The following is a 144179-nucleotide window of genomic DNA, read 5'->3' on the forward strand; positions in this document are numbered from 1 at the left end:
CCCAAAATCTACTTCTCCATAAAATTTTGGGGGAGGGGGGGGGGGGAATGCAAAACCCCAAAATTTCGAAAAATTTAAAAAAAAATTTAATATATACGTATACTTTTTTACTATTTGGAGTGTTTCCGAGCCATTCGGGGTCCTCAAACTACCCTCCCCCCACAAGGAGTCAAAGACCCAATAATTAAAAAATTTCCCAAAATTTCGAAAATCTATTTTCTTTCGATTTGGGGTGTTTACGAGCCATTCGGGGTCCTCAAAATCCCCCCCCCCTCTCAGGGGTCAAAACCCTAAATGTAGAAAATTTCAAAAATCATTCTCTTTTGATTTTTAGTGTTTCCCTGCCATTCAGGGTCCTCAAAATTAACCCTTCCCCATCTGGGGACATAGCCCCAAAATCTCGAAAATTTCAGGAATTTCAAATATCATTTCTTTTGATATGGAGTGTTCCGAACCATTCGAGGTCCTGAACCTTCACCACCCCCCCCCCCCCCCCCCCTTTTCCCAAAAGTGAAAGCTACAAAATTTCGAATAATTGGAGAAAATTGTATTAAAATTAAGTCATTACGAACTAAAGTGTACGGGGGATGGTGGAACTTTCACCCAAAGTCGACTTCCCACCCAATTTTGAGGGGGGGGGGGGGGGGGGAATGCAAAACCCCAAAATTACGAAAAATTTCTTAAATTTAAGAATACATTTTTAATATTTGGAGTGTTTCCGAGCCATTCGGGGTCCTCAAACTACCCTCCCCCCACAAGGAGTCAAAGACCCAATAATTAAAAATATCTCCCAAAATTTCAAAAATCTATTTTATTTCGATTTAGAGTGTTCATGAGCAATTCGGGGTCCTCAACATCACCCCCCCCCCCCCCCAGAATGAATAAAGGGGTCAAAACCCCGAAATTTAAAAAATTTAAAAAATCATTCTTTTTCGATTTTTGTGTTTCCCTGCCATTCAGGGTCCTCAAAATCACCCCTCCCCTTCTGGGGACAAAGCCCCTAAATTTAGAAAATTTCAGGAATTTCAAATATTTCTTTCGAGATGGAGTGTTCCAAACCATTCGAGGTCCTGAACCTCCATACACCCCCCCCCCCCTCCTTCTCAAAACTAAAAGCCCCAAAATTTCTAAATATAAGAATATATATGATTGGATGTTGGCATGTATGACGTCGATAAACTCTTACACTGTTTGACTGATCGCCATGAAAGTTGGCACAGCGAAGTGTTTTTATGATGGAAAAGGTTTTTATGCTATCCATTTTTTTTGTAACTCGCCGCTAGATGGCGCTGTAGCGCAACAACTTCTAAACCTTTCAACCGATCGCCATGGGTAAACAGAAAATCATAGGTTACAGATACACAAACAGTAATTGTGTGTCTTTTCTTAATGTCCACCACACTGGACATATCGCTATCCATTTTGCTGTAGCTCGCGGATAATATATCACCCGGTGTTCAGCCCGGGCGAAGCCGGGTACTGCAGCTAGTATCTTATATAAAATTCTCGTGTCACAGTGTTAGTTACCATACTCCTCCGAAACGGCTTGACCGATTTTTATGAAATTTTGTATGCATATTCAGTAGGTCTGAGAATAGGCTACTATCTATATTTCATTCCGCTAAGTGATAAGGGTTGTCCACCCCTAACATTTTTTGGACAAAATTTTTATTTTTTTATAATGTGGCATTAAAAAATATATACAACCCTAAATTTTCACCCTTATATCACTAACCCTTAATTTTTAATAGAATTTTATATTTTTCAACTCCGATCGATAGCTTACCAATTACACTTGATCAACCTTCCCCGCATACAGTGAGCTCATTACCTGGATTAACACATAGACCACATATTAACATGAAATTCCATCCCTAAAGGAGTGAAAAAGTGATAATTTCATTTTATAACAGAAAAAATCATAGGTCATAGACATACAAATAGTGAGTGAGTGTCATTTATCTATGTCTGCCACACGATCATATACATAGTAAGGTCTGGCAAATTCATATTTTTGAAGTTATACTTCTATTGCGACTTCCAACAAGGTTACGTTAAACGTTTAACGCTCCTGGGGAGGGGTAATAGAAAGAGAGAGAGCGAGAGTGAATGCGTGCAACTCGAACGTGCTATTGTAAGGAACTAAGTAGAGAGTAAGAAAAAAATAAAGATCCTGACAGTTTGTGGTATCGCCATATTTGTTTCAATTTTCAATACCCTTTTTGTATATTACAATTTATATTGCAGAAAAAAAATCATGTTTCATAGACACATAAATAGTGAGTGTGTGTCATTTCTCTATGTCCACGAGGTCTCGCCAATTTTCGTCAATTTTCTCCTTGGGGCGAACCCGTCCGCTTAGTTAAATAAACAGCTTTTATCGTAGAATGATTTCATGATTTATTTTAGTTTGATTTGATACAATATAATTTCACTAAAAATCAATTTCTACCCCTTCCTATTTTCATTTCCACATTATGAAGTTTCACTTCTTCCGCGCGGAGGGACTCCACGCACTATTTTTGCATGCAATTAAAAACTATTTTTTAATGATGCCAAAGAAATATAACTTCTCACGCGCGTATTTAAGTACACGCACCCAGTTTTTTTCTCCTTGGTGAGACCAGCCCGCTTAGTGGAGCTCGCAGCGGCTAGCAAAATAAAGGCGCCAATAACAGTTTTGTTCTTAACTTCGTCAATAGATAGAGTTATTTGCCTTGAATTTCAAACGCACCATCGTTTGATGCGTTTGTCATGTCTTTAATTTTCGTTTGTTTGTGCAGTATGCGTTCCTATACCATTCATCCGATTGCGATGAAATTTTGGTGAGTGGTTATGCGCATGCCCGTGAAGGTTTCGAGACGGTATTACTATTTTGCAATAGTTGGAGCACAAATCTTTTCAAAAAATGTGTTTATTTCATATTATATAGCGGCACGTCTTCTGTTTTTGATGTATAAGTGCGCACGCATGACACAATTTATTTAAATATAAAAGAGAAGCTGAGATAGAGTGATATATAGAGTGAGATAGAGAGAGACAGTGATATAAGTTGAGATAGAGCGAGGTATAGAGAATTAAATGGGTTTGATAAAGAGATATATAGATGTATAGAGCTATATAGAGATTTATATATAGAAGAGATAGAGATAGTGGGAGTTATATATGTATCTATGTAGATATAAAGAGATAAATAGAGATAGAGAGATACATATATAAATATATAGATGTAGATAGAGATAAATATATATTTAGATGATTTTTATATGTGTAACTGCTTCAAACATATTAAAAAAACAAAACTGAATGAGGCATTGAAATGCATGCCGAGTATTAGCTAGATAATGGAATCTTTTTAATATTATTAATCTCTTATTTTTAAGCTTTTTTCTATAGTGATTTATAGAGTCTAGACTACATACAGACCACCAATTTTTTTTTAGATATACACAGGTAAATAACTATACACTGGCAGAACAACGTCTGTCGGGATCTGAAAGTGATATAAATTATTTTGCACACTTGACATTCAAATTAAGAAGACAATAATTACTGTCTACATCTGATTTCTAAAAGGTCCCCTTCACCCTGTGTTCAGCCCGGGCAACGCCGGGTACTAAAGCTAGTAGGTATATAAATTTTTAATTATATATCACGTTGCATCAGAATCTTCTTTATCTAAAATAAACATGATCAGTGTGAAAAAATGTAAATGTTTAATCACTAACGTTAGGTCGACTAACTAAAAGTAACATGTATCATGTACACGTTATTTTTAATTAATTTAACCTCTTGAAACGGTTTGCATTCAAAAAAATTATTAAAAACCAAATTTATAACGCCGAACATTTTTATTTCTTAGAAAAAATAAAAATCATTATTATCAGAAAATTTCAAGTGTGGCTTTGATGAAAGAAAATCCACATAGGTATACGTTTGTCTGTAAATCTGTAAGGGGGTGCCTCCCATTTCAGGTGATGATTTTATATTTATATTAATCACTGATAAACTGTTAGACTTGTTCAATTGTTTAACTTTCACGAAATAAAATATACATACAGCGCATACTTTTTGCATAGGCAATTAGCTGTCAAAGTTACATTTTTAACGTTTTTGAGTTGTACAAATAAGGAGAATTTTATTTATTGCAGAACTGAAACTTTTTAGGTTTAACTGCAATACCACTGGCTAATTCATGATGTGGTTTGCATTTCCATCACAAAAACTCATTTATGTTTCTTGGCTGTCAAAATCGTAACAAATTTGAGAATTTTGAAATGCCAGGTAAAATAAATTAATATTTTCTGAAGGAAATTCAAACCATTTTTTGAAGTAGCCAGTGGCATTGCAGTTAAACCTAAAAAGTTTCAATTCTGCAAGAAATTAAATTATCCTTATTTGTACAACCAAAAACGTTAAAAATGTAACTTCGGCAGCTAATTATGCAAAAAGTATGGGCTGTATATATTTTTCATTTAGTGAAAGTTAAACAATTGAAAAAGTCTACAAGTTTATCTGTTATTAATGTAAATATAAAATCTTGACCTGAAATGGGAGGCACCCCTTAAGGTATATTTGTTCTAAGAATATACTTCATTGAAAGTGGTATTATTTCGTTACCAAGTGAAACACAACCTGATTCAATTTGCAAAACTGGCAGTAAAATATTAATTTAATTAATTATTTTCTACAGCCCATTAATTAGGTAACGATAATTATATTAAGATACCCTATAATTTTGCGATATTTTATTGTTTCAAGCTAGACTTCAAAATCCCATAGATACTTGACCACTGGTAATTAGTTTATTGACGGCCATGACATGTACAACTTGTTCTAGTATTCCACTCGGTCACACTGATTGAAGCAACGATAGTGATGTATGTTTACTATTGGTTCCTACAACAGTAGGTCGAGTGCCGGGCGAGCGAAGCTTCAGTGACATTCATGAAAATTGTGTGTACTTGTATGCCGTCTATCTTAGTATCGCTTTGTAACGCAAATTGTTAATATTAGATTCCAAAACTGCAAGGAACATGTGAAAAGCTCACTACTCTGTGTAAACACAATATTTAATATACTAATTACAAAAATTCATTAGTTACTAATTTTACACCCGTAACTAAGTTACATGCAAAGGTGTTTGGGCGTGTGACCTTAATTTCAACTTCCATTCGCAGTCAAACAATCACTATTCATTAGTTACACAATCAAATAGTTATGTAGTATATCTGCCCGGTGTCTGTATGTTGAGAATAATACACTGTTCTAGCATTTTTAATAATTTTTAATCATGTATTTAAGGATTTTCGCGGAAGTGTCCTGCTATCTGAAATAATTTGTATGTTTCGAAATATTATTTCGGGTTTTAAATTTAGCGACTTGGCACATAAATCTGTAAGTCCGATGTTCTAATCCAAGACAAATTATACTACGAATAACTTATGTAATTATTTTAATACGGGATTCATTACTTATTTTGTCTCACATAAACAAATAAATTTAATTTGCTGGCTCACAGTAGTGAAAATATATTCAGTGAAAGTAATTTACGGATGTAAAAACACTTTCAAGAGTGTATTTTATTTGTTTAAGACAAAACAATGACTCGTGATATGAAATACCGATATTGAAATCACGAATAAACACGTCGTTACATAATAATAAATAAACACTTATTTTGTTATAAAACAGTTAGTTGTTTATGCTGATCATAGAGAAACAAAGCATTTATAGGCATATATAAACTACTTTCTGTAGTGACTCTTCCTAAAAATTAGTCGCCGTAACTGCACTGTATGACTGATAAAGATCCTGGCCATACGGAGTACCTTATTTGTTTGTTCATTTTTCTTGATACGTGATATTTGTATAAATAAGTATGACTACAAATATAAAGAATACAAGTCTAAAATAGTCAATGCAACAAATGCATTGGACTACATATTTTTAACATTAAAGAACTATCTTTATCATACTCTACTTTAAATTTAAAATAACTCATTTGCAGGTAGTGGAAGAATACGCGGTAATTTGTTATTTACGGATTTGGTAAATAAATAATAATTTATCTGTTAACTTATACAGTATAATAACAAACAGTTTATATTAAAAAATCTATAAGGTTATCGCATAATTAGAAAACAATTTCATGAAATGAAATGGAAGAAACGTTTAAGCGTAATGTAGGACTCTTGTTAAGTTACTTAGTAATACGTTTTCATAACTGTATGAATACGAATTTAGTACAGCATACTCCTTACGTCATGTTAATTTAATGTGGGTTAAGGTAATTTTTGAAAAACCTTGACGATAAAATTTTATTTTAAATTTACAATGTAAGTTTTAATAGTTCAAAGTGAGGTCTACAACAAAAAATAAACACACAGAAGTACAAATGTATACCGTACAGTGTTATCCTATCCATTCAAGGGTAACGCCTAAAAAACGTGAAGTGAGTCGTATTACGATAAAAATAATTTATTTATTACAATAAATGTTGCTTTCATTTTGTATTTTTTTCGATTATATTTACTTGCATAATCTAAGTCTATTTACACGTAATTTCTCCATATAGTGTGAATATACATTCCATTTATTTCGTCAAAGAAAATACTAATAAGTGTAACTTACGCGAAAATGATTTCTAGTTTTGGGGGCATTCAAAAGATTGTCTGCCCAGCGAAAATCATACCGCAATTGTTTCCTTAAAACCAACATCCTTCTTCTCCCAGGTGTTTATTATTTTCATTATACTACAAATAAATTACCGGTATGCGTAAAACAATTTGTACGGCAATGTAAAATTATGCTGTATGCACTAATATATAGGTAAAATAAAATCCACTTACCTTGCAGAAGTTACATGTTCACTGATGTACTTTCGTCGAAAAATTCTTCTGGAGTGCTAATACGTTCACCAGTCACTGCTTCAAATATACTACTGACGCCAAACCTCTTCACGCAGGACTGCAGGATGGGCAAGATGGTCATAAAATCGCTTATGATCCTTCCCGTTTCCTGTTGACCGGCTGAAAACGGCACGCACCGCTTTTACAACATGGCATAAAATGTTTCCCCGACCGCCTTCAAAGCAAAGATACATCTGTCCAGGGAAAAAAAAATATTATTGCGGTATTTTCAAAGAAGGGCAATGTATCCGAAAAATTATCTCCAAAAAGGTAAAGTTTCTAGAAGATAATGCTGGAACATTAAAACATTCAAAAATACAGGTTCTCACTCTCTCTCTCACTCTCTCACTCTCTCACTCTCTCTCTCACTCTCTCACTCTCTCTCTCACTCTCTCTCTCACTCTCACTCTCTCTCTCTCTCTCTCTCTCTCTCTCTCTCTAAGATGATGAAAAAAATGAACTAAAAGAATCTCGGTTTCTCGGTTTTCAAACTTGAAACCATATACATACATGTCTGCAGTAGCGCGGCGTGACCGCGCGTCTCCACATATCACAGCCAGCGAACCGCCTTCCCCCTGCTCTTCATCCAACCTACCTCGGCGCTGATACCCTGCACCTGCTGAGTGTCACCGACATGCACCCCGCGCCTCCCCTCGAAAAGTTTCTCCGGCGCTATCTGCTGTCTGGATACTTCTGTAGAAGCCGACTCTTCCAGATTGATGTGTCTCAAACTGGCAGTGCCTTTGTGATCTGCCTCGCGCTTTCTGAACATCTTCCCAGGCAGCTGTTGTTCGGCCTCTGGTAAGACCGCTCCCAAAGATTACTCGGTGGTTGCAATCTCTAACGGGTAGAAATCATGTTGCAATTTTGGAGCACTAACGACCAAATTTCGGCACTATTGGGTTATAAGTAAGGTTACCTAGAAATAGAAGCTTTACTAAGTGTATATATATATATATATATATATATATATATATGTGTGTGTGTGTGTGTGTGATTTTAAGATTTTATCTTCATGTCATTTTGAGAATATCATGTAGGATTAGACATACCGCTCTTGGAACATTCTGTGTACGCCATTTAAATATGTCGAAACATTTTATGAATTGTTCTTTCACACAGACTAACTCCAAATTTGTAAATTATATTCAGGCGATATCGAGGTACTTAATCACGGGCTTGTTGTGTTCCATGTTCATCTACTATGTTTCTGCAATAAAATTAATATTTTCTCAGAACAGTAGCCCTAATATACTTTACTTTATGTCAACTTTTGTAATTTAAAGTATATACATATAAATAAATATTTTGAATTAAAAATGGATATATAAAATGTATTTGTGTACGTTCATTTTATTTTATATATCGAATCAATTTTTGTCACAAAATGAGTAACGGCTTGTTTCCCATATATGTGACATGTAGGTATAATTACTGGCGATAGAGAAGATGGGATAAATTATATTTTGTAGAATGAACTGTGGTGAGACATTGTTGACTTTCCAAATTTGTGCAGTGTTGTTAAGATTTTATTTAAATTTTAATTAAGCAAATAGGAAAAGTATGTTCCGGAGCAACATGAGACTGAGGATTATTGAAATCAGCTGGTGGTCGTGTTGGAATTGCAGAAATGGCCACTAAATTATACATATCCGCATCATACATTAGACTAATCGTGAGCAAATATTAATGAATTTCGCACATCTATTAATGATATATGCCTATAAATATCCGAAATTTTGCATAATTTTATGTACTGTTTTACGATTATTCCATATATTCCTAAAAATTTCCCTAATTACCCTTTAAAAAATATATCTAAATATCACTTAATCATCATGAAAATCCACAAAAAGATACAATTAAAAAATTAGCCATAAATTCATTCAATCTGTATTAACACATGCTTTTTAAACTTCAAAGCCATCTATCCATCAGTTATTTGGTTATTATTTAACTTTACAAGTATTTAGAAACAAATATGTAAGCATTTTTGTAATTAACATCTGCGTATTAAATTTGAAGGGCTTCAGTGTTTTGGTTAAGAAATTATGCATGTGTACGATTATAGAGCATGTTGTGTAAAAATGGTTTATTAATGCATGAGTGTATGTGTAACTGGGCCTTGCATATTAATTTTTTAAAGGGCATAAATGTTTTGGTTACGAAATTAGGATAGGGTATGCTTTTAGAGCAACTTGTGTTAAAATGGACGATTTTTGTGTAGGTGTATTTGTAATGGACATCTGCGTAGGAAATTTGAAGGGCGTAAGTCGTTCAGTTACGAAATGAAGCATGTTGTTATAAAATGGATGATTTGCACATATATTTATTTTGTTCAGCCAATAAATGTGTATTTTGGAGGACGTAAGACCTTTGGTTACAAAATTAATCATAGGTATGATTATAAAGCGAAATAATAACAAAAGGGCGTAACTGTGTAAGCATACTGGTAACAGATGATTTTTTTTGCGTCTGAGCGTTTTTATCGTGAAGTTGTGGCTTCTTTTTGGCCTTTTTCTGTGGCTTTTCAGGATTAAAAAAAATAGGATACGTAATTGCTTTGTGACTCTTATTTTAAAAAAAGGACATTAGGAATATTTCTAGGGAAATATGGGAATACTTGAAATTTTTCGAAAATTATATCACTGTGTGCCATTTTGCTGTCAAAAAACGTTCCCGAAAGTGCTGATGTTTATTAAAAATTCTAGGACCCCAATACTCTTAAAACACCAAATGTATTTATGTGAAGTTATATAACACAATTGTATTTTAATAACAACATTTGTAATTATGATATCGAAACTGTGGTGTCCTCTGTGAAGTAGTATAGTGTATAGATATAAAAAAATAAAAAAATATTAAAGTTAATTCTGTGACCTGATGTTGGACAATTTCTTTTATTTTAAATAGAATTTATTTTTATTTTCGTTCCCTTAACTAAGCTGTTCTATGTATAAAAGAATATGTATGTATATACATATGTTTTTGCTCAAAAAGAAATTTATAACGTGTAAATTACGAACATAAAATCTTAATATTATATTTTAATACCTAGTAATGAATGGTTAAAACTTAATTTCCTAACTTCTGCGACTAATGGTTTGGGATGTATATAATGACTGTATGAGTCCGACAGTCGGTTAAACGTTTGAATTAATACACGTAAAATTTTATTTAAAAGAATCCAAGGGAGTTTTGACACAAGGTAAGTACTTATAGCTGGCAACACTGATATATTACCTTTAAATAAATATACAAAGTTACAACAGTTGCCCCTAATCAATATTTTCTTTCATTTACAGTAATTATATTAGATAGTTTTGGGTCGCATTTTTATTACAACATAATCGGCCATAAAAGTTGCAATTTTGGAACACTAACTACCATTAACGGCAGTAACCAGCACTAACGTAGCACTAACGAATGCATTCATTGAAGTTTACGTATTGTGCTTTTTCCTTGACGTCAAGCCAGCCCGGATCACTAAATCGGCCATAAAAGTCGTAATTTTGGAGCACTAACCACCAAATTGACTAACCAGCACTAACGTAGCACTAACGAAAGCAATTATTGAATTTTTCATATTGTGATTTTTCCTATGTTTCCAGGCCAGCTTGATGTCAAGCCAGCCCGGATCACTAAATCGGCCATAAAAGTTGAAATTTTGGAGCACTAACGACCAAATTTTTGCACTAACCAGCACTAACGTAGCACTAACGAATGCATTCATTGAATTTTCCGTATTGTGCTTTTTCCTATGTTTCCGGGCTAGCTTGACGTCAAGCCAGCCCGGATCACTAAATCGGCCATAAAAGTCGCAATTTTGGAGCATTAACCACCAAATTTTTGCACTAACCAGCACTAACGTAGCACTAACGAATGCATTTATTGAATTTTTCATATTGTGCTTTTTCCTATGTTTCCGGGCCAGCTTGACGTCAAGCCAGCCCGGATCACTAAATCGGCCATAAAAGTTGCAATTTTGGAGCATTAACGACCACATTTCGGCACTAACCAGCACTAACGTAGCACTAACGAATGCATTTATTGAATTATCCGTATTGTGCTTTTCCTATGTTTCCGGGCCAGCTTGACGTCAAGCCAGCCCGGATCACTAAATCGGCCATAAAAGTCGCAATTTTGGAGCACTAACCACCAAATTTTTGCACTAACCAGCACTAACGTAGCACTAACGAATGCATTTATTGAATTTTTCATATTGTGCTTTTTCCTATGTTTCCGGGCCAGCTTGACGTCAAGCCAGCCCGGATCACTAAATCGGCCATAAAAGTTGCAATTTTGGAGCATCAACGACCACATTTTGGCACTAACCAGCACTAACGTATCACTAACGAATGCATTCATTGAATTTTCCATATTGTCCTTTTTCTTTTGTTTCCGGGCCAGCTTGACGTCAAGCCAGCCCGGATCACTAAATCGGCCATAAAAGTTGCAATTTTGGAGCACTAACGACCAAATTTCGGCACTTACCAGCACTAACGTAGCACTAACGAATTTTGAAAAAAAATTATTCCCGACGAAATATGACCGGGCCCACTTGACGGACATTACTATTTTTCCCTACACAAAGTACACTATGTTGACACTGGGCATTCTGACGTGCCGTCACTAATATTAAATCCTCACGCCAGTCGAGGTTGAGGGGAGGAGTTCGATTGGAGTCGGCCAATCCCCTAAATTGCGAACGGCGACGGCCGGGCCACCTGTGTGGACTGCGGCTCGCTATGAAATTTGTTAAGAGTCTTTAAGTCGCTGTGGCCGGTGCCTGTGCACTTCGGCGATTAACCAAACATCTGTGATGGAGGGAGTTGGCCTGCGCTGTATGCTGCACTGCCCCGCGTAATGCCTCGTGCGGGGAGTTTACGTTTAAGCGGCTGGGATAGGCCCTACACCGTAAAAGGACCGGGCACACACGGGGAGTTAAGGGTTTGGAGAGTAACTATACCTAATTACCAGGAATGAAATCGGTGAAGACAATGGTTGAAGGCTCTCTGTGGGACGCACATCCGTCCCGGTCCGCGAGTCGCTCGGTACTGGCGTCTGACCCTGGGGCGAGGGGAGGGCTCAGCGTCCTCTCGTGCCAAGGTTTCTAAAGTTCCCTTATTCGTAAATTATTCAATTAACAAGAGATTAAATGTGGCTCTAAATTCACACATTAAATAATAAAAAATAATCTAATACACAGATATGTTTTAGGATTGGATTTAACAAGTTTACATTAATTATGTTTAAATAATGTGACTCACACGAGACTGTTTGTCACTTGTTGACTGCTCCAGTGGCGAATGATACACAAAAATTGGGCGGTTATAATTAAGTCACACACTACTTTATTTAACTTAGGCCGAAGACCGCAAGGGGAACACTCACAAATGTATTAATAAAAATCCACCCGTGAGTGACCCGGGCACTCCTACGTCGCACTTCCCTTGTACAGTTTTTTTTTTAAAATGAAAAGTGATGTTGTCATTAATTGTTTCATTTATAATGTACAGGAACCACGGTGTCTGTTTGATTGGGGCATGGTATTTAATTATACCTTTTGTTCCGGTGCTCGCCTGACTCGGGTGGGCCATGGATAGGGGTGCGTTCCGTTAGCGGGGTCGGATACTGGCGGTTGCAGGTCGGGCTTTAGGGTGGCCTTCGGTCGAACGACGTCAAGTGTAGTGTTGTGGTGTGACTGGTGGTTATATTTTCAAGTGCTAACAAGACCCATTTATTTACATATCGATTAAAGAACAAGTACAATGGATGTGGAAGACTGTCTCAACCCTGTTTGCGGGACAAGGCAGCGGTGAGTCTCAGGTGGGGGCAAAAAAAAACCCTGGGTGCTACACGCCTAAGTGTCGCTGTCGAAGATCTCCTGCAGCTGTGCGACACACCTGGCCGAGACGGGCTGTGGCCGTGGGTCTCTGGGTCGATCACCAGCCCTCTTGCTCGGCATGTAAGGAGCAGCACAAGAGAAGGGGTCGTGGGCAGGAGGATCCTAGAGCGAGCTCCCGAAGGCCGCTCCGGGGGGGGGGGGGGGAAGGGAGGTTCCTAGAGCGTGCTCCCGAAGGCCGCTCCAGGGGATAGGGAGGTTCCTAGAGCACACTCCCGGAGGCCGCTCCAGGGGATAGGGAGTATCATAGAGCGTGCTCCCGGAGGCCGCTCCAGGGGATAGGGAGGATCCTAGAGCGTGCTCCCAGAAGCCGCTCCAGGGGATAGGGAGGATCCTAGAGCACACTCCAGGAGGCCGCTCCAGGGGATAGGGAGGATCCTAGAGCGTGCTCCCGGAGGCCGCTCCAGGGGATAGGGAGGATCCTAGAGCACACTCCCGGAGGCCGCTCCAGGGGATAGGGAGGATCCTAGAGCGAGCTCCCGGAGGCCGCTCCAGGGGATAGGGAGGATCCTAGAGCGTGCTCCCAGAGGCCGCTCCAGGGGATAGGGAGGATCCTAGAGCACACTCCTGGAGGCCGCTCCAGGGGATAGGGAGGATCCTAGAGCGTGCTCCCGGAGGCCGCTCCAGGGGATAGGGAGGATCCTAGAGCGTGCTCCCGGAGGCCGCTCCAGGGGATAGGGAGGATCCTAGAGCGAGCTCCCGGAGGCCGCTCCAGGGGATAGGGAAAAGGGGAGCGGGAGAGAGAGAGAGAGAGTGAAGGAAGGAAGGTAGAAGAAAGTAGCAACTCAAATATACCAATTCAGGTTTATCACCCCAGGATGAACTGGGGAGAGGAGCTCTTTAAGGTCTGGTTGGCCCTGCATTTGTATACACTAAGAATACATGTTCATCAGGGTATGTGCATACACTTATCCTACATACTTAATACCTATATATACATATCACATTTACATCAACAATAATATTACACATTATTACTACATTTATTATGTCTATCATGGGTATGGATGTCCCATGACATTTGTATGATTTCACTTAATACCCATTCTTCGTGACCTGCCATTTATGAACAAAGGGAGTACTACCATCCTACTTGCTATGCAATGTTTGCATAGAGTATCAGATGGTAATGTCGTTGATGGTTGCTCCGGGATGCTGCCATGTTGGGGTAGGCAACAAAGTAGGGAGGGGGGAATTAGTCGTCGGCTTGGAGTGTCGGCTAAGGCCATATTGGTGGATGTGACAATTCGCCCCCCCCCCTTCTTTGGCCATGGCTGGTTATTTATATATAATTTTTTTTGTTGCACTTGCCTGGGGTCAGCATACTGGTCTTCAGTACCAGGGCTGGCCCCTCTACATAGGCCACTGCACTGGACCTTAGGTCAGTCGGTACAGTGCCGGTCCGGACTAGGGCACGGCCATGCCCTGGTGGAGAGGGGCTAGTAGGTTCCTTAGGGTTCGGGGGTTTTGGACAGATCTTTTTTCTGTCTCCATGGCTGCAGGTGAATCCTGTTCTGGGGAATCCATATTCCTCGGTCTGGAAAGGATTTTTTATTCCGGTTGCATCTTGCCTTTATGAAGGCACCGCTCAGCGGCTGTCTCCACGACTTCATGGTCGATTTACCCTTCGGGGTTACTCCTTTCCGGCACCACTGAAAACCACTGCCAGAGTTATTTTGGCTCAGCTTGGTTGTGGCAGAGCAGGGGGAAGGAGTATCTTGGGGTCGCTGGTCCCCTTGCGCCAACACAACAAACGGGTGGTCTCTTTGTTGTTCCGTGCAGATTCCAGGATTGGGGTTAACACCACTTTGATTAGGGGCATTCGGGTCACACATTACTTTGGTGACCCAGTTAAGAGTCTGGCAGGACGTTCGTCCGAAGTGTATAGTTTTATCTTCGAAGTCGAATGTCGCCTGCTGCTGCGTGAGCAAATCTTGGCCCAGCACGAGTTCTTCTTGAAGGTCCTTTGCGACTAGTCATATGATCTCCATCTCCACATAGGCTATGCAGCATGGCACCACAGCATTGCCCAGTAAGGTCATGGTGGATCCCTGGGTGGCAAGATGGGCCATTTGGGGTTGGGACTTAATAGGGGCCCCTGTTATTTGCACAACACTCTCTCGCCCTTAATTAGTGGTGGTGGCCGAGTCGATAAGTGCCTGAATGGTTTGTGAGTCCAGTTGTACCTTGACTCTTGGCAGTTCTTGTTGTGAGTGGTGCTGTATGCACACAATGCTCGGGGTCGGTCTACTTTCGAGCCGAGCTTGGGTGTTGAGGTCTTCTACCTTCGGTGTAGGGGTAGGGCTCGTTGGCACCACTTTTTCCCCCCAGGGGCCTACTGTGTTGAGGCTGTTCCTTTCAGACTGTTTGCAGCGGAGCACTGGGCAGTCTTGGTGAAAGTGTTGTTCAGGACAGTGCCAACACTTCGGCAATCTTTTCTTGGGGGTAGCATATTCTTGTACCGGGGTTGGTGGTGACCAAGGTTTACTTGTTACAGTGCCCCTAGTTTCGAGACAGTCTCGCTGCATGGCATTGGCTCGAACCATAAGTTCGGATAAATTCTCGGGAGGTGGATGCCGCAGAAATGGCCATAGGTTGGGCCGCTCTAACTCCAACAAGGTTGGGAGAAATTCATTTGGGTCTCTCCCTGGGTGTAGCCTCTCATAAAGTTTCATTTTCTGTAGTAAGAAACTTTCAACTTTCGACATCCTCTCCTTCCTTTTGCTTGGTACCATATAATTGGGCAGCAAGTTTTGCCAGTCTTGGCTGGTTTTCAAAATGGTTCAGGAAGCCCCCTGTGAACTCTTCCCAGGTGTCATACAGCCCTTCATGGTTATTCCACCATCTAGAGGCTTCCCCAAGTAGTGATAGACCTATCCGGTCCATCCATTTGGTGGGGTGGATTGCATATGCCCGTAGGGCTTGCGACAATTGGTGGACGGATTACACAGGGTCCTCATAATCCTGACCTCTAAAGGGCTGAGGTGCACATGCAGATCTTGTACTTGAAGGTGCAGTGGGATTAACTCTACACTGGGTGCAGGTAAATTACATCCCAGCAAGGTTCAGTGGTGTATCCTCCCAGCCTAGACAGGCGAGATGGTAGTCGCGATGGCAGGCCTGGCAGGTGAAGAGAACTAGGGCTGTCCCAGGGCAGATCGACACAAAGCAGCGCCGGGGAGCTGGAAATGTTGGCTTCTTCTCCACCAGAAGTTGTCTGCAGGGTTGGCATATGCCTGTTCAATGACTTGTTCCATGAAACCAAGGCATTGCAGCATACACAAGGAATACTTGGTCCATCTGGTGCACTGCAGCGAGGTGCTGCACAGGATCCAGAAGACATCTTTCAGCTGGGTTGGGCACCACCAGGTCTTTACTACACTTCTGGAAGTAGATGGCTCTGGTAGCAGGTGATGGGTCCTTCAGTCTTTCTAGACTAATGTGCCCCACATTGGGCGCCAAATTGTCTTATCCCTGGTTGCGGGACAAGGCAGTGGTGAGTCTCAGGTGGGGGTAAAAAAACCCCCTGGGTACTACACGCCTAAGTGTCGCTGTCGAAGATCTCCTGCAGCCATGCGACGCACCTGGCCGAGATGGGCTGTGGCCGTGGGTCTCTGGGTCGATCACCAGCCCTCTTGCTCGGCATTAAAGGAGCAGCACAAGAGAGGGGGTCATGGGCAGGAGGATCCTAGAGCGAGCTCCCGAAGGCCGCTCCAGGGGGGAGGGAGGTTCCTAGAGAGTGCTCCCGGAGGCCGCTCCAGGGGATAGGGAGGATCCTAGAGCACGCTCCCGAAGGCCGCTCCAGGAGATAGGGAGGATCCCAGAGCGAGCTCCCGGAAGCCGCTCCAGGGGAGGGGGAAAGGGGGTGGGAGAGAGAAAGAGGGTGAAGGAAGGTAGAAGAAAGTAGCAACTCAAATATACCAATTCAGGTTTATTACCTCAGAATGAACTGGGGAGAGGAGCTCTGTCAGGTCTGGTTGGCCCTGCATTTATATACACCAAGAATACATGTTCATCAGGGTATGTGCATACACTTATCTTACATACTTAATACCTATACATACATATCACATTTATATTACATACCAGTGTAAATAGACCCGCGTACACGTAGGCTAGCCCGGCAAACTCTGGTCAAACTATTGGCCCTCCAGACGCGTATGCAGACTTTAATGGATGTGATACAGTTTGTTAGTAAGGTCCTCACATAGATACTTCACACATGAAAAGTCCATCGTTGAATGCGAGGAATTCCCACACCTCTGTGCACACTCGATGCTTAAAATTGCAGCAGTTTTTGGAATCTACCATCTCACTGCTTCGATATCCCATGCAATGGCACGCCGTGTAATGTTTGGCCGCATTGCTGCTGTGATTATTTCCCAGCTAGGCTTGAACCATGTTGTCGCGCAAGCACAGTATAGTTGGGTTGTGTGATATCTGTGGTGTCTATTGCACATGGTTCTTGTCACAGGTCGCAGGCAGATTCCATCTCCACCCTCATATCTAGGCTGCAATGCATCATCCCGGTTCGCCGGCCACTGTGGTTGTGTGTTGTGGCTGGAGCGTTCTGTTTTTGTTTGCCAGGTGTGGAGCAGAGTCTGCTCGGCTACGCTCGGCTGCTCGGGTTCGAGTGTGTTTGCTCCGGCTCATGACTGCTCGGCGCTCGGCGAGGAGGGGTAGTATATTGCATCCAAGGCTCGGCATGCTGCCGCGTGGTGTAGTGAGGTGGAGGGTGGTGTGTTATAATTACAGTGTTCCATTATGATGCACACAAAGTACTCCTCCCACGATATATCAATATTGATATTAAAAATATTTATAATAAACATCCAAAGAAGATGGCAGCGGAAGAGATTGATTACGCATCATGGGAAGATCCTAACATGTTGGTCGACAGGTTAAGACTTGTACATGCTTTGCTTTATGCAGGAAACTATTCGCACATCAAAAAAGTACCGTAGCATTCATAGTCAAAGATCTGAAAGAAGCTGGCTACATACAATAATGACTTGTTTTACCTGCGTTTGTATAAAATTAAAAAAAAAGACATTAAAAAGGATTGTTTTTATTTCAGGAAATCTGGTTTTGTTAAGCCTGAGCTTTCGCGACTTCATGATCAATGTTTCTATTACATGTTCATTGTGTGTTTGGTGTGTTATTGCATGTCCTGTGTGTGTCTACTGTGAGTCCATCCCATGTACTGTGTGTGTTTCGAGTTTGTGTACTGTGTGTTCATTGCAATGCCAGTGTGTGTATGTACTTTGCGGGTTTTCCCTCCTCGAAATGGAGAAATGTCTATTTTTCTGATATTTTGAAATTTTTTGGAAGATTCCCCTCCCCCTGGAAAACATGGCCATTTTGGCAGATTGTGACGAATTTTGGGCTAATTTTGAGGAATTTTGAGTCATTTTTGGCAAATTTTGAAGGCCAATGTAAAGGTTCTAGGTCAAGATCTTCTAAGATGGCCACCGTTATGTCAGAATCCATGATGGCGGATAGTGTCTCCACCTCTGCACCCAGAATCCAGGAGCTGGACCAGCCATCATATACTACTATTATCTCCAAAAATTTTGGCGACAAGACCACCATCTACAGGAGACCGCTTGCTATATTGTGGATAGTCATCCTTTTTCATTTGCATTTCTGTCAAAAAGGGCCAAAGTGCCTTCTTATAGCAGACTCATACTCTGCAGCGTGTGTTCCTGTTGAGGGCTCCACATGCACCGTAAATCTTAGTAACTTTGACAATCTCACGTAGGGCAGTGTCTAGATCAAGATAGGATATTTTAAAGCTTGTAGCTTTATAAATAGACTCTGGTCTTACCTTCTCTTCTAGCCATAGGATAGTGAAATTGACATTGTTATTCTCTGTGAGCTCCTAGTTATTCCTGAGTCCACAATCCTCAATATTTCGTATGTATAAAATGAAAGTTTCGGGTGGTTCGTGAATTCCTGTAACTAGCAAACTTTTAAAATATTTTAATAATGTAGCAATAAAGACTGAATTAACCAGTCATTTAATATTCATTTGCACAGATATTAATATGTAATATTATATCATATATGAGAGAGACTACACAAGTCAAGTTCACTCATCCTTGAGAACTAGCAAAGTCCTCCTTCTCTTACGACCCAGAGAGGGCATCATGCATCCCACATTAATAATAACTACTTTTAAAACATAAAAATTCTTAAATATTTGTTCTGTATACAACCACATACATAGTAAAATATAATAAACTGCGTCAAGACATGTAGCGAAATTTCTCAGTGAATATCAGAACTACTAGGACTATAATTTTTAAAAATTTATTTTGCACCACTCTTTCTGATGAAATTTTCAACTGCTTACCTAAAGATGGAAAACATTTCAATTGTTAATTGAAATATTATAGCTGAGACTAGTTCAGGCACGAAAACCACACCTCAGTATGTTTCTGACCGACGAAATACTTAATGTAGGAAGTATTTTGATAAAACTACAATGTTCGAAGACAAGAGAATAGATATTGTGTTAAAAGCCCACTAACCAAAATGCTAGGCTGTGATAGGGGTGCAAGTGGTATGTGAGGAAATAATTTAGTAAGGCATGGTAGATTTGTAGATCAATGGTCACTCACGATATATATGGCAACAATTAAGCCAATATAAATAAGAGTATGCTGTAAGAAGAAAATTATATTTATAGTCTTAAATATGATTAGCTCTCCTAATCTCGATAATGAGCTTCATGGTGTTTGAATAAAAAAAAAAAAAAAAGACATGGAATCAGCATCATCATAAAATGGAAAAAAAAAATTATTAATCCTGGCAAATTTTTAAAAGAATACACGAAATTGGAAAAATAATGTACACTTATCAAGGATGTTCGAAGAGGGCAATGAAGCTTTAAAATCAAAGAAGTCGAAATCTTGTGTTTATCTAGGAGTAGAGCAGTGTTGTTGTGATTGTGACAACTGTGATAACGACAATGATTACGACCTCGAGGCTGATGATAAAGGTAGAGATAATGCTGATTTTCAGAATATTGTTACGGCCAACGTGTGAGGTAGCTATTACTAAAAAAGTTGAAGTAAAGAAAAATATAAATAATACATCAACTTAACTAGAAAATCCAATATATTTATGGCCATGAGTGTACTGAAACTCAGGGGGAAAGTAATCAATCATAGGAGCAAAGATAAATTCAAATAATGCATGTTTTCGCTTTTTTTTTTTGGCTATTTTCAGGGGTAAAAACATTAGTTCTTAAAGTAGAGGTGACCACTTAGGTTTCTATTAGGGAACTTATAGGACATAATCCAATGCTAGGTTAATTTAAATAATAACGTTTTCAAAGAAGATTGTCCAGAGTTGGAGCCAGTGTGCGTCACCCAAATTTTGCTATGAACATAGGTACATGTTAATAATCTGTACAAGTGGCTCGTATATGAAATGGTTTAGCGTTTTATTTCATATCGGGCTTAAGACATTAGAGTCTATTTCAAGATAAATTAAGAAGTGAGAAATATTTGTCAGTTTATCCTCATATTGTCCTGATTTATTTAATAACATTAATAGAAGGTATCAAGTTTTTAAAACAGAATGTTTAGTTAACAAAAAATGACAATTAGTTTAAGAAGTTCAATTAAACATTTTGCCCTTTTTTTTTTAAAAAAAATAAAGATTCAGTTAAAGACTAATTTGTAATAGCGAGTTACAAAATACTGGCCAGCTAATATTAATTACTTAAAACAATAAAATACAAAGTAAACCAAATTACTTAAATTAAAACTTTGGTAACTTAGTAATTATTTTTGACACAACCAATTATTTTAGCTACAACACAGGTTGTGATAGTTCAATGGAAGATCTTGACTTTTATTATTAATCTATGGGTAAATATGTTCAGTAGTTGCGAATATGTTGTACATAGTTGTACTGACAACTAAATTTTATATTTTGACATGACTTAGCTGCTCCCTGCCAGTTGATTGTGGTAATCAGCCACTGACAGGAAGATGCACTTGGAACTGAGGAAACAAGTGAAGAGGTGACCAGCCCATCTGGTGAGGTGGACGAGACTGGTGACTGAAGTTTAATTTTGGGCCAGAAACCTGGACCCAGTACGCAAAAGAGAGGCCGGAGATTAAAAAAGGGCATACGGGAAAAAAAATAGGAGAACAATTTGCACCGCAAAAACAGAAAAATTATATCTAAGAGTGAACAGTAGGATGTCACTTACCCTAGTGGTGTGTAGAGAAGCGAAATTAGCGCATTTGGCCGAAAACGGAGAACAACACCAGAAACCGAACCATATCACAAAAAAAAAAAAATAGCTTTCTACATGGTGACATGAAGTAGAAAACAAAAGAAAATAAAATACGTTGGGTAAAAAATCCCTTGGTGTCGAAACTACTTCGGTCAGAACGAAAGTCCTGGAGCAGTTGAGCGCTAAACTGCAAGCACGGCGCCTTGGTCGCGACATTTCCACTCGCACCTCAAACCTGCTCTCGCCTCTCGACCAGAGAGTGACTTACGAACATGAACCTCCTTCGCAAGGGTGCCGGGGATGGCGTTCCATGTGAGGAGACCCAAAATCAATAATTACTGAGCTGCCCAGACTCAGTAGAAGTCATAGGTCGGGAGGGTGCAGTTCAAACATGCTCACCAGGTGTCGCACAGAGGGGCTAAACTTTGGCCTTCTCCGAAGAGGGGGGAGGATTGAAGACCAGTTGCTCGCCTAAGACGATGAGGGAGGAAGTGAGGAGGAGCAGCACTGAGTTGGTAGAACAACAGGAAAACGAGCGGTGGTAATCGCGGCCATACTTAGGCCTCGATGAGCGCAGCGACAGCGCCTGGGACAATATCCGCGCATGGCGCTGGCAGTGCTGACGCCCACCTGTCATACGTAGGTACTGAAGAGACCTGCCTAGCGCCGCATGGGAAAGGAGTGTGGTAAGTGGCCTGTTGTCTCAAAGCAGTAAGGAAGAAAACTCTCAGGCTTGAGGCTTAAGCAAAATTCAAATTAATGGTCCTGCAAAATATTAAAATGCCCTAACAAACAATAAAACATAGCTTTAAATGGACAAATAAAAAAAAGCATTACCTCGTTAAAACATTTAAGACCTATCTTTTGCCAAGAGATACAACAAAGTAAGTGGCATGGAGGAGAGTTATTGAGAAGGATAGTCACTCCTTATACACTAGTGCTCACCCGGCTCGCACAGCTCTGTATGTCCCATTGCCATTCCTTCAACCCCGTGTGTGCTTGGTCACGCAATCGGCGATCACGGTGCGACGAGTGCTAAGAGTCGAACGACCGCCACGGTCGATGAGTCCGTTTTCGCTCGTGCGGCAATTGATTCAATAGTAAGTGGTTAATTTTATTTGTTATTTCAAGGGATCATTAATTAATAGAAAATATTTCAGTGCAATCCGCATTTAAAAATATTTAACCAACTTATGAATTCGCGCGATCATATCCGAGACATGGCCTGAAGTATCCATTTGCACACTTCAGGTTTGCGCAGGAGACCACATCCTCGCTCAGTCCATCCTCTGCCGTCAACCAGGCCAGTGCGTGCTGCTCCGCTGGGCCTTCATTCGTTGTTCGCCGTCCAAGTTTCAGCAATAAGGAAGTTTAACTGATCTCTTCCTACTGGCTACACGGCTAGCCCTCCAGGTCGAACTGAGCTCACCGACCGCTTTACATTATTGTTTATAGCCTCATATGGGGCATTTCAGTGTAATACGTTTATAATCAGTTTTTAACCTGGGCACGGGTGTGCTTGAGTAGTTAAGACATCAGCAGTGTTGTGAACTTACTTTTTTCCCCTCTTTAAGCAGTCCTAGAACTTTCGGGACATTCTACCTACGTATGTACTAGTGTGGCATCCATCCTAATTTAGGGCCGAGAGCCACCAGGTTAATTATAATTAATATGTAAATATTATCTACAGTGCAAGTGATTCTTTAGTGTTCAGAGATTGCGCTTTGTAGGGTTTGTCTGTATGCGTCGTGTACTGTTGGGAAAGCAGTCGCTGTGTTTTAACATAATTGTAAGGTAATGTCCAACCAGTAGAACATAGTTGAAACGTCATCACCACATTGCCGTGCGTGTACGGCCATTGATCATTCAAGGTAGCGTGTCATACGCACCGGTGCAACCAACTTCTGTTCCAAGGCTAGCGGACCCTCGAACTTTCCATTTCAGCCGCTAATAAGTGTTACGTGAGTGTAACTGCGATACGGCCATGGTTCCGGCATGGGACAGGCTATGTTAACGGTAGCACCATGTACATTGCCGTCCTCAATAAAAACTATCATACCAGACTTAGTGTTGTATTGATTCAGTAACGAGTCACCTTTCAGTAAATCAGCGTCTCCGGTGACTGTAACAGCAGGGGTCTCTGTTAAACACCATTCATTCCTGTCTGCCACATGGCGATGTCACGATCCAGAGAAGTGTCTCTGCTCTGCCTGTGAACTAGTCATCAGGACTCACAAACTTATCTTAGTTGGTGCCCTCTAACATATCACCCACCATGAAATCACCACCCGGCAGGATGCCAACATGATGGATTGAATGTGAACAAAAATAACTCATAGATTATATTATTATACACAAAGTCTTCAATTTACTATAATTAAAAATTTAACTTCATAGATATAAATATACTAGCATTATTATGGAGCTTCTAAACCTTAAAACACATTCTTTCACAGTGGCAACACTCAAACCAATAAATAAATATACTTTGCAAATTTATACACAATAATTACAACTTAGCATTCCTTTATCATTAACCATTTTAAAGATAAAATATTCTCATGACTTATTAAAATGTCAGTCATCAGTGCCCATCTTAATACAGATCCATAAAAAAAGTCACTTAAAACTGTTTCCAAATACCGACACTACTCTTTCGCCAATGTTTTGGGCGTCTAACCAATTTGGCGCTACAGTAAGCTGAAGAAAAAATAGCTTCACACACCCCCTGGCATCATAAAAAAATAGCTGTTGCTAGGAGACGAAGAATGTATCATCAACAATACAACAGATCTTGCCATGGAATTTGGGAAACCTGGTCGAAAATCGCTAAAGAAATTAAAAATAACTAAGACCAATTTCGAAAAAAATCTCTCCGAGGTGAAAAAAGACCTCGCCTGGAGGATCCTCGTACCAAATTTCACGACTCCAAGCTTCTTAATCTCAGCGCTACGCTAACTACAGACAGGGGGAAGGTTAGACATACAGACAAACTCTCTCTTTAAGTAATATAGATATAATGATACACTAAAAGGCCAGATTTTTAAGCAAGAAAAGTTTCTTGTAGTTTGATGATGGGAGAAGATGTCAGTTCCCGAAACGTCAATACTGTTTTGACGTAGATACCTACTGTGATCGTCTGTGAGGTCAACACTGTGTTGTTCAGTAAACATGTTGAGTTTATTTGCTGAGTTCGAATGTACGTCGTTGTGTTTTTTAGAGTATCTGTTAAGTTTTGTTGTTGGTTTTGTCTGTCTGTCCACCCCTTTGTTGTCAACATAGTTACCTGCAGTTACTGATGTTGTTGCAACTGTCTCGTCGTTTTCAACTCTCTGTGTTGGTCTATGCTATAATTTGTTCTGAATAAATTACCTTTCTGCTGTCTAAGGAATTAAATTTTGACATGAGCTGATTCTGGCTTGTTCTTCGCTGTATTTACATATTATTTTTTGTAGTCCATTCTTGAGGTTTTTATATGATAACCAGTGTAAAATTGCAATGGATTATGTCCCAAAACATTTTAAAAATCAATATTAACCTTTGCAAGACTTATTCAAAGAATGTTCTAGAGTAGTATAGTTTGGTTCCTCCTGGGACAGGGTTCAGGGTGTGGAGCTGGAGCCGCGGAGCCGGCCGATTACTCTGACGTCACGGCGGCCATCTTGGATGACCATGACCTTGACCTTTAACCTTGACCTTTGACCTTCAAAATGAGCCAAAATTTCTATTTTTTTATTTGGAAAAAAATTCTGCCAAAAATTCTCAAAAAATTTGAAACATTAAAAATTTCCCTTTTCGAGGGAAAAATTCTCGTTTTCTGCCTCAAAAATTCAAAAATTAGGATTTCGAAGAACCTTAAAAGTCATGTTGACTTAGAACAACACAATATCCATATAGTGGCTTAAGCATCCATGTCTACTGCCTCCGATAAGACTCTGACGTCATCATGGATTATGTCATCATGGATTATGACATCATGGCATATGACATCACCGTTGCAATTTCCGTTATGGCCGCCATCTTGAAAATATTTATTTATTATCCGATTTTAATTATTTTTTTGAAATTAATAAAAAAATTCAATTAATGAAAATTTAATAAAATATTTTGAAAACATACATTTACGACATGGAGCTCGGAGTCCTCGGTTCGAACCAGGTGAGGGCAAAAAAATAAAAATGGCGACCGAACCTTCCTCCAAGGAAGCCACTGGCAGACTGACTCCCCCCACAACTTATGTCAAAGTATATATATCGTCACCTAGTATGATGTCATGTCCGCCATCTTGAAAATCTGTAATTTTGATTCTAGAAAATCGGGAAAATTTTTAAAAATTAATTAATAAATTATTAATTTAAAATTTTATAAAAAATATTTAAAACCTTCGTTGCACTTTTACTTACGTCTGCCATCTTGGAAAATCGTAGTTGTTTAGCTAGAAATTCGGAAAAAATCCAAAATTCATAAAAAATTCACTCATTAAAGAAATGATTAATTATATTGATTCCTGTTCTTGGTTCGATCCCTGGATGATGCAAAAAAAATTTATGTAAAAAAATAATTTCAATAAATCATGATTCAAGTCCTAAAAGAGACTTAAAATCATCTACTACCTACCATCATACTATAAACCATTACGACCGCCATCTTAGATATTTGTATTTATTGACTTATACGTTCGGGAAAAATTCCAAAATTCTCCGAAAAAATCACACATTACTTTACATATTGAATCGATATTTGGTTTGATCTATGTACAAAGCTAAAAATAAATTTAATATAAATACCAGAAAAGTGTCAGGTTCGAGAAATAGAACACCGCAAGTTATTTTACAAACATAATATTTATTACATAATATATATTCTACTACAGGAACATATGCGATAGCTATCAATTTTATTATCATTTAGGCCTGCATAGGCGTGAAATGACTAATTCTTAGCTCCAATCGGTTTATACTAGACAGAGACCAACGAGAACCTTTACTGACATATTCCTCCTCTTCTTGACAGAGTTTCGGGATACCGTGTTTAACAGTTTGCTTCACATCATTAGAACTGTAAATTACTGCAGCCGATGTCTTGAATGCACACTTCTTCACTTTGTCATCGAACGGATATGGCTTTCCATATATACAGTCCAACCACAAGTTATATTTCAAAGGTCCGTTTGTTGCTACGTCATCAGTAAGCTGATTGATTATGTTCTGTCTGATGTCATCAAGAAAATTACAAATGTCTTTCGACTCACTAAGCGTTTTAGATAATAGTAGTCTTTCAATGTTCCACGAAATGCAAACTGCGCCAAGTAGAAGCCATTATCATTCACGTGTAGAGCACCGATCAGTCTTAGGTTTAGTTCCATGTCCAGATGCCATAGCAATCGGTTGCTGCACATCTTTTTTTGCTGGTACGCTTTCGGTCTCCAATCTAAAGCGAGGAGTCGAAATTTCTGCAAGTAGTTCAGAAGTAGGCGCACGGACTACACCTTTACAGTTTTTTGAATGTCGTCGCAAATTATCAATTCGAGTAGGGGCTAAACCATTCATTACACTCATCTCAGCGAAACTTCATGCGAGAAGAATTCTTCGTACATTTACTACTCTCTTTGTCTCCGTACATCATGAGCAAATGCAAACTTCATATCGCAGTAGCTGCAAGGATACCGCGGTGATGAAGACGAGCCTTTCAGACTCGATCCAGATACTGACGTTGCTGCAGTTGTACCATTTCCAAACATACTCTTATGCACATCAATCATTCGCTGTTATATAGAAACCTTTACTTTCTGCCGCGCAACAGGTCCTTTGCATGTCTCCAAGTGTTGCTGCAAATTAGCATTTCTTGTAAATTGCTTGCGACATTTCTCACAGCCAAACTTTTTTCGATAAAGGTTCTTGGCACATTCTCTCTTCTCGTGTCGACGAGCATTGCTGTTGTTTGAGAAAATCTTGTCGCAGTAACGGGACCGATGTTCGTTAGTTGTTGTCGAATCACCAGCCATTGAAGTCTCCATCGAGGGTGAAACATCGTTAATCGTGGTTTCCTGCGCAGCCAGCACTGTAGTCATTAAGCTCTCTTCTGCTGGTGGTATCGTGACAGTTGAAGTCTCCTCCAGTGTTGGCGTCGTCGTTGCCAACGGGATCTGCTCCATAATCGTCGCCGCTGACGTCAGGGTTCCTGTAGTCGTTGGTACAACCTTAATCGAGTTCGCCGTTAAAGACGGTAAAGATACCATCGAGTTCGTATGAACAAGTAATAACGCTACTTATGCACCAGATGAAACAAACTAGGTGATCCTTACACCGCCGACGTCAGTAACAAACTGAATGGTCTGCTGTATAGGATACGCTTATATACATGCACCCGATGGAATAATACGCTAGTCAAATCAAGAACCATTTATTATAATGCACGAGTGAAAAGACATTTAAAAAAGAGGATCATATGATCGTAAAAATTCGATGAGGTATGATACGTTCTCGTCTCATGAATTCGATCTCACGAATAGGCTATACGCTAGGCTCCAAGAGCTTCAAATCGTGCCATCATATCCGTCTACATTTGGCTTCAAGAGCTACAATTCGCGCCATCAGATCCATCTACATTTAGCTCCAATGCTCCAATTGACCATCAGCTTCAAGTGCTCCAACAGCTCCAAAGCTCCAAAGCTCTAACACGCAATGTACGCAATGTACGCGAAATACACGCAATTTACGCGCAATACATGTAATGAACACACAGTACACACAGGAAACGAAATGAAGAAATAATACACACAGTAAACGGAACGAACACGTAATATTCTCGCAATTGACGCACACGCAAAGTACACGCAGTGTACGCAATGTACGCAATATACACAATGTACACACAATGACAACGCATCGTTCGCGCAGGACAAGCATTTAATGAAAACGAAGCACGTTTGGACGGAAATTCTACAAAACGAAAGCTCATTTAACGAAAAGGAGGTGCATTCTCTCGTTCATTCAACTCGGTAGGATGCGATCGTCAATGATAAGTTAGGATATAATGTCTCCAACAGTTTATGTATCCAACAGTTTTTAGTTCCAAACGTCATTGGCTCCAATAGACATTGGCTCCATCAGTCTTTTGGCTCCAAAAGTCATTGGCTCCAACAGTCATCGGCTCCAACTGCCCTTTTCTTTGCCAATTCTACTTGTACTTGGCAATTTTTTTTATAAAATTAAGTAATAATAGGTACATCTATGTGAGTATATTGTTCTCATTTTTTTTACATTATAGTAAGTAGTCTCTGTCTTGCAATTCTATGCATGCATATCTTGTCTTATTTCTTTCGAAATTTATGTCTTGAAATATTTATTGATATAATTAATACTGCTACCGTTTCATTTCTCAAGTAATGCCAAATTGTTTAATATTACCACCTTAGTTACGCTCTATAACTTGAAACGATGAAAAAAAAAATCTAACATAATGCAAGCTTCTAGTCACTAAGACGTAATATTTGCATGTATTAGGTGAATTAGATAAAATTATCAAAATTTTAAAATTAGGAAAGTATGTTTTGGGGCATAAATTAAAAAAGGGTACCGTTTTGAAAAGAGATCACGTCACGACCGAGAAAAAAACGCCAGATAGTCGGGGTTTTTGTGATGGGATGCTTAGGCGCACGTCATCCTTGAACGTGACATGATGCATAAGCAAGATGAACTTGTCTTCTTATCCATTTAGACATGTAGGAAAGAGAAGCAGTTCGATTCATCATTGGTTGTAGAGTTATTGCTATAAAAAAAGTTAGGTCATCAACATCGTATTGTCTGACTGCATCTCCTAAAAAAAAAAAAAAGATTACTGCTCTATACGATGCAAACAAAAAAAAAGTCAGGCCGTCCCAGGCTCCCGTCCCAGTGCTGAAACTCTGGTGTCTGTGAGCTCGTCTGACGGCGCTGTTGACAGTGAAACACCTGCTCTCCTGCATGGGCCAGAGCTGGCAACACCGGATGACCGCGTCGTCTCGCCGGTCACCCCCTTCCCTCCTGTCGCGATCATATCTCTGTCCGCGAGCTCTCGCTATCGTCGCACCCGAGCACATAACTCACCACCGCGACCTTGAAGCCTGCCCTCAAATATTTCGAGAGGTTTAAAAGTGGGAAGCGGTTGACACATCGTCACTCGAGCTCAGGATGGCTCTCCGAGTGCTTGTTATCCTTGGCCTGAGCGCCATCGCGACCCGTGCAGGAAAGCAGGTAAGCCATGGGTTATTGCTATGCCTCTGCAGCTAAACAGTAAGTGGTGGGTGTACAGTGTACGTGAAATAGTTTGGTAGGAAAATACCTGAATGTGCTTACGAGTTGTGTTCCTTGTTATTTGAGAATGAACTCTCGGAAGAAACTGCACACAATTAAAACATTTTAATAGTCTCTACGTAAAGCCTTAGGAGTTCAAGCGCTGCTCCAGAGGAAGGGCGCAGGGGGCGATAGCCCCTTCCAAGCCCAAATTTTACTTCTTATTTCTCTGTAGGGAATATTTATGTTAACTTAAATACTTTCGTTAATGTGCTAAACTCTTCTTTCAATGAAAATTTGTACGAAAATACTAAATTTCAGTATTTGAGACCATATATTTTGTGAATATCCCAAGGGCAATGTCATGATTATTAACTGCATCCTCCTGTGTGTGAGAGCCCTGCCCGAGAGGTCTTCCTGGATCCGCCATTGAAGGAGTTTGATTACTGATTGTAGAGTGGATAGAGGAAGGGTGGGGGGGGGGGGGGGGGTTTGAATTGGGGCACATGCCCCCGTGGCCCCCCCCACAAAACAATCCTTGATCCGCCATTGACTGAATGTTATGTAAAAATTACCTTTAAAGTGATGACTTTTTAAAACTGTTCAGTGTTAGGATCATAGTACTATTATGAGTCCCGTGTTTCCAAATAATTAAAATAACCCTGCTAAAAGACACAGTGTTGGTGTTAGTGCGGGAGATGGGCACGTGGCGCGCCAGGTACCGGGGCAGTGTCTGTGTCTAGGAGTGGCGCACACAAGCTCGAGGTGTGGGCTGTGTGCATGCGTAAGGCGAAGGCGGGAGAAACAACATACCCACACTCCAAGCGAAATGAAAAATAAAAACACACACAGGATGGTTAAAAAATTGATAACATATTAAAAACTGGATTGTGGGCGGATGGCATGGACGTAGGTGAAAATGTAAACAGTAGATGTATATAGTTCATATGAGGACAGGGGCTGAGGGCTGGGGATCGGGGATCCGATCCAGCCACCTTAAGGCTTCGCTTCATCACCCATGTTGGATTACGTCACTTCCGCCGGCCATACACGCACGAAAAAGTGTCCCGTTACGTTCATCAGCCATGTACGCACGAAAAAATGTCCCGTTACAGTAGTAGGATATAGCCGTTTCTGGGACAGGCGCAGGATCCAGGATCCGGCGGGAATCTTGGATGACGTCATCGGCGACCATCTTGGACTCAAAAATTCCCTAAAATTCCTTAAAAATGACTCAAAATGACTCAAAAATTCCCGTTTTAAGAAAAAAAATTCCCGTTTTCGAGGGAAAAATTCCCGTTTCGAGGGAAAATTTCCAGTTTTATTCCTTAAAAATACCAGCAGCTAGAAATGTCCATATGTAGGCTTAAGCATCCATGTCTACAGCCTCAGATAAGCCTCTGACGTCATCATGGATGATGACGTCACCGTTGCAATTTCCATTACGGTCGCCATCTTTAAATTTATTATCCGATTTTAATAAATTTTTTTTAAATTCAATTAATAAAATTTTAATAAAAGATATTTAAAAAAAACATACATTTACGACACGGAGCTCGGAGTCCTCTGTTCGAACCCGGTGAGGGCCAAAAAAAAAATTGGCGACCGATCCTTCCTCCACGGAAGTCACCTACAGACTAACCTACCACCACCAATAACAAGGTCAACTAGTATGATGTCATGTCCGCCATCTTGTCTTCGTCTGCTGGAAGCCATCATCTTGTTATCGTCTGCTAGAGTGCGCTGACGCCATGTTAGTTGAATTCTCACCCGCTAGAGTGCAGTTATCATTTATTATTGATGTGTCACCCGCCATCTTGTCATTTGGCCGCCATCTTGGAATTGTGTAATTATTTAGCTAGAAAAATTCCAAAATTCATTAAATAAACCACTCATCAATTTACATATTGATTCGGTCAGTTGCTGTCCCTGGTTCGATACTTATTCGATTCAATATAGTTTAATTTTATGTAAAAAAATAATAATTTCAATAAACCATGTTCAACATTCTTAAAGAGACTTTAAATCCTATAAACCATCATGTCCGCCGTCTTGGAAATTCGTAATTATTTAGCTATAACTCGTGAAAAAGTTCAAAATTAAGTAAATAAAATACAATCAGTATACTGATTAATTAGATCGACTAAGGTCCTTGGTACGATTTAGGATGATGCAAAAAAATATTAAATATAACAACAATTCAACATAATAGTGGCAGGTTCGAGGAATTAAACACCGCAAGTTCTTTTACAAACATAATATTTATTACATAATTTCTATTCTACTACAGGATCGATCACTTACGAAAGCTAGCAAATTTATAATCAATCATTTAGTTCCGCATCGGTGTGAAATGACTAATTCTCAGCTCCAATCGGTTTATACTAGATAGAGTCCAACCAGAACCTTTACAGACATAGTCCTCCTCTTCTTGACAGAGTTTCTGGAAACCGTTTTTAACAGTTTGCTTCACATCGTCAGAATTGTAAATTACTGCAGCCGATGTCTTGAATGCACACTTCCTCACTTCGTCTTCGAATGGATACGGCTTTCCATATATACAGTCCAACCACAAGTTATATTTTGATGGACCGTTTGTTGCTACATCATCAGTAAGCTGATTGATTATATCCTCTCTGATATCATCAAGAAAAGTACAAATGTCCTTAAATTCACCGAACGTATTTAGATAATAGTAGTCTTTCAACGTTCCACGAAATGCAGACTGCGCCAAGTAGAACCCATTATCATTCACTTGTAATGCACCGAGCACAGTATTAGGTTTATTTTCATGTCCAGACGTTATAGCAATCGGTTGCTGCACATTGGTTTTCTTGCTTGTACGCTTACGAGTCTCCAATCTAAAGCGAGGAGTCGAAATTTCTACAGGTAGTTCTTCAGTAGACACACGGACTTTACCGTTGCATTTTTTCACATGCCGTCGCAAACTATCAATACGTGTAAACCATTCATGACACTCATCACAGCGGAACTTTATGCGAGATGGATTCTTCTTGCATTTACTCCTCTCATGTCTTCGTGCTTCATGAGAAAAAGTGAACGACATATCGCAGTAGCTGCAAGGATACCTTGCTGATGAAGACAAGCCTTTCAGACCCGATCCAGATACTGACGTTGCCGCAGTTGCGCCATCTCCAGGCATACTCTTATGAACATCAATGCATCGTTGTTGAATAGAAACCTTTACTTTCTGCCGAACAGCAGGACCTTTGCATGTCTTCATGTGCGTTTTCATATTATCTTTTCTGGCAAACTGCTTATGGCATTCTCACAAACAATCATTTTACGATAAAGGTTCTTGACACATTCTCTCTTTTCGTGTCGTCGAGCATTGCTGTTGTTTGTGAAAATCTTGTCACAGTAACAACACCGATGTCCGTTAGTTGTTGAATCACCAGCCATTGAAGTTTTAAAAAGTCATCACTTTAAAGGTAAATTTTACATAACATTCAGTCAATGGCGACTTCTATACAGTATATATATTCAAAGATGACACTGTCCCAATCCGAACAACCTGTTCAAACGGACTGACAATGTTTAGAACTTGCCCAATCAGTTATTGAAAAATATGTAGTTCATAAATACAAGATCGCATTGTCTCGCAAACAGACTTGAATAACAAAAATTGTGGAGATAAACAAAACAATACAACTCTTTCCTCAAATCTGTCGGGATAGTTAATGTTTACCTAAGTTACTGTTTTTTTGTGTGTGTTTATGATTTTATGTTTTTTAAATTTATTCATGATTACATTAATAACCATAGTTACGTTTAATATTTGTGCAGTCTCAGTTTCTGCAAGAATATCAGTTCTAGAAACATTTCTTATAACACAGGCAGTCGATATTACATTCTTACACGATGTTGTGACACATGATTTTTGTGACTTTATAACTTTCAATATGTATATAAATTTTGGCGATCGGGGGCGGGGAACAGCGATAATAACTCGCGCTGGACTGGAAATTCAAGACCTCCGTTGCCGTCCATCAGGCCGGGTGATGACAGGACGTATCTACGATGTCCTGCTTCTGAACATTTATGCGTTCTCTGGAACTTAGGCGAGACGGAAAAGAAAAACATTTTTGAAATATATATGTTACCTTTCTTTAACCCCGCTTGCAACCAGATCGTTTTTTGGTTGAGATATCAGTTGCATCACTAAAGCAGATGACCATCAGGGAGGCGTGTATCCAACAAACACAGCTTTCTCCACATTGATAACTCAACTGAAAATGAGCAAAATCACTGCCGGCCGGATAGACACTCAATTTACGTTTTTTTTTTCGACGCATACCCGATCACAGAATTTGAATAAAGTGCATCGATGCTAGTTATTAGCAATCAATGACCATTGTGCGGTAATAATCACGTATTAAATATTTGCCGATGTTACACAGTATCGGCGAGGGACGTGTGGTCTCAACACGGAATTGTTACAAAATACAGAAGTAACAGCTGACTTCACAGAACAACAGCAACTATGGCGAGTACGGAAACAGCAGATACCTTAGGTAGCAATTTGGTGCGAGAAGTGTGTAAAACCGAACTTGATCTGAGTTTTTCAATAGGCATGCATATCGACTAGCACAGGAACGACCGGGAACACACACTTCTTGCGAAACCATGCTGCACGAATTACAGCAACACGCAAACAGAGGGGAAAATGTAATGGACAATATCAGACCACCAAACGAAAACTGTTAGGTTTATTCACTCAAAAAAATCCGATAACGTCACATACTATTACATATCATGTGCCTTTTTGATAACGAAAAAATAAGTTTATTTTCCATAGTTAAAGTCCAACAGAAAGTACATTCTAAAGCCGTTACCAGAATCCTGAATGACGATGGAATAACAATGCACGACCAGCTCGAGATAGTGAATGTACTAAGACAATACTTTTCACAGCTGTACAAGAAATAAGAGACAGAACCAGATTTAATTCCGGAGGTGCTGCGGGAGTGTGAAAATAAAGTCAGTGAAAATGTTAAGGAAGCAATGGAGGTAACATGTTTGGACTAGGAAATAAATAAAATAATACAGCAATTGCCAACAATATGGTCGTTAGGTATTAATGGGACTCCTTATGAATTCTACAAGGTCCTCTGGGAGATTATTGGCCCCGAATTCTATGAGGTTGTACATGGAATTCTTGCACGAGGGGAGCTCTGCATGTCCCACAAAGAATGTCTCATTGTTGTAATTCTCAAAAAGCAACATGCAGTGAAGCCAACAGAATATCAACCAATAACGCGCCTTTGTTCGGACTATAAAATAATAGCCCGGATATGTACACAACTTTAAAGTTAGGACTGAGTGATGTCATTGGTCCTGGACAGACATGTACGGTTCCAGGAAGATCCATTATACAGGGAGTACTTGCATTGTGCAATTACTTTCTTCCTTAGAACACAATACAACTGTTTTGTTAAGCATAAACTTGGAAAAAGCTTTCGACCAGGTTGATCACAATATTTTATTTCAAATAATGATCCACTTTGGATTCACAGACTTCACAATAACTTTGGTAAACATGATTTGCACAGGAATATCCTCTCGGCTGATTGTAAAAAGATTTCTTACGTACCCTATACCGATTGAGAGCTGTCAGACAAGGATGTCCATTGTCAATGGTTTTAGTTGCAATTGACATAGAACCTTTATGTAGAATGTTTGAAACCAAATTGAAAGGCGTTCCTGTATACTACATTTAATTTAAACTTAATGCATATGCCGATGATACCGCATGCATTAATAGATCAGAAGATGAAATGAAAACAGTTGTAAATTGTCTAGATCTTTGCCATCGTGTATCAAATTTGAGAGTAAATACTACAAAAAACGGTGGTATTGCACATAAATATTTGAAAATGTAAGCCCTTTTCGATCCATGGATAAGATTAAAATTCTAGGTGTGTATTTTCATGCAGATATAGCTCATACTGTGTAACATAACTGGGATGTAGTCTCAAATAAATTGCGCACTAGTTAAATATAAGCTACCGACGTACGAACAAATTGGAGTGAGTATCGCTAATAAATACCTTTTTGCATGCAAATATGTGGTATGTGTCACATATTTTTCCTCTACAAAGTGATTATAATGTTTGTGTTTTATCGTAAATCGGTCGTCTTCTGTGGAAATCGTATATTTTTAAGTTAGTCAGACCACAATTCTACCTCCCTACAAACCAAGGGGGGCTGGGACTTGTCGATCATGGTGCAAAATGCGAAGCAATTTATCACGCAACAGCTATCGCCATTGTCTTTCGACGGACGGACGTCTCCAAAAACAGTCTGGGTGGAAGCATGATGACTGCCGCTCATCTGTCGAAAAGCCCAAGAAGCGCTTGCTACTGTCGTACAAGTGATGTCTGAAGACTCAACTGCCTCAATAAAATACCTGTATCACAGAACTTAACAATCTCGAGAGACAGTGCCAGTCGTGCTAAGTGGCACATCAAGTATCCACTGGTTGCTGACTTGGAGAAATATTGCTGACATAAATATATATATATATTTTTTTTTTCAGATTTACGATCTGCAGTGTACAGTTTCTACAATAATCTAATAGCCATTGCAATGCGAAAGTACAGGACTCATCTAACAGACGACCCTACATGCGCGCTATGTGGTAGTATTGATACATCCTTGCACAGAATAAGTGTCTGCGGTGCCGATATGCAGGGCCGCCGAGAGGGGGGAGGGGGGGGGGCAAAAGGGGCAATTGCCCAGGGGCCCGGTAGCCTTAGGGGCCCGGGCGCCCGGTTGGGAAGTGGAAAAAAAATGGCTGGAAAAACATTTTCCCCCTGCTATTAAAACATATTGTACAATATATACCTATATATATGTATATATATATATATATATATATATATATATATATATATATAATTGTTTTGTGTGTTTCTAAAACTACAGTCGATTACCAATAACCTAACTGAGCAGTAGGTAGTAGGTAAATATAGTTCATATGGGGACACCGGTGGGTGGTGGGGGATCCGGGGATCCGCAGCGGCCATCTTGGATTACGTCACATCCGGTCGCCATCTTGGATTACGTCACATCCGGCCGCCATCTTGGATTACGTCACTTCCGGCGGCCATCTTGGATTACGTCACTTCCGGCGGCCATCTTGGATTACGTCACTTCCGGCCGCCAACTTGAATTTGACTTTAACCTTTGACCCCGACGACCATTTTGTTTTCTAGAACATCCCGACATTTCGAGTTTCATCCGTCATCTTGAAAATCCTTATTTATTATCCGATTTTAATTAAAAAAAATAAAAATTAATAATTTAATTTTAATTAAATGTTACAATTATCTAGCACCACACTCCTATACATTACGTTTACATCATCAAGCGCCCCACTCTTCTACATTACGATTACATCATCGAACACCCCACTCATCCCTGTCGCAATTTTTCGTAACACCACCATCTTTTAAAATAAATTTATTATAAAAACAATAATCTAAACCATTATCGTCTGCTGGAGGCAGCCATCCTGGATTCCGCCATATTGATTTCATCCGATGATGTCATCACCATCCTAAAGCACCTTAGTGTATGTAAGGCCGACTTTCTATCCCGTACCAATGTTGTTATGATCCTTATAGACCATAAAATCCTCAGTCATTTTGTTGTTGTGACAACCATTTATTCTTAAAGGCATAATCATTTACAGGTTTTAACTAACATATATGTTATTATTTCATTGCTGCGGATGCGATAGTTAAAGTAATTATAATTTTAAAGGCGCCGCCATCTTGGTTCTCAAGTTGGTTGGTAGATGGCGCCACTGTCGCCATATTTTAGTTAATATAATCGATACCAGATGACGCCACCGTCGCCATCTTTAGTTCCTAGTGTTGCTACCAGAGTGTGCCACCGTCGCCATCTTTAATTCTTAAAGTTACCGCCGGAGCGCGCCACCGTCGCCATCTTTAATTCTTAAAGTTACTGCCGGATGGCGCCAAGTGTTATGTAGTCAGTCTAGACAAGTCGGGATAAGTTTGGAACCTGTAGCCATATTATTATTAATTAATAATGTATGTTTATTAAATATGATAGAGTATTTATAAAATATTGGTGTTGTGTAGAGTCTCTCTCTCTTCTTCTCGTAGTGGCGGAAGACATCTCGAAGGTAGTGTTAGAATTTATGTATTAAAGCAATCACTCTAGCTGAGGAGGTTAATAACTTATAGTTACAACTTTTTAAAAATACCCTGAATTTAAAACAATTTTTAATAAGAGGGACCATTAAATGGTTTTTTGAAATTAAAGCAAACAACTTAAATGTTAAACACATATTTATTTAAATCTTATTACAAACAGCAAGGGATAAGAAAAATCACTGATTTAAAATAATTAAATAATGAGTAATAAAAGTACATAATATTCACACACTGCACATCATAGTGACAAAGTAACATAACCTATTTACATAAACCAGAGACCCAATACATACATTTTATCATAACTACAAGTTACATAGAGTAAAAACATACTCTGAAATACATAATGAAGAGAAAATTGATATAAATAACACTATACTTTGCTCAATAGTTCCAGAAGTAATGAAAGTACAGCTACACGAGCAATCTCAACAGTTCTTTCATCACTAGTGTTTTCTGTGGAACATACTTGAGTGGTGTCTTCACTGATCGGACCTAGATGACTGAGATCTCGGGTTTGACTCTTGCGAGATGTAGGAAGGCGAAGCTGACGCCTGCGTTTAGGCTGGACTGCTACTGATGTAGTAGGTGCTGGCGATGTAGCACCCATCTGGGTACAGGCAGTTGATGTCTGGACTGACGAAGTCTGACCACATGCAGATGCTGGCGGTGACTGAATAGTTGGTAGGTTGAATGCATGTGCGAAAACCTCTTCAGGTGTTGCAGGGAGAACTGTATCGTCTCTCATCATATTCACACAACAATGTCCATAGCCCAGGCAGTTGATAACTTCTAGAGGTGTATCTTGAGGTCCTGGGTTTAAAACCTGTTTCACGTGAAACACAGCGTCACAACTCTCCGAAAAATCTTTTAAAACCCCGTCGATAGACTCACTATAATCAACAGTACCTAGACCGGGCGTTACACTGGAGTATATCATGTTCGGTTGAAAGTTAGACATCTTGGTTAACTACTTCTGCTGTAGGTCCTTACACCACCACAGTTTCAGCTCGACTGCCATCGCACGAGTCGAGGGTCGTATTTAAAAATATATGTATCACTTGGATAAATATGTCTGTTATGCAATTCCATAGAGTAGAGCATTTATTAGAACAGTCCATTGTTAAAATTATTTTCAGTTGTATACTATACTCTATGAGATGTTAATTGCTGATTCACTTACGTTTATAAAGTTAGACGTTAGATTTGCTCCTAGCATGAGATGCGATGTCCGTGCTGGTATCCCCACAATTGATGGAGGTGACGGTCTCTCTGTGATTGATGTAGGAGGTGATTGACGAGATGCAATTGGCAGTGGTTCGACAGCATCGTTACTAACGATGATTGGTGGTAACATTGGTTCACGAGCAGGTTGAATTGTAGGTACATCTCTAAAAACTTGATGTGCGGACTCTATTGGCGAACGATCACGCTCAGGGGATCGTCCCCACGGCTCTTCACGTGACCAGCGTCGCCCATGTTGTCTGCAGTACTCGATTTCAAACCAATTGTGTAGAAATGTTTCCTCATCCTCTGCTTCACTTGGTATGTCCTCTAAGGGTATGGTCCTAATACATTCACACGTATTCCACCACAAGCTGTTGAAATCATTGTCATGGCGTGAAGACATAATAACAACCGCACGAACCTTCAAATTGCTTCTTAGCTTACAAATTTAACTGAAAGGTGTGAAGCGGTAGAGTCTACACAGTAGAAAGCTGCAGGATGTGTACCAATGATGGTTAACGTAGGTGGTGTTGTGAATAAACCCGTCACACTGTTCCTTCCAACTAATAACTGCCTCCGGATCGGTGTTGCGCCGCAACTCGCACCTTACTGAGGAATAGTCTGGTTCCGAGCTTATAGTTTCAGTCGCTGATGTAGCCTTAAGCGCTTCTAATGTTGTAGGGAATGTACTGTCAGGTCTTAGATAATGGACGACACAATCTACCTTGTTGCAGGATGTCTCGATGATGTCCGGAGCCTCATCGTCACAATCACTGGTCCAGTGATGACCGAAGTTGCAGACCTCTAGTTGGAAGTAGCCATCCTCGGTGACGTAGTGCACACGACGGAATCCAGACGTTACCTCTGCATACTCAGCGGACGGATCGAACGGCATTTGCTTGTATTTGTAGCAGCAGCACTATACCCACTCGACTATGAGTTGACTGCTGTGTCTAGGGTGTTGATGTCAATTTATACCGTTAGGAACCCCCCTACAGTCCAGTCACATGTACCGTTGCTTCCGTTGTTGTCCCCACCGCCTTGCTGACGGCCTCCAACATTCCAACGCGGTGATCAACCATCCAAGCCCTAAGCATGCTCGCATTGTGTCTTGAGATCGGACCTGGACATCTATTATTATTACACGTGTACAATTTATTTAATTCTTTCAATGATGGACACTCATATTCTGCTTGCACATCCATTATTAGCACATGATGCTTACAATGGCTAGCTAGCCACCGTTTCTGCTCTATTCCTACAACCAATACAGGTCCGGTCAGATGACTTGCCAATATGTTGGGTATTGAAGCATAAGGAAAGAGTCCGTGTTCCCAATGTAAACCATGAAAATTTCCAGTGAGCCAAGCATTTGTTTTTTGATGCTTCCTGGTGAGATATCGCCATTCAAATGGAGGTTGAAAGTTACGTGTTATTACATTTCCTTCTTCATCTGCAATGCTAAGTTCCTTGATAATAAACCCATACTGACTAGAGAAGCCTTGGAGGTTTACACATTTCGTCATGGCGGTCGAGACGAGACTAAGCCAATATCCTTTCTAGGTCAGTATTTTAACAGTTTTGTCTCTTGGCTTATACGATACAAGTCTATCATGTAGTATAATCGCAAAGGCTTGAGTTAAAGCAGGGATGTTCCTTGAAGTTGTAACTTCAATTTTGCAATCTATTACATTTGAAGCAATCCTTTCATCCTGGCGAGATACATCAAACATAAACAGAGTTGCTCTGTCTTTGAAACTTTGAGGAGTCAAAAGCGGTGCACATTGCCGTCCATAGAAACTCGACTGGAAGTTTGCATACATGTTATATGCAAGTAAGTAATATCCATTAGTGAAATTGTTTTCTAAATCAATGTAGGGGTAGCTTTCTGAGTTGAGGTATACTTTGATATTCTTTACGTCGCAGTGATCAAATCTCGATTTATCAGCATTAATGGTGTATTGTCTAGCGGTTTGAAATGCTACGATTATATACCGTGGCTTCTCTGTGGAAAAACTCGATTTCACAATCCAAGAAATTGATGGAGCATGTGGTAAACTAGGATATGATTCTATGCTCCACGATCTAAAAGCTAGGTCGATATTTTTTCCCTTCTCCACCAGTCGAAGAAGCCGTGTTCTTTGGGATGGTGAAACAGTGATCTGTGGAACAAGCCATTCGAAGCTATTTAGAGTTAGTGACACTTGTTGTGGTTGGACACTTACATCTACAATGGCATTAGTAAATGTATTTGCCAATACTATTATAGAGGTATTTGAGAAGCCCTCAATAGAATGGAATTTTATGTTTATTATTTTTACTTCTTACCTCTATGACTTTGTCTTAGCCCTGTTATGAATTATATTTACAAGTATTGTTTCTCTATGGTCAGGTCAATTTTGTTTTACTCTTTAATAATTTCATGTTTTATCTTGTTTTATCTAAGTAATAATTTTATGAAATGTCTTTGCAAAAATTTGTTAAACGGCGACGAATAAGAAATGAGCTTGCACATTTTAATATTGTTTTTGGATCATGACTGAGGAAAGAGGATATGTGATTGGACGCTTGACTGCTCATGTACTTTATTTAAACGATTTAGTAATTTCCAGTGAGATTTCGGAGTGTGTTCAATACAGAAAACTTTAACGGTTTAAAAAAATTGGAACTTTAGTTTCTATTCTACTATCATGGGAGAATGATTAGAGAGAGAGAGAGAGCTCCGTGATTTAGTCATAAATGAATATAAGAATATCACGTAAAACATTGGAACGACGACTGAATAGCTAGAATATACGTGAAAATGATGATTTTGTAAGAAATGCCCGGAACTACGCAATGAAGAAGAGGTAGTTACCGATGTTCGGAGCTCTACTAAAGAATCGACGACGACGATAGGTTTTTGACTAATAGCCTAAATAGAACTAGATCAACGATTAATTAAGAAGAAAAAGGAAACGACTATCAATCTTCGAGATGGAAGGAGTTCGATGGCTGTAGACGGCATCGTAGACGGTGTACCGGAGGACATCAGCTTTCTAGACGACTCCAGGTGACCGACGCCAGTCCTGCGGGAGTACCAGCAGCACGAGAGGAGGTGCATCGAGACGGAGACCCAACCAGCGACATCGGAGGAGAGACTGAGATCTAACCAGCAACATCGGAGGAGAGACAGGGGTTCGGAGAGGTTTTCCACAGCCTCTTGGTCTTGTAACGACGCGACGAGGTTTGTCTGCCCCATCCCCGAACTAACAAGAACAGCGAGAAGTTACCTGTCCTATTCTAAAGGCAAGATATCTTAAACCATGACGTTTACGATCAAGACCTAATTTGAAACTTGCAAAACCAACTCAATACGACTTAACTATTTAAAGACTTGTAGCTTGTACATACTGGACCTGGTTAATATACTTTGAGCAGTAATATGTACTAGATCGAAGTTAAAGTCTGTTAAAGTCATTAATTGTCTTGAATGTTTAAAGAATAGCCCCAGGTCCAGAAGTCTTGAGATAGATTGATCTACCGAAAGAGACTGAGCTAGTAGTAACAAAAAAGACTAATTTGCCAGGTAAAATGTGTTTCAATAAGATTTAAAATATTGACTGATAACCAAACCATTATTCAGTGATTCAATTACGTAAAACGTAATTAATTCTGAAAGACATTTAAGTATAACTGATATTGAAATTTTGTTTAATGAAAAACCTATTTAAATATGAATAATTGTCCCAAAGGTGTTTGTATGTTGCTCGCTAATCATTGACTCTGTCACTTTTCATGTTACATTTGAATATGTTGCAAAAGAGGATTGTCACCCATACAACCATAATTTTGACCCTAGTAAAAAGTTAAATTTTCATTATATCTTTTATTTTTCCGACTGATAACCATACTTGCATATCATGTGTATGTTAAACCAGAGAGAAAGAATTATTTAGCTTTGGCTGTCTTGAAAGAATAATTAATTTTTATTACACTGAGATCAGCAGTCATAGAGAAGTTAATGCTTTTAAACACACTACCAGTTAAAGAATATTGTTTTAGTCATTATATTTGTTGATTTTAAGGTCAGAATATTTACACCAAAGAGAAGGAGACATATTGCTAAGAAAATATACGACATTTTATTTTCTGATATTCACACAGAGTCAAACTACACCAGTACATACAACCTGAGAATAATTTATTTTCACTACCAATGTAACAAGACATATTTTATTTAATATTCTGTAGAGGTTAGTAGTTGTGCTACATACACAATCACAACACTAGTATTTTATAGAGTTTTATAGGCGCCCAACTAGAACATATTTTACATCAGAGATTTTGGCATTTTAGGAAATATACTCCATAGAGTAATTCTGATCACCCAACGGTGGCGCACCCTTCTAGAAATTTTGGTCACTCATCCTTGGAGCTGTCTGAAAAAGAAAAAGAAGAAAAGGGAAAATTCTGAAAACACTTCAGAATTTTGGCGCACAACGTGTAAGCAAACGTTAGGGACTATTTTATGATTTTTTTTTGAACAACTCAAGACACTTTGGAAAATACCGACAGTAATTTTATTTTGTCAAGATGACAGACACAGGCAGGAAGTCATATTTTTTGAGAGGTAGCAATGACACTTATGACTCTAGTCCTGAACGAGAAACTAGAGAAGTAGTACCAGAACAGCACATCGAGACTACTGGTATGGAGTCACAGCAGGAAATGGAGTTGAGTCATTCGCCGCCGACACCAACTGTCACCCTAGAGGCACTGTTCCAGTTCATGAATAAGGAGAAACTAGAACGGGAACGTAAAGAACAGGAACGGGAGCGAATAGAACAGGAGGAGAAGTTAGAAAGGGAACAAAAGGAGCGAGAAAACGCCGAAAGACTAGACAATTTAGTGCAAGTCCTAAATAACACTTTAGGCAGGATTGCAGATGAAACAGCAGAAATCAGGCATGACTTAACTGAAACACAGCACGAGATGCAACAGAAGTTTTCCAGTGTACACACTCGTATTGAAGGTGTAGAAATATTCAGTAAACGCACTGACGATAAAGTAGTACACTTAAGCGAGCGTCTAACAGGAAGGTTAGATATGGTAGAGGCGAAAATAGGGGAAATAGAAAAAGAATCCGGACACATCGCAACATTCTCGCCCCAACTAACGACTCACCACACGAGCGAATGTAATACCGACAAGGAAGACACGCCGGTAAACAAATCGATAACGATAGAAGCCGAGCGAAATCCCGCGAATATTAGTACTGCAATTATGTCAGCAGATCCGGTACTTACACTACACCACCCTTCTAAGAAATGGTTGGATGACGTTCCAACATATTCAGGGAAAAGTAATGAAAACCCTCGAAGATTCTTAAATCAGTTTGGAGAATATTGCCACACATTTAAGTTAACAGACGCAGAAAAATTGAAATGCGTTAGCCACTGCTTGAAAAACACGGCATATTATTGGTGGGAGTTGGCGAAAGATTCTGTACACGCATACGAATCGTTTCAGAAAGCTTTCATATCCCAATTTTGGAATACTCGTATCCAAAGCAATTTGCGAATACAGTTGCATTCTGAAAAGTTCGAAAATCGTAAATTTCAAAATTTAAAGGCGCATATCAGCGATATGTACGAGAGAACTCGTTATCTTGATTGCCGTATGGAAGACGAAGAGTTTATTGCCATGATAATTTCGCAATTACCACTCAATTATCAATTACAACTTAGTGGACGGCAATACAGTAATATTGTAGATTTCAAGGAACAACTGTTAACGTATGACCGACTCGTTAAGCTCGATAAAACGGTAACGCACAAAGAAACTAACGAGCGCAAGAACACGAACCAACAGACACCGTTATACAATAACTGGCGTAACCGAAATGAAGGGCAGAACAGCGGACACAAACAACCTCAAATTCACACACTGAACGTTGCAAACTGCGGAAGTAATTGGTATCACAATGGATATCGAGGTCAGCGATATGGTAACGGGTTTGATAAACCACAGTACTATCGTCGTAGAAACGAGAAGCGACAAGACCGACGCGAAAATGAATCACAGTGGAAGAATAAACGTCAGGAGGGGACAGTTAATTTCAGAGAGAATTCAGGCGAAAATCGAACAATGAAAGAACGATCGGCAGATTACAATAATCATTCCGGAGGTCAGTACAGAATAAATGCACAAACGTTTGTACCGTCTGCAAAAGGGAACAGCTTTAGCACCACCATTCTCGACGCGCGACAAGGAGAAAGAAATTCATATTCTATAGCGCCAAGTCACGAGCAAAGCAACACGGAATGGCCGCGCATGCAATCTAGCAGAAACCCAGACACAAACCAAGGAGGTAGTAACACATTTTTGATTTCACCGAATGCAAATAATGGATTTGCTAATTTGTCACAAGAGCAAATTAGAGGATTTAAGGACAGTGCGGTAAACTAATTAGGGATGGCGAAAACCGCTCCGCACGTCAGTCCCTAATTGTAAGTTAGACGGGGCTAGTATAAAATTGGATCCCGACGCAAATGACAAGACTAATTGTCAAAGCATACACACCATTATGTTCAAAGAAAACGAGCGTGAATATTTACTCAGCGAGCCCACAGAAACCGAAGTTCAAGCGAAACAAGCGCTATGCCCGGAGATATCGTTAACTTTAAACGGAGTTAAAGTGCCTGTACTATTAGACAGCGGCGCAGATATATCCTGCATCAGCGAAGACTGCGTAGCCATGATAGAGAGCACCGGAATATCATTACCGAGAATGCCAGTACCGAGTTTAAAGATTCTAGGAGTTACATCAAGGGCTAGTCCCATCATTAATCGTCAGACCTTATTGGAAGTAGAAGGGTTAGGTAGCACCAAGTACATTAATGTATTAATCGTAAAAGGATTGGCCAAACCAGTAATTTTCGGGGTAGACTTTCTAACTAGCCATAAAATAATTTTGAATTTTGCAAGTTGGATGGTAACTGCTATGGATGACACAGAAAATACGAAAACTACTGAAAATTGGGAAGTTTCGGAAAAATGCATTTTGAATAATACTGTACACAGTTCTACCAGTGTTACTCCATATGAAGCGTTGACAGGAAAAAGATCATTGATAATACCGTCATCGTTACTACCGAGACATCACGATGAAGCTCTGGCCGCAGAAGATAAAGAATTAGTCGAGATACAGAAGGAAACTGAAGAGTTGGTCGCAGCCAAGTTGACATCCACGGCGGATCTTCGGAGAAAATACCAGAAAGATTCCAGCAAGATGAGTTTTAACTGTGGAGAGTTAGTACTCAAGAGGATGAATCCAGTAAGCCAATTTTGGAAGTACGTCACTAAGAAGCTATTTATACTCTTCGATGGACCATATATGATCACGAAGATTATTAGAAGTAACTGTTACGAACTGTCTGACATTAACACGAAACAAGTAATAGGACACTATAATATAACGCAGTTGAGGAAATATTACACTCCTGTAGAATAGTATACACTGTTACACATATGTCCGTTTGAAGACATATATCGGTGACAATACTCTATGTTTGCAAGTAAGTAAGTAAATAAGGTCAATAATATGAAATGTAAATTTTCTGCCAATAATTAGAATATAGATGAGATGTTTGTATGATGAGAAATGGTCCTAAGACCTATATCAGAGTATAGCTCGTTAGTCACATTTCTGAAGGGGACTGTTCTATAGAGGTATTTGAGAAGCCCTCAATAGAATGGAATTTTATGTTTATTATTTTTACTTCTTACCTCTATGACTTTGTCGTAGCCCTGTTATGAATTATATTTACAAGTATTGTTTCTCTATGGTCAGGTCAATTTTGTTTTACTCTTTAATATTTTCATGTTTTATCTTGTTTTATCTAAGTAATAATTTTATGAAATGTCTTTGCAAAAATTTGTTAAACGGCGACGAATAAGAAATGAGCTTGCACATTTTAATATTGTTTTTGGATCATGACTGAGGAAAGAGGATATGTGATTGGACGCTTGACTGCTCATGTACTTTATTTAAACGATTTAGTAATTTCCAGTGAGATTTCGGAGTGTGTTCAATACAGAAAACTTTAACGGTTTAAAAAAATTGGAACTTTAGTTTCTATTCTACTATCATGGGAGAATGATTAGAGAGAGAGAGAGAGCTCCGTGATTTAGTCATAAATGAATATAAGAATATCACGTAAAACATTGGAACGACGACTGAATAGCTAGAATATACGTGAAAATGATGATTTTGTAAGAAATGCCCGGAACTACGCAATGAAGAAGAGGTAGTTACCGATGTTCGGAGCTCTACTAAAGAATCGACGACGACGATAGGTTTTTGACTAATAGCCTAAATAGAACTAGATCAACGATTAATTAAGAAGAAAAAGGAAACGACTATCAATCTTCGAGATGGAAGGAGTTCGATGGCTGTAGACGGCATCGTAGACGGTGTACCGGAGGACATCAGCTTTCTAGACGACTCCAGGTGACCGACGCCAGTCCTGCGGGAGTACCAGCAGCACGAGAGGAGGTGCATCGAGACGGAGACCCAACCAGCGACATCGGAGGAGAGACTGAGATCTAACCAGCAACATCGGAGGAGAGACAGGGGTTCGGAGAGGTTTTCCACAGCCTCTTGGTCTTGTAACGACGCGACGAGGTTTGTCTGCCCCATCCCGAATTAACAAGAACAGCGAGAAGTTACCTGTCCTATTCTAAAGGCAAGATATCTTAAACCATGACGTTTACGATCAAGACCTAATTTTAAATTGCAAAACCAACTTAATACGACTTAATTATTTAAAGACTTGTAGCTTGTACATACTGGACCTGGTTAATATACTTTGAGCAGTAATATGTACTAGATCGAAGTTAAAGTCTGTTAAAGTCATTAATTGTCTTGAATGTTTAAAGAATAGCCCCAGGTCCAGAAGTCTTGAGATAGATTGATCTACCGAAAGAGACTGAGCTAATAGTAACAAAAAAGACTAATTTGCCAGGTAAAATGTGTTTCAATAAGATTTAAAATATTGACTGATAACCAAACCATTATTCAGTGATTCAATTACGTAAAACGTAATTAATTCTGAAAGACATTTAAGTATAACTGATATTGAAATTTTGTTTAATGAAAAACCTATTTAAATATGAATAATTGTCCCAAAGGTGTTTGTATGTTGCTCGCTAATCATTGACTCTGTCACTTTTCATGTTACATTTGAATATGTTGCAAAAGAGGATTGTCACCCATACAACCATAATTTTGACCCTAGTAAAAAGTTAAATTTTCATTATATCTTTTATTTTTCCGACTGATAACCATACTTGCATATCATGTGTATGTTAAACCAGAGAGAAAGAATTATTTAGCTTTGGCTGTCTTGAAAGAATAATTAATTTTTATTACACTGAGATCAGCAGTCATAGAGAAGTTAATGCTTTTAAACACACTACCAGTTAAAGAATATTGTTTTAGTCATTATATTTGTTGATTTTAAGGTCAGAATATTTACACCAAAGAGAAGGAGACATATTGCTAAGAAAATATACGACATTTTATTTTCTGATATTCACACAGAGTCAAACTACACCAGTACATACAACCTGAGAATAATTTATTTTCACTACCAACGTAACAAGACATATTTTATTTAATATTCTGTAGAGGTTAGTAGTTGTGCTACATACACAATCACAACACTAGTATTTTAAAGAGTTTTATAGGCGCCCAACTAGAACACATTTTACATCAGAGATTTTGGCATTTTAGGAAATATACTCCATAGAGTAATTCTGATCACCCAACGGTGGCGCACCCTTCTAGAAATTTTGGTCACTCATCCTTGGAGCTGTCTGAAAAAGAAAAAGAAGAAAAGGGAAAATTCTGAAAACACTTCACTATCACTAGCTCTTGCTTTGCATTTATGATAATATGCTTATAGTCTTCTGCGAATCCGAGCAGATGGTTTAGTGGCACACAAATCTCAAACTGTCCAGCTGCAGTAACAGGAAGGCTGTAGTTCTCTTCGAGACTCCACCCTGACATTTCACTAAGTCCATTTTCATCACTTGTGCGTGACAAGTAGTTTTTCACGGTAGATACAGTCCCCACATCTCGACACTCATCAATCTGAACACCATTCAGCTCATATGCTATCCGACTCATCATATGCATTATTCCATTGTTTATAATTTTTGCATTATCCGGTGCTGTACCATCTGCCTTGGTGAAAGTGCCACGTATGCGTAGAATGCTCTTGGAGATTAGAGTGTAGATATCAGCATTTTGTATTGAAATTCTTACCTCAGAGCTTGCTTCATAGGGACCATGTAGGAATGGCCTATAAGAATGGATTCACTTTTGGTAATGTCATCATCGTATTGTATCGGCTGTTCAATTTCTAAAATACTATCGGCCATTTTGATTAACTTTATACCCCAAATTCTTAAGTAAGCGTACGTTTACACGTGTTAGTCGCTTGAGGTCTCGTGATCCACTGACTCTAGGTTTCGTCACTCCCCTACCTTTATACAGATTAAAGTATTTCACGCCCATATTTCCTCAGATGTAGACGTAAAGTGATTTGTTCGTTTCGAAAGTTAATTAGGTAACCGTCCTGGTCAACAACCCGCACAATCAGTTCCTGTATTCTCTTGACGGTGACTGGAGTATAAATGAGACTTTTTGGTAGTTCCGTTATTTTATATCCGGGTGGTACAAGTGGAGCAAACTCATGTAGCGTGCTGTTTACCTTTCCGTTGAGAAAACTGTTGCCGACGATATTGGTTGTAATACGTATGACGTTCACTGGAAGGATATTCACAGCCAGTGTTGATTCATGTACTATTCCTTCCTTGTAGATTCCAGCTTCAAAGCCAAGCATGCTTCGTAGAGTATCATTTGCACGAAAATCTATTGCTGCATCACTATACATTGCACACTGTAGGGTATTGGGGTTGCCTCTTAGTGTGAAGATGATGTTAGCTGGTAGCTTTTGTTTCACATACATCTCAATGTCCGCAATTTCATAACTGCCTGTTGGTAGAATCAGCTCGTGGGACTGCTCTTCACCCTTTAAGATATAACGAAAATAATGGTTTGTTTCATGTACATTAGGAATGCTATTATAGCTGTGAAAGTCGACAAGAGCCATTTCCCACTCTCCACCACTAAGTTCCAATAGAGGAAAGTGTGTGGAACATAGTTCCGAACTGTTTCCCGTTAGTATTAACGTGATCGACATTTCAGGTTATACGATTACGTCTCTCTATGCGGTGCCACTTTCCCTCGTTTTTGAACTGTGAGCCTAAACTCTCACTTGTGTTTCTTATATACAGAGAGCAGAAACTTTATGCATAAATGACCACAGTTCCATGAGTTTATTCTCTGCTGTCTAGTATAGTTGTAGGTTATATTTGATGGATTCAAATATTGTCTTAGTTCCAGGGGTGGAGGTAAATCTCCAAAACTATCGTAATATGTAACATTCAGACCCTTCTTGCTAAAGGAAACCCAATGACTTCCAGGGCCTTCAGAGGAATCTAATAATAGCACATTCGTTATGCCATGGTTTTCTTGGTAGGTTGTTCCTCATAAACACATCTCTAAAGTAGGGAATTTTTAATTTTTTTATTGCTATTTTTAAGTCTACATTGGTAAGAGGTCGTTTCGGTAAGTTATTTATTATTGTTTCTTGTTTCCCTTCTTCTTGCTTCTTGGTTTCTGCCTTCCTCCTCCTCCCATCACTGGGTAAGGTTGCAAGAAGAGGCCGGACCCGTTTTTTGAAATGTGTGCTAGTGCCTGCATTTTAGCATTATGCTGAGCATTTTGACTTAGCAATTTCACCTGGTTCTTAGCAGTGTTAACAGATTTGGCTATGCCTGCAGCTCCACCAATCAAACTACCTAGCGCAGCCAATGCTGGGAAAATAAAGGGCAACAGTCCACCCTTCTTTATGGGTGCTTTCCTATTCTGTTTTTTCTTCATAGGTTTGTGTCTTATGCCCGATCCAAGTTTACGTTTAACACGCATGATTTTATTTACACCCCAAGCCGCAACTTTCTCCCCGAATTTCGTCCCTGAATTCTTTGCAATTTGCGCAGCTGTGTCTGCTAATATACCATCTGCTATGTGTCTGTCACTTAGATTATTGCTTTGCGAATAGCTAATATCATGCTGCTTGCATGCTTTGTCTAGAGAATTTATGCCTGAGTCACCACGTGCTAGTCGTTTCGATAATTTCGTCCCTGGACCACAGTATTGATATCCTGGCAGGTGTAGTTCAATTGGTAGCTTGTTAATAACAGAATTTATTAACCCTCCACCTTTCTGTACCTTCCTTCTTGCTCGAGTCATAACAACGAACTGATAGTATTCTTTATAAGTATGCCTGTTTTATAGGTTTACACTCAGTGTCATGGAGCTCGTAGCACAGAGCGAGTCGTTACCAGTATGCATCACTAATGATGATGAAGTCGATGCTTGTGATTCGCGACATGGGTCTTTATTACCCTCAACTGTTCGATGCATAATCGCAGGCCCATCCAACTGCGGAAAAACGTGTGTACTACTGAGTTTACTAGAGGAACCAAACGGTCTTCGGTTCGAAAACGTGTACCTATACTCGAAATCACTACAACAGCCAAAGTACTTGCGCTTAGCCAATGTTCTACGCTCGGTGGAAGGAGTGGAGTATTTTCCATTTAGCGATAATACCAATGTGGTGCCACCTGACGAAGCGAAGCCTAATTCGGTGATTATTTTCGACGATGTTGCGTGCGAGAAGCAAGGCATAATTAAAGAGTACTTTTCCATGGGCAGACATGCCAAGGTAGACTGCATATACCTGTGTCAGACATATAGCTGTATACCCAAACATTTGCTCCGCGATAACGCGAATTTTATAGTACTTTTCCGCATGGACGAACTTAATTTACGTCACGCTTATGATGATCATGTAAACACAGACATGACATTTAATATTTTTAAAGATATGTGCTCATTATGCTGGAAACATGAGCATGGGTTTCTGGTGATTGTAAAGGACAGTCCCCTACTTAAAGGACGATATCGTTGCGGTTTCGACCACTTCATAGTTGTGCATCATTGAAGAATGAACAATAGCGTCTCCAAGTTTGGTGGTGGGAGTCTTAAACGTCAGTATGAGTCGTGTTTGATTCCTACATATGATGGACAATGCAGTGCGGATGGTAAACGTTTGAAACGCGTGGCTACACCTAAAGATCCTGATGATGCTGTTAATAAAAACTATGTTGACGGTATTTCCGGATTGATTACTCATGCCTTAAGAACCATTTCGGATGAGTTGAAGCAATGGTTTACTGGACTCAATAGCTCACTCACTAACATGAGAAGTGTACAATTAGAGCTTACCAACTACTTGCATACTATGGAAACGAATAAGCAGCACTCTGTGGATCAACTGAATAAAAATCTTTCTGAAATGCTAATAAAATTAAGTGACATGTTTACTTCGGTGTTGGAAAATAAGCTCTTTTCATTTGAAGGAAAGTTGCGTGAATCGATTTTGACTAGTGTTAAAGATGTGCTAACATCAAACTTAACAGATGCTTTCCAGACAATAAGTGTAAGTAGCATAGATAACACTCAGCGGTTTACACAAATGGCTCGCACTATCGATAGCATGAAGAATGATATATATAAATTACTTTCTCTCATCAATACAGGTTCGAAGCCTGCTGCTCCTAAACCAATAGCTCTACCGAAGCCTGCGACTCCTAAACCAATAGCTCCCCGTACTAAGCCTAAGACATCGTAGGATGTAAAGCTGGGTACACAAGTGCGATTGCTCTCACTTTTATCGGTTCGGGTTTAGAGCTATATAAGACTTCAGTTATCTCGTTTGTCTTCAGTTATGTCGCTCGAGGCAGATAAGCTAGACCACGTCATTAAGAATGTACGTGCTAAATATTTATTAGCAAAACGGGCTCGCCTAGAGCGTAATGAAATCAATGAAGCTATTTTTCAACCAATTACTTCCCGACTTGAAAAGGTAGCACCTGCGCCCATTGTGAAACAAGAACCCTTGCAATCTACTTTTAAAAACCCTCAACCTAAGGCTACATCTAGTAGCAGCGATGATGATTTACCACTGGTCTATGGTATAGGAAACATCAGAATTCTGAACCTACTACATCAGATGAATCCAATACCGATGAAGCACAAACATATCTAAGTAATTTTAACCCTAGAGTAAATGATGTCATATATGGAGTATATCGTCGCAAAAACAGATGGTTTATAGGAAATTCAGAAATATTCTTTCTCCCCAAAAGTGAGGTAAGTGTGAATGATGAAGTTGTTCGGGCTGCACCTGGCTTATACGAACTACTATTCACACGAGATCCATCTGTATACTCTGACATGGCCTTAAAACAGTATAGACATTTACTTGAAATCACGAATGGATATTTTAAAAATAATAATGCTTTGACTGGACAGTATAAGACATTGGAACATCCAAAATTCGGCATTATATACCACATGTTTGGAGGTATCGGGTCGCAGCGGAAAGGTAGTGGACTAGTGCAAAAAACATTTGATTTGAAGCGCAAAAGAGACTATATTTACTGGGATGATCCAAATGAATTAGTTTCTCGACTTCGCTTGTTACTGGCTTCACAATCAGCCGGAAATAGTGGTCACAATAACGAAATACTCTCTATTCTGGAAGAACTGCGTGAAGCAGGTTACATATCATGAGTAAAGCTGGGATTGCCCGAGAGCTTCATGCTCCTGCAAGACGGAACTACAAACGTCGTAAGGTTATAGTGTATGGTCTTAATGATTTATTTCAGGCAGACCTTGTTGAGATGATTCCATATTCACGAATAAACAAGGGCTTCAAGTACATGCTAACAGTCATCGATGTGTATAGCAAGTTTGCCTGGGCTAGACCTGTACAATCGAAGAATGCAGCTGATGTAACCAAGGCTATGGCAGACATTCTACGTGATGGGTGCATACCGTCACACCTACAGACAGATCTTGGCAAGGAATTTTACAATGCAGCCTTCAAGGCTTTGATGAAAAAGAATGCTATTAATCACTACTCCACATTTAGTAATGTTAAAGCTTCTGTAGTAGAAAGGTTTAACAGAACATTGCGCACCAGGATGTGGCGTCAGTTCACAGTTAATGGTAATTACAAATGGTTGGATCTTTTGCCGAAACTTATAAGTGAATATAATTCCACAGTGCATTCTACCACGAAAATGAAGCCCAAAGATGTAAAGGATGATCGTCTACTTGGGACTGTATTCACCAACACGAAGAAGAAAGATACACGCAAGCATAAAGCTAATGTTGGTGACATTGTGAGAATCTCCAAGCAGAAAGGTGTCTTTGAGAAAGGTTTCACGGCGAATTGGAGTTCTGAACTTTTCCGTGTGACACACGTTCGTGAATCGGAACCCAGGACATACTACCTCGAAGACTTGGACCACAAGCCTATTCGTGGTGGCTTCTATGCTGAAGAGATCCAGGCTACGATGTATCCGGACACATATTTGGTGGAGAAAGTTCTCAAACGAAGAAATGGTCGGTCTTTTGTGAAATGGTGGGGTTTCCCGTCTCAATTTAATTCGTGGGTAGCAGATACAGAAATCGAGAAGCGCTAAAGGTGAATAACACCTCACTTACATTTTTTTTTTCAAGTACTTCGGAATGATAAATGTTTATACATACATTACAACATTTAAAGTACGATTATCGCACAGGAATTATCTCATGTCATTTATGTAGTTGGGTAGTCTAAATATATTTGGTTATTCAATTGTTCTAGCTCCTGTAGCATACGCCTGTTTTGTCTGCTGCGGGAGTGACGTCTGTGCTTGGGAAGAGGCTTTCACAGCAGCGCGTGTTCGGGCAGGAGGAAACACACAGAGCCACTCAGGGTGTTTGTGCCGTCAACCATAGGTTACTTCATGTTTTTGGAATGTGTTGTGCAGGATATTTCGAGCGAGTTCTGGAGTCACTGTAACTGCCACCCAGTGGTGTGGGGGGCTCTGACGACATCTCCATGCTAACGTGGTAGTCTGCTTCTAACCACGCTCCTATCATCATGGCTTCCACCAGTGTTTACGCGGGGAGTGTTTGCGATTGTAATTTAAACAGTGTTACGATGGATGATGTTCGGGAATTTGTAATGGAGGTAGTACGTCGCTACATAGGTATGGACTTTAATGATATACATTACCACCTTACATCCTCCACCCTCAACATTCTCGCTGAGTTCCCTGAGGAAGAGGAATTTATTACCTATTTATATCAGGCTGTTATGACCTGCATCGAGGCCGCAAAGGAAGCGCAAGAGGCGAATGAAGATGTGGATGAAGGAACGGATAGTGGCTTGGGGGATAGTGATTAAGACGAATTATAAATTTGTGTGTACTACGACACCAAAGGTTGTTACAACCAGTCTGACATTCAGCCCTGGGCTATGGACATTGTTGTGTGAATATGATGAGAGACGATACAGTTCTCCCTGCAACACCTGAAGAGGTTTTCGCACATGCATTCAACCTACCAACTATTCAGTCACCGCCAGCATCTGCATGTGGTCAGACTTCGTCAGTCCAGACATCAACTGCCTGTACCCAGATGGGTGCTACATCGCCAGCACCTACTACATCAGTAGCAGTCCAGCCTAAACGCAGGCGTCAGCTTCGCCTTCCTACATCTCGCAAGAGTCGAACCTGAGATCTTAGTCATCTAGGTCCGATCAGTGAAGACACCACTCAAGTATGTTCCACAGAAAACACTAGTGATGAAAGAACTGTTGAGATTGCTCGTGTAGCTGTACGTTCATTACTTCTGGAACTATTGAGCAAAGTATAATGTTATTTATATCAATTTTCTCTTCATTATGTATTTCAGAGTATGTTTTTACTCTATGTAACTTGTAGTTATGATAAAATTTATGTATTGGGTCTCTGGTTTATGTAAATAGGTTATGTTACTTTGTCACTATGATGTGCAGTGTGTGAATATTATGTACTTTTATTACTCATTATTTAATTATTTTAAATCAGTGATTTTTCTTATCCCTTGCTGTTTGTAATAAGATTTAAATAAATATGTGTTTAACATTTAAGTTGTTTGCTTTAATTTCAAAACATTTAATGGTCCCTCTTATTAAAAATTGTTTTAAATTCAGGGTATTTTTAAAAAGTTGTAACTATAAGTTATTAACCTCCTCAGCTAGAGTGATTGCTTTAATACATAAATTCTAACACTACCTTCGAGATGTCTTCCGCCACTACGAGAAGAAGAGAGAGGGACTCTACACAACACCAATATTTTATAAATACTCTATCATATTTAATAAACATACATTATTAATTAATAATAATATGGCTACAGGTTCCAAACTTATCCCGACTTGTCTAGACTGACTACATAACACTTGGCGCCATCCGGCAGTAACTTTAAGAATAAAAGATGGCGACGGTGGCGCGCTCCGGCGGTAACTTTAAGAATTAAAGATGGCGATGGTGGCACACTCTGGTAGCAACACTAGGAACTAAAGATGGCGACGGTGGCGTCAACTGGTATCGATTATATTAACGAAAATATGGCGACGGTGGCGCCATCTACCAACCAACTTGAGAACCAAGATGGCGGCGCCTCTGGCAACTAATTTTGAATTTGGCGCGCGATACTAGCGACATCTACCAGCCAACTTGAGAACCAAGATGGCGGCGCCTCTGGCAACTAATTTTGAATTTGGCGCGCGATACTAGCGACATCTACCAGCCAACTTGAGAACCAAGATGGCGACGGTGGCGTCATCTGGTAGTCTGTGCTGGAATTAAAGATGGCGGCTGTATAATAATTTTAATTTCAAATGTGGCGCCTTAGGTATGCATTAAGGAAGGCAAAAACACCCTCCCCCATTTATCATAAACTTGCCGTCAGTACGTAGCATATATAGATTATTTATTCCACCATATTCCAATTGGTCTCGTGGTCTAGTGGTCAAGGTGTCCGCCTCGTAACCACGACATCCTGGACGTTTTCACGTCCCATGGATCGAATCCCAGCCTCGGCACTGAAAATATTTTAGTTAAAATAAAATAATCCCTGCTGCTATCTGGTGGCGACCAACAGAACTATATGACGTCACAAGATGGCTGCCACCAGCAGACGAAAACAAGATGGCGGCCACCAGCAGACGAAACAAGATGGCGGCTGATGATTACATCGAATTTCAAAGTTCGAAAAAAAATTCGAATCCAAGATGGCGGCCGTGACGAAAAGTGCAACGGTGACGTCACGATTCGAAGTTGGTGGAAATTTCTAGAAATACAAGATGGCGGATGAAACTCGAAATGTCGGGATGTTCTAGAAAACAAAATGGTCGTCGGGGTCAAAGGTTAAAGTCAAATTCAAGATGGCGGCCGGAAGTGACGTAATCCAAGATGGCCGCCGGAAGTGACGTAATCCAAGATGGCCGCCGGAAGTGACGTAATCCAAAATGGCCACCGGAAGTGACGTAATCCAAGATGGCGGCCGGATGTGACGTAATCCAAGATGGCCACTGCGGATCCCCGGATCCCCCACCACCCACCGGTGTCCCCATATGAACTATATTTACCTACTGTAGGTACTTGTAACATTCAGTTTTACACCAAAATACTTGCTTAGTAGCAGAAATGGGAACGTTACAGGGACGTCGGAACAGGGGGGACAGCAGGGGCGAGTCGCCCCCGTGCTGTTATGCATGGGGGGACGAGAGTAGCATTTCGCCCCCCTCCTTTTCCCGGAATAAATGTTTGGTCGTAGTAGTATTTTTCTCAACCTGTAGTTACAAATGTTGCATTGGTGATCACATTGATTAGAAAATCAAATTTATGATTGTCAATTTACTGTAAAATGATTGCAAATTCCTAGATGGTATTTTATTTAAATTGTATTACATCTACTGTCTGAGTAGTATTTAATACATACTACGTCATCAAATTCTTGGAATGGTATATTTAATATTTTGGTTCGGAAACTCATTAAATAGCACAATTTTGCATCTAAAATTCCAAATTTTTTCGGGGGAGGACCCCCGGACCCCCCACTCTATGACTGAGGTAAGTGTGATACAGCTGTTCGGCCCCCCCCCCCCCAACTAATGAAAACGTTCCAACGTCCCTGGAACGTTATAAATAATTAATATGTATTACACATTTTTGAATGTAATGAACGTGGTTCAGTGTGTTTGATGTTTTCGAAGTAATAAAATTGATTATTACTTTACATTATTTTAATAATATTTACTTTCAGAATAAATTATTATACTTATGTATTTTAAACACTCATATAATAATGCAATTTCTGATTACCATTTAAGATTTTTTTTAGCAACATATATATCAAAATTAATTATTATTTTTATTTTGATGGGATTAACAATGTAAAAGTGCACTGAGATAATACATGCAAATGCTCTTTTTTTTTTGCATAACTAGGAAATCGTTATGTATGTTCAAATGAAGTATGCAATTTTACGATACCATATATATTTATGGTATAGGCCTACGTAGTAGTGGTATGCAAAAAAAGGAAGGGGCCTACCACCCCAGCTGCCCAGGGGCCCACACATTCTCTCAGCGGCCCTGCCGATATGGCACTGGTGTCGCACAAGAGTGTGACGACAAATCAGCGATGGTCAAGGTGACGTCAGCTACGAGCGTCTAATTCACTGCGACTCCATCGTGTTCCCGTCGGTGAAGAGGAGAGCGGCGGCGCGGTTCATCCTGCAGGCTATAAACTCCTCGAAGGACGTCACTGAGCCGGTGACTGAGAGACTTCGTGCAGGTCCTGCTACAGGAGATGCGGTCTGGTGGAGCATGCTCCAAGTGTGCTTTGGAAGATTCTTCATTTAAGTTTGAAAATTTCAGTTAATTCTGGCTTGACTACATAATGAACAAAAAAAAAATGTTTTTATATTTCTGTGGATCTTGTTCATTTTCTTATAATTTATTTTTTATGAAGTAACTCACATGAAATATCATAAATTTTGTTAGGACAAGGAAAAGCATGTTGTATTTAGTCAAACATCTAATTGACTTATATGTTTACATTTTTTATTGTAAATAAATATATTTAAAAAAGTGGTCAAACGCATTACCTGGCAATCTGCTGGGTCTTGTTCGAGATCCATTAGTACTTTTTTACATTTTCTTTTTTTCTCACAATATCAAACTATTAATACATAAATTAAATATATTTAAACATTTAAATGTATACTATACACTAAAGTTGACTGTAAATAGTGAATTGATATATTTAAACAGGAAATTTTTAAAATGATACAGTTTTGGATTGTATGTACTGTAGAGCGTGGTTTATGAGTTTATTCAAAACTTCAGACAATTTAGGGTGCTCCTGATTGTTCCTGTGATTTCACCAAGTGATCTTAATTAATCATGACAATGTTTTGTTGGTTTTCTCTGTGTGCTGCTGGTTATTTCTGACGAGACTACTCTGGTGGTATTCTCCAAGTGATTCTGGTTATTCTTGAGAAAATAATCCCTGCATGTATTTTTTGTAATGAGACAAGCAATTTTATTCATTGTTTCGTTTAATTAGTGATTTTCTGTTACTAAATCAGCACTTAAAATTTTTTATCAGGTGGAATTAAGACAGAAAAAAGATTCATGACCAGACGATTACTTTATTTAAAACTGAGAAACACTATCGAGTGGACTTCAAACAAAAACTATTAATTACTCAGTCAATTACTTTGCCTTGATACAGCTGAGAAACGCTTTCATGGAAGAACTTCATTCTCCTTGATATCTAGCGAAGCTCTCATTCTCTTGCGATTGTGAGTGAATATCTTTCATCCCACATGAAATATAAATAATATTTATCTCAACAGAATGTGTCATAACATCTATTGGCAACAATCAGGAAAACTTTCAACAAGTTCTTTTCAACGAGATAAATTAACTCATGCTGCTAAATATAGCTATTGGAGCCAGTTGTAGCCTCGTAGTTTGTAAACTCAGCCTCGTAGTCAGTTGGAGCCTTGTAGACTCGTAACCTTGTAGCTTCGTAGCCAAGTAGCCTAGTAGACTTGTAGATTCATAGTTCTGTAGTCTCGTAGTCTCCTAGCCTCGCAGTCTCGTAGTCTCGTAGACCTGTAGTCACGTAGTATTGTAGTCCTATAGCCTCGTAGTCATAGGCGTGCGCAGGACTTCAGTAGTGGTGGTGCCAGATAACACAACAGCCCTATTATTCACGGACCCGAGCCTAAAGCGGGGGGTCGGGGGTTCTCCCCCGGAAAAATTTGGTTTTGAAAGCGCAAAATGGTGCTATTTAAGGTGTTTCCGAACAAAAACATTAAATACACAGATGTAAAAATTTTAGCATTTTGTATGACAAATTATGGCTTTGAACGTTTTAATCGCCAGGAAAGCTACTAAACTATTTACAGATTTAAGCTTTGTTGAGCCTTAAAGTAAATTGCACAAATTGTTTGCACGGAATTCATGCTGGTGGCTTAGAAAAACCGTACTTGCATGTTTTCTGAAGACGCCAAATAAATGCCAGAAAAAACATTCTCAAATGTTAAATTTTAAAATCAACACACAAGGAAGTTTTTGTAACATACCTCAAATATGTAAAATATTAAAACAATAAAAATCACAAATAAGAGTGGGCAAAAGTTTTAACTTTTGGAATACAACAAAAATGTTTTGTTGGCGACTGCATATAAGTCATCGAGTAATCCTTTTCGGGATCCAGCTTTTTAATTTTAATCACCCATTTATACATCATACAGACAGATATATACAGCAATTAACGAACCATAACAACTGTCAACTAGTGAAAATAAAATGATGATTAATTAATGAGTGATCCACGTAACAAACACAGGCTGTACTCGTGTACTCATTATAACAGTAAACTGATGAGTAAACAGTAAGAGTAAACACTACACATTAGTGCTACCTGGCGGACGGCGGCTATTATTCCGTGCGCATGCCGAGTGGAGTGAACAGTGGACACCGAGTGCGCATTCTATATAATTCGAGGAGAACTAGGAGAAGTATTTACATTTCAGAAGTTTCGTAGCCGCGGCCCGCGTGTAAAACACAAGTAATTGCACCTGGCTTGTTTCCGTGTGTATAGTTGGTTCGATTGATAATTGATATACTGATAGTGTTATGAGCACATATCTGTAACTCGACACGATTGGAAAACATTTTTTTTTGGAAATAATGTGGTTTTTTGTAAGTATGTATTATTTCTGCTTGTAAAAAACAAAATAACGTTAACCCTAATGGTGGTGCCAAGGCACCTGTGGCACCTACCATGCGCACGCCTAAGCTCGTAGTCTCGTAGTCCTTTAGCCTCGTAGTCTTGTAGTCTTTTGCCTCGTAGGTAGTCTTGTAGTCTTGTAGCCAAATGTCGTTGGAGCAGCTGGAGCCTGTATACTTGTAGCCTTGTAGCCTCGGAGCCTCGTAGCTTCGTAACCTTATAGATTTGTACCTTCACAGTCAAGTAACCTTGTAAGTAAATGCCGCTGGAGCAGTTAGACCAAATGCAATTGTAGCCAAAGACCTTTGGAGTCAAAGACAGTTGCAGGCATTGTAGCCTACCGTAAATTGACGATCGAATCATACTGAGTTGAATGTTCGTGTAAATGTTTGTCCTTTTCGTTACATGCGCGTAGTCAAGTCTGTAGTATCGTTTACTGCTGATGGTATCGTATCCTACTGATGGGGTCCTGTGCGAGATCGTATCTCTGAAATGAGATCATATTCCTGTGGTGAGATCATATCCCTCTGATGAAATCGTATCATACCAAGTTAAATTTTCGTCCAAATGTTCTTCCTTTTAATGTGCTTCCAAATTTGCTTCCTTTTTGTCGAATATTCTTTCAAATGTGCTTCCATTTTTGTCAGATATGCCTCCTTTTCGTTAAATGTGCTTCCTTTTTTAAAGTGCTTTCAAATATTCTTTCTTTTTGTCGAATGTGCTAACAAATGTGCTTTCTTTTTGTCGAATTTGCTTTCAAATGTGCTTTCTTTTTTGTCATATGTGCTTTCAAATGTGCTTCCGTTTTATCGAAAGAGCTTCCATTTCGTTAAATATACTTCCTTTTTTAATGTGCCTCAAAATGTGATTTCTTTTTTATTTTCTTTCAATGTGCTTCCTTTTTTTGATTGTGCTTTGAAACGAGCTTCCATTTTGTCGAATGTGCTGCCAACTGTGCTTTCTTTTTTTCGAGTTTGCTTCCAAATGTGCTGCCTTTTTGTAGAATGTACTTCATGGATGTCTGTAGTCAGATCATGATTGTTCTCGTGGTTCGGAGATGCTTGGTCTATACGTTTGACATCTTACATGACCTGTTTAAAATGTGCCGAGTATCGAAAAATTAGACCTTTTGCTTCTGACTTTAAGTGCCTGACCACCAAATGGAAATGTCTGACCAATTTACTAGTTGTGCTTGGCCAACCTGTTAGATGTGTTTGTCAAACCTATCTGAACACCTGGATGTGTCTGGCCAACAACTGGACGTGTATGAACACCAACTGGTTGTGGTAGCATGACCAAAAATTGGATGCGCCTTGCCATCTACTGGACATGCATTCCTGTCCACTGAATATAAGTGTCTGGCCACCGACTAGGTAAGTTAGCTTGACCAACCGACTGGAGGTGCGTGACTGGCCAACTGACTTAGGTGCATGGTCAGAAACTTGACATGAATAGCTTACATCAAGACATGCCTGGCTACAGAATGGATATGTCTAACCACCACCTGGTTGTGTCTAGCCAAAAACAAATGTGTCTAACCACCAACTGGTCATGTTAGCCTGACCACAATGTGAAAGTGCCTAACCACCAAATGGTCGTTTGTGGTTGATCGATTGTTGTGTGGAAATGCCCTGAAAACACATGCTAAGGCATGTAAAGGACTAACTTCACCTTCTAAGAAAACTGTAGAAATCGAGATATGCCAGTCATTCCTTGTTTTTGTTCTTGTGATAGAGTAGAAGTTGTGTATTAATTTTTTATGTGGAATTTTTTCTTCGAACATGTCATTTTTTTTGGTAATTAAATTTAAATTAAATTATCTGTTTGCATCAGTCAAGGATCGAACCAAGGACAAAAATCTACCGAGTAAATCATTATATTAATAAGTGATTTTTTTATTATTTTCAGAATATTCTCCGAATGTCTAGGTAAATTATTATGAATTTTAAAGATGGCGACCAAGACGACCAACCAGATGGCGGATGTCACGACAGTTGACTGTATGGTGATACTCCACTCTAGCGGGTAAAATGTAAACTAGTATGTCGGTAGCGTCTCCTAGCAAATGAAAACAAAATGGCGGACCTAAGATGGTTGTCATGACGTCATACTGACTGAACGCAATATCTACCTTGTCATTAGTGGTGGGAGTCTGCCGGTGGCTTCTTTGGAGGAATGATCCATCGTATTTTTTATCATACGACCTCATCAGGTTTGAACCGAAAACTCCATTAATAAGTACGATTTTTAACAAAATTGTAATTAATTAAATTTTTTTTATAATTTTTAAAATACATTATATTTTTTGACGTGACAACGTCTAATAAATCGATGAACGCCGGCTGCACGCACGAAAAAGTGTCCCACTACGGATGTCCCACTACGGATGTGTTCTGTTCGCTCATTGTACGCATGCGTGGCATCTCTCTTCATGCTCATTGTACGCATGCGTGGCATCTCTCTTCCACTCGATTGGAACAACCATCGATTTGACTTTTCAATCATATTTTCGTCGTTTGAATTATTAATATTATGTAATTTAACGATCGTCCACCGATTTTCAGCACAATCGGTACGGTTATTTAAAAGTAATGTTGAAAATTCAAATAGACTACGTTTTGAACCAACAATGGTGTTTTACAGTTACACATAATAATTCAAATTACACCCGGGATCTTTTGCACAATGTTTTAAAAAATATTGTAACTCATTATAAATAAGTTTGGTGTTTTGGGATGCGTATTTGTTATAAAATCGTGTTAATATTATACCCCTACCGCGAGCAAAGTTTTTATAAATATATATATATGACATTTGAAACCTTCTTACCTTAGTATGGCCTCGTGTGCGTGTGGTTAGTGTCCCTAACTTTTAAACTAAAGGTTGTCGGTTCGAAACCCGGCAGCTGCGAAGTTTTTTTTTGTACTTGTAAAAAATAAATATGGCGCACGCAACATTTCAAAAGTAATAAATATATTTGAATTAATGAATGCAAATAAAAGTAAATTTATTAATTCAATTGAACATTTCATTTCACTCCTTTGTATTCATACAAAATAGTGATAATTCAATAAAAATGATTCAATTTTATTCATAAAAGTATGCAGAGGTAGATTTTATCATGCAAAAGATTGAAAAATTTAAAAAAAATTCTTCCTCAAAGAATATAATATTTTTAATGCCTAAATGGTTTGGTTGCAAAAACCTATTACGGCTCAGTCTCAGGCCGAATATGATATTTCCTTTTCTTCTGGATCAATCATTTCATCAATGTTTTGTTATGACGTTGTCACGTTAAACTATCGTCCGTAAACCGACTTTACAGACAACCAATTTTTTTTGGATGAAAATTACGGATATTCAAGATGATGGACGAAACGTTGCTATTGGAAATGGTAGGTTCTAGGATCCATATGCAAGATTTTTACTAAAATTTTATTTAAATTGTAATTTAGAATATTAATTATGTGTATTAATAAACTATATGTTTTCTCTCATCGGAAATCTAAACAAAGATTGAAATGGATTTTGAAACTACACATTTGAAGCAATTTTTTTATATTTTTAGGAATTATTTAGGAAATTTTAGTCAAAAATTAAAGACTTTAAAGTTTACAGTAAAGATAAAAGTCATGACCTCGGTGGCTTAGGACAGCTAGAATATCAGCAAAAGTCTCACAAGGAATAGCCAGAAGCACATGGATAAAACCAACAAAATTTTGGTAGGAATAGTGAGGAGCACACAGAGAAAACGAATGCGAGTTTCCCCGAATCATGATGTGAAAAATGTAAATAAAAAATTTACAAATTTTTTTTGGCTTGTGCTAGAACGCTACCCTTGATGAACAAAAAAGGAGTTCACAAGCTGCAGGAAGTTGTTTTGTAATTTTTTAAATATTTTTTTTGTTATTAATTGATCTTGATTTAGGAAAACATGCCTTAATTGTTTCCATGTGCTCCTGTTTATTTCGGTCAATACTTTGTCGGTTTCTCCAAGTGCTTCTGTACTTTTCTAGTAAGACTTCTGTTTTATTTCCCTCCATGTGCTACTGGTTTTTCCTGGAAAGACTTATACTGATATTCTCCGAGTGTTTCTAGTTATTTCTGAAAAACAATTTCTGCATGTAATTTTTTTTTCATAACGAGACAAGCAATTTTATTCAGAGAGTTCTATTACCAAATCAGCACTCACTCAGGCAAAAAATATTAATTACTCAGACGATTACTATGCCTTGAGACAGCTGAGAAATGCTATCATGCAAGAGGAAGTTCCTTCTTAGTGATGTCTAGCAAAGCCCTCCTTCTATTGCGATCGTGAGTGAGCATCCCGCATCCCACATGAAAGAGCGACTACCTGTAAAACACAGAATGTGGCAGCAACTGTTTGCAAGAATCGGAACTACTTGCATGAAGTTTTTTTGCATGATATAAACTAACTATGGATATATGGTAGCCATTTAGAGCCTCGTAGGCTGTTAGTCTTGTAGCCAAATTTCAATGAGCAGTCGTATCCTGTGACGGATCGTATCCTACTGACGGGGTCATATCTAACTTAAGAGAGTGTTTCCCTGTGATGATTTTGTATCCCTCTGGTGATATCATATCCCTCCGACAGTAGTATATACCTGTGAAAAGAACATATCCCTCCGACAGAATCGTATCCATGTGATGAGATCGTATCTTTCTGACAAGAACGTATACCTCTGAAGAGATCATATCCTTCTGATGAGATAGTAACCCTACGACGAGATCGTAACTCTCTTATGAGAGCATTTCCCTCTAATGAGTTCGTATCTCTCTGATGATATCGTATCTCTCTGACGAGACCGTATTCCTCCGACGAGATCGTATCTGCCTGATGAGATCGAATCCTACTGTATCCTACAGAGTTGAATTTGCTGCCAAATGTGCTTCCTTTTTTGTCGAATGTGCTTACCAATGTGCTTACTTTTTTGAGTGTGTTTCTAAATGTGTTTCCTTTTTTAATGTTGTTTTGTCTCGCATATTAATGTAAATTTATCGTGTATTGACTAGCATACGTATTTTTCCTGCGGCTGTATGTGTATAAGCAAGTCCCAGACGACAGGACCCTCAGTCCATCTCTGACCATGTTTCAGTGTAGATCGGCTCTCTTCAGTATGTTTCCTGATATTTAGTTGGTTTTCCAATGACGACCTTGAGGGCAGCGATGTCAACAACTGCAGATATCTTGGTGGAAGGTATATTATCATCATCGGGGACACAGATTGCTGCGATGGTGACGGTAACAGAGACCTTGAAGCAGCAACACCGATGGCAACACAGATACCGTTGGCATCTGTGATACAGACTGCAGAGGAGAACTAATTAGGTGCTGTTCCATCTATGGATAGTAGTATATAATAGCCGGACCGAGGACAGGCTTCAGGCTGAGGAGCGAGGCGCCGGGTCAATGACCGATTGCTCTGAAGTCACGGTGACCATCTTGGATGAGCATAACGGGACACAGCGTAACGGGACAAGTTTGACCTTGACCTTTGACCCTCAAAATCCGCCAAAATTGGGCAAAAATTGCCCAAAATTCCACAAAATTCGTCAAAATTTACATTTCTGTGAAAAACATTCCGCCAAAAATTCTCAAAAAATTCCACAATTTAAAAATCAGGGTTTCGAAAATCCTCAAAAGTCGTTTTGTCCTAGAAAGAACACAAATTCCTAAAAGCGGCTTAAAACTCCTAAGAGCTAGCCGCTCTAAGCCGCAGAGGTCATGACCTTGAAAATTAGGATGCCATGACAGCCATTTTGAATGATGACGTCACCGTTGCATTTTTCGTTACGGCCGCCATCTATAAAATCTTGATTTATTATCCGATTTTAATGAAATTTTTTTTTAAAATTTATAAAAAAATTCAATTAATAAAAATTTAATAAAAAATATTTAAAAATCATACATTAACGACACGAAACTCGGAGTCCTCAGTTCGAACCCGACGAGAGCAAAAAAAAAAAAAATAAAAATGGCGACCGATCCTTCCCCCCGTGGTGACTTTTGGCAGACTGACTCCCACCACTTTTTTTCAAAGCATATATATCGTCACCTAGTATGACATCATGTCCGCCATCTTGTCTTCGTTGCTGGAGACCACCATCTTGTTTTCGTCGGCGAGAGTGCACTGACGCCATGTTAGTTTAGTTCTTATCCGCTAGAGTGCAGTAATCATTTAGTACTGTGACACCCACCATCTTGAAATTTGGCCGCCATCTTGAAAATCCGTAATTATTTAGCTAGAAATTCGGGAAAAGTTCCAAAATTCATTAAATAAATCACTCATTAACTTACATATTGATTCGATCGATTACTGTCCTCGGTTCGATACCCGATCGATGCAATAATGTTTAATTTTATGTAAAAAATAATAATTTCAATAAACCATGTTCAACATTCGTAAAGAGACTTTAAATCATCTACTACCATCATCCTATCAGACAACAAGACCACCATATTGGAAATTCGTAATTGTAATGCTAGAGATTCGGGAAAAAGTTCAAAATTCATTAAATAAATTTGTAATCCATATAATGATTGATTGGATCGACCTAGGTCCTTGGTTCGATCCCTGGCCGATACAAAACAACTTTAATTTAAAAAAATACTAAAAAAGTGTTAGGTTTGAGAAAATAAAAACACCACAAGTTCTTTTAAAAAAATTTTATTACATAAATTCAATACACTACTACAAGTACAAAAAAAAACACTGACAAATTACTAAAGCCTTTTGGATTCCTCGATTCAAACAGTCTTCTTATTGTACGGACTAAGCCTTTTACATGACTTTAAATGTCTATCCGATCCGGTCATCACCGCAGCCAGAGACGGACTGAAGTTCATATCACTTATATAGTCTCATTAGCCGGTACAACACATGAGTCAAATCAATAACCATGTTCATTATACGTCTCGGAGCATTTTTTATAATGACGATGTAAGCTATCGAGACGTGAAATTAGTTTATTGCACTTATTGCACTGAAATTGTATTCTTTGAACATTATAAGAACAACCGCTTCTTTCATGTCTGCGAGCATTTGAGGTGATAGTAAATGATGCACCACAGTATTTGCACTGATGCGAAGTACGCTCTTCATTAATTGAAGTATTCAATGCTGATGAAACTTCAGCTAATGGTGGAACAGCACATATCGAAGTCTCCTCCAGTGTTGTCAGAGGCGTTGCCAACGGGATCTGCTCCAACATCGTCGGCGCCGACGTCATGGTTCCCGTAGTCGATGGTACATCCTCCATCGAGTACGACGTTAAAGTCGGCAAAGATGCCATCGAAGTCTCAAGAACAAGCAATTACACGTCTTATGCACCAGAAGAAACAAACTAGGTGATCCGTACACCGTCGACGTCAGTAACAAAACTGAGCGTCCTGCCGTCTAGGACTCGCTTATATACATGCACCGTATGGAATAATACGCTAGTCAAACCAAGAACATTTTACTAAAATACTAGAGTCAAAACAACATTAAAAAAATAGAAGCACCATCAAAAAAAAGGAAGCACACCTGGAAGCACCTTCAAAAAAGGAAAAAAAAATTGGAAGCACCGACTACGAAAAGGCAGCACACCTGGAAGCACCGACTACTTAAAGGCAGCACATTTGGCAGCACCGACAACGAAAAGGCAGCACATTTGGAAGCACCGACTACTTAAAGGCAGCACATTTGGCAGCACCGACAACGAAAAGGCAGCACATTTGGCAGCACCGACAACGAAAAGGCAGCACATTTGGAAGCACCGACAACGCAAAGGCAGCACATTTGGAAGCACCGACTACGAAAAGGCAGCACATTTGGAAGCACCGCCTACGAAAAGGCAGCACATTTGGAAGCACCGACTACGAAAAGGCAGCACATTTGGAAGCACCGACAACGAAAAGACAGCACATTTGGCAGCACCGACAACGAAAAGGCAGCACATTTGGAAGCACCGACTACGAAAAGGCAGCACATTTGGCAGCACCGACAACGAAAAGGCAGCACATTTGGCAGCACCGACAACGAAAAGGCAGCACATTTGGAAGCACCGACAACGCAAAGGCAGCACATTTGGAAGCACCGACTACGAAAAGGCAGCACATTTGGAAGCACCGACAACGAAAAGACAGCACATTTGGAAGCTCCATCAACAAAAAAAAGGCAACAAGGAAGCACAAGTTACGAGATCTAAGTCTTAGAAATCAGAATACAAGAAATAAAAACATTAAATTCTTATAATTTAAATTGTTTATTTTATTGCTTTACATTATACAAATGCAAGTAAAACAAGCCATTATTGTATGTAGCAAGCATTCCTCAGTTCCTTGAGTATGAAGGATATTTCTTTGATGCACGAATAGTTTCCTGCACAAAGCGAACCATGTAGAAGTCTTAGCCGGTCAACCAATATGTTTGGATCTTTCCATGATGTGTAATCAATCTCTTCTACCACCATCTTCCTTGCACCTTTATAAATATTATGATCTCTGGTGTCTTCCGTTTTACCACCAACCTCAGGGTAACCTTCATGTTTGAGACGGTGATCATCACAAGCTTGATCAGATTTATTTAATATATCACGTCGTTTCCACCGTTTCGGTCTCAGGACACCGTCACATTCTTCGATCTTGGCAGCTTTAGGTGCTTCATCATAGTCTATGTCTTTGTCAACAGCCTCAGAGTCACTGTAACAATCACCGTAGAAGGAATCGTCTTCACTCAATTTTCCGTAATATTTCGATGTTGATGATGTTGAAGCGTCTTCATCGTCTTCATGCTTCCTTTTTAGGAGTCCATCATTTTTACAAAGTAGGAAAGATCTACTTGAATTCGGCTGGAATATATTCTCACTTTTCACGTTAAGGATTCTTCCATTGTCTTCATTCTTCCGTAAATCATCAACCTCCTTCAATTTAAGTTCTTTGTCGAGATCGGAAGAGCCAAGAAAATTATTGTGGTAATGCAGATCACTCTTCCTTAGGATGGTAGATTCATCGTTGTCCTCTAGCTTGTACGCAGGCTTGGCGCTACAAGTTCTGCCATGTCTTTTTAGGCTCTCTCTCCGCGTAAACGACTTGCTACATCGAACACAACTTATCATATTGCGCAGTGGATTTTTAACACAGTCATTCTTCTCGTGTTGTCTTTTATTCTTTCTCAAGATAAAATCTTTACTGCAAAACTTACACCTATGTTCTTTCGATACAGCGTCAGATCCCAAATCAGAATTCATATTAGTTACTGAGACTAATGCCAGATACCAATTGAGTGTTTTAAATTAGATCCAATACTTAAATAGAAATTTTTTCATATTTCATCAGCGAGAATTAATATATCTCCTGCAAAAGTACTTTATGCATGTAGTTCTGCTTTTCAACAACAGATGTCGCCACATGTTGCTTGCAGGTAAATAATATTTAGTTATTTTATGCGGGATGCGGGATGCTCACTAACGATCGCAAAAGAAGGATGGCTTCGCTGGACTCCAAGGAAAAGGAAGTTCGTCTTGCATGTTGGTGCTCCACAGATGTCTCATGGCATAATATTAATTTGACTGAGTAATGATATGTGTTAATTCCACCTTATAAAAATATTGCAAGTTTTGATTTAGTAGCAGAAATTATCGAATTAAATGTAACTCCAAATAAAATGACATGTCTCATTAGACAAAAAAAATCCATGCAGAGAGCGGTTTCTCAGAATAGTCAGAAACACTTGAAGAAACCACAGGAATGATTGCAAGAACACGAGAAAACCATCAAAATATTGACAAGAATATTCAGGAGCACACGGAGAAAACCACCATAATATTGACAAGAATAATCGGAAGCACACGGAGAAAACCGCCACAAGTTTTCTTTGTTATCATAAAATTACAGAAAAAAATAAAAAATAAAAAAACACAACAAATTCAAAAACTGATTCTGGCTTGGACTAGAACTCTATCTTTGCTCAACAATGAGAAGTTCACAAGCTAGCATAATCAGTTTTTGAATTTGTTGTGTTTTTTTATTTTTAATTTTTTTCTGTAATTTTATGATAACAAAGAAAACTTGTGGCGGTTTTCTCCGTGTGCTTCCGATTATTCTTGTCAATATTATGGTGGTTTTCTCCGTGTGCTCCTGAATATTCTTGTAAATATTTTGATGGTTTTCTCGTGTTCTTGCAATCATTCCTGTGGTTTCTTCAAGTGTTTCTGACTATTCTGAGAAACCGCTCTCTGCATGGATTTTTTTTGTCTAATGAGACATGTCATTTTATTTGGAGTTACATTTAATTCGATAATTTCTGCTATTAAATCAAAACTTGCAATATTTTTATAAGGTGGAATTAACACATATCATTACTCAGTCAAATTAATATTATGCCATGAGACATCTGTGGAGCACCAACATGCAAGACGAACTTCCTTTTCCTTGGAGTCTAGCGAAGCCATCCTTCTTTTGCGATCGTTAGTGAGCATCCCGCATCCCGCATAAAATAACTAAATATTATTTACCTGCAAGCAACATGTGGCGACATCTGTTGTTGAAAAGCAGAACTACATGCATAAAGTACTTTTGCAGGAGATATATTAATTCTCGCTGATGAAATATGAAAAAATTTCTATTTAAGTATTGGATCTAATTTAAAACACTCAATTGGTATCTGGCATTAGTCTCAGTAACTAATATGAATTCTGATTTGGGATCTGACGCTGTATCGAAAGAACATAGGTGTAAGTTTTGCAGTAAAGATTTTATCTTGAGAAAGAATAAAAGACAACACGAGAAGAATGACTGTGTTAAAAATCCACTGCGCAATATGATAAGTTGTGTTCGATGTAGCAAGTCGTTTACGCGGAGAGAGAGCCTAAAAAGACATGGCAGAACTTGTAGCGCCAAGCCTGCGTACAAGCTAGAGGACAACGATGAATCTACCATCCTAAGGAAGAGTGATCTGCATTACCACAATAATTTTCTTGGCTCTTCCGATCTCGACAAAGAACTTAAATTGAAGGAGGTTGATGATTTACGGAAGAATGAAGACAATGGAAGAATCCTTAACGTGAAAAGTGAGAATATATTCCAGCCGAATTCAAGCAGATCTTTCCTACTTTGTAAAAATGATGGACTCCTAAAAAGGAAGCATGAAGACGATGAAGACACTTCAACATCATCAACATCGAAATATTACGGAAAATTGGGTGAAGACGATTCCTTCTACGGTGATTGTTACAGTGACTCTGAGGCTGTTGACAAAGACATAGACTATGATGAAGCACCTAAAGCTGCCAAGATCGAAGAATGTGACGGTGTCCTGAGACCGAAACGGTGGAAACGACGTGATATATTAAATAAATCTGATCAAGCTTGTGATGATCACCGTCTCAAACATGAAGGTTACCCTGAGGTTGGTGGTAAAACGGAAGACACCAGAGATCATAATATTTATAAAGGTGCAAGGAAGATGGTGGTAGAAGAGATTGATTACACATCATGGAAAGATCCAAACATATTGGTTGACCGGCTAAGACTTCTACATGGTTCGCTTTGTGCAGGAAACTATTCGTGCATCAAAAAAATATCCTTCATACTCAAGGAACTGAGGAATGCTGGCTACATACAATAATGGCTTGTTTTACTTGCATTTGTATAATGTAAAGCAATAAAATAAACAATTTAAATTATAAGAATTTAATGTTTTTATTTCTTGTATTCTGATTTCTAAGACTTAGATCTCGTAACTTGTGCTTCCTTGTTGCCTTTTTTTTTGTTGATGGAGCTTCCAAATGTGCTGTCTTTTCGTTGTCGGTGCTTCCAAATGTGCTGCCTTTTCGTAGTTGGTGCTTCCAAATGTGCTGCCTTTTCGTAGGCGGTGCTTCCAAATGTGCTGCCTTTTCGTAGTCGGTGCTTCCAAATGTGCTGCCTTTGCGTTGTCGGTGCTTCCAAATGTGCTGCCTTTTCGTTGTCGGTGCTGCCAAATGTGCTGCCTTTTCGTTGTCGGTGCTGCCAAATGTGCTGCCTTTTCGTAGTCGGTGCTTCCAAATGTGCTGCCTTTTCGTTGTCGGTGCTGCCAAATGTGCTGTCTTTTCGTTGTCGGTGCTTCCAAATGTGCTGCCTTTTCGTAGTCGGTGCTTCCAAATGTGCTGCCTTTTCGTAGGCGGTGCTTCCAAATGTGCTGCCTTTTCGTAGTCGGTGCTTCCAAATGTGCTGCCTTTTCGTTGTCGGTGCTGCCAAATGTGCTGCCTTTTCGTTGTCGGTGCTGCCAAATGTGCTGCCTTTAAGTAGTCGGTGCTTCCAAATGTGCTGCCTTTTCGTTGTCGGTGCTGCCAAATGTGTTGCCTTTAAGTAGTCGGTGCTTCCAGGTGTGCTGCCTTTTCGTAGTCGGTGCTTCCAATTTTTTTTTCCTTTTTTGAAGGTGCTTCCAGGTGTGCTTCCTTTTTTTTGATGGTGCTTCTATTTTTTTAATGTTGTTTTGACTCTAGTATTTTAGTAAAATGTTCTTGGTTTGACTAGCGTATTATTCCATACGGTGCATGTATATAAGCGAGTCCTAGACGGCAGGACGCTCAGTTTTGTTACTGACGTCGACGGTGTACGGATCACCTAGTTTGTTTCTTCTGGTGCATAAGACGTGTAATTGCTTGTTCTTGAGACTTCGATGGCATCTTTGCCGACTTTAACGTCGTACTCGATGGAGGATGTACCATCGACTACGGGAACCATGACGTCGGCGCCGACGATGTTGGAGCAGATCCCGTTGGCAACGCCTCTGACAACACTGGAGGAGACTTCGATATGTGCTGTTCCACCATTAGCTGAAGTTTCATCAGCATTGAATACTTCAATTAATGAAGAGCGTACTTCGCATCAGTGCAAATACTGTGGTGCATCATTTACTATCACCTCAAATGCTCGCAGACATGAAAGAAGCGGTTGTTCTTATAATGTTCAAAGAATACAATTTCAGTGCAATAAGTGCAATAAACTAATTTCACGTCTCGATAGCTTACATCGTCATTATAAAAAATGCTCCGAGACGTATAATGAACATGGTTATTGATTTGACTCATGTGTTGTACCGGCTAATGAGACTATATAAGTGATATGAACTTCAGTCCGTCTCTGGCTGCGGTGATGACCGGATCGGATAGACATTTAAAGTCATGTAAAAGGCTTAGTCCGTACAATAAGAAGACTGTTTGAATCGAGGAATCCAAAAGGCTTTAGTAATTTGTCAGTGTTTTTTTTTGTACTTGTAGTAGTGTATTGAATTTATGTAATAAAATTTTTTTAAAAGAACTTGTGGTGTTTTTATTTTCTCAAACCTAACACTTTTTTAGTATTTTTTTAAATTAAAGTTGTTTTGTATCGGCCAGGGATCGAACCAAGGACCTAGGTCGATCCAATCAATCATTATATGGATTACAAATTTATTTAATGAATTTTGAACTTTTTCCCGAATCTCTAGCATTACAATTACGAATTTCCAATATGGTGGTCTTGTTGTCTGATAGGATGATGGTAGTAGATGATTTAAAGTCTCTTTACGAATGTTGAACATGGTTTATTGAAATTATTATTTTTTACATAAAATTAAACATTATTGCATCGATCGGGTATCGAACCGAGGACAGTAATCGATCGAATCAATATGTAAGTTAATGAGTGATTTATTTAATGAATTTTGGAACTATTCCCGAATTTCTAGCTAAATAATTACGGATTTTCAAGATGGCGGCCAAATTTCAAGATGGTGGGTGTCACAGTACTAAATGATTACTGCACTCTAGCGGATAAGAACTAAACTAACATGGCGTCAGTGCACTCTCGCCGACGAAAACAAGATGGTGGTCTCCAGCAACGAAGACAAGATGGCGGACATGATGTCATACTAGGTGACGATATATATGCTTTGAAAAAAAGTGGTGGGAGTCAGTCTGCCAAAAGTCACCACGGGGGGAAGGATCGGTCGCCATTTTTATTTTTTTTTTTTTACGCTCGTCGGGTTCGAACTGAGGACTCCGAGTTTCGTGTCGTTAATGTATGATTTTTAAATATTTTTTATTAAATTTTTATTAATTGAATTTTTTTATAAATTTAAAAAAAAATTTCATTAAAATCGGATAATAAATCAAGATTTTATAGATGGCGGCCGTAACGAAAAATGCAACGGTGACGTCATCATTCAAAATGGCTGTCATGGCATCCTAATTTTCAAGGTCATGACCTCTGCGGCTTAGAGCTGTTAGCTCTTAGGAGTTTTAAGCCGCTTTTAGGAATTTGTGTTCTTTCTAGGACAAAACGACTTTTGAGGATTTTCGAAACCCTGATTTTTAAATTGTGGAATTTTTTGAGAATTTTTGGCGGAATGTTTTTCACAGAAATGTAAATTTTGACGAATTTTGTGGAATTTTGGGCAATTTTTGCCCAATTTTGGCGGATTTTGAGGGTCAAAGGTCAAGGTCAAACTTGTCCCGTTACGCTGTGTCCCGTTATGCTCATCCAAGATGGTCACCGTGACTTCAGAGCAATCGGTCATTGACCCGGCGCCTCGCTCCTCAGCCTGAAGCCTGTCCTCGGTCCGGCTATTATATACTACTATGGATGTTGCGCCAGTAACTTCGGAGGCTTTTAATGAATGATGGACTTTTTCGCGCGTCGGTGCAAATACTGTGGCATGTCATACACTAACACTTCAAACATTCGCAGACATGAAACAAGCGGATTTCTGAATAATGCACAAGAAAAAATACTATTTCAGTGCATCAAATGTAGTAAAGTAATTTCTCGACTAGATAGTCTAAATCGATTTTATGATATCCACCCTGTGTCAGTTAAGTGCAAACAAGAACCTTTTTTGCAAATGTTAAACTGGTCTTTGTTTTGACCTGAGTTTCATGCCATTCGCTGCGAGTATATGAGGACTGGGTGATGCGATTCTCAGGATAACTCTGGCTCTTGTTTATTGCGGATAGTCTTGTTTGACTAGTCTGGTGCATAAGTCTCGTAATTGTCTATTCTCGGGAATTCGATGACATCTTTACCACCTTTAACGACGACCTCGATGGAAGCTTTATCGTTAACAGTGCAGGCCTCGAGGGCAACGTTGCTGACACCTCCGGATATTTCTATGGCGACGACGACGGTGACAACGCATAATCTGCTAGCAACGGCGTCTACAGTTTCACCAACTGTTCCACCGTAGCAGGAGATAATAATGCCTGTAGTGTTTTCAGCAGCAGGAAAATTGTTGTCAGCGGTGCCAGTGTAATCGATAATCAATAAAGGATGCAGAAACTAACGGTGTTCCATCCTCCAGCTGTACGTATTGTGATCATATCAAAAACTTGAAAATTCATGATACCATAGAACGCGACAATAAAAATAACTCTGAACACATTGAATATCAGTGCAAGAGGTGTTGTACGAAAGTTTATATTTATGCAATGAAAGATTAACAAGACACATCAGGAATTGTGATGGACTGGTTGCGCATTCATCGGGATCAAACTGTATCTTCTGTGGCAAGACCTTTACGCTCATGTTCAGTGCGAGGCATCATAAAATATGTCACTGTTTTTTTAACGAAACGGATAACTCTGTTCTGTGTGCTGTATGTGGTAATTAACTGTCATGTGGATATGCCCTGAAATTACATGCTAAGGTATGCAAAAAACTTACTTTACACTGTAAGGAGACTGTAGAACTCGATAAAAGCTTGTAATTTGTTTGTTTTTCTACTTGTGGTAGTGCAGAAATTATGTAAATTTTTTTTTGTCTGTAAATAAACTTGTGCTAATGTAATTCTTGAACCTGTCAATTTTATGGTAAATATATGTGATATTTAATAAAAAATTATTTGCATTGAATAAGGATTGAAGAAAGGACAGGAATCTATCGATTTAATCAGTAAACTAACGCATTATTTTATTGATGAATTTTGGAATTTTCCCCGAATTTCTAGCTAAATAAATAATACATTTCAGTATGGCAGCCAGTATGTCATCATCGGCTTACTGGAGGCTGTTAGTAGAGTAATTTAAGCTTCGTTTAGGAATTTCCACCACATTTATTTGAATTAATAGTTCTTACAATAAATTTAATATTTTGCATCGATCAAGTATCGAACCAAGGACATGAATAGTTCAAATCAATTAGTTTTTGATGAGTGATTCTTTTGATGAATTTTGAAATATTTTCGCAATTTCTAGCTAAATAATTACTAATTTCCAGGATGGCAACTAAGACGATCGACAAGATGGCAACTAAGACGATCGACAAGATGGCGGGCATCTTCGCAGTAAATAATAATGAACTCTAGCTTGGGGAAAATATATATTGCGGTAGTGCACTCTGACATACGATGTGACACTAGCACTTCTGGTAGCAAGTATTGCTAATAACGATGGCTGCCTCCAGTAGATGAAAAAAATTGGTGACTATGTGATGTCAATCCAAAATGACAGCCTCCAGAAGACGAAAACAAGATGGCTGACGTGATCTCATACTAGCTGCAGTTATATGTACATTGGTATTAGTGGCGGGAGGTCAGTCTGTCGGTGACATCCGTGGAGGCAGGATCCGTCACAATTTTTTTTTGCTTTCACTGGGTTCGATCCGAAGACTCAAGCTCCATCACATAAAGACATTTTTAAATTAATATTTTTAAAATAATTATGACAAAGTTTTTAAATTTTAAATATTTTCCCAATTTATAGCATAATGATTACCTACGGATTTCAAGATGATGGCCTTAATGAAATTTTCAGCAGTTAAATTATACACCACAAAGGATGAAAACAGAATGGTAGAATATTTTAATACATTTATTATTATATATTTTTTTATGAATTTTACATTTTTCCCAAATTCTTCTGATAATGGTAATTTATTTTCAAGATTTCGGCCATAATGAAAATTGCAACGATACTATAATTCGAAATGGCGGAATCTAAGATAACGGAATCCAAGATGGCGGATTCAAAATGGCGGCTGAGGTCAAGGTCAAGATCAATTTAAGGTCATCCAAGACGGCCGCCATGATGTCACAATACAAAATAGTGGTCATCGGCTCCTCGGCTACTCACTCCTAATCCTGACCCCGGATCTACAATTATATACGACTTTAGATTGTCGAATTTTTGCGGTGATTTTTAATTGGTTTTGATTTAAGTGATTGATTTTATTGTTGCTTTAGTAGTTAAAAATAAACAAATGGTAGCACCAACTTGCAGACAACGCATGTTATACACAATTCTAGTGCACTAAAATGTGTAAAAAATAATAGAATATGTGTGTGACAAATTATTGCTGTCAAACTAGCGTAATATATAGCAGATGGAATGGAAAATATGCTCCGCGCTCCGGACAAGGGCTCGTTGGAACTTTTATAACAATTGTTCATGTAAAAATAATTTTTATTTCTTATTTTATTTTATTTTGTATTGTGTTTGTTGTGGAAAATTTTGCATGGTAAGGTTACTCCTATTTTACTCTTGGTTAGAATGCCATTCTGCGAGACATGCTTCGTATCCGAAAACTATGTATTGTAGAAATTATTTGGCCCTACGCTTGTAATTATTTTCATGGTTCGTATAAAGAGTAGTGTGTATATGGCATGCCTTATGGTGGCACCATTGTTACTTAGTCGAGAATCTATCTTGTATAAATTCCTTGTTCGTTTTAGGACCGGCGATGAGATAGTGTAAGAAAAGACTGCAATCTTCTATTTTGATCTCACATAAAGTTGAACCCATGAACTTAGCTTTTTCCGGTAACAGTCAATACTTATTGAAAGAGAAATGCCCTAATTACTTTCATGCACCGGACTAAATCGAACAAAATTTCAGTTAAATCATTAAGTTAAAAATTAGTAATAAATCGTTTACATTTCCTGATTTTTTTTGGTTATTTATTAAGATGGAGGTGGACTTCATCAAAAATATTATGAATGGCTAGGCGTCTGACGATTTCGTGATCGTCATTAGTATGCTTTACTAGCTAACACGTAAAGCAATATGTAGATAAACACTAGCATATTCTAGAAGATTAAAAAAAAAATATATCCAAAATTGTGGCCATAATGGTAGGAGTGACGTATGCTTTTGTAATATGTTGGGAGGTCGGTCTGCTGGTGAACATCGTAGAAAAAGTATGTGTCTCCATTTTTCATGAGGGCATACAAAATCGCACATATTTTTTTCCGAAATCAGTTATATACGTATTTTTATTTCAAAAAGAATTTCTATACAGTTTGTTATAGCTTTTGTTATTTTTTAACTTTAGCCTACTAGGTTTTTGCTCATTTCTGGTTCAAACCATGTATTCGGAACCTAAATATGTATTTTTTTACTAAGAATCTATTTATTAAAAAAAATAATTATCATTTTTTAAGATTATTTCAAATTTTTAAACTATCAATTGTTTTTCAATATTAATTGGTGTATAATACTGCTACCTATAACTATTTTTAAGACTTGAAAATGGCATCTTCTAGAATTTTTAGTATTCTTTAGTATTTAAAAATTTTTTAAGGCCAAATTCATTAACTCAATTGTAATATATTTTTTAAAGGAAATGAGTCTCGTAACAAAGGGAAATGGCCCACCTCTTAATTTAATTTTGGAGGCTTGAAAGCCAATTTCGGAATATTTTGGTAAAAAGAAAGGAAATGTTGTAGGAAAATGTGAAGATCGTACAAAAATGGTTATCATCATGTCACAAATCTAAGTTGTGATTCAGCTTCTTGGCTTTTTTTAACCTGAAGCCTATGCTCTGAACAACTGAGTATGTTCCACAAAAGTCGTCCTTGCCGGTCGCCAGTGCCCTCCGGCGAAGGACGAGCAGCCGACGCGGCTGACGCAGCTGACGCAGCTGGTGCAGATATCCCAGGGCAGCTTGCTGGGCTCCACCAGCTCCACGGCAGACGGCACCAGGTACTACCAGTTCCTGGGGATCCCGTACGCCAAGCCACCGCTGGGGAAGCTAAGGTTCCGGGTAAGCCCTTGTGTAGTTGGCACAGGCCACACTACCTTTCCTACTGGCAGTGCTGTGGTAGCTCAAAAATCACATCAGCCTGCTTGTGCTCGCACTGCCGGACTTCTGGCTGTCCAGTAGCTTCAAAGAAAAAAAAAATTGGTTGTCTGTAAAGTCGGTTTACGGACGATAGTTTAATGTGACGTCATAACAAAACATTGATGAAATGATTGCATACTTTTATGAATAAAATTGAATCATTTTTATTGAATTATCACTATTTTGTATGGATAAAAAGAAGGAGTGAAATGAAATCTACAATTTAATTGATACATTTACTTTTATTTGCACTCATTAATTCAAGTATGTTTATTACTTTAACGAAGAGATTATTTTAACTATAACTTTTATACATTTCTTGCTATTTAACTTCTTCCAATCTGTGTTATTCTGTTAAGGATAGGACGATGATAGGAAAAGTAGGAAACGAATGGGAGTGTTTCAAGTTTAATGTGCCTCGAAAAAGTCAAATCGATGGTTGTTCCAATATAGTGGAAGAGAGATAGATGTGGCGCAAGCGTACAATGAGCGTAACGGGACACAGTGCAACGGGACAATGTGCTTAACGGGATACTTTTTCGTGCGTACAGCCGGCGTTCATCGGTTTATTAGACGTTGTCACGTCAAAAATGATATTCAACAAAAATGCCAAAATCTTCATCCTTCAGCATTCTTCAGCAGCTGCATGTTGTAAATGAATGCTTGTCAGTGGCATCGGCTACTAACACATAGGCAACAAAACAGTTGCTCTGTCTAGGGTTCAGGGCGTAACTCTTACGGCGCGAGGATCTCATGAACCCTATCTGAGGCTGGGGCATTACTGGAGAGCACCATGTTGGTACCTCATTGTTCCGACCCGAAGCAGTATCCATCATCATCTTTGGTTTTCCTGTGAAATCATTATGGAACGAGTGTTGTGCCATAGCCCCTAGACTCGCTTTTCAGGGTACTCGGGTACGTATCGTGGTCCGTCCATCCTGGTTTCAGTTTCCCATAGTTTCCCGAAATCACTCCGGGATATACTGGTATGCTTTCTTACTACAGATCGTGACTGATCCCGTCCCTATGTTTTATTTAACACATGTACATCTAAAGATTCTGTTAAATATTTCCGTACAATTCATAAACTAATCGTGTCTTCACATTTCGCCGACCTTCATTATGGAAGACGAGGATGCAAGCGCCGCGAATGGAGCACAAGTGGAAATTCGTGTTTGACCTCGATGAGAGTTTCTTTATTCAGCTCACATAGTGGACTAAAGGTATGGTGACCTGAGAAAAATAGCAGATACCGAAGTAAGAATCCTCAACCTTGCTCCAGGCTCCTGAAGACCCCGAGCCCTGGTCTGGGGTGAGGAACGCTACAGTCCACGGGCCGACGTGTCAGGTCGGGACTGAAGGAGGCTCCGAGAACTGCCTCTTCATCAATGTCTTCACGCCACAGGTAGGTCAAGACATCAACTCCATCAATTGTAGATTGGTATTTAAGGCACTGCAATTTTCACTTAGCTCTTACTTAGTGATGGGTCGAATCCCAATTTTCGCGAATTTAAATCTAGAAGATGAATCCCAGAGAGCACCTCGAATGTACTCTTGAGTCCGAATCAAAGTGTTAAATTTTTTAAAATAGAATAATGCTTACTAAATTAAAAAAAATAGTAACAATGGCGTTGAAACATTCTACTTTATTAATGGTTGTTTCACAAACTAAGTTTCAGATTAAATATGTAATGAAATTGAATTTTTATAAATACACTTTAACAGTACAATATCTTGGGGAATGGTAAGAGCATAGACATGAAAAACTAATTGACGTAGTAAACTTCCGAGGTTATCAGTGTTGAAAATTACTCTCCATATTTCACTGTTATCAAAACAGCATCCTTTACTAAGTATCGTGGGGGGCGGGGTGAAAGGGGGGGGGGGGGGTTAACATGGCAACTAACAAAATTTATTTACATTTTAAATATTCATTAGCAAATTTTACTTTGATATGTGGTAAATGTCAAGCAATTCATAAAATATTGAAATGAATGTATGCGTGGGGCAGGGCAAATAGTTCTAGCTTTGGCCGACAGAGCGCATACGATGGCCGTGCAATAACCGCGCTGCAAGACCAAAGCATCTCGTCGGAAAGGGGAGGAAGGAAGTTTTAATGCGCTGTGTAGCCGTGTTAAAGCCTGTTCTACAACGACACTACACGTAAACGGAGACGGATCTCACGGAACATAGTTCATACAATGGCACACAGACGGAGACGCACCCGTACGGCCTGTTCCATTTACGTTGCTCCGTGCGACCAATAGAAGCTGAGTATTTGGCTGCGGTGTATAGCCATGTTTTTTATGTTCTAAGTATTTAAAAAAAATGTTTCAAGTACAAAAATATCTCGTCTTCTGCTATTACTTTGTCGTTTATTTTTATTATATATGTCAATCCTGTCCATGCTATAATCTTGAAGCATAATATTTATTATTAGATTAATTAAATTATAATTTCGTGACCTTGAAATGAAATATCATTGGTTGTCATTTGTTACGTTTCCGGGCATTGTGGAAGTAGCAGAGATGCGATAGTGAAATGTTCCGAGAGATTCGTCTACGTTTACGTAATCCATATCCATTTACGTGTTCCGTCTCCGTTTCCGTGCCATTGTAGAGCGCTCGGGAATAATCAGACTACTCACAGGGGAACATAGCAGAGGAACTCGAGCACTCAGTGACTGTACTGTGCCAACGCTGGGAGCATTGCAGGCTGAGTGCCAGCGCTCGTGCAACCGGCTGCCATATTCATACAGGATGTTTTATTTTTCAGTTGGCAACCACTGGAAGTAACTCCTGTCTTCTACCAGTCATGGTTTACATCCATGGCGGGGCGTTTGTGGAAGGCTCAGGAAACATTTCCCCGGGACACCTGATGGACTACAGGGTGGTGGTGGCCTCCATCAACTATCGTCTCAATGTATTCGGTAAGTTAGCATTCACAAAAAATTTAGAAACCTTGTTAGCTTGTATGTTTTTCTTATTTACACTAGGAACCAGCAATGACGTATTTTATGGAACATACTCTGAAGTATAATTTAGTTGTTCAGAGCTTAGGCTTCAGGTTAAAAAGTCAAGATGCTGAGTTCCAACTTTGATTTGTGACATAATGATAACCATTTTGTATGATCTTCACATTTTCCTACAAAATTTCATTTTTTTAGCCAAACTATCCCGAAATTCCCTTCCATGCTCCGAAATTAAATTAAGAGGTGGGCCATTTTCCTTTGTTACGAGACTCATTTCCTTTTAAAAATATTTCAATTGAATTGATGATTTTGGCCTTAAAAAATTTAAATACTAAAGAAAACTAAAAATTCTAGAAGATGAGAGGCGGTCGTGAGAGCACCCGGAAACAACACCCAGCTCAGTCAGCATTACCACAGGAAGCATGGGACAGTCTGTCCTGCAAGAGAGAAACATAAATATCAGTTGGATTTATGGGCTGATACCAAACTGTTATTATCACTGGGACGTCAATTCGACCTGCAGCTCGGATAAGATGAGCTCCTACTTAATTTTGGCCTTGCAGATCTAGCGCAAACCTAATTAGAAGGCTGAAACATCCATCCTTCATCACAGTTTATTCGAACACGTGAAAATGTTTTTGAACAGCGACAGCTACTCATACGACATGAACATGGATTTTGAAAATGATGGCATATATCTGCCTTCCCAGATGTATTTGCAGTTCCAAACTTCGTATCATGGTTGCAAATCATATCCCAACTTGAGCCTAGACACATATAAAACCACGGTGCTGCTTCTGGTATTTGTAGTAAGTAAACAATACGAATTTATAAGCATTGCTATTATAGACTGAACATATGAAATCTTTAAGAAAATAGACACCCCAGATAACCCAACAGCCAACTACCTTTAACTAAAAAACAAAATCCTTCATTATGATAAGTGTTCCATCCTCGTAAAAATGCTTATCTAGAAAAATTATACGAAAACGATAGTATAGAGAATTTAGACATCACGACGTACTGCAATTTACATGGTTTTCAGAGCCAATATGGTTTCATTCTGCAGGAAACTGCTGTAACTTATGAAGATGATGGCAGGAATCAAACATTTTCCTTCTTGCCTTCGCTGGAAACTTATGATTGAATAGAGCAAGAGGGCCAATGAATAGCTAACAAAGTACAACCATGGCTTGTTATTGGAAAACAACGAGAAATTCTATACCATCAAATGAAAAACAGTATTGACGTTTTATTTCTTCAAAACTGGCTGGCATAATTTATGTCGCTGGGCTCGAGCAATAAAATTTTCAGCTATTTTTAAGATAAAGCCACCTAAATTACAGATTTGCAAGCTGAATATGGTTGTCCTCACCTACTCAAGCGGCGTATGGCAATTAGGGCCGGCAGTAGTGTGTTTGCAACAAGTTTGTGTATGTGCCTGCGCAAAGCGAAACTTACAGATATCGCGCAAACTGTTTTCCGGATGCGAATAAAAATTATTACCTCTGTAGCCGCGAGGCTACTGATTATTCGGGAGGGGCAGGTAGGCCATGCTAGAATAAACAGATAGGCCTACTGTTGCACAATATTTATTTGCGCCGTAGAGTGCGCTAGCAAATTTACATCTGTGTACAGTTCACAACAGCCTACTCGTCTAAGAGACAGACTGGAACTGTCTCTCCTTTCCTTCTCGCCAGCCTGCTAGCCCGCGCGGAGGAGGGGTGATAATCCCCTTGGGATCCGGGCTAACGGGACTCCTGGAGGGTGCGCTGCATTCTGGCCCAGGGGTGTACAAACACCGACGGGATCGCCGGTGCTGACAGCCGCATGGTTGGCGTAGTGCAGTAGACGTCTTCACGATGTACCGCCACAGTACCCCCCTGCCAGTGACTTGCGCACAAGTTATGAGAAACCACCTTGGAAGCGGACTTGGCGGCCAGATTGACGTGTTGCAGTTTGGGGAGGCACAATGTTGACATCCAGATGATTCGTTGGAGCGGCCATCCCAGCAGCAGAACGTGGTATGTCGTGGTCCTCTGGAATTATGTCACGGATGGTGTATGCAGGTTTGAGGCGATCGATGGAAACAGTAGCCTGCCTACCATGCATTTGGATAGTCGCAGTTTTTCCTGAGCGACTAACAACAGGGAAAGGTTCCTCATAAGGAGGTTGCAAGCACCCTTTTGAACCATCGTGGCGAACAAAGACCTCAGTGGATGTGGCAAGATCCTTGAAAACGAATGTTCTCGGCTTATCATGTCTTGTGCCACCAACTGGTCGGAGTTCACGGAAGTGCTGCCGAAGCTCTTGGATAAGGCCCGGGGCCTCCAGTTGTCTTGCATCAGGATGGGCGACAAGAAACTCGCCGGGTAGGCGTAGTGGTTGGCCATATACCAAATCTGCTGCAGAAGCACGGAGATCTTCGCGCCATGCTACTCTGATGCCTAAGAGTATGGTTGGTAAAATGTCCACCCAGTGCTCTGTCATATGGCAACGTATGGCGGCCTTGAGCTGTCTGTGCATTCGCTCCACCATGCCATTGGAGGCAGGATGAAATGCAGTGGTCCGAAAGCGAGTCATTCCCGTCAGGTTACTGAGATCCCTGAAAAGGCAGGACTCGAACTGGCGCCCTTGGTCGGTAGTGATTTGTAGGGGAGTTCCAAAGCCTACAACCCAGTTGGCATAAAATGCTCGAGCTATGGTATTAGCCTCAATGTTATCCACAGGAACTACCTCTGGCCAGCGGGTGAAGCGGTCTATGATGGTCACACAATAACAGTAGCCTTGTGAAACAGGCAAGGGTCCCACAATGTCGATGTGGACATGGTCAAAGCGGGAGGATGGTGGAATGAAGGAGCCAACAGGGGAAGAAACTTGGCGAGAAATCTTGGAGCGCTGGCAGCGTAGACAGGCACGGGCCCATCTTCGACAGTCCGATTTGACAGAGGGCCATACAAATCTTTGGGTGACCAACCGTACAGATGCATTAATGCCTGGGTGAGCCAGCTGGTGTACCAAGTTGAATGCATCCTGGCGAAATCGGGCTGTGACGAAGGGTCGTGGTGTTGGTGTGGAGACATCGCAGTAGATCTCTGTTGGGGAATCTGGCAAGCATATCTTCTGCAGCTGCAGGCCAGAATCTAGTTGTAGAAACCTTTGTAGTTCTTCATCCTCAGCCTGTAAGGCCGCAAGGGCTTGGTAATCAAGGGTTGCAGCGACAGCATCCACTCTAGACAGGGCATCGGTAACGATGTTATGGGACCCCGTGATATGCCTAATGTCTGTGGTGAACTGGCTAATAAAATCAATATGTCGGGATCTCCGAGGTGTGCACTTGTCGGGGTTTTGCTGGAAGGCATAAACGAGAGGCTTGTGGTCGGTAAAAACAGAGAAATGTCTGCCTTCGACCATATGGCGAAATTGATGGATCCCTAAATAAATAGCTAGTAGCTCCCGATCATAGGCACCATATTTTTGCTGAGCAGGGTTGAATTTCTTGGAGAAGAATGCTAACGGCTGCCAGGATCCTTGTACAAACTGTTGGAGAACTGCTCCCATTGCAAAATCGGAAGCATCTGCCATTATTGCTAAGGGTGCAGACGAACTTGGATGGGCGAGCAGGGTGGCTTCAGCAAGGCTAGTTTTGCACTTCTCAAAGGCACTGTCGCTGTCAGGTGTCCATGTTAACAGGGCTTTGCCTTTCACATCATCCTTTAGAAGTTCGTGAAGGGGAGCCTGCAACTGGGCAGCCTTGGGAATGAAGCGCCGGTAGAAGTTTAGCATTCCTGTAAACTGGCGTAGCTGCTTCGCCGTAACTGGTTTTTTGTAGTGGAGTATAGCATCAACCTTCTCTGGGACGGGCGTGGTCCCATCTGCTGAGATATTATGTCCTAAGAATGTCACTTGTGGTTTGCCAAATATGCACTTGGATGGGTTAATAAGTAGCCCATACTGAGCAAGGCGTCGGAAGAGTTCCTCGAGGTGTTGTCTATGTTCTACCTCATTGATGGAAGCTACCAAGATATCATCAAGGTAAGACACGCAAAATTCAAGTCCTCTGAGAACTTCGTCTATGAAACTCTGAAAAATCTGAGCAGCATTACGAAGGCCGAAAGACATAAATGGGAATTCATAAAGTCCAAACGGAGTTGTAATGGCAGTTTTTGGAATATCAGCTGGTGCAACTGGGATTTGACTGTAGGCTCTCACAAGGTCAATAGTTGAGAAGATTGTTTTTCCGCAAAGAGTGTGAGAGAAGTCTTGTATGTGGGGAATAGGATATCTGTCTGGAATTGTGCGTGCATTGAGCAACCGATAGTCCCCACATGGCCTCCATTCCTCCCATTTTTTGAGTACCATGTGCAGAGGTGAAGACCAGGAGCTGTCAGAAGGGCGAGCAGTGCCAAGTTTGAGCATTGATTCAAACTCCTTCTTTGCAATCGTGAGTTTGTCCGGTGCCAAACGACGTGGTTTGCTGAACACAGGCTGCCCAGCTGTAGTGCGGATATGGTGTACTGCAGAATGTTGGACAAGATGTGGTGTACCAGATGGGCGGGTAAGACACATACTTTTGGAGGAGTTCGAGGTAGTGAGATGATTGAGGCAGAGTCCTGACACTACTGATGTCACTTGTAGCCTTGTGGCAGACAGAGGCTGTCTACTAGGTGCTGATTCCGAATGTCTACCAACAGGCCGTAATGGTGGAGGAAATCAGCACCGATGATTGGTTTGGTAACATCGGCCACCACAAAATGCCAGACAAAATCACGCCTGAGTCCTAAGTTTAAAGTTAGGGTGAGGAAGCTTTAAGTCCAAATATTTGAGCCATTGGCTGCGAACAAGACATAATTACACTTGGGCCGCCTTCCAGGCAGTCTAGCGCAAGGAAACACACAAATGTCAGCACCCGTGTCAACCAAAAACTGTACCTTTGTGACCTTGTCCGAGATGAAGAGGCGGCTGCCTGAAGTTGGGGTTGGATCACTAGCCACCATCAGCGAGTCCCCTGCATGTTTCCCGAGCTGTATTCGCAGGGCTGAACACACTTTCGCGCCCCATCGCCAAAGCAACGATGGTACCAGCAGATCCCCTGCAAGCTCCTGCTGCAGGAACGTTGCTGGCGTGATGCAGATGGGGAGCGGTCGCGGCGACTGTCGTGCTGGCCAAGACGAGTAGCGGATGCTACAGCTGCGATATCCTGTCGCAGTGTTGTGGCCATCTCTCCTATTTTGGCAGTCATGAGGATTGACATTTTCTCGAACATGGATTCCAATGAGTCTGCTTCTGCCATCTGTGGTCTCGGATTTGTATCCGCGATGGCGTCTGCAAGCTCGGCTAATGAGTCTAACGAAGAATTTGTTTGTGTCACCAAGATCGCTTGTGTTGATGGTGGTAAACGACCCAGCCACAATTACTTCAGAAGGTCATCTGGAACAATTGTTCCTGCCAAACTGCGGAGGTGCCGTAGAAACTGCGAAGGCCTTCGGTCAGCGACTTTCTCGTGTTCCAGTAGTTGTTTCGTCTTCCGTTCCTGTGACGCACTTAACCTCTTTATAAGTTCTGATTTGAGTTGGCCATACTTGTCCTCGGTCGAGGGATGGACAAGTATATCGCGCACTTCGATCGCGTATTTACAGTCCAAATGGCCTGCCACATAGTTGAATTTGGTTTCGTCGGATTTGACACCTGCTAGGGCAAAATGGTTTTCCACTTGAACGAACGACATTTCCGGGTCTGGAGCACGCAACACGCTTGATGGAGACGGTTGATGATGGGGGTTCAGCCATAACTGAGGAAGTGTTATAGAGTGATAATGACACTAAAAAAAAAACGAGGTGCGATTATGTGCTGGAGCCCGATGCATCTGCCTGGACTGTGTCGCCGAACACCAACATGACTCCTACTTGCATATCACAACGAGTCTCGGAAGTCCGAAGTATGTGCTGGAAGTGTCATAGAACTCGTTCATTTCCTCTACTTAACGGCAGTGCGGATGTCGAGCGGCGCGGGTGATGTGCGGCGCGGGTGACATGCGGCGCGGATGACACGCGGCGCGGATGACTTGCGGCGTGGGTGATGTGCGACGCGGATGACGTGACACGCGGACGACTTGCGGCGCGGGTGATGTACGACGCGGATGACGTGACACGCGGACGACTTGCGGCGCGGGTGATGTACGACGCGGATGACGTGCGTTGCGGATGATGTGCGTCGCGGGTGATGTGCAACGCGGATGACGTGCAACGCGGATGACGGACGGCGCGAGCGATGTGTCTTGCGGGCGACGTGCGACGCGCGTAACATGCGGTGCGACAGGTCGCTTATATTACGCAAAACATGAATATCGCGTGACACTTATATCGGAACGCATACTAGCCTTGCCCCTATCACGTCGGGGTCACCACTGTAGCCGGGAGGCTACTGATTATTTGGGAGGGGCAGGTAGGTCATGCTAGAATAAACAGATAGGTCTACTGTTGCACTCTATTAATTTGCGCCGTAGAGTGCGCTAGCAAATTTACATCTGTGTACAGTTCACAACAGCCTACTCGTCTAAGAGACAGACTGGAACTGTCTCTCCTTTCCTTCTCGCCAGCCTGCTAGCCCGCGCGGAGGAGGGGTGATAATCCCCTTGGGATCCGGGCTAACGGGACTCCTGGAGGGTGCGCTGCATTCTGGCCACAACCTCATCTAGATTTTTTCAGAGGTAGCTCAAAATCAGGTCGAAATATAATTTTTTCTGGATGCAGCAAAAACGATACAGTTTTCCAACGAGAACACCAGTGCTTAATCGGTTGAGTACTGTTTCATCAACGAAGAAATAAATGTTCATACCTACACTGAGATATGCCATGGCAGTGATCTAAAGTAGATTTTAAAGTTTATGATATCCAGTATGGTGTCATGATTTTTTCTAGACACCAATAAATATATTTTCTTAAATTAAAAATAGGTAAATTTTCTATATCCCAAGATGGTATCTAGACTTTTTTTTTAGTTTATGTTTTAGGTGAAACCATAACCAATGAGTGACTTTTAAGTCGAGGTCAGTGTTAGTTTGAAGGCCGAGTTAATCCAATATGGCGGTAATCACATCACAAATCGAGGATTGTGGACCTAGCACCAGCTCTACCTCCTCAATCCTGTTTTCGGAAGAACCAATTACTACTACTTTTATTATTAGCCACCAAAAACATCCAGAGAAAATACTGGTGGCTTAGAGAAGTAATGAATGCTTCAAACGTGTTCCACGGTGGAACCTCTAAGAGGTGAAAGGGCCACACAGTGTTTGCTCCGACAGGGTTCCTGAGCATCAACGGGACCGACGCCCCAGGGAATGCAGGTCTGAAGGACCAGTCCGCCGCCTTGAGGTGGGTGCAGAAGAACATAGCCCAGTTCGGAGGAGACCCGGGCAGCGTCACCATCTTCGGGGAGAGTGCGGGAGGGGCCAGCGTCCACTACAACATTCTTTCCCCGATGTCTAAAGGTAGGCTATGTCAAGATTCGTGTTGGTACTGCATTGGTCTTCTAGCCATTATTACTTTGGGTTGCATTAGAGCACAATTTATAGAGAATCAAGTGAACGAAAGAAATTCTGTTTCCAATGGTAATATGTAGAGACCTGCAAAATTCGCGGATTCATTCGGTGATAGGCTAGAATTCAAACACATATACCTCTTAGATAATTTTGCTATTGGCTTACTGTTCATCTTGGCGAATCTCAACCAATTATAAACCCTCAATCAAAGAAGGATCGAATCACAGACAAACCAGCTGAGACGACTTACAAGTCAACAACCAATGAACTTGCGTTATTTGCCCAAATGTACAGGAGAATGTGCAGTCTATCCTGAAGGCCATCGAAACCGTGAATTTTGCAGGTCTCTAGTAATATGTAATTTCAGGAGCTCAACAAATTTTCCATCAGTTGCGATGTCTGTCATTACCATAAAGTTAGACAAATTATATATTTAAATATTAATTATAGTTTGAGTGCATGATAATATACTACATACATTTCATTAGTAGTATAGGAATGACGGAGCTGGCCCTGGTGCCGGTGCGAGAAGCAAGGAGCCGACCACCATAACGTTCCGGTGGCCATCTTGGATGACTTGACCTTGACCTTTGACCATGACCTAGACACCGACGGCCATTTTGGATCCGATATCTTGGATTATGCTATTTTCGATTCTAAAACTCTCCGCCATTATGTTACACCGCTATTGGGTGTTCTCTTGGAATCAAATAACCAACTATTGTGCGCTGCACTTTTGGTTACGTTCACCATTAAAAAAAATACATTTTAATGCAAAAAATCGGAGTAAAAATTTAATTAATAATAACATTTTATTTAATAAAATTTTAATATAAAAACATTCCACCATTTTAGATTCTAGAATGTTGCACTGTTTGTTATCTTCGCCATCTATAAAATCCGTATTTATAATGCTAGAAAAATGGGGGGAAATTCTAATAATAAATTATAAAAATTAATTAATTACAATTTTAATAAAAAATCGTACCTATGTCACTGAGTCTTCGGGTTGATAAAAAAATGGCGATGGATCCTTCCTCCGCGGAAGCCACCGGCAGACTGACCTCCCACCACTAATGCCAAGGTAGATATTACCTCAGCCAGTATGACATCATGACAGCCATCTTGGGTCCGGCATCTTGTTTCCATCTGCTGGAGGTCAACATCTCAATTTCGTCTGCTAGAGGGGGCTGCCATCATATTAGTTTAATTTATACCCGCTTAAGTCAGGTATTATTTATCACCTTGACAGCCACAATCTTGTCAGTCGTCTTGGCCGCTACCTTTGAAAATCTGTAATTTTTTTAGCTAGAAATTTGGAAAAAAATTCCAAAAATCATTAAACAAATCGCTCATTAATTTCCTGATTGATTAAATCGATTACAGTGCTGGGTTCAATCCTTAATTAAAACAAAAAGTAATTTAATTTAGAACACCATAAAAATTCCAGGTTTATGATATAAAACACCAGCATTACAACGATTCTACTACAAGAACAAAAACAAACCAATCATTAGCGTTTCTAGAATTCTGCATCTTGTACCCACGAATTAAAGCGAGGTGGGAAGCCTCAAAACTTGACATAGGATCATCCATTTCTTCGTTTGAGGAACGTCTCCACCAAGTATGTACCGGGATACATCGTAGGCTGAATCTCTTCGGCATAGAAGCCGACACAAATAGGCTTGTGTTCCAAATCTTCGAGGTAGTAGGTTCTAGGCTCCAATTCGTGACCGTGTGTATTTGGCTACAAGACGTTTTCTGCATTTAAAAACATTTAAGGACACGAAAGAAACACTAACCTTACTTTTTTACTTGCTGAGGGTATTACATCATATAACCATCACAAGTCATAGATAAGGTACGGCTGTGTGCTAGTAAAATACTGTGCACTTCAAGCAAAAACATCAGGGTTCCTTCCGAAACAGCTCAAAACTCAGGGGTACCAACCGAGTTCCTAGGAAGAAGAAGAAGAAGAATTAACCAAGACTCGTCTGTGTATCGATTGTTTTGACTGTAGTGAAGATCATTCCAGAACTTTCGGTAACATTCTCTAAACTCGATATTCTCCTGGAGAATTGAGAGGCAATTGAGGGGGAGGGAGGCATATTTAGGGTATATATACTCGTGTTTTGAGAAGTTAGTCATGGAGCAGCAGGACCATCAGCTGAGAGAGGGAGCGAGTCCGAATGGGTGTTTCGAGAGTTAAGTATTTGTAATGGCCAGCAGTAAAATTCTAAATGTTGTTGTTGTTGAACTTAATATTTAAATGGTAGTTGTAACTTTGTTTGATGTGGCATTGTTTGTCCCTAGTTTGTTTTTCTTGCAATATTTTCCTGGTTACAATTAGTGGTAAAGAGTTTGTTGAATGCTCTTGTGGCGGCCATATTTCTTTCAACTAATAGTTTTCTTTTCATTAGCTCTCCAATCACCTGTGTTAAGTTAAATTATATTTATTTATTAATTTTGGCAATTATAATAATGTTGAAAAGTATAGCCATAAATGTTTTTGCCTAGTTGGCCTATTTTGGATTGTGTGGTATTCAAACAACCTATAAGTAGAAACATGATAATTATTTTGTTTGATTATCTTTTTACTGTCATAAATGTTTTTACCTTTTGAAGAGTATAATAGTACCAATATAGTTAACCTACTTCTTTCTTGTTGATGTTTTTCCTGCCACCTGGTAAATAACTATGCATTAGGTTAATTTTTCCTTTGATTTTGATTTATTAACATGCAGGTTAGGCCCCATCTGGGTACATTTCGTTAACTTTGGAATTGTGTGTGTAAACTTGGTAACCAGAGTTGAAGCTGACATTGAGTGGTGTGTTTTTCCCGGTGGGACCGGCCTCAGTGGGTCTCGGAAAAGTACGGGACTCCAATTTGCAGTAAAACCTTCCTCGAAGATGCGTTTCTGTTTGGAGATGCGCACAATAACAAGATCTGGTTTCGTTGCCAATTGAGATAGTGATGCATTCAGATTACTTGAAAAGCTCTCAAACCATCACCTCTCTGTGCATTCGATACTTCGATAATATTGAGAATTCAAGAATTTAAGTTCTCCACTCGCTCTTATATGGCAACCAGGTACTCTATTAATTAGTTTATCACACTGTATACTTTTTTAAGACAGTAGCGAATTATATTTCCTGATATCGGCATAGTGAGATTCGAGAACAGTATGCAAGTCACGACTGCTAAAACCGAATTTGGAAATGCTATGACTGATGTTTGACGATAAACTGATTGAAACCTTGTCTGTACCTGCCCTAATATAGAGGCTATTCCTTGACGATAACTTGAAATTCATGCTTGTTTTTCTAGCTCAAGGAGCACAAGTCTTTGTTTTAATAAAATGTCATGTGTGTGTTTACATGTTCGTCGTAAGCATAAATAAAGTTCGTCCATGCAACAACATGACATTCGCATTGTCACATATCAAATGTTTTGGAATTCGGCTGAATGTTTGACACAGGTAAATGCAGTATACTTTTGTGTACTCTTGAATCAAGCCTTGCTTCTCGCACACGACGCCGTCGAAAACAAACACGGAATTGGCTCTTGCTTCGCTAGGAGGGACCACATATGCATTATAGGTAAATGGAAAATACTCCAGGCCTTCCACCGATTGTTGAATCGTAGCTAGGCGTACTTTGGCTGTTGCAACGACTTGGAATAGAGGTACACTTTTTCGAAACTAAGACCGTATTGTTCTTCCAGCAAACTCAGTAGAGCGCATGTTTTTCCGCAGTTGGACGGGCATCGTATGGTAGAGGCAATAATGAGCCATGGCGCAATTCTCGCGCACTTGCTTTGTCGTCTTGCATAATGCGCACAGGAAAACACACTTATTGCTTGATAGTGGGTAATTATAGTATGTTCTGGGGTAGGGGGTGAGGGGTCCGGATCCTGGGATCCGCGGCTGCCATCTTGGAATACGCAACTTCCGGTGGCCATCTTGGATTACGTCACTTCCGGCGGCCATCTTGGATTTGAATTTGACCTTTGACCCCGGCGGCCATCTTGGATTCTGCCATTTTGTGTTCTAGAACATTCCACCAAATTATGACGTCACATCCATCATCTTGAAAATCCTCAAATATGTTTTAACTTAGGAAATCGGGAAAAAAATTATAAAAAAATATATAAATTTTAATTTAAAACTTGATTACTTCGTAATCGAGCTCCTCACTCCTGTGCATTGCGCTTTTCATTACGATGCCATCATCATCGAGCTACCCACTCCTACCCATGCATTATAATCTGCTGGAGGCAGCCATCTTGTTTAGTGGAGACCGCCATCTTGATTTCATCTGATGGATGTCGTCATCGGGTGTACGTTTCTAAAGTATGTTAGTGTATGTAAGGCCGAGTTTATGTTTCCTACCAGTGTTGTTAGCACCCTAATAGACCAAAAAATTCACAAATGTTGTTAAAATAAATTACATAATCCACAAAATCCACAGTCATTTAATTGCTGTGACCACCATTTTTTCTTAAAGACATAATCATTTATAGCTTTTAACTAAAATATATGTCATCAATACTATCGTCGTGGATGCGATGGTTTTAATAATGATAATTTTATTACTCCATCTTAGTGGATCAGAAATTTTTTCAGAGTCTTCGCAAGTCCGTGTTTGCGTACTCGTGTTTTAAAGCTGCATGGAAGCAGATATTTTAATGTTTGCGTATAATTTCCCTATTTTTATTATGATTAACTTGAGGAATAAAGGTTCTATATTAAAAATAATAAGTATGTAGGTATAATCATATTTATTGAAATAAGCTCGGATGCTAAAAAAAACAAAATTCTTAAGAAAAGAAAAATACATACACATCAAACAAAACTATACAACAAAAACTGAAACTATACAGCAAAAATGGAAACTATACAGCAAAAACGGAAACTATACAGCAAAAACGGAAACTATACAACAAAAACGGAAACTATACAACAAAAATGGAAACTATAAAACACCAAAGAAAACTATACAACAAAAACGGAAACTATACAACAAAAACGGAAACTATACAACAAAAACGGAAACTATACAACAAAACTGGAAACTATAAAACAAAAACGGGTACTATACAACAAAAACGGAAACTATACAACAAAAATGTAAACTATAAAACAAAAAACTGAAACTATACAACAAAACCAGAAACTATACAACAAAAATGGAAACTATACATCAAAAAATGGAAACTATAAAACAAAACTGAAACCTATACAATAGAAAATGGAAACTATACAATGAAAACTGCAAGTATGCAACAAAAAACTGAAACTATACAACAAATGGAAACAACAACCAAACTGGCAAACTATTTACATCCAAACTATTTACAGAAAAAGAATTTATTTATCTTCTCCGATATAGCTGTGGGGGATCGTGCGGATGCCGTCTTCGCAGATTAACCGTTTGTCGTCCTCCCACGTTATGGTCAGCTTATTGCTGTATTCACTATACAGCACATGCTTCCTCGACCGTATGGCTCTAACACCTGCCCTCCTTGTGCGGTGGTCCTGCAGAACATCCAGGTAGTCACCGAATGTTATACGGTTTTTGACCACACAGCGCTGGATGCCCTTGGCCTTCTTCTCAACTTTGTCACCGCATTGTAGGCATAGAGTTTGGCTCGTAGACTGACAAACTCCTGCATTACATCCCCCAGCAATCATCCTTAAACTTTCCAACAACCTTTTTGTTGACGGGGGAGAAGCAAGATTGGTCGGAAGGGTAGCAGCTGGTGTCGAATTCAGATATGAACTTAGGGTCGGCTTTGAGATCATGGTAGAAGTCCTGTGTCTGGATCTCGTAGACGAAACTGTCTGTATCCATGTACACCAGATTAATATTGTCATGGTATCTTAGTTTCGAGACAAGTATGTGAAAATTCTCTTATAAATAACGAAGAATTTTGCGAGATTAATTAAAATAATGATCAAGCACTGCTAACGTCAAGAAGTACTTCAACCTGAGATTTTCAAATACAAAAAGGATTCGTTCTAAAGGAAATTACCATCACATACGAGGATGATGACAGGACTCGAACCCATATATTTCGACCTCCGTATCCTTGGAAACTACAGAAGAAAAAAGTAAACATTTAAATAAATTGCATGGCCTGGAGTGGGACATAAAATTCCGTACCACCAAGTGAAAATTACTCTAGACGATTTGCTACTTTAGAATCCGCATGTCATTATTTATGTCACCGGACCTGATAAGAAATGGCAGAGCAAGTTTTGCGATGGAGTCAATGAAATTGTAGAACTGCAGACCGACTATTGCTGTCCTTTCCTGCGCAAGTTTAGTGCAATGTATGGCGAACAGCCACATTGCAAGTTAAAACGAGTATGTGCCTGTACAAACTCGCAGTTGATGCAGAAATAGCACTCGCAGTGTAAGTAGAGTATGCAAATATTAAAGGCGTCCCACAGTTCACGCCTTCAGTTGTCGTCCAACTTCCAAGAAGATGTTTCCGTTTCAGCCTGCCAACAGGTATGTAAGAATAACACCTAGCTTAAGCAGTGTCGAGTACAGTTACTGGTATGCCAGATATCTGCTCACATATACGGAAACCTGGATGGAGATGCTTAGCACTGGCGGTTTTTGCCCTTTCCTGTATTCTACTAACCGACTCAGCAGCTGTTAGATTGCTGCGAACCTGGAAACTGCTTGGCATTAGTGGTGGGAGGTCAGTCGGCCTATGACTTCAGTTGAGGAAGGATCCATAGCCATTTTTAATCGAATGAGCTCACCAGGTTCGAACCGAAGACTCCAAAATAAAAGTTAGATTTTTTCATTAAAATTGTAATTAAAATTTTTTTTATAATTTTTAAAATCCCCCCCCCCCCCAACCCGATTTTCTGACAAAACAAATACGGATTAAAAAAATGTCGAGCATAACAGAAAGTGCAACATTCTAGAATCCAAAATGGTGGAATGATTTTATATTAAAATTGTATTATATTTAATTTTATTATTAATAAAAATTTTACTTAAATGTTTTACATTAAATGTAGATTTTATTGGAGGTGTTCGTACGAAAAAATGCAATGCATAAGAGTGAGGCATTTAATTCCAAAAGAACACAAAATGGCGGCAAAACAAAATGGTGGAAAGTTTTAGAATCGAAAATGGCGGAATCCAATATGTCGGATCCAAAATGGGGGTCAGTGTCAAGGTCAAGGCCAAAGATAAATCAAGATGGATGCTGTAACATCATGGTGGTCGGTTCCTCGCTCCTCGAACCGGCACTAGGGCCAGCTCCATCATTTCTATACTACGTTCATTGCAAATATAATTTGGGGTCAATATAAATATTAACCTAAGACTTAATCTGGATTTCTAAACTCTCGAAGTTGAGTTTGCCATAGATATGCTCGACTCGAATGAGTCACAGTCGCACATGAATAGTTTCTGCCACTAACTCACGCGAGTTTCAGGTCTCTTCCACCGAGCGATCTCGGAGAGCGGTTCGGCCCTGAACCCCTGGGCCTTCGTCAGGAACAGTGAAGCCCGCGCCCGCCGCCTGGGCGAGCTGCTGGGACACGCGACCAGCAGCGCCCAGGAGCTGCTGCAGGCGCTGAGGGAGGCGCCGGCCGACCAGCTGAGCGGTGCTCTCGGCCAGGTGCTGACCGCCGAGGAAAACGAGCGCCTGCTCGCGTTTCCCTTCGTCCCCTCCCTGGAGTTCCCGAGGAGCGGGGAGACTCCCTTCCTGCCCCACGAGCCGCTCTACATGGAGCAGCGCGGTCTGTTCAACAAGGTGCCCTACATCACCGGGGTCACCGCCAACGAGTCGCTGATCTTTGTTCAGCAGCGGTTCGAGATGCAGGCTTCCTACTGGCAGCAAATCAACAACGACCTGGAACAGGTGGTCCCTGTTGATCTCGGATTGACCAAGGGTTCTGATGAATCTTTGGAGGTCTCGCGGAAAGTCAAGGAATTCTACTTCGGTGGAGAGTCCATCTCGGAAGCTACAATGAGCCGGTGGGTGGCGCTCCAGACGGACCTGTTGTTCGTGACGGGCGTGGTGCAGACCTCGCATGCCCATGCCAGACTGTCGACCAGCGCCACCTACAACTACCAGTTCGTGTACGGCATCGCCTACCACACCATGGAGCTGGCCTCGGTGCTGTACGGCGGGCAGGTACACGGGCAGAGCTCCGAGGACGCGCGGCTGGCCCGGCTGCTGGGGGGACTGTGGACCAGCTTCTCGAGGACAGGGGTGCCCAGCGTGGAGGGCGAGGTGGCCTGGCAGGCGGTCAGCAAGGGCAGCTTCCCGTACCTGCAGGTCAGCACGACCCTCGCGCTCAAGCGCGACCTGGAGAAGAGGCGCATGGACTTCTGGTTCGACATATACCACAACTACAGCAACTACACCGCCAGTTAGTAGTGTACACTGTCTTATCTTTATTTGTTGGTCCTTGTGATTGGAATTATTTATTTACGGAATTAAATAAACTGTTTTCGGTGGTGAAACATGTTTAGAAAGTGGAGATAGTAGTGAATAACGGTGTTGCAGGTACCTTTAATTCAGCAGAGAAGGCCTTATAATATTAGGCCAGGAAAATAAGCCCAAACAAAGGCTAAATTTTGAAATTAAAGGAATACCATTGGAAATAGCTTTCAATAACTTTTTTATTCCAAAATAAATTCGTAGAATTTATTTTCCTAATCTTCTAGGTCTGCATTATCAGTGATTTACAAAAAATAAAATTATTCGTATTTTTTCAGCTTGTTTTTAAAATAAGGTTTGAGGTAGAAACGACTTTCTGTTTGTTAAATTAAGAGCATTAAATGCTGCGTGGATTTAAAACCCAAGTGGATAGATTCATGGAAAAAAATTACCTAATTATAAATATAAACACACCCCTTATTTATATTTGTTTTGAAGTACTTGAAGTGGCTAAAGCAGAACAGAAATTCCTTTGGTGCTAGTTAAGTCTAATCACTAAACAGCGTTAAGTTTAAAATGTTCGCTAGATCTTTGATCAAAGAATGTTTTTTTTTCGCTCTGCCTACTACTGAGGAAACTGCTCATCGGTATTAATTTTGGGAATATTTTGAGTTCAACAAGGGATAGAATACACCACCATACTTCTACATTAGAGTTAGTACTAGTAGGTGTATTTGGTATGTATGGGGGCACCGGTGGGTGGTGGGGGATCCGGGGATCCGCAGCGGCCATCTTGGATTACGTCACATCCGGCCGCCATCTTGGATTACGTCACTTCCGGCGGCCATCTTGGATTACGTCACTTCCGGCGGCCATCTTGGATTACGTCACTTCCGGCGGCCATCTTGGATTACGTCACTTCCGGCCGCCATCTTGAATTTGACTTTTACCTTTGACCCCGACGACCATTTTGTTTTCTAGAACATCCCGACATTTCAAGTTTCATCCGCCATCTTGAAAATCCTTATTTATTATCCGATTTTAATTAAAAAAATAAAAATTAATAATTTAATTTTAATTAAATGTTACAATTATCTAGCACCACACTCCTATACATTACGTTTACATCATCGAGCGCCCCACTCTTCTACATTACGATTACATCATCGAACACCCCACTCATCCCTGTCGCAATTTTTCGTAACACCACCATCTTTTTAAATAAATTTATTATAAAAACAATAATCTAAACCATAATCATCTGCTGGAGGCAGCCATCCTGGATTCCGCCATATTGATTTCATCCGATGATGTCATCACCATCCTAAAGCACCTTAGTGTATGTAAGGCCGAGTTTCTATCCCGTACCAATGTTGTTATGATCCTTATAGACCATAAAATCCTCAGTCATTTTGTTGTTGTGACAACCATTTATTCTTAAAGGCATAATCATTTACAGGTTTTAACTTACATATATGTTATTATTTCATTGCTGCAGATGCGATAGTTAAAGTAATTATAATTTTAAAAAAATATAAATTTATTACTCCATCTTAGCGGACCAGAAATTTTTCAGAGTCCGTGTTTGCGTACTCGTGTTTAAAAAGCCGCATGGGAGCAGATATTTAGGTGTTTATGTATAATTACATGACCATTTTACGATATCAAATTAAGTATAAGTACCTTGAGGAATAAAGGTTCTATATTTAAAATAATAAGCAGTATGTAGGTATTATCATATTTATTTAAATAACCTCGAACGCTACAAAAACAAATTCTGGATTAAAGAAAAATACATACACATCAAACGAATCTATACAACTAAAAATGAAACCATATAGCAAAAATGGAAACTATACAACGAAAATGGAAACTATAAAACAAAAAATGGAAACTATAAAACAAAAAATGGAAACTATAAAACAAAAAAAACGGAAAATATACAACAGAAATGGAAACAATACAACAAAAATTGAGACTATACAAAAGATTGAAACTATACAACAAAAAAAACTGAAACTATACAACAAATTGAAACAGCAACACCCAAACTATTTGCAGAAAAAAATTATTCGTCGTCTCCTATATAGCCGTGGGGGATTGTGCGGATACCATCCTCGCAGATACGTCGCTTATCATCCTCCCACGTGATGGCCAGCTTATTACTATACTCACTATACAGCACATGCTGCCTCGACCGTATGGCTCTAACGCCTGCCCTCCTTGTGCGGTGGTCTTGCAGGGCATCCAGGTAGTCACCGAATGTGATGCGGTTTTTGACCACACAACGCTGGATGCCCTTGGCCTTTTTCTCGACCTTGCCACCGCACTTGTAGGCATAGAGTTTGGCCCGTAGACTGACAAACTCGCTCATTACTTCTCCTCCACACTCGTCCTTGAATTTGCCAACAACCTTTTTGTTGACTGGGGAGAAGCAAGGGTGGTCGGAAGGGTAGCATGTGTGTCGAACTTCGCCATTAATGTGAAGTCGGCTTTGAGGTCATGGTAGAAGTCCTGTGTATGGATCTCGTAGACAAAACTGTCGGTGTCCATGTATGCTAGATGAATATTATCATTGTATCGGGGTTTCATAGTATTGTAGTGGAAGTCGTACATGAGTGTTTTGGAAAGGTCGAGTACTGCTAGTCCTGCATAGATCGGTTTGTCAAAAATGATGGTCTCATGGTTCAGGTGGACAAGCGTTAAATTCGGTTCATACATCGTGCGGTCCTTGAAGGATGGGCGACACACCAGTTTCTTAAATCTCTTCTCGGAGCACACCAGCTCCATTTTGAGCCTCCGCCTCTTGTTCTCCATAAGTTTCCCGAACGTGGAGTTCACAGCCAACTTAAAGAACTCCTTCTCGAACTCGTTGGCTGCTGCTTTGCGTTTGTTGGTGTTGAGCTGAATATACGGCTCCAACCATGCCGACTGCTCAAACTGAAGGACTCTGTGTATCTTAGTAACCATCAACCCGTGAGATACTGCTTGCTGGAGGTTTCTGTAGTGTACAATGTAATGTTCCTTATTTTCCAGCGTTGTCATGAGTTTCGATTGCTTTGAGCCAGGCGGACATTGATTCACGGGAAGAAACGGCAGGTCTTTGTGACTTTCATAGAGCTCGGGAGGGTACTCCACATCACACTCGATAATGTACCCGATAGGAGAATCATCCGGTACAGACATAACATCAATGGATGTGTCTGACCATTTGAAATGACGAATGGGGAGCGGCAGAGACATTGCCCACCCATACAAATTATTGGCATCAATGTACTCCAGATAGGTGGATGGCTTGGATGCATCATATGTCTCAGGCACGTAGGTGTTATTAGCCACACAATGCCTCTTGATGCTTTGCGCTACACCACCGCGAATACCTGCTTCCACAAACATGTACATGTCATAATCTGTCAGAAGCTCGAGTTTTACACCTGTGGTACGAAGCATCGCGTCGAAAGCGAATCCTGGACAAGAAATGTAGTGCGAGGGGTCTATACTGTACGTGTCCAAGCAAAGACTGCGAAAATTCTCGAACACATCCGTCAGGATCAGGACATCTGTCTTTAGGTACAAGTCAGCGTACTCCCCCAAAGTAGCACACTGAAACTTGTCCCAGACTTTCCCTGCATGAGCATACTCCATCTCTGAAATCCCTGAATCAGTCAGACTATTGTAGAAATCATCGATAGGTGGAAGACAAGTATCGTCTAGTCGAACAAAAGAATCTACAAAATCGTATGGGAATACTCCTTTGCGGGTAACCAATTCCAGCTCATCAGGAGCGAAAAACTCAGCAGTACTGACAAACTTGTCTGCAGGCAAGAACTCAGCGAGCGAAGCGAGACCACGACTCATGAAGCGGAACGTATCTACAAACTGAATGCTGAACTTATCATGTAACTTCTTAGAAAAAGTAATCAGCTTCTCCTCTGAATTCGGAATTATGAAAATTTCTTTAGTGTCGTACCCTAACTTCCTGATAATGAAGTTCTGGTCGTAGGCCAGGTTGTGGAAGAACACAATCAACTTTTTTGGTCTGCGCCTGAGAAGGTTGCAGTCATTACATGCAGGCCCAATAAATTCGCCGGTGAAGTGATTATGATCACGGACTTTCTTTGAATTTCCCCCGAACTTTCCTCCACAGTAGCAACAACATCTTGCTTGCAGAAAAGCGGTGTTTTGAGCATGCGTGAGCGGAGTCATTGGAACAGATGTGGAAAAGATTTTCTGGACATCATGTCCAATTTCCACAATGCGAGAAATGAACTTATCCTCTGCGTCACAACCACGATACACTTCAGGCTGTGAAGGAAGTGAAGAAGTGAGGTGTGCAGGGATGATGGTGTTATCCACTTTCATGTAAATGCAGTAGCTATATGCCTTATGCTTTTGATACTGCAGCGTGTATGGCTCATCAGGATTCGGGTGACATGTATGGATTTTCTCTAGAATAGCCTCAAAGTCGCAATATACCACGATAGGCATCTTATCAGCATGATGGAAGTTTTTGAACTTCAGAACAGGAGGCTGACCATTTTCATCAACTTGAGGCATTTCCATCCTAACAGCAGCATGCTGTTTGCAGAGCTCACTGTGTTTTTCCAAACACCGAAGACCCGTGAGTCCTGTAACCCTATCCCGATCATCGTAATGCTTAAAGCATCTTTTGCAAACATGAATAGCCTCAGTGTGTGTAGTGAGTTGGGAGCGAACCAGGGCAGAAAAATTTTTAATGAATGTGAAATGGGACGAATTGTCATTGACCAAGAGCAGCAGATCGAAATGATGTTCTTTCTCTTCAGGAGCGACTCGTGCAGGAACAACATTCAGGTTCTCGTCGATACTGTAAATGTTGATGGAGACTCCGGGGTTCTGTTTTTCAAACAGCGGTATTTGCTTGATTGGAGTAGGGAAGTCAATGTTGCTGAAGTTGAACTTCCCCTCCAGGTCACGGTAGCGCTGGTTGACACGTTCAGGATTCCATCCTTCCACGTACTTAACAAGAATTGACCACTTGAAGCACATGTGATCTTCGAGGTTTTGCGGATTTATCACTGCGAATTTGTCTTTGATGGAAGTAGGTAATTCTATGTAGGAACTGGCACGGAGTGGATCAAGCTTGTTTATTCGGAGTTGAAGTCGCTTAACGGCCGACAAAGTCCATCCGGACCCCTTTCCCATGTAGTCTTCCTCCTCCTTGCAGATCTTGGAGATGGACTCGGTAACTGCCTCATCCACCTCGTGAACTGCGTAGAGGGGTACAATAATGGTTTTGAAGGCCCTCTTGTCTTCACAGGCATCTACTGTTTTTTCGTAGTCGCACTCAAGAACGACATTAAACTTCAGCGGTCCATTCTCTTCAATCTCCTCTATGAGCTGGCTTATTATTTTGTTCTTGATGGAGTCCAGGTACGTACAAATGTCCTTGGCAGAACTTGACGTATTTACAGCAACGTAAGTCTTCAAGTTGCCCTTGAATCCCACTTCGGCGGTGATGAAGCCATGGGTATTGGCCAAACCCGCGCCGGTCACCACCTTTGTTCGGCTGGTCGATGGTTTAGGCAGTACTGCTGGCTTAACTGCTGCCATCCTCTGCTTCTTTGTTGGAGGCGGAGCAGGCCCCTTGCACACCTTAATGTGGTTGCGAAGAGTGTCAGCCCTGACGAACTCCTTAGCGCAGTTCGTGCAGGAATGCACTATGCGGTTAGGGTTGAGGCCACAAGCCGACTTCTCATGTAGTCTGGTGACATCAGCACGGGCGAAGGCCTTATAGCAGAAACTGCACCGCACGCCTGATGTCGTGGTGACAGCACCAGTGCATGATACAAGGTGCTGCTGCATCTTGTCGCTGTGTGCGACCATCTTCCCACACAGGTGGCACTGCTGGAAGTCACGAAGCTGATTCTCAGCACACTGTCGCTCGTGCCGGTAGCGGTTGTTGCCTGCCGTGAAGGTAGCAGGACAGAAACGGCATTTCTGCATGGTAGACGACATCTCGACAATCGGTAGACTGGTCTCGACGTACGGAACACGCGAAGGAAGCTCGACGTACGGAGAACTGTAACAAAATAATTAAGAATACAATCTTGCTAGATGTTTACACGAAAACAAACATAACCTCAAAAACTCTAGCCCTCAAGCTTACTAACCTAAACTGATAGCGATGTTACTAAATAAAAAAAGTTTCAAACATAACCTCAAAACTCTAGCCGTCAAGCTTACTAACCTAAACTGATAGCAATGTAACTAAATAAAAAAAGTTGCAAACATACCCTCAAAACTCTAGTCCTCAAGCTTACTAGCCTAAACTGTTAGCAATTTTACTAAATAAAAAAGTTACAAACATAACCTCAAAGCTACTCCATCATGTACAATCCTAAAAAATGGTAGAATATTTAAAGTACTGATTAAAGTTAAAGCTGAAAAATTATTCAATGTTAACTAAACATATTCAAAACTAGTCTAATGCACAACCTAACAATGCTAGAATATTTAAAGTGCTGTTAAAAGTTTAAGCTAAACAATTCCTGGTTACCCACACATAAGTTTAAGTCCAAGTCCTGCTGACATACACTAAAGTTCAAGTACAGAGAAGTAGTTAGCTGAAAAATATTACTGATAGCTTATACAAAAGTTCAAGTACAGAGAAGTAGTTAGCTGAAAAATATTCCTGCTAGCTTATACAAAAGTTTAAGTACAGAGAAACAGTTAGTCGAAAATCCAAAGCTGAAAAAAATATTCCTGCTAGCATACATAAAAGTTAAAGTATACAGAAAAAATTAGCTAATAACCTAAAAGAAGTTTAAGCTGATAACCTACAAAAAAGTTTAAGCTGAGAAACATATTGAAACATGTAGCATACCTCAGAAAATGGTGCAGTGGAGCTGTAGAAGGCGATGTAGCGTTGGCGGTAGGAATCGTGGTAGCAGCGAAACTCACACACGAACTAACTCACTCAAACTCCAAACTCACAATGAAGCTCCGACCCTCTAATCCTGTCCTTTTATAGTCGCGGACCTCCCAATACAGCCAATAGGAACAGAGTATTTTTACCGAACCTACCAATAGGAATGTAGTATGTGGAGGGGAAGTACCTTTGTCTTCGGAAAAACCCAGCATGACTCATGCGCAGGTCGTGGCAGGTCTATGAGAGGTGTGGAGCAGATACCCTACCACTGGTGAGTCGGGTAAAACCACTAATGACCTAGGTGATAAGGCGGCGAGGCACTGCATGCATCGTGACTCATCACTCAGGAATGTCGTCTCGCAGTGCTGAGGGGGGCCCGAACAATATACGTGACCGTGCATGTCGTAGCAGGTCCATTAGTCCGCGACTTTGTGGCGCCATGAGGTGCTCAGGAATGTCTGAGCCTGCCACAAACAGCTCGTCAACAGTCCAAGCACTCGAGCTGCAGTCATGACGCACATGCTACAAAAGGTCTGCGACTTTGTGGCGCCAGCTGACACTCGAGCAGCTAAATACTCATTATAGATATGTAAGGAAATAAATAAATCAGGTAAGTTTAATACATTTATTAAAAGTAAGAACACATTACAAAACTAAAACATTAAAAATTTATTCTACATTTATTATCTCCGACATACTTTTTAAAATCTTTTGCATTTCATTGCGTACAATCCGTTGAACATCCGCAGTATACAGGGCTGCTGGTTCGAGACCGAAGAAAGTACTTGTAGTTTTCAAATTGTTTTTAGCAGGCTTGCGAGGATTTTTTTCTTTCTGGTACACTTTTCGCACGTTGGAAATTTGTTCTTTCGTGGTTTGAATACCAATTTCACTCGTAGTAATACAGTTTGTTGCAGGATTGTAGAATTGTATAGTAGCACATTCAGGTGAATGAAGAGGTAGTCTTTCTTGATTCTTGGCGAACTCAATTACTTGATCGATAGAACTCGGTAGTACAGTTTTTTCCCTCATGTAAAACACGGGGCACTGTCCGTAAATTTGACAGCTAACAATATTTTGACAATGTTCGTATGAATTCAAGTCATCGGAAACTATAGTATGAAATAGTCCGTCACATGTCTCCGTATAGCTTTTTAAGTCCCCGCCATTCCAGTAAGAGTAGCTTACCTGGGATAAAGCTTGTTTCACACTGACGTACGGATTAGCAGGATGAAACGTCTGCATTCTGAGGCTTCCAAACTCGTACTGACCGGCTTTTTACATATACTACCGATCGGCTTTTACATATAACCGGTTAAAACCTGTCTGTATGACTCATCGCTTAAAAATATATGCAAACAGTCGGCGAATGCATTCACAGAAACCATGATATTGGTGATGACAGTTACAATCACAATTAATTTCTGTAGAACTTGTTTCTGTATTAGGTACATTATCTAAAGTATTAATATTAAAAACAGGACATTTTGAAGAATCACACGTTTTAGTTTCAAATATTTTTATTACCGATTTCTCTCCATGTAAATAACCAACATGACAACCATCTTTACACTGTTCGGAGAACACAACATATCCGTCCGAACTATAAGTAATGGTTTTATGACCCTTTAATAAAATCACATAATCCATGTCCTCACTGTAGCGCAACATTTTACGTACTGAGACATTATTATGTAATACACATTATTTTAAATAATTTCATGTAGTTTCTTGCACCATCCACGACTGTGCGGTGTTGAAGGTGTGTCTTGTTCAGGCCTGTCATTGTCGAAACACTCGGTGCACGGCAGGCAATCCACTATGTCCGGATCATTTTTCAAATTTGTAGACAAGTAGTCGAATACCCACTTTATTTGATTGGCTGCATACACCAGCAAAAATTCTTTAGGTAAGTAGGGTAGTTCTTCTGTCTTGTCGAGTTCAGTAAGCATACCACACTTTCCAAATGCTAGAATGGCAGACATTGTTTTTTCGTAGCACATTTTTTGTCGTTGCACAATCAGGTTAGTCTGACACATCCATGGAATTGTCGGAACTGGAATCGTCCTCGTTGTCAGAAACAGCCCAAGTCGGCTTATCGGCCAGCCATTCGTCCAAAGCTTTCGAGTTACACTCTGCACACTGCAACCTCTTTTTACGCCGTTGACATTCATGTAATTTATCGGCATATTTCACAACAAGGTATGCAAGTGGCGGGCAGCAAAACTCGCTTTGTAGGTCGACAATATTAACACTATTTACAGTACCTCGACAAATTTTCTGCAGCCAGAACTTCTGTTGACGGTCAGCCGCGTAGATCGTACCACTTAGTAGATTTCTTACAGTGTTACCGATCTTGCGGAATGGAAGTTCACCTTGACACCAGCGAAGCCCATGTTGAGTGCAGGATAGTCGAATGTTGGTTTTCTTGCATCGCTGATGAAGGTAGTTCCAGTCGTATGGTGGCTTAAATGTTTTTACTGTTTTCACACCATCTTTACCCGTAAATGCAAGTTCTTTAAGAACGAACCCGTTCTGTGAGTTCAGTCCTTGCACGTTACACGTCATTCTGATACTGACTCATCCGTTTTGAATTCGCTCTCTTATATAACCACGGAACTATTTTTTTTTTTTGGCACCATTTCCACAGAACCCATGTATTCATCCGCGAGCTTGTTTCAACCTGCCCACAGTATTCTTTTCGAAGTTGTGCAAGCGAGGGACAGTCATACTCCTTCTGAATATCTATTATGTTAATTTCCGGTTTACAGTACTTATTAAACAGGCGTTTTTGTTCGATCCCCGCCACATGTACATCACCAAATAAAATCTTATTGAAATAGTTTTTAATTTCTTCATGTATAATATCGCCATCGTCCCATCTGAGGCCATGAAAATGTTTCGTAAGCCATTGGTTTGTAGACTTCGATTTTTTGTCCAAGTCGTTCCATTCAAATGGAGATTTGAATACACAGGTAATTTAACTTCCGTTGCTGTAAGTTACACTAAGTTCTTTCACTACAATACCAAACTGGGACTGGAAGGCTTGTATGTTACAGTACATGCTCGCTCGGGTGTTTAGACACGACTGATGTAATTACACTAATATTTTAACCATTTTATCCCTCGAGTTATTTGTGGCTAAACGATCGTGGATTATGAGAGCTTAAGCTTTCGTGCCTCTAGGAATATTTTCAGAGGCACGAAAGCGTATTCCACATGAAGAAATTAAAAACTATTTCAATAAGATTTTATTTGGTGATGTACATGTGGCGGGGATCGAACAAAAACGCCTGTTTAATAAGTACTGTAAACCGGAAATTAACATAATAGATATTCAGAAGGAGTATGACTGTCCCTCGCTTGCACAACTTCGAAAAGAATACTGTGGGCAGGTTGAAACAAGCTCGCGGATGAATACATGGGTTCTGTGGAAATGGTGCCAAAAAAAATGTGTTCCGTGGTTATATAAGAGAGCGAATTCAAAACGGATGAGTCAGTATCAGAATGACGTGTAACGTGCAAGGACTGAACTCACAGAACGGGTTCGTTCTTAAAGAACTTGCATTTACGGGTAAAGATGGTGTGACTACAGTAAAAACATTTAAGCCACCATACGACTGGAACTACCTTCATCAGCGATGCAAGAAAACCAACATTCGACTATCCTGCACTCAACATGGGCTTCGCTGGTGTCAAGGTGAACTTCCATTCCGCAAGATCGGTAACACTGTAAGAAATCTACTAAGTGGTACGATCTACGCGGCTGACCGTCAACAGAAGTTCTGGCTGCAGAAAATTTGTCGAGGTACTGTAAATAGTGTTAATATTGTCGACCTACAAAGCGAGTTTTGCTGCCCGCCACTTGCATACCTTGTTGTGAAATATGCCGATAAATTACATGAATGTCAACGGCGTAAAAAGAGGTTGCAGTGTGCAGAGTGTAACTCGAAAGCTTTGGACGAATGGCTGGCCGATAAGCCGACTTGGGCTGTTTCTGACAACGAGGACGATTCCAGTTCCGACAATTCCATGGATGTGTCAGACTAACCTGATTGTGCAACGACAAAAAATGTGCTACGAAAAAACAATGTCTGCCATTCTAGCATTTGGAAAGTGTGGTATGCTTACTGAACTCGACAAGACAGAAGAACTACCCTACTTACCTAAAGAATTTTTGCTGGTGTATGCAGCCAATCAAATAAAGTGGGTATTCGACTACTTGTCTACAAATTTGAAAAATGATCCGGACATAGTGGATTGCCTGCCGTGCACCGAGTGTTTCGACAATGACAGGCCTGAACAAGACACACCTTCAACACCGCACAGTCGTGGATGGTGCAAGAAACTACATGAAATTATTTAAAATAATGTGTATTACATAATAATGTCTCAGTACGTAAAATGTTGCGCTACAGTGAGGACATGGATTATGTGATTTTATTAAAGGGTCATAAAACCATTACTTATAGTTCGGACGGATATGTTGTGTTCTCCGAACAGTGTAAAGATGGTTGTCATGTTGGTTATTTACATGGAGAGAAATCGGTAATAAAAATATTTGAAACTAAAACGTGTGATTCTTCAAAATGTCCTGTTTTTAATATTAATACTTTAGATAATGTACCTAATACAGAAACAAGTTCTACAGAAATTAATTGTGATTGTAACTGTCATCACCACTATCATGGTTTCTGTGAATGCATTCGCCGACTGTTTGCATATATTTTTAAGCGATGAGTCATACAGACAGGTTTTAACCGGTTATATGTAAAAGCCGATCGGTAGTATATGTAAAAAGCCGGTCAGTACGAGTTTGGAAGCCTCAGAATGCAGACGTTTCATCCTGCTAATCCGTACGTCAGTGTGAAACAAGCTTTATCCCAGGTAAGCTACTCTTACTGGAATGGCGGGGACTTAAAAAGCTATACGGAGACATGTGACGGACTATTTCATACTATAGTTTCCGATGACTTGAATTCATACGAACATTGTCAAAATATTGTTAGCTGTCAAATTTACGGACAGTGCCCCGTGTTTTACATGAGGGAAAAAACTGTACTACCGAGTTCTATCGATCAAGTAATTGAGTTCGCCAAGAATCAAGAAAGACTACCTCTTCATTCACCTGAATGTGCTACTATACAATTCTACAATCCTGCAACAAACTGTATTACTACGAGTGAAATTGGTATTCAAACCACGAAAGAACAAATTTCCAACGTGCGAAAAGTGTACCAGAAAGAAAAAAATCCTCGCAAGCCTGCTAAAAACAATTTGAAAACTACAAGTACTTTCTTCGGTCTCGAACCAGCAGCCCTGCATACTGCGGATGTTCAACGGATTGTACGCAATGAAATGCAAAAGATTTTAAAAAGTATGTCGGAGATAATAAATGTAGAATAAATTTTTAATGTTTTAGTTTTGTAATGTGTTCTTACTTTTAATAAATGTATTAAACTTACCTGATTTATTTATTTCCTTACATATCTATAATGAGTATTTAGCTGCTCGAGTGTCAGCTGGCGCCACAAAGTCGCAGACCTTTTGTAGCATGTGCGTCATGACTGCAGCTCGAGTGCTTGGACTGTTGACGAGCTGTTTGTGGCAGGCTCAGACATTCCTGAGCTCCTCATGGCGCCACAAAGTCGCGGACTAATGGACCTGCTACGACATGCACGGTCACGTATATTGTTCGGGCCCCCCTCAGCACTGCGAGACGACATTCCTGAGTGATGAGTCACGATGCATGCAGTGCCTCGCCGCCTTATCACCTAGGTCATTAGTGGTTTTACCCGACTCACCAGTGGTAGGGTATCTGCTCCACACCTCTCATAGACCTGCCACGACCTGCGCATGAGTCATGCTGGGTTTTTCCGAAGACAAAGGTACTTCCCCTCCACATACTACATTCCTATTGGTAGGTTCGGTAAAAATACTCTGTTCCTATTGGCTGTATTGGGAGGTCCGCGACTATAAAAGGACAGGATTAGAGGGTCGGAGCTTCATTGTGAGTTTGGAGTTTGAGTGAGTTAGTTCGTGTGTGAGTTTCGCTGCTACCACGATTCCTACCGCCAACGCTACATCGCCTTCTACAGCTCCACTGCACCATTTTCTGAGGTATGCTACATGTTTCAATATGTTTCTCAGCTTAAACATTTTTGTAGGTTATCAGCTTAAACTTCTTTTAGGTTATTAGCTAATTTTTTCTGTATACTTTAACTTTTATGTATGCTAGCAGGAATATTTTTTTCAGCTTTGGATTTTCGACTAACTGTTTCTCTGTACTTAAACTTTTGTATAAGCTAGCAGGAATATTTTTCAGCTAACTACTTCTCTGTACTTGAACTTTTGTATAAGCTATCAGTAATATTTTTCAGCTAACTACTTCTCTGTACTTGAACTTTAGTGTATGTCAGCAGGACTTGGACTTAAACTTATGTGTGGGTAACCAGGAATTGTTTAGCTTAAACTTTTAACAGCACTTTAAATATTCTAGCATTGTTAGGTTGTGCATTAGACTAGTTTTGAATATGTTTAGTTAACATTGAATAATTTTTCAGCTTTAACTTTAATCAGTACTTTAAATATTCTACCATTTTTTAGGATTGTACATGATGGAGTAGCTTTGAGGTTATGTTTGTAACTTTTTTATTTAGTAAAATTGCTAACAGTTTAGGCTAGTAAGCTTGAGGACTAGAGTTTTGAGGGTATGTTTGCAACTTTTTTTATTTAGTTACATTGCTATCAGTTTAGGTTAGTAAGCTTGACGGCTAGAGTTTTGAGGTTATGTTTGAAACTTTTTTTATTTAGTAACATCGCTATCAGTTTAGGTTAGTAAGCTTGAGGGCTAGAGTTTTTGAGGTTATGTTTGTTTTCGTGTAAACATCTAGCAAGATTGTATTCTTAATTATTTTGTTACAGTTCTCCGTACGTCGAGCTTCCTTCGCGTGTTCCGTACGTCGAGACCAGTCTACCGATTGTCGAGATGTCGTCTACCATGCAGAAATGCCGTTTCTGTCCTGCTACCTTCACGGCAGGCAACAACCGCTACCGGCACGAGCGACAGTGTGCTGAGAATCAGCTTCGTGACTTCCAGCAGTGCCACCTGTGTGGGAAGATGGTCGCACACAGCGACAAGATGCAGCAGCACCTTGTATCATGCACTGGTGCTGTCACCACGACATCAGGCGTGCGGTGCAGTTTCTGCTATAAGGCCTTCGCCCGTGCGATGTCGCCAGACTACATGAGAAGTCGGCTTGTGGCCTCAACCCTAACCGCATAGTGCATTCCTGCACGAACTGCGCTAAGGAGTTCGTCAGGGCTGACACTCTTCGCAACCACATTAAGGTGTGCAAGGGGCCTGCTCCGCCTCCAACAAAGAAGCAGAGGATGGCAGCAGTTAAGCCAGCAGTACTGCCTAAACCATCGACCAGCCGAACAAAGGTGGTGACCGGCGCGGGTTTGGCCAATACCCATGGCTTCATCACCGCCGAAGTGGGATTCAAGGGCAACTTGAAGACTTACGTTGCTGTAAATACGTCAAGTTCTGCCAAGGACATTTGTACGTACCTGGACTCCATCAAGAACAAAATAATAAGCCAGCTCATAGAGGAGATTGAAGAGAATGGACCGCTGAAGTTTAATGTCGTTCTTGAGTGCGACTACGAAAAACCAGTAGATGCCTGTGAAGACAAGAGGGCCTTCAAAACCATTAATGTACCCCTCTACGCAGTTCACGAGGTGGATGAGGCAGTTACCGAGTCCATCTCCAAGATCTGCAAGGAGGAGGAAGACTACATGGGAAAGGGGTCCGGATGGACTTTGTCGGCCGTTAAGCGACTTCAACTCCGAATAAACAAGCTTGATCCACTCCGTGCCAGTTCCTACATAGAATTACCTACTTCCATCAAAGACAAATTCGCAGTGATAAATCCGCAAAACCTCGAAGATCACATGTGCTTCAAGTGGTCAATTCTTGTTAAGTACGTGGAAGGATGGAATCCTGAACGTGTCAACCAGCGCTACCGTGACCTGGAGGGGAAGTTCAACTTCAGCAACATTGACTTCCCTACTCCAATCAAGCAAATACCGCTGTTTGAAAAACAGAACCCCGGAGTCTCCATCAACATTTACAGTATCGACGAGAACCTGAATGTTGTTCCTGCACGAGTCGCTCCTGAAGAGAAAGAACATCATTTCGATCTGCTGCTCTTGGTCAATGACAATTCGTCCCATTTCACATTCATTAAAAATTTTTCTGCCCTGGTTCGCTCCCAACTCACTACACACACTGAGGCTATTCATGTTTGCAAAAGATGCTTTAAGCATTACGATGATCGGGATAGGGTTACAGGACTCACGGGTCTTCGGTGTTTGGAAAAACACAGTGAGCTCTGCAAACAGCATGCTGCTGTTAGGATGGAAATACCTCAAGTTGATGAAAATGGTCAGCCTCCTGTTCTGAAGTTCAAAAACTTCCATCATGCTGATAAGATGCCTATCGTGGTATATTGCGACTTTGAGGCTATTCTAGAGAAAATCCATACATGTCACCCGAATCCTGATGAGCCATACACGCTGCAGTATCAAAAGCATAAGGCATATAGCTACTGCATTTACATGAAAGTGGATAACACCATCATCCCTGCACACCTCACTTCTTCACTTCCTTCACAGCCTGAAGTGTATCGTGGTTGTGACGCAGAGGATAAGTTCATTTCTCGCATTGTGGAAATTGGACATGATGTCCAGAAAATCTTTTCCACATCTGTTCCAATGACTCCGCTCACGCATGCTCAAAACACCGCTTTTCTGCAAGCAAGATGTTGTTGCTACTGTGGAGGAAAGTTCGGGGGAAATTCAAAGAAAGTCCGTGATCATAATCACTTCACCGGCGAATTTATTGGGCCTGCATGTAATGACTGCAACCTTCTCAGGCGCAGACCAAAAAAGTTGATTGTGTTCTTCCACAACCTGGCCTACGACCAGAACTTCATTATCAGGAAGTTAGGGTACGACACTAAAGAAATTTTCATAATTCCGAATTCAGAGGAGAAGCTGATTACTTTTTCTAAGAAGTTACATGATAAGTTCAGCATTCAGTTTGTAGATACGTTCCGCTTCATGAGTCGTGGTCTCGCTTCGCTCGCTGAGTTCTTGCCTGCAGACAAGTTTGTCAGTACTGCTGAGTTTTTCGCTCCTGATGAGCTGGAATTGGTTACCCGCAAAGGAGTATTCCCATACGATTTTGTAGATTCTTTTGTTCGACTAGACGATACTTGTCTTCCACCTATCGATGATTTCTACAATAGTCTGACTGATTCAGGGATTTCAGAGATGGAGTATGCTCATGCAGGGAAAGTCTGGGACAAGTTTCAGTGTGCTACTTTGGGGGAGTACGCTGACTTGTACCTAAAGACAGATGTCCTGATCCTGACGGATGTGTTCGAGAATTTTCGCAGTCTTTGCTTGGACACGTACAGTATAGACCCCTCGCACTACATTTCTTGTCCAGGATTCGCTTTCGACGCGATGCTTCGTACCACAGGTGTAAAACTCGAGCTTCTGACAGATTATGACATGTACATGTTTGTGGAAGCAGGTATTCGCGGTGGTGTAGCGCAAAGCATCAAGAGGCATTGTGTGGCTAATAACACCTACGTGCCTGAGACATATGATGCATCCAAGCCATCCACCTATCTGGAGTACATTGATGCCAATAATTTGTATGGGTGGGCAATGTCTCTGCCGCTCCCCATTCGTCATTTCAAATGGTCAGACACATCCATTGATGTTATGTCTGTACCGGATGATTCTCCTATCGGGTACATTATCGAGTGTGATGTGGAGTACCCTCCCGAGCTCTATGAAAGTCACAAAGACCTGCCGTTTCTTCCCGTGAATCAATGTCCGCCTGGCTCAAAGCAATCGAAACTCATGACAACGCTGGAAAATAAGGAACATTACATTGTACACTACAGAAACCTCCAGCAAGCAGTATCACACGGGTTGATGGTTACTAAGATACACAGAGTCCTTCAGTTTGAGCAGTCGGCATGGTTGGAGCCGTATATTCAGCTCAACACCAACAAACGCAAAGCAGCAGCCAACGAGTTCGAGAAGGAGTTCTTTAAGTTGGCTGTGAACTCCACATTCGGGAAACTTATGGAGAACAAGAGGCGGAGGCTCAAAATGGAGCTGGTGTGCTCCGAGAAGAGATTTAAGAAACTGGTGTGTCGCCCATCCTTCAAGGACCGCACGATGTATGAACCGAATTTAACGCTTGTCCACCTGAACCATGAGACCATCATTTTTGACAAACCGATCTATGCCAGGACTAGCAGTACTCGACCTTTCCAAAACACTCATGTACGACTTCCACTACAATACTATGAAACCCCGATACAATGATAATATTCATCTAGCATACATGGACACCGACAGTTTTGTCTACGAGATCCATACACAGGACTTCTACCATGACCTCAAAGCCGACTTCACATTAATGGCGAAGTTCGACACAAGCTGCTACCCTTCCGACCACCCTTGCTTCTCCCCAGTCAACAAAAAGGTTGTTGGCAAATTCAAGGACGAGTGTGGAGGAGAAGTAATGAGCGAGTTTGTCAGTCTACGGGCCTAACTCTATGCCTACAAGTGCGGTGGCAAGGTCGAGAAAAAGGCCAAGGGCATCCAGCGTTGTGTGGTCAAAAACCGCATCACATTCGGTGACTACCTGGATGCCCTGCAAGACCACCGCACAAGGAGGGCAGGCGTTAGAGCCATACGGTCGAGGCAGCATGTGCTGTATAGTGAGTATAGTAATAAGCTGGCCATCACGTGGGAGGATGATAAGCGACGTATCTGCGAGGATGGTATCCGCACAATCCCCCACGGCTATATAGGAGACGACGAATAATTTTTTTCTGCAAATAGTTTGGGTGTTGCTGTTTCAATTTGTTGTATAGTTTCAGTTTTTTTTGTTGTATAGTTTCAATCTTTTGTATAGTCTCAATTTTTGTTGTATTGTTTCCATTTCTGTTGTATATTTTCCGTTTTTTTGTTTTATAGTTTCCATTTTTTGTTTTATAGTTTCCATTTTTTGTTTTATAGTTTCCATTTTCGTTGTATAGTTTCCATTTTTGCTATATGGTTTCATTTTTAGTTGTATAGATTCGTTTGATGTGTATGTATTTTTCTTTAATCCAGAATTTGTTTTTGTAGCGTTCGAGGTTATTTAAATAAATATGATAATACCTACATACTGCTTATTATTTTAAATATAGAACCTTTATTCCTCAAGGTACTTATACTTAATTTGATATCGTAAAATGGTCATGTAATTATACATAAACACCTAAATATCTGCTCCCATGCAGCTTTTTAAACACGAGTTAGCAAACACGGACTCTGAAAAATTTCTGGTCCGCTAAGATGGAGTAATAAATTTATATTTTTTTAAAATTATAATTACTTTAACCATCGCATCTGCAGCAATGAAATAATAACATATATGTAAGTTAAAACCTGTAAATGATTATGCCTTTAAGAATAAATGGTTGTCACAACAACAAAATGACTGAGGATTTTATGGTCTATAAGGATCATAACAACATTGGTACGGGATAGAAAGTCGGCCTTACATACACTAAGGTGCTTTAGGATGGTGATGACATCATCGGATGAAATCAATATGGCGGAATCCAGGATGGCTGCCTCCAGCAGACGATAATGGTTTAGATTATTGTTTTTATAATAAATTTATTTAAAAAGATGGTGGTGTTACGAAAAATTGCGACAGGGATGAGTGGGGTGTTCGATGATGTAATCGTAATGTAGAAGAGTGGGGCGCTCGATGATGTAAACGTAATGTATAGGAGTGTGGTGCTAGATAATTGTAACATTTAATTAAAATTAAATTATTAATTTTTATTTTTTTAATTAAAATCGGATAATAAATAAGGATTTTCAAGATGGCGGATGAAACTCGAAATGTCGGGATGTTCTAGAAAACAAAATGGTCATCGGGGTCAAAGGTAAAAGTCAAATTCAAGATGGCGGCCGGAAGTGACGTAATCCAAGATGGCCGCCGGAAGTGACGTAATCCAAGATGGCCGCCGGAAGTGACGTAATCCAAGATGGCCGCCGGAAGTGACGTAATCCAAGATGGCGGCCGGATGTGACGTAATCCAAGATGGCCGCTGCGGATCCCCGGATCCCCCACCACCCACCGGTGCCCCCATACATACCAAATACACCTACTAGTACTCTTAAAAATTTGGCCTTTTAATATTAACGACCGAGAAAGCTGAATCAGATGAACTTCTCAACTCAGTTTCCTGTAAATGTACCAAAGGTTTCCGAATCTCTTTAAGCGGCTGAGAAAGACACATGAAACGTTTAACGATATGAAAGAGCCTTGCTTATATATTTGCATAAGCTTTGCTTATACTTCGTTACCATGATTTTAAAAATAATGTTTCTCTTTGTTTATTTTTATGTTTTAAACCGCTAAACAACACAGGAAACATTTGAAAATTTAGTATTGTTAATGATGCATTAATGACAGTAAAAAAATATTTCCCCCCCATTTTAATAAAAGTGTAGACATTTCGTATTTTTAAAATTAAGATATGATATACATAAATTTGAAACGAATTGGTTACCCTACAAGTAGAGTAAAATAGGGCATACGGGGGCAATGTATTTCTTATAGGACTACGGTTTTATGGTGGATTCTTGTGGTGGCTTGCCAATCGTGAGGAATCGGCCATGTACGGACGTTTCCATCGCTGGATGCCTATGATCGGTACCTCGTCGACCAACTGCGGTAAAATTCGACTTTTTTCATCCACAAGCTGCACTGTGGTCTCCAGGTGCAATATTATATATATATATATACAGGGTGGCCATGAATATGTGTTATAAATGGATAGGGATGGTAGATGTAGATGTGCGGAATTTTTTTTTTTTAGAAACCCATGTCCGGAAATGCATCCTTATACCTGAAAACTGCGCAACAAAGTAACAGGGGTAGGTAGGCAATCTGGCAGGGACGGTGACGTCAGATGTCAATAACGACACATGTGTATCTGTATTAATGCAGGTTTATTCACTAATGTACGCTTTACATTTGCTGCTCAAAATGTCCTCCGCCACACCCGATACATGCAGTGCAGCGCCGTTACAGGTTGCGTCGCACATCGGCGAAGACAGCTGGTGTGTTTCCTATGGTCTGAAACGCAGCATGTATCCTGCCCACCAGTTTATCCCTGGTATGTACAGGAGTGGCGTACACAAGGGACTTCACATGACCCCAAAGGTAGAAGTCCAAAGGCGAGAGGTCGGGGGAACGCGGTGGCCAGGCAATGGGACCACCCCGTCCTATCCACCGCTGTCCGGTGGTCACGAACACAGAGGGTGTAGTGAGCTGGTGCTCCATCACACTGGAACCACAATGACGCGCGAATATCAAGACTGACGTCATCCAACATGTCAGGTAAAACATCGCGCAGAAACCGCAGATACTCTGCAGCGTTGAGGCGTGGTGGCAAAATGTGTGGCCCTAGTAGGCCTACACTGTCATTTAGTATCCCAGCCCAGATATTCACTGAAAATCGCTGTTGGTGGCGGGTTGGATACGTCGTGTGGCTGTGTTGCTCGGCCCAAACGTGAGTGTTACGGGTATTGAACATGCCATCCCTGGTGAAGCAGCTCTCGTCTGTGAACAGCACATGCTGTAGGAACTGTGGCACGTTTTCGCAGCACTGCAGCAACCATCGGCAAAACGCATGTCGTGCAGGAAAATTAGCTTCTTGCAAGGTCTGTATCTTCTGTACATGATACGGGCGTAGAAGTTGTTCCTTTAATGCCAGTGCAACAGATTGACGGGAGGTGTGCATGGCATGTGCTATCGCCCGTGTGCTGGTAGATGGTGTGTACTGAATTCGTTCCAGCACCTCTTCCTCAAAGCCAGGTGTCCGTATTGTCCTTCTCGAACCACTTGCTGGCTTCGTGACGCGCAGCGAACCCGTTTCCCGCAAACGGCGGTCAATGCGTGCGAACATTGTGTGTGCAGGGTGCCGTCGGTTAGGGAACTTCTCACGATACTGTCTCTCCGCCTCTCTTCCATTGCCGCCAGCTGCACCATACACTAAATGCATATCGGCTAGCTCTGCCAGTGTGTTGCCATCCATGTCGCCTCTGCAACTGCGACAGTAGCGAGTGTAACACATACACGGTGACTCGTGCGGTCACTGATCGTCAAATCGGGTAGTAGGTAAGATAACACAACATGTTTTCACTGGCTTGTTGTCGCCTAGTTGCCTACCTACCCCTGTTACTTTATTGCGCAGTTTCAGGTATAAGGATGCATTTCCGGACATGGGTTTCTTAATAAAATGTTTTCCACACATCTACATCTACCATCCCTATCAATTTGTAACACATATTCATGGCCACCCGTATATATATTCGGTATTGGCTACTACTATCGTAAAAATCGCTTTATGTTAGTTTTTATGATGCTTCCTTTAAACTTTTAATAACTCAAAAATATATTTGAGGTGAGCGGATTTGACCAATGTCCTTGGAATTATCAGCCCAGTTCCTTTAACTGCTCCGCTACTGAGTCAAATTTGGAGAATAATATTTTTGTATGTGAATAATAATCGTAATGTTATTAAACAAGCAATAAATATTCTTCCAGCACTTTTTTTTTTTTTTTTAATTTTTAAGAAGTCCAGTTATACAGCGAGACCATATATCCCCCTTAATATGTATATATATATCTGTTTTATTGTGTTAATTTTACTAGACTTGGCTATCAGTACATCACAAGAATAAACATGAAATATATTTAAGGATTGGTTTGTAGTGGTCTGTGTACCAAACTTCCTAGTGTGAACTAACGTAACATCACATTTTTTGTTAGTAGCTCTGGAGGCCTAGCTAACATGTTACTTGTAGGATATTATTTTGATGCTATTAATATGGTCTACATTTATATAACTATTAAAAATCCAATTAAAAAAATATTAATATGATTTTTCGTATATGTCTGAACAGTAGAACATATAAATTACTAAATCACAGCCATAAAACCATTTTATACAATAATAATTTGCCAATCCTCAAATATACAAAACATATAGATGACATATTCATCTAAAACAAATATCATATTAGTTGTATTTCACCCAATATAAAAATATAGGTTACAATATCATAAAAAAAATTACACAATATATGCACTATTAAATTTACAACGAAGGAGGATATTTATATTCTATGAATTAATAAGACACTGTATGAATTCCATCCTCGCAAATAATAGGCTTGTCATTTTGCCAGGTAAGAGCAAGTTTGTTACTACACTCTGTAAACAGTTCAAACTTACAAGAACGTATCGAATTTACATTTACATGTATCAGACGGTGTTGTTCTAAGGCTGCTTCATAGTCTTCGAATTTTATGTGGTTCTTTACAACACACTTCTGAACTTCTGAATTCCTTTAGCCTTCTTGGTGACGTCATTCCCGCACCTGTAGGTGTAGTGGTTGGATCACAAGACTATGAACTCAGATATTATCCGTCCATCACACGCGTCCTTAAATTTTGCCCACCACTTTCTTGTTGGTGGGCGAATAGCACGGTTGGTCGGCAGAATAGCTGTATGTGTCTAAGTTATCCAGTAACTCGCATCATTGGTCATGTCTTCGTAAAAGTACCTGGTATGTAATTCGTAAATACAGCTGACTGTGTCGGTGTACGCTATTTCGAGGCTATCTCCGTAATTTAGTTTCATAACATCATATTGAAAGTGATACATCAGAGTTTTGATACATCCAGAACTTAAAACCAATGTATATGGGCTTATCAAGGAAGATTTTTCCATGAGCCATATGAAAAATAGCCAGACTTTCATTGTGGACTGATCGATCCAGGAATAAAGGTTTGGCTATTTTTTTTTTCATTCTTTGTTCAGAACATACGAGCTCCATACGCAGACGTTTACGTTGGTCTTCTAAAAGTTTTCCATAAGGTCGCATTATTAGCAAGTTTGAAAAATTTCTCCTCAAAGTTCGTTTTGAGCAGCCTGGCATTTATTGGTGTTCAGGTCGATAAATGTTTTTAGCCAACACGTCTGATCAAATTCCAGTTCTCGATGCATTTTCTTTACTCTAAGTCCATGTTTTACTGCCTGATTGAGGTTTCGATAAGCACGATGCAATTATTCTTGTATTCTGGGCTTGCAGTGTCGTCAGTAGCTTGGTCTGGCGCGAGCCTGGCCGACACTGGTTCACGGGCAGGAACGGTAGATCTTTGTGCTCGCGATGGAGTTCTGGCGGGTAATAGGTATCTACCTCCAAGATGTAGAATATTGGACCATCATCAGGTACTGACACGACGTCGATGTCTGTTTCGGCCCACTTGAAGTTTGAAATTGGTAGCAACAATCTCATGGGTTGGACTGAGATCTGATGCGCGGGCTCTCTCACTAGTATACCCGCTATCTGACTCGCGGGTCGTGGGAGGCTGAGCGCGCGAGTTGGAACAGGCTCGTGCGAGTTGGAACAAGCGCGTGCGAGTTGGAACAAGCACGTGCTTTTTGTAACAGGCCCGTGCGAGTTGTAACAATTACGTGCGAGTTGGAACAAGCCCGTGCGAGTTGGAACAAGCGCGTGCGAGTTGGAACAATTACTTGCGAGTTGGAACAAGCACGTGCGATTTGGAACAATTACGTGCGAGTTGGAATAAGCACGTGCGAGTTGGAACAATTACGTGCGAGTTGGAACAAGCTCGTGCGATTTGGAACAATTACGTGCGAGTTGGAACAATTACGCGTGAGTTGGAACAAGCACGTGCGATTTGGAACAAGCCCGTGCGAGTTGAAACAAGCCCGCGCGAGCTGGAACATGCCCGGTCAAGCTGGAGCTGTAGGCGCGGCTGGTTCGCTCAACTTTGTGCTCTTTGGTAGTGTTCAGTACAAAACTGGGAACATATTTTCAGTAATATTTTCCTTTTGCCATTATATTTCAAAATTGATTTCAATTTATGTAAATAAAATAGTAAAATTATTTAATCAGTAACATCCTTTAGGAGGCATTTTAGCTATGCCTGAATAGCTAAAAACAAAAATGTGATGTTACATTAGTTCATACTAGGAAGTTTGTTACGAAGACCACTACCGACCTAAATCATTAAATATGTTTCATCTTGAGGCTTGTGATGTAATGATAACCCAGTCTAGTAAAATTAACACAATAAAACATGTATATATTAGGTAGGCCTGCAATATATAACATGTCTTTAAAAATGGGCGTGTTAAATTTTTTTAAAGGTGCCGAAAAATATTCATAGTTTGTAAAGAATATTACGGCTATTATTCCCACCATTCTACAATCTTGACTTGTTGATAATCCAAAGGCCAAAGGCCATGGGTTAAAATCCGCCCACCTCATATGTATTTCTAACTTATCTAAAAATTTTAAGGAACCCTCATAAGGTCTACATTACTATTAGATAAAATAAAACATAACATGATTTAAGGTGGAACTGCCACTGATTGATAAATAAAACCCCTATAGGACCGGTGGACACATATCATTTTACACCTGGTAACCCTTTATATAAATTTTTTTATAAGACCATTACTTCTGTTTTGCAGTATTTAATGGAAAACTGTATACATAGAATACGGTGATATTAACTACACTAATAAAAGAATGAAGGTAGTAAACATCATGCGAAAAAAAACTTAAATAACTGTTCAACTTATTTATTTTCTATGATTATTTACATAAATAATAACAAGAGTCAACATGTTAATATAGGAAACACCATGGAGACACTGCAACTCTCTGATTGGTTACGAGAGTTTTACAAACCAGGCAGCGGCCATATAAACTGTAATAGTCTTCTCACTCGTGTAAAATGAGCATACCTAAAAGGGTTTGGCACTGGGGTATAAAAATGTTTTGTTAGGCTGATGATCGAAACTGGGCACACTTTATTGGAGACAAAAATACGTGTCGTCAACAAGCTTTGGATGATTTACTGTGTGAACGCGCAAACAGATCAGCAGATTTGTAAACACCTATAAAAATTCTTGAAAAAACATAAAAAACCTAATTGTTTTGAATTGATAACTTGAAAAAGTAATAGCTGTTAAGAATATAATAAACCACTGGATGCTCAAAACTTCTACTAAATTTGCAAAAATAACTCATTACGATGGTGTCAGGATTCCCAGAGGTTGTCAGATTTAATGATTTTTATTTTGGTTTTTGAGTTTGGTTTTGGGTGGATTTTTCTCCCTGTGTATGATACATGACCTACAGTTTAGTTAAGGCCAGACGACAATTTATTTGATTACATGTAAAAACTTAGAATATTACATATTAATATAAAAACTTAAAATATTATTGTTTACTTTATTAAACTGATGGATTAAAACTTAAATTACTAACAATTATAAGGCATTCTGTTGATAAATAAGACTATTTTTCGATTGGTAGTCTGACTTGCCCATATTCTCCCTTAATGCTAGCCATAGAAATATATAGAGAGCTTATTACTGTGACTGTAATTATATAAACTAAGTTAGTAAAATAGTATATTTAAAAGCTTAATATACACAGAATTTTATTAAAATAAAGTTACGACTGTGTTATTTCAATTTAATTGGGCTTTTAAATTATGGATTAATGAATAAAATATATTGAAAATAGAACAGTGTTAAACGTAAGTTTTTTCTGCTGTTAATTTTCTCTAGTAATATTTACTTTAAAAATGCTCAATATTTTCGATGCGATGATTAACAATACATGTTTATGGTACGGTACCATAAATGTGTGAAGTATGGGGAAATGATAATGCATTAAAAAACACACACATCAATATAGAAATGACGGAAAATTTACCTTGGCAGTACTAGGACATAACAAAATAGCTTGAAAAATAACATATACCCTGACACCATCATTTGCGTACATAATATATTTCCTCTCTCAGAAACACCTGATCTGTTTACTCCGTTTCTCCGGTTTAGCAGATACTGACGCATATTGCAAAATACAAAATATTCTAAGGTAAAATGTAAATAATTAACTTTCTTGTAATTTTAAAAAGACGTGATTTTAAAAAGAGTAAATGACATCTACAAGAAAGTTTTTATATTATAGCAAAGACACGTAGATTTATCAACAGTTGTACGTCCAAAGCGCACCATCTCACGAAAGCTTCAGGATAAACGTCATTCTACCCTTCTTTTGAGTGTCTTAAGAGAATCTTGGACATATCTTACTCGTTCTTTTGGGATAGTTGTAAAAATAAAATAAAAAAAGTAACAAATAAAGCTGGTTAGGGGCTACCAGTGTTATATTTATTTTAAAAAATATTTTCAAGGCTAATGCTAATTCCAATTCCAAAATCACCCTCACCTAACAGATACACAGCAGGCTACTGTTGTCATGAGTTTTAGCTAAAGACGTCTATTTGCGTGAATACAAATATAAGTAAAACGACTCAGAAATATTATTTCTTTATCACTATACTTGTATTGTTTAACGTTTTTAATGCAAAACTTAAGCGATATGACCAACCAATATACCTCTCGCTTTATGTCATTTGTGGCTAAATTCATATTTTATATGTACTGTCTCTGCCAAAGGTTCCTGCCATATTTAAGTAAAAATATCTGCCTTTTTGGCTATTATATTCTTTGTTTTTGCTGCACAGTCCTTCCATAATTAAGAAATAATAACTGCTAAATTTTGGTTTATTACAAAACTGAAGTTACATTAATTTTGTAACTCAAACATATCTTTGAAGTTGCTCATGAAATATATTTAAAAAAATATGTTAAAAACTTAAAAAGAAGCATAAAAAATGTATAAAAATTATTTTATGCCAAACAGAAAAATTACATAGGCCTACTTGGGAAATCATATTTGCATTTAATTTATAATTTTATTTTCAATTTCTTTTCGGGCAGAGATTAAAGCTGCAATATTCAATAGTAACTGAATTGGGAAATATTATTACGAACTAAAAAATTAATTTGGCTGTTCTTGTGTGAATTTGTACTGTGTGTAATAACATTACTGTAGCGATGTACTTTTAAATTATAAGGAACATTTTACATTTAACCAATTCCGCTCATGAAAACATAAAACAAAAATGTAAAAATAGATATCATACGCAATGTGTCATCCTGTAGGTTACTTCTATTAAATTGATCTCTTTATAAAACTCAGTCAAATTAAACGTTTAAGGTCATATATACGAAGGTTGGCTGTAAAGTTTCCGACCTCAAAATGAAGATGCCAGCACTCGTCAACAAATATTGAAGATTGTGTTTGCTCATACTGTGAAACATACCCTCTGAAATTACAGAAATTTTGGACGCACAGTTCTTATTTAACAATCGTTTGTGTGAGTCTCTGCAAAATATTTGTTTGCGGAGGTGATGTCCTCCTCATGCAACGCAAATCTCTGTCCTCCGAGCGCAACTTTTAGTCTAGAAAACAAAAAAAAAAGTCAAATGGGTTTAGTTCTGGTGAGTAAGGATGGGTGGTCAAGCAGTTGAGACCGAAATTCATATACTATCTTTATGGAAACCGCTGAGGTGTGAGCTGGTGAATTGTCTTGGTGAAACAAATGTTTTGTTTCTGCAAATGTGACCTTTTTATGCAATTTCTGCCTTCATCTTGTCAAGTAATGATGTGTAGCATGCGCCTGTCATGTTTTTTTCTTCCTTTTTCAAGATATCTTATTTCCTTTAATTTTACATACCAAACCTATTTTAGGTTAAATTAATCACGGGAATAAACTTTTAAACCCATTCAAAAGATATAAATGTAAATAAATCTAAAACCTATGAAACAATAACCGCGCTTTCCCGGCCAAAAGATCATACTTTGCCTTTTTTGGAGCTGATTACCCCTTCGCAGCTTTTGGTGTCGCAAACGTTCATCGTCACCCAAGTTGATATGGCCATGTTTGAATCCAGCTGCCCAAAATAGTACTGTGTTACATGATCGCGCAGAGTCCTAGTATCTACGTTCATTAAGCGTAGGCGTACTGCCTTTGAAAAACAAATATTCAATGACAACTCGATACTAAATTTTCCATTTTCATAAAAAAACATACGCATCGACTCACGTAATTGATTGTTAAAAAACAATTGCTCGTCCAAAATGGCTGAAATTTCAGAGAGTACATTCCAAAGCATAATCAAACACATTCCCCAATTTTTGTTGACGAGTGCTGCCATCTTCATGTTGAGGTTGGAAATTTTTCAGACAACCTTCGTATATTTAGGCGTGTATCACAAAGCAATCTTCACAGCGAGTAAGATTATGTCCTAGTTTCTCTTACACACTAGTTCTCTTTGTATCACCCTACCTATGTTAAATTGATTTCTCTATTCCGCACGTTTCCGTCGCAGTAAACAATCTCTTGATGAACCTCGAAACACGACTAAGTTTTAATCGAAAATGCTTGTTTTCCACTTCATTTTGTCTTGAGTTTGGTAAGTAGGTTGTACACACCCCACACTCGATCAGGAACGTCACTCGTGCATCGGAGAACACTTGGGTTGTGGGGGAACACTTCTCAGTTCTCTGTCCACAAGAAGTGTTCCTCTGCTGTCGGGTGCCAGCCGTCTCAGAGAAACAGGACACCAGAGCAGCTGGACCAGACAGGACGCCAGTCACTAGGGATCAGTCTCCAATGTGATGCCAGCAGAGTCCTCCCTAGCCAGTTATGAAAGTCAAAGAAGCACCAAAAATGTAGTTTGCGACCGGCCCGCCGCCACTCGGAACAGAGTGCAGTTCCTCAGGAGCGCGGCCCCTCGTCCCGGGGGCAGGCGGGGCGGGCCGCTGGGGGCGGCGGTCATGCGGAGATGCGGGAGGCCGTCGCCATCCTGCGTCTCCTCAGCTGCTTCCAGAACCTCCTCTCCAGCTGCTTCTCCTGCAACAAGGGGCGGAGCCAGGCTCTGCATGGATCCGCAGCGCGAGATGACGTGTCAGGCATCTGCACGGACACTGATCTCGGATCCGCAGCGCGAGATGACGTGTCAGGAATCTGCACGGACTTCATGGAGGTTATTATTGCAATCTGACTTGAAAATTACTACATTTCAGATAATACACAACTAATGCATTCAAACATCCTGTTTAGAACCACATTTCAATGTAATATCCATATATCAAGTTTTTGTAACGCTCGTTAGTTTTAAAGTAGCTTGGCTTCTGGGTTGTAGCCGTGTCCTTGGCAAATAATTCACCGACGTTTCGGTCGATATTGCAGTCGCCATCATCAGGTACCTACAGTTACCTACCTCAGTAGGTAACTGCTCCCTGATGATGGCGACTGCAATGTCCGACCGAAACATCGGTGAATTATTTGTCAAGGACACGGCTACAACCCAGAAGCCAAGCTACTTCAGACAATGGCCGTGAAAGCCTGCGAACATTAAGCTTGTTAGTTTAGTTTGATGCTTTAATGAGGCTTTTTATTTATAATTACTTTTATATTGATTAGAGGCATTTCTTAAACAAACCTATCCATATTCCGGATTGTTTCGTTTTGCACCAGCTGTTAAATACTTTAATGTGTTTTTCAGTAGTTAGTAAAAAAAAATAAAAGAGACGAGGCAGTGACCACATGAGCTGCTATATTGTGGCGACAACATCAATCATTTGCACAATCAATTGTAGCGACTTCATATAGTTCCAGGCAACGAAATTAAATGCACTTAACATTTCTTCAACACTGTTACCGCCGGCTGCTGCAGACTGAAAACGTACAGACCTGGTTCACGCGAGTGAAGGATGTAGTCCCAGTTTATTTTGCCGAAGTTCAAAGGAATGGTCTTTAGATCATGCTTAGGCGAAGATCATTGGAACGCGGATCGAAGATCAGAATGGTGCAACTGGCTGTAAGACTCCGAGATAATGGCACCATGTTAGTTATATAGTGACCAAATCGTGCACAATCAATTGACAAGGCTGTAGTTTCCTTCAAAGGCACTAAGGAATGCACGAAATTCGCAGATCCATAAATATGTAACGAGTCATGCAGAACGTTAGCTTTGTCGAATGAGTGAAGTTCTAACGCGTTCCAAAACCAACAATTCAGGAGATAAGTGCAGAAAATAACGAGTTTCAACATATACCCACATGTTATTTGGAAGCACGAACTTACTTAATTTTGTGGATGTCTGCATGTTTCTCTTTAATCTCACCGTCAAGCTGTAAATTAATAAGCAGCGAAATAAGGAATCATTGAGATATTATTAATGAACATGGTTACTTGAAACATGATGAGTAACTGAAATTTATGCAGAAAATAATTTCTAAGCATCGATAGCCGGGAAAGAATAACCTATACTAGGCACACGCGAATAATTCACGTGGTCATTCAAGAAAGTACACAATTATGTAGTTTATTAAAACCATTCACAAGGATCAAGAGGAAACAGACAAAATAATGTCCTTTACTTGCTGGCAAACCAAGAGTCAGTGAAAATGCAAGCAGTTTTAGGCTCTCGACATTGGACGAGGATATGGGTTCTGGAAGTAAGAGTGGGAATAAAATACGCCTTCATTCTTTTGTATCTTTGGAGATTGCACCCACGACAAGTGCTTTGGTTATGGGTTTATAATTTATTTTTGTAGAAAAAAGAATTTAGAAATAAATTTCTTACAGGGATAACAATTTGGAATATGGTAGCACTCAGAAAGTATAGTGAAGTATGAATTGTATGCACGTGGTTATAAAAAAGAAACATGATCAACATCCAACGAACTATATAAAATATATATAAATTTTATGTTGACATATCCAGAAATAATACATTGCATTTGGGCGTGGTGCTGGCGGTTAGTGTCTGACCACTTCGAGAAATCTCGGCCGTTTTCGTATATCATCGTAGCCTTGGCTGGTAAAATGAGGTTTTTACCTTTAATTGTTAGCCTTGAACTTAACTTTTATGATTAAAAATAAATAAGAAAAACAATAAAACCTTTGAAAAATTTATAACATGTAATAACACTATGTGAATAGAAACAGTCTGTTCGAATAGCATTTACACATGAAATAGTTTTTCATATTTGGTAAGTTATTTACAAATTTTATTTAGAAATAATTTTATTGATGATTCGTTTTTTTTAAAATTCTTTGAACGGACTGTTTTTATCCACACTGTTTGACCGTTCTTGAAATAAAATTAATTTAGCTCTAGTATTTTACATTACCACTGGTTTAAACCACGCTGAAAATAATTTAACTTAGTCCTTAGGCATATTCGCAAAGCGCAACCAAGCGGTAACAGACGGAAATGGTTAATTCCACTCTGACATCTCTACTGCCCACCGCTGAAAGATGTAACCAAACCAATTATTCTGTGATGTACCTACATCACACGATGAGAAAAAATGAAACATTTAACACCATTTAATTACTATCTATTAATACGATTATAACAAAAATGAATTAAACTTGTCGTCCTGCCGATGTTGAAGCATGGCTGGGTGGTGTCTGAGGGCGCCAACTAACCTTTAATGGTGGTGGCTGCTGTGGGCTAGTTCACAGCACGAGACTCCTTTCTCTCGGTGGTCGTGACGTCACCACGTGGCAGGCAGGAGTGGTTGGACCACACACACGACTAACTTGAAATGTTGTCGGTACGCACACGACTGTCCGGTCCGCACACGAACGCCGATCGCCGAACTCCGCGAGTCGCACACGACTGCTCGTGCTGAGGGGTGAAGGCCAAATGGCGCGTCCTGGCAGGTCCCATTAGGGCTCGAGTCGATCTCCGCTCTCCATGACAATCGACCTACACCCGCTCGAGACACTTACCACCGACCACGAATGCCGACCAGTAAGGCACCGAGGTGCCATAACGACCTGTGCGAGCCACGGGAGCACCTGGGACGACTTCAATTCCCCCCCCCCCCAACCATCACCGAGGCCGTTATGCCCCTCGAAGCCCCCATCACACGTATTGCCTCGGGGCATTTCCTCCCTGGGTACACTGTAAGTTCTCTGGAGAGCACTGTGTCTGAGAGGTGTTGTTAGATGTAGTGGAGTTGGGCCGGGCGATGTGCGGTAGCAGCCTCATCACTGAGCAGTGGTGTGCATCCGGGGAAAGGTCCTGTTTAGGGCTGGTGAGGCCCCCAGCACGGGCCCTTAGGGGTGGTTGGTACCCCTCATTCCCCCCGAAACTGACAGGGGGGACATAAGGCCGGGTCGATAGCCGCCCCACCTGAGTTTGTGATGTGGCGTCTGGCTCAGCTCGGTTGGGTACAGGCTGTGCTTTCCCAGTTTCGTCGGCCTCATCGAGAGGGACGATGGTCACTCCTCCGTCCTCCTGGTAGGGTTGCCCGTTGCCTCGCTGGTCTGCCCCTGTAGACTCAGGCTCGTCAACCCGCACCAAAAACGTCGATCTCTCCAGACTCGCATCCGCTGGTCATTTAGGGGGGACATACCCTGGGTAACGGCAGATGTCATTAATCCCAGATAGTCACAGTAACCCAAGCGTCTCATCATGTGCTCCAGCTCGTGCATCGTGGCCCTGCTTGCCTGGGGCTCGGGCGACGAGCAAGTATGGTGCGCATTCGCCATCTGCTTGGCCTGTGACAGCAGGGGTTGACCTGTGGCTGGTGTCATTGGGCTGTGATACCATGGTTGCATGATCTGTGTCCAATGTTGCTGCGAGAGGTGATGGGGGGAATTGATGTTTGTCTGATGTCCTTCTTGTCCTCTGTGGATCTTTGTGCAGGTGTCCCGCACCAACCTTAGGATGGACTAACCAGAGATCATCTAGGTGAACCTTGGCGGCTCTTCCACTCCGTGTTGTGACCGCGTAGGTGGTAGGCCCGAGTCGCTTCACTACCTCATGGGGTACGGACCATTTAGAGGCCAGGCTTGCGAAAAACTTCTTGCCTCTGGCGGAAAGGTGGTGACATTGGACGTACACCTGTTGCCTCGGCTCCAATGGCAGGGGTGGGTTAGTGGTTTGAGGGGTATGAGTGGCTAAAAACTGTGCCTGATTCCAGCATGCATCCTCCCATCTTTCGGCAACAGGCATTTGAAGCACTCGTTCAGCAGCGCCCGCTACCCGGAGTTCCCCTGGGAGGGCGAGATCCCGTCCTTGAAGCAACTCCGCAGGGGAGTAGCCGGTTACCACGTTTCAGCGGCGACGGAGGCAGTACAATATCTTGGGGAGGAGCACATCCCACTGGGTGTGGTCGTCCCCCAGACGTAGCCGCAACTGGACTTTGATGTCCTGGTTGCGGTGTTCTGTCGGGTTTGCTTTTGGGTGTTATGTGGGTGTCGTGTGGTACTCCACCTCCCAGCGCTTACAATCGGCCTTCCAGCGCCGGCCTTTGAATTGTGTTACATTATCTGTGAGTAGCACTCGGGGAAACCCATATCGTGGGAATACTTCGGCATCGAGGAGAGTGGCGATGGTCTCAGCTCATACATTGGTGACGGCAAAAGCTTCTGCCCAGCGTGTGAAAGTATCCGTGATTACAACCAACAATCGCTTCCCGCGGGATGTGCGGGGGTATGGGCCCATGACGTCGAGAGCCACGGTGTGAAATGTGTCATGGGGTCTCATGGGACACTGTTGCTCTACCCCGTCAGGCCGACAGGCATTGGCATTGTTGGCAGTCTCACACATAATCGCGGATGTCACCTGCAATGCCCGGCCAGTGGAACCACTGCCGCAGTACCCGCTGGGTCTGGTCGGCCCCCGGGTGTCCCCCTAGGTCGTGATCATGATAAAAATGCAAGGCAGACTTCCGTCCGGCTGGCGGCACGTGAGTGCGCCACGAGCTCATGTCTCCTGGCACACGGTTCTGGGGTACCCCGTCAAGACTATGTAGGTGGGGAAGCTCCTGTTCTCTGCATTTAGCGAGGTCTGCTTGACTGACCAAGTCCTGGCTCTGTGCGAGACAGACGATCTCCATGAGGTTGGCTAGGGTCGTTGGCGCAGGGTCGCAGGGCCTCTCGGCCGTGGTGGCATATAGCGCTGCCGGCGGGGGCTCACTTGTAGACCCTGTCTGGGGGTTGCAGGGGGGAAGTAAGTCGTCCCATCCCTGATCGTCCTTGAACACAGTGTTGGCATTCGGGTGACGGGAGAGCTCGTCCTCCAGCTGGTTCTCCCACCCAGAGATGTGCTCCACGCGAAAAGCGAAGTTCTTGAGCATCAGTGCCCACCGCGTGAACTTGGATTTGCCTCCCTGGGCAGAGTTCAGCCACTGCAGGCACTGGCTGTCAGTGTGGAGCGTGAAGCGTCTCCCCTCCAGGTGGTGTTGGTATCGCCTGAGTGCCCACACCACCACGAGACACTCCTGTGGCCTATTTCATAAATCTACAAGTCTACAAGTTACAAGTAACTTTGCTAGTAACTTGTAAAAACTTTGATAATGTTGTTTCATAAAGCTACAAGTAAATATTTGTAGTTACAAGTGAAATGCTACAAGTTACAAGTTAATTTTACAAGTAAATAAATGTTTTTGTTTCATAAACAAACTTGTAGTTTGCAAGCATTTGTAACTTGTAAGAAATTGCTACTAGTGTCAATACATAGGTAGAATATTGTGTAAGTCCAATTATATTAGTTGTAAATCACTAATAAGCCTATGCTTGTGCATAGAATGATATTATAACATCTTAGAATACAATGGATATTATTATATTTACCGATTCTGATGAAGATGATATTGATATTGAGGTTATGAGGCGACCACACAATTTTAGTGATAGAGTGAACATGGGACTTGGCACAGTATTTGAGTGTAACTAAGGGTTTAGCACGAGTGCTGTTAAACTGGAGGAGCTAGTACAAGATATAGGTCATCTATTGGATCAACCTACACGAAGAAATAAATCGTTATCTGCAAAGTAACAAATATTTGTCTCCCTACATTTTTATCAGCATATGCTTCGCAACTATAACCTAGAAATTCGTTACATAATCAACACACGAACAATAAACAGCTGACTCGTAAACTTGTAGGTATGTGTTACAAGTGCGCCAACTTCTACAAGTCAAGCAACTTTCTTTGTGAAACACTTCAGATTCACACTTGTAAGAAATTCCCTTGTAACTTGTAACTAGTAACTTGTAGACTTGTAGTTTTTTGAAATAGGCCACTGCTCGTTGACGTGGTACCGCCGCTCTGCAGGGCCAAACTTGGCACTGGCGTACTCGATCACCCGCATCTCCTCTCCAGCTTCTTGTTGGTAGATTACTGCCCCCATACCCTCCTGGCTCGCGTCTGTCTGGACAAATAGGGGAATATCGGGCACTAGCCGTGACAGGGTGTGACAATCCCTGAACTGCTGCTTGACACAGGCAAGGGCCTGTGCCGCGTCCGTCCATCGAAATCTGCTCTTGGGTGACAGGAGGTCCGTCATTGGTGCGGTGAAGGTGGCGAAGTTCGGGATTAATGACCTGAGCCAGTTTAAAAGTCCCATTAGCTTCTGCAATTGTTTTCTGGTACAGGGAGGCTCTTTCCCCTCTATCAGGGCCAGCTGTTCTGGTAGGGGTCGACACCCGTCCGCGCTCACGAGGTGCCCCAAGAACTCCAGTTCCTTCGCACCGACATGGCACTTGCGCGGTGCACACATCAGCCCGTGCGTGACTAGCCGTTCGAAGACCAATGCGAGGTGATGTGCATGATCCTCCCACGATCGTGACCATATGATCACGTAGGCCGCAGCAAACTTGCCAATGTAGCCATCCAAGATGTGGACCATCATGGTCTGGAAGGTCGCAGGGCCATCCATCAGCCCGAACAGCATGGCACAAAACTGAAACCTACGCCCATCGGGTGCAGTGAAGGCTGTCTTGGGGCGGTCCTCAGGCCGAACTGGCACCTGCCAGTAGCCGGACTTCAGGTCTAGTGACGTAAACACCTGGGCATCGCCCATGCTGGTGAGAGCTTCTGTAAGATTTATGAGTGGAGGTGGTGCTGGGATGGTTAGGTCATTAATTGGCTTAAAATTGATACAGAAATGCAGGGAGCTGACTTTCTTACTGGCCATGACTATGCGACAGTTGTATGGTGACATGCTGGGCTCTATTACTCCATCCCCCAGCATTTCTGTGATTTGTTCCTGGATGGCAGTGAGCTCGCAGGGACCAAAACACCCTGGTTTGGTGAATGGAGGAACATGGGGTACCATGGGTATAAAATGTTCTGTAATATTCGTGAGGCACAACCAGTCAGCTGATGCGAACACCTGTGGTTGCTGCCTGAGGGATCTGTCTAGAAGGGAACAATAGTCTGGTGGTATGCCATGGCGTAGGTCTACCAGCTGGGTAGGGTCCGTCCAGATAGGTGGGCGGCGATGTGACAACCCATACACGGTCCAGTGCCCCTTGGTCCCGACATGCATCCTACCTGCCCCGACTTCTATGTTAGCATCCTCCTGGACTAGCCAGGGTAACCCTAGGATGAGCTCATCCCTGAGGTCCTGCACTACGAGTGCGCACGTCCTGGTCACATATTCCCTTATGCCGACACTCGCCTCCACATGCCCAGTCGTGACTGTGCTAGATCCCTTTGTTGCGAGCTGAATGGTGTCGGCCTCAGGTGTCACTTTAGCATCAGGGACAAGGTGGGCCGCCACATAGGTGTGAGTCGCCACGGTGTCCACCAATGCCTCCACCGGCCTCCCATCCAGCAAGACAGGGATGCGGATCAGATTTCCAGCCTTCGGTCCCATCCGCCCCAGGCGTGGTTGTGCTTGGCTGGGGTCCCCAGCTGTGGGTCGGGTCACCGGCGATGCCTGGTGAATGGTGTCGCTCGCTGGCGACGTGGGGCTGTCCGTCGTCGGGTGCGGTGGTCCACCTCCACTGGCAAGTGGTAGGTGAGACGGTGCGTCTCTAGCACCCCCAGCTGTGGGTCGGGTCACCGGCGATGCCTGGTGAATGGTGTCGCTCGCTGGCGACGTGGGGCTGTCCATCGTCTGGTGCGGTGGTCCGCCTCCACTGGCGAGCGGTAGGTGAGACGGTGTGTCGGCAGAGACAGGGCGTGAGGTCCGGGGACGGCTGCCAACTGCGTCGTCGCCCCCTGGTTGCAGTTTCCCAACTGCGCGGATCCTCCCCTTGACGCCATCCACCGCGCCTCTCTGGTCGGGCACACTCTATGCCAGTGGTGTTCGGGCATCGGGCAGTATTGGCAGCGTGGCGGATGATTGTCAGGTTCACTGGAAGGACCGCCACGGTGGCTGCCTGCTCGTGCTTGTCGCGCCGCCTGGCCGCCCTGATTCAGACGCGATGCCACTCCCTCCTCCTGTAGCAAGTTGGTCAGGGGATGGGCTTTCCTTGAGGGGGGGGGGGTGTTGCACATATCGCACCACGGCCTGGGTGTCCTCCAGGTGTCCCATCGGCGTCGCCTGTGGGACTTGGGGCGTCGTGATGCTCCGAATGTCTCGTGCTGCCTTGAGGTCCTGTTCTACTTCCCTTGCGAGGGCGAGGAAAGCATCTAGTCCCTTCTCCACTGCAGTGCGCAAGAAAGGCCGTACCTCGGGCATCAAGAGCTCGACAATGTTCGGTAGCACATTCTGTATCCTACCGCGGGGTGTTAGACGTCGGTAGAGCCGCAGCTTCCCGTGCACAAATGCTTCTACTCCCTCCCCGCTAGACTGGGCTCGGCAGAACAACTCGTTCATGCAACAGGCCCGTGCGCGCGAGTCATCAAAGCGTGCCTCCAGGATCAATGCAAAATCAGTCCACGCGTAGTCGTAATCGCCCGTCTGAGACCACTAGGTTCGGGCGTCGCCGCGCAACTGGCTGCTGGCGCGTTCTGTCCACTCCTCTGGTGCGATGTGAGGGCGTGCTAATTTTTCCTTGCATACCAGCAGGAACATAGCTGGGACCTCGTCGGCGTGACCCGCGAACTCCGGCAGTACGATCGGTCCACTCGTGGCGCGCGGCGCGGGGGTAAACTGTGCGTGGTACGCTTGCATCATTGTGCTCTCACAGGTAACGCAGAGGAACAACCCATCACGAAAATGCACGAACTCGCGTACTTCAGTGCACGCGCGGTGTTTTGTGACCCCGCACTGTTGGCATCGGGCCGTTTCGCCTGGCTGCGCGTGGCAGCGCGCGGTTGCACACAGTGTGATTGTTGTACCCCTTGCGGCGCTTCCTGGCTGCTCCGCTTTGACGCGGACGTGGCCACACGCGCACTGACACTGAGCACTTTCGTTATTTACCAGTGACTCCGGAAAGGATTTATGACAGCACTCACACAATCCCTCCATGTCGATGGCTATGTCCGGATCTCTCTGCATCCTCGTGGAATGTGGCTGGCCGCCCCGGGAGACGGGATGTGTCCGTGAACGCGGTCTGTGGTCGAGTGTGCCGATTCGGCTGCCTTCGGTTCCACTCGGTTAGGCTCGGGTGCCGCCCGGCCGGAGTTGGCTTCTTTGGTGCACGTGCGCGCTCAGCACCCTGGAGAGGGGGAAGTGGTGGCCGATGCTCCTTTCTAGCGCATATGTTGCTGGTGTTGGGGTGGGGTGACCTCGTTTGTCCTTCAGGCTCCGTTAACGGCGCTGGTCGGACGCGCCCTTCGTCCTGCGCGCACGTTTTCCTCCCCTTTATCCTGGCTCGCAGTTCGACTACTTTGCCGTAATTTTGACGGGAAATTTGACGGGATTTCTTTGCCTTAATTGTTTGCAATTTGGATGAGCCACCTAGATGGGCGCCATTTGTCGTCCTGCCGATGTTGAAGCATGGCTGGGTGGTGTCTGAGGGCACCAACTAACCTTTAATGGCGGTGGCTGCTGTGGGCTAGTTCACAGCACGACACTCCTTTGTCTCGGTGGTCATGACATCGCCACGTGGCAGGCAGGAGTGGTTGGACCACACACACGACTAACTTGAAATGTTGTCGGTACGCACACGACTGTCCGGTCCGCACACGAACGCCGATCACCGAACTCCGCGAGTCGCACACGACTGCTTGCGCTGAGGGGTGAAGGCCAACTGGCACGTCCTGGCAGGTCCCATTAGGGCTCGAGTCGATCTTCGCTCTCCATGAAAATCGACCTACACCCGTTCGAGACACTTACCACCGACCACGAATGCCGACCAGTGAGACACCGAGGTGGCATAACGACCTGTGCGAGCCACAGGAGCACCTGGGACGACGTCAAACTTAAAGATCAAGAGAAATGACGCACAGGTTTTGGATTTATTTACATTTATATCTTTTGAATGGGTTTAAAAGTTTATGCCCGTGATTAATTTAACCTAAAATAGGTTTGGTATGTAAAATTAAAGGAAATAAGATATTTTGAAAGTAAACTTGAAGTTATATTTTAAAAATGAAACAACTTTACGCCGGAAAAGGGAATTCACATTGTGAACTTCATCTACATGTCGTTTAACGACTTGGAACGTTGCCTTCATGTTGCAAACATGGATGGCCACGAGCATAGTTATTCGGCCAGAACCAGAGACTAATGATGGTCACAGACTCCTCACGCAAGTTGCGCTGTAATATGTTCGTGGCGCCAACATTCAACGAATTTAATACTAACAGAACTGTAAAAAAAAAAAAGAGTTTTATCATGCCTAACGTAGCAGGTGCTCTGTTGAGATTATAAATTCTCTCTACTAGTTTCAGTACAGTGCCTGACGTGTTTAGATAACTTATTCTTCAGCTTACTGCGTTCGATTTAAAAATTGTCGACGAATAAGTCCGTACCATTTCTAAAAAATAAATTCATTACATTATTCCCGTTGGGTGAATTCAGTAATTCTGTTAGCAGATCATAAGCAAATATTGGACCCGTGCGCAAGTAGAGACCGAAGGATTTCCGGCAGACAGGGGGCCGCTAACTACTTCTTGGATTCTGGGTCCACGTCCGTGGGAATGATGGCTACGGCCATCTTCAAGAGTGCAAGAACATCGTGGGTCCGTGGGAATGATGGCTACGGCCATCTTCAAGAGCGCGAGAACATCGTGGGTCTGTGGGAATGATGGCTACGGCCATCTACAAAAGTACAAGAAAATCGTGGGTCCATGGGAATGATGGCTACAGCCATCTTCAAGAGTGCAAGAACATCGTGGGTCCATGGGAATGACGGCTAAGGCTATCTTCAAGAGCCCGAGAACATTGTGGGTCCGTGGGAATGACTATGGCCATCTTCAAAAGTGCAAGAACATCGTGGGTCCGTGGGAATGATGGCTACGGCCATCTTCAAGAGCGCGAGAACACGGTGGGTCCGTGGGAATGACGGCGAGGCAGAGGCAGCCTTACACTCTGGCGCCGGGGCGTGAGCCGCGCTGGCAGCGACGTGGGGATGTCGTCGACGGCCTCGCGGCTGAAGAGGCGGAGCAGCGGCCGTCCAGCCGCACAGCCGCCCCCGCGCGCCGCCTCCGGCCCGCCCCGCCTCGCCGTCAGGAACCCCAGCCTGCGCACACCACACACGGTGCACCACCACGTGATTCAGTCTAAGGTGTGCAGATGTGAAGGGAAAACGACGTGATTTGAAAACTGCTCAAGTTATCCAAGAAGAGTTTTTTTACGAATAGCCTTTAAGAATATGCTTAGGTCGAATGAGTCGTTATGTTTCCGTAATAAAATTCTAAACTGTGTTTTTAGAAGAGTGAAAATGGCTAAAACGCGTGTTTTCAGAATAAATTTTAGGCCTGTAACATTCAGTACATTTTCTTGAAAGCACTTAAGGGAATTGCAATTCACCCATATCTCCAGTTCAACAATAAAAAGTTATGGTAATCGCTAAAATGTCATAGTTGCTTATGCACGATAAGATAGCGCGCCAGTCCACAGCCTTGCGATTAAAGGATACACCGCGCTAGAAGCACCAGCGAGCCGAACACAAATACACCCTTGACTAGGCGAGCCCCTTAATGCACCATTTACAAACAGCTCAAATTATGTCAAAGGTGTCTGATTACGAACAGCCTTTAAGAGCCATTGCACTTGTCTATACAACTCATTCCATTATTTCATCTTTAACGTGTATTTTTTGACAGTAGAAAAGGCTAAAACATATGTTTTCACGGACGTTTATATGCATGAGAAGTTCTAAACACAGTATTGTGAATGTTATGAGGAATGACAGGGCTTTATCTTCAATATCTAACTGTAAAATGATAGGGTCACAGCTTAAAGCTTCACAAAGACGCGTTAACGATGTGCAGACTGGGCGACAGTTAGTTGCCTGGCGCGTAGAGGCGAAGAGTGTGCGATGCGCAAGCCAATGTCACCCTTAGTGCCCCCGCGCTTCTATAGCTCGCAAGCACAGAGCCGGGCGGCCACCTTAATGTCTCCTCGACATTGGTCATTAGGGACGAAGAAGGATGATCAAGATGCTAATGGAGAAAGGTCTGACTGCATGGGTGACGAAAATGGGATCACCCTGAGAAAAAAACCGGTCCGGCTACAGCAACATCCACCACATTTCCTACTTGGGAAAATTCTCGATTAACCCCGCTGAGAATAAAACCCATATCACCTTTGCGAGTGACTGAATACCTGATCACATGGCCCCCGTTGTTTTGTTGTTGTTGTTGTTGTTGTTGTTGTTGAGTATTAAGATTGTTTTGACACGTAAGGATATGTTCTTTACCGATGAATCCTTAACCAAAGGATCCTTAAGTTTAAAGATTTTAATAATTAATAAATAAACCTTGAAAGGATATCAATTTTTTTTGATGTCAACACAACCTGGTGTACAACATAAATGGATGTTTTCTTGGCAGCTAATATTGTTATAGTTTAAAAATGTCACATACTTTTCATAAAATTTAAAATTTTTGCGAGTTCATGTTAATAAGATGACAGACAGTAGTAGATAAACATAAAAGGGTGTAGACTGATGTTGGTTGACTAAGCAACATACTATAGTTGCATTGTTACTCAAAAGTAGCGCCACAAACCTTCGAAGGCTAACAGGATACACGAAAGGAAGCGACAGACTCGTCCTTTACGAAATGATGCATCGGTGATTCTATAAGGAAGGTTAACAAAAATGGCTGACATCCTTTAAGATGCACTTTTAAAGTAAAATTTAGGCTAAACATTCCTTTAAAAAGGTTCTCATAAACAGCCTTAGCCACGTTTATACCCTGCCAAGTAAGCAGGAAATGAAGGAGTGGCTTATCTGACTAGCTATGTAAAAAATAGCCGGCCATTGAAAATTTCTTCTCGTTAATGGTTATTAAAACAAAATTATGTGAAAAAAGAACATAATATTTTTCTGTTAAAATCTTGTCGTTTTACTCGATCAACGCATGCATACAAGTACATGCAGGCAAACTTCAAAAGGCCCACATCATTGATGAATTTTCCATCAGGTGGAGGGTCAAAAATGCATATTTTAAGCATAGCTTCCAAAGAGGTTAAATTAAAGGTGAACTAACAGCAATTGGAGCCAGAAGTGAATCATTGTGATCAAACTCAAACAGAATAAAATGAAAATTCGGTGGGCGAGGGGAATAAGAAAAAAGAAACATTGCCTTACTTCATTTCTGGATCTGCACGGGGTTGTGGGTTTGGAACCCCCGGTTACTACATGGATGTGTGTGTTATAACTTATTAGATATGGATCAGCCTCCCAGCACAAGAGCATGGCGTAAACAAGCCCAAGTGACAATGATTCACATCTAGTCGATGAAGAGGCATTAGGGCCACTGGCATGCAACACGAAACAAAAGGAGGACTGTAAGAAGCCATCCTGCAGCTTCTTGTGGGGGGGGGGGGGAGGGGTAGACAATGCCAAGGGAAACACAAATCAGAAAAGCTGGCCTTGAGATTGTAACCAGGGTCCTGTGGAGTTGGGAGTTGAAGACCGCTGCACCATCTCGCTCCCACATGGTTCTGGCGCTGTCGGACTGCAGTGGTTAATTGCCTGGACCGGTCTACCCTCGATCATCTTCCCGTGCCAGTGGCTTCGAGATTTGCACGTAGCACCCACCTAGCCAGGCGTATATTAGTGTCAGTATGGCAGGACGCTCGCTGAAACATCTAGTGCGGTATCTTCTACAATCACAAGGCTGGCGCACAGTGTTCTCGTCGTCCATGGGGCAAATACGAGACTTTTAAATGTGACTCTTACATTGTCAGGGGTGTACATGTTTGAGTGAAGCGGGATGATAAGTGCGACGCTCACTGATACTTCTAGTGCGGTTTCACTTCTAAGCACAAGGCTCTGAACTGGCAACATAAATGATGCTGAACCGTACCTAAGGCATTTTCTAGAATCTGTTATGAGAATTCCATACTTAAAATTTATTGTGAATACACTTTTCTTTTAGACATATTAATATTCCACAAAAATACATCTTAAAATGAGAACCGTAATCAGAACAACCATATGGTTGTTAACATATACAACAATTAATTTTGTAAAACAGACACCACACTCGGATATCTGAAGAAGTTTTTTGGTCGAATGAAAACTTATGAAATTCTGCAAACCATTTACGTGCCCAGGTAGGTGTAAAATCATCACCAGCCTTTACTAGCACATCACCACTCGAGATATTAGCTGGAAACTTCACCCAGAATGACGGACTATCCACACTCGACACGCCTACCAACCTGCGTGTGAGTGCACACACGCTGGCCAGAGATTCAGGGGGGGAAAAAAAACTACTCGATTTAAAAAACTGCTCAAGACGTCCGAGTGAGGGTCAGTTCACGAACAGCATTTAAGAATGTGCTGAGGGCGGATCAGTAGATACGTTTCCGTATTTCGTTCATAAACTTTATTTTTAGAAAAAAAAGGGGGTTCGTCTGTAAAGTCGGTTTACGGACAATAATTTTACGTGATAACGTCATAAGAAAACATTGATGAAAAATGCTTTTTAATTTTTAAATATTATTTACAGTTGTTTTGTATATTTAATTTAAATAATTTTTTTAAAAATATAATCACGAACAATTAGTTTAAAAAGCCCGCCTTAACCTGTTTGATATTATAGAAGATTTTCTCGCACGGTGGTTGACCGGTTCTCGCACGTTCGGCTCGGGCGGAACGTGACAATTTTTCGCGCGTGCAGCCGGTGTTCATCGATTTATAAGACGCTATCATGTCAAAAGACATTGCTGAAGCGCAGTGTTTTTAGAATAACGATGGAACATGTAGTGCAGGCTTCTTGAAAGCCCTCAGTGGACCTGTGAGGGGGGTAGGGGGAGGAGGGCAGACTCACAGCTTGCTGCTGCTGGCCTGCTGCGCCTGGTCGCGGGCTCGGCGCAGGCGCAGGCGGTGCAGCAGTCCCGGCCGCCGCAGCGCTGCGCTGGCTGCTGGAGCAAGGCAGCTGTCAGCAGCACCGCCAGACCCGCTGTCCTGCCCGCAGACCCACGCACCTCCATCGGTAACACTCAGCGGCGCTTCTCACCCCCGACTCGCGCACCATCCCGGGAGCTAGCTGCGTCAACTCGCGGTCACTGAGCTAACTCACGGACACTGAGTTAACTCACGGACACTGAGTTAACTCACGGACACTGAGTTAACTCGCGGACACAGGGTTGACTCACGGACACTGAGTTAACTCACGGACACTTCAGTTAACTCACGGACACAGAGTTAACTCACTGACACAGAGTTAACTTACTTTAAACACGAATACAAAGCTATTAAAAATTAAAAACAAATCCCCAATTGATGAGTCTATATCAAGAACTCTCTTATTTTGTCCACCTTTGTGAAGACAACAACTCGGTAGTGGAAATATGGCGTGGTTTATACGAAGATTCAGTTGTTGGAAATTACGAAGACCTCTTCATTTATTTCAGGTGAATTCTTCGTTTTTAAGTCCGTAAGTACTGTAAGTTCTAACAGTACATACAACACCACATTTTTTAAAAGTATTACGCGGGATATTGATGCTTATTTTTAAATGATTTTATTGATATCCTGAAGTATCATTTGCAAATAATATTACATGTTAATGTTTGCAACAGCTTATTTTGTCAGTTGTGGTGGATGTAAAATTGTAAGCAAACGAAGACCCAGGACGAGAACGATCAAACATTTTTGCAATACAAAAATGTTTCGAAAATTTCCTGTTCATTGCATTAAGGATTTTTGTATGATTTCTAGAATAATATCCATAATCTGCCATGAACCAGCTTGCCATTGGCCTGGTGCAGGACGGTGGGGTCTGA

The 144179-nt window shown here is 41.0% G+C and overlaps 1 protein-coding gene across 1 annotated transcript; it reads left to right on the forward strand.

The window, feature by feature from the left end:
- The first annotated feature begins 29107 nt into the window (after positions 1–29107).
- LOC134537211 (esterase FE4-like) lies at positions 29108–99174 on the forward strand. The gene is made up of 6 exons (XM_063377476.1): positions 29108–29304; positions 79913–80086; positions 81447–81569; positions 82940–83093; positions 90439–90624; positions 98139–99174. The coding sequence occupies exons 1-6, from the start codon at positions 29242–29244 to the stop codon at positions 99083–99085; spliced, it is 1647 nt and encodes a 548-aa protein (XP_063233546.1). The 5' UTR covers positions 29108–29241; the 3' UTR covers positions 99086–99174.
- Positions 99175–144179: the final 45005 nt, after the last annotated feature.

Source organism: Bacillus rossius, chromosome 12 (genome assembly GCF_032445375.1).
Source record: "Bacillus rossius redtenbacheri isolate Brsri chromosome 12, Brsri_v3, whole genome shotgun sequence".
NCBI lineage: Eukaryota > Metazoa > Arthropoda > Insecta > Phasmatodea > Bacillidae > Bacillus > Bacillus rossius.

What these genes read in the sequence shown, in the direction of transcription:
- LOC134537211 (XM_063377476.1), top strand. Translation starts at nt 29,242, where the DNA reads ATGGCTCTCCGAGTGCTTGTTATCCTTGGCCTGAGCGCCATCGCGACC. An exon ending in TCAATGTCTTCACGCCACAG is followed by an intron (nt 81,570 to 82,939) that starts GTAGGTCAAGAC and finishes TTTATTTTTCAG; the next exon opens with TTGGCAACCACTGGAAGTAA. An exon ending in TCTTTCCCCGATGTCTAAAG is followed by an intron (nt 90,625 to 98,138) that starts GTAGGCTATGTC and finishes CGCGAGTTTCAG; the next exon opens with GTCTCTTCCACCGAGCGATC.